The 141820-nt window shown below is 46.1% G+C and overlaps 4 protein-coding genes across 7 annotated transcripts in view; all 4 read left to right on the top strand.

Moving 5' to 3' along the window:
• The window catches only part of Ddx46 (DEAD-box helicase 46), a 43732-nt gene extending 7519 nt beyond the window's left edge, over positions 1–36213 (top strand). The window contains exons 4-23 of one of the 2 annotated variants that reach the window (XM_052156317.1): positions 4366–4462; positions 5258–5423; positions 7567–7718; positions 8941–9054; positions 9646–9811; positions 10342–10462; positions 11532–11707; positions 12537–12658; positions 14258–14336; positions 15933–16015; positions 19795–19959; positions 20533–20695; positions 22154–22347; positions 28042–28179; positions 28741–28890; positions 29088–29261; positions 32834–33052; positions 33692–33836; positions 34425–34498; positions 35871–36213. In XM_052156317.1, coding sequence (XP_052012277.1) covers positions 4366–4462; positions 5258–5423; positions 7567–7718; positions 8941–9054; positions 9646–9811; positions 10342–10462; positions 11532–11707; positions 12537–12658; positions 14258–14336; positions 15933–16015; positions 19795–19959; positions 20533–20695; positions 22154–22347; positions 28042–28179; positions 28741–28890; positions 29088–29261; positions 32834–33052; positions 33692–33836; positions 34425–34498; positions 35871–35918 — 2746 coding nt within the window. In that variant the 3' untranslated portion in view covers positions 35919–36213. Of the gene's footprint in view, positions 1–4365; positions 4463–5257; positions 5424–7566; positions 7719–8940; positions 9055–9645; positions 9812–10341; positions 10463–11531; positions 11708–12536; positions 12659–14257; positions 14337–15932; positions 16016–19794; positions 19960–20532; positions 20696–22153; positions 22348–28041; positions 28180–28740; positions 28891–29087; positions 29265–32833; positions 33053–33691; positions 33837–34424; positions 34499–35870 lie in introns of both variants that reach the window. The other variant, XM_052156316.1, reaches the window with a different exon arrangement.
• A 12246-nt stretch (positions 36214–48459) lies between these two features.
• On the top strand, positions 48460–59278 carry C14H5orf24 (chromosome 14 C5orf24 homolog). Its single transcript, XM_052156349.1, has 2 exons — positions 48460–48719; positions 54814–59278. Exon 2 carries the CDS (start codon positions 54817–54819, stop codon positions 55381–55383), a length of 567 nt encoding a protein of 188 aa, XP_052012309.1. The 5' UTR covers positions 48460–48719; positions 54814–54816; the 3' UTR covers positions 55384–59278.
• A 12631-nt stretch (positions 59279–71909) lies between these two features.
• On the top strand, positions 71910–83988 carry Txndc15 (thioredoxin domain containing 15). 2 transcript variants are annotated; one of them, XM_052156346.1, is made up of 5 exons: positions 71910–72075; positions 74882–75333; positions 78540–78703; positions 82231–82361; positions 83418–83988. In XM_052156346.1, the coding sequence occupies exons 1-5, from the start codon at positions 72009–72011 to the stop codon at positions 83612–83614; spliced, it is 1011 nt and encodes a 336-aa protein (XP_052012306.1). In that variant the 5' UTR covers positions 71910–72008; the 3' UTR covers positions 83615–83988. The 2 variants fall into 2 exon arrangements, with proteins under 2 accessions (XP_052012306.1, XP_052012305.1); XM_052156345.1 differs by having other exon boundaries at positions 71935–72075; positions 74888–75333.
• A 1785-nt stretch (positions 83989–85773) lies between these two features.
• Pcbd2 (pterin-4 alpha-carbinolamine dehydratase 2) lies at positions 85774–141567 on the top strand. Of its 2 annotated transcripts, XM_052156350.1 has the most exons (4): positions 85774–86098; positions 90780–90911; positions 139436–139516; positions 141321–141567. In XM_052156350.1, the coding sequence occupies exons 1-4, from the start codon at positions 86015–86017 to the stop codon at positions 141414–141416; spliced, it is 393 nt and encodes a 130-aa protein (XP_052012310.1). In that variant the 5' UTR covers positions 85774–86014; the 3' UTR covers positions 141417–141567. The 2 variants fall into 2 exon arrangements, with proteins under 2 accessions (XP_052012310.1, XP_052012311.1); XM_052156351.1 differs by lacking the exon at positions 90780–90911 and having other exon boundaries at positions 85817–86098.
• The last annotated feature ends 253 nt before the right edge of the window (positions 141568–141820 follow it).

Genomic DNA, 141820 nt, shown 5'->3' with positions numbered 1-141820 from the left:
CCCCTGTGGACCACCCGTATATGCCCCTTAGCTGCACGTGAATAGAGTCACAGGCTCTTTGCTCAGTGTTGTTTGAGGTTCGCCTGTGCTGGTTCAGTTTTGTTGAATAGTGTTTTGAGTATTGTACACAGCTTACTGTTCCGTTGAATGGGTGTGTGTGCAGCAAGACTTTGAGGGCCCTGAGGTTTGTTTTTTTTTTTTTTTCTCATTACATTTTTTCTGTAATGTTGGCATCAAACCCAAAATCTTGTGCTTTATATTATAGGCAGGGACTTTCTTCCTGAGCTATATCCATGGCCTATGGCTTCTTGAGCTAGGGTCTTGGTATGTACCCCAGGCTGACCCTGAATTCCTGACCTCTTCCTGCAGCCTCTGTGATCTGTGTGTTGTGTGAGTGTTCCTAGGCAATACATTGGAAGGGAGACTGTGGCCGCAGACACAGCTCTCTCTAACTTGGTGATGGCCGCAGATTCCCTTCCGGAGCGTTTGCCCCTCTACCCCACCACAGCGTGGAGAGTTCTCTTGCTCCACGCCTTCCCAGTGTCTAACATTGCTAGTCTTCTATGTTTCTGCCAGTTGTTTAGATATATGATTATATTGTAGATTTTTCTATTTTGAGAATTGGAAAGAATTTTATTATGGAGAGAAGTATTTAAGAGCTGATTGTTGGCTTCCTGAGGGAGGGGGCTTACTGTGGCTTTAATGTGCATTTCTCTGATTGCTAGTGAAGTTGGAAATTTTTTGTGTCCTTATTGGCCATTTGGGTTTCTCTTCTTTTAAAGATTTATTTATTTTTATTTATATGAGTACACTGCAGTTGTCTTCAGACACACACCAGAAGAGGGCATCAGATCCCTTTATAGATGGTTGTGAGCCACCATGTGGTTGCTGGGAATTGAACTCAGGACCTCAGGAATTGCAATCAGTGCTCTTAACTGCTGAGCCATCTCTCTAACCCCAGGGTTTCTTTTCTGAAGTACTGTTCATAGCTTACAATTTTTTTTTGTTTTAATTTTTTATGTATGCAGTGTTCTCTGGCATGTGTATGTATATATATCTATATATATCTGTATATCTGTATGCACCACATGTGTGTACCTTGTATTGAGGTCAGAAGAGGGCATCAGATCTCTGCACCAGGAGTCCTCCATGATGTGTGTGCTGGGAACTGAGTGGAGGTTCTCCGTAAGAGCAACTCGTGCTCTTGATGACTGATCCTCTTTCCCAGCCCGCATACCTTTTTTAATTTTTCTTCTTCCTTTTGGACTATTTCTCTTAGAAAAATTCATGTATAGGGGCCTTATTGTTGTTGTTGTTGTTGTTAACGAGGTACTGGTTGAATAGTTCTAATCTTAAAGGCTTGAGACAAGAAGTGTCTTTAGTTGGTACTCCCATGTCTTGTCACGTTTGTGTGTAATGAGAGAGGTCTTGGGACTGAGCCCTGTGTGTAGCCCCAGAATTTGTTTTATGAACGTCTTACACATATCTGCCTGGAGCAGGGTGTCTGCCACGTGTGGTTTCGCAATGTGGGGACTGACCCAGAGCCATGCCCAGGCCGAGCAGACGCCCTCCCTCCAGGCTGCATCCCCTCCCTCGGAAGGCAGCTGTGTGTGTGTGTGTGTGCTGTGAGTGTGTGCAGGGCTGCAGCCAGCTGTGTGCAGCGGGGTGTGAACTCTTCATTCAGATGCCATGGACGCATAGAGTTTCAGGGTTTGCCTTTCAGATTAGGGTTTTCAGTTTGTACTTGTGACAAATAATGATTGTAGGCATTAAGACTAAGCCCGAATCTGGGTCTGGTGGTGCACACCTTTAACTGCAGCACCGAGTGGTGTTCAGAGGCAGGGGATCTGTGCAGTCCAGGCCAGTCTTGGCTCCAGAACTAGTTCCAGGGCAGGAAAAACCCTGTCTCAAAAACAGACACCTGACAGCATAGGGAAAGGTTCTAGTTTACCTAAGCAAACAGCATATGGAATACAACTCTCACACATACATATGCTCTCTCTCTCTATGTGTGTGTATATGTGTGTGTGTGTGTGTAGAGACAGCTACAGTGTAGTCAAACAAAATATGAAATAAATCTTTAAAAACAAAAAAATGGCAAGTCGCATAAAGAGCAAATCGAGTTTACTTCAAGAAAGGTAAATTAGTTTAACATTAGAAAATTAGAGAATTAGTACAGTATTATATATATTAATAAGAGTTAAGGAGAAAAGTCATATTTTAGTTTAGAAAAAAGGTTTAGTCATTTTTTTTTTTTATTTTATTTTTTTGGGAGACAGAGTTTATCTGAAAAGCTGTCTTGGAACTTGCTCTGTGGACCAGGTTGGCCTTGAACTCACAGAGATCCACCTGCCTCCACCTCCCAGCACCACCACCTACCAGTTTAGTCTTTTAAAATGGGGGGGGAGGGTGGGAGGCATGTGCGCACTCACACGCGCGCACACACACACACACACACACACACACACACACACACACACACGTAAAGACCAGCACACTTCGGTGTCTTAGCAAATGTTCTTATTGTTGACAGCAGTGTCGCCCTGAGTGGCGTACTTGTGTAGTAGAGTTTTTCCTCCGGCCTCAGCTCCCAGAATAGCAACTCGGAGACTTCATTATTTGGAGTGAATGATGAGACTGTAATCTTTGGCTCGTTCCCCCACTAGCTTATAACTTGTTTATTTTGTTCCGTGAGGGTCACACACACCTACACATATTATAAGTACAAAAGACATTATCTGAAAAGAAGGGAGGAGGACTCCTGTACTCGCCACAGAGACACACATGGCCAGCCTGCAGCCGCGGACAGGGTCAGGCTTCTGTAGAGAAGCACAGAGAGATTGATCAGTGAAGGGACGTGACGAGCCTGCTAGCAGATGAGATAGGCATATCAGTGAAGGAACACGACAAGCCTGCGGGCAGATGCATCCACACAGCCGTTTGGTAAATGTCAGCTTACACTGCAGTGAACTTAAGATAAATGGTGAGTTAGAGGCCAGCCTGCTCTACAGAGTGAGTGCCCATGCCAGCCTGGTCTACAGAGCAAGTTCCAGGGCAGCCCAGGCTACACAGAGAATCCTGTCTTGAGAAAACAAAGATAAATGGTGCTAGGGCTGTTTGCTGCTCTATAGTAAAATAGGACTGCCCTCACTGTGCTCACAGAAAGCTGTCCTGGGCAGAACAAAGAGCAAAGTCAATGGCAAAAAAAAAAAAAAAAAAAAAAAAAAGCTGATGATTTTTAGGGAATTTTACTTTGAAGAATATCTTTTTCATCTTTGAGTAGCTTTTTCAAACCTGAAAGGATATCTAGAAATCACTCAAACACACCAATCGTGAAAGGGAGAGATTGGTTACTCTTCATTTTTCTGTATGTAAGTATTCTGCCTGCATGTCGGCCTGCATTCCACATGCAGTGCAGCACCTGCAGAGCCAGGGCCTTCCCTGGCACTGTTGTTTCCAGTGCTTGGATATTTGCTCCACGGGGTTGCTCAGAGCTGAACTTGGATCTTCTTCTTTTGTTGTTTGTTTTTTTTTCTTTTTTCCGAGACAGGGTTTCTCTGTGTAGCCCTGGCTGTCCTGGAACTCACTCTGTAGACCAGGCTGGCCTCAAACTCAGAAATCTACCTGCCTCTGCCTCCCAAGTGTGGGTCTTCTTTAAGAGCAGTGGTACACTTAACAGCTGAGCTATCTCTCTAGCCTAACAAATATTAATTTTATATCATTAAAATTAAGCCATTTTCTTATTAGAGGCATAAGTCAAATGTAAAGCCCCTTGATATTTTGAGTATTACTATACGTATGAATTTCTAAAATTTTTCCATCCTGTCTAAATTTTGTAATTATTTTTCTCAGACAAATTTCCTAATGTTCACTAATATTTGCTATAAAAGATTCACTTTTCTCATGTACCAAGGTATTTGTTATTGATTATGAAAATGTGTTGATTATTGGAGAGATAAGAAAATGAGATCCTGGGCTGGAGAGATGGCTCAGCACTTAAGGGCACTGACTGCTCTTCTAAAGGTCCTGAGTTCAAATCCCAGAAACCACATGGTGGCTTACAACCATCTGTAATGAGATCTGATGCCCTCTTCTGGTGTGTCTGAAGACAACTACAGTGTACTTACATAGATTAAATAAATAAATTAAAAAAAAAAAAAAAAGAAAATGAGATCCATGTCTATTAAATAGTCCTAAAATTAGTGCCATAGGGCTTCAAGATGACTCAGTGAGACGGATGCTTGCTGCCGCGGCTCCAGCTGACTTTGGACCCTGGTGCGGGTGGAGGAGAGACCTGAGCTCCACAGCCCCGTGACCAGATGATTGCCTCGTGGGCCTTGTCTCACTCTCTTTGTTCTTCGGAAGGTCCAGGTCCAAAGAGAAAGCAGATGGCGGGGACAGCTCCAAGGAGAAGAAAAAGGACAAGGATGACAAGGAGGATGAGAAAGAGAAGGATGCTGGGGTAGGTCAGCGGCCCAGGGCCACAGACTGTGCACAGCAACCCTCCCCTCCCCTCTCCTCCCCTCCTTCCTGTACCTCCCCTCCCCTTCCCCCCCTCCTGCCTTTCCCAAGTAAAGAACAGGTTTTTATTCAGTAAATAACATACTCTTGGGGTTAACAATGTGATCATATCCATTGTGGCGCTGGGAATCAAACTTGAATCTTCTGGGAGAGAAGCCAGTGCTCATAGGCTGAGCCAACTCTCCAGCCTAGCGCTTCGGCTTTCTTTATGAAAGCGCTTTTCGCCTCGACTCTTCTTTACTCTCTCCTGTCCCTCTGTTCCTCACTGCATCTCTCTCTCAGGGTCTTGCTGTATATAGCTCAGGCTGGCCTCGAACTAGCCCTAGCTCCCTAAGGTACAGGTGCTAATGACCAGCTCTGGCTTTGCTTTGATTTTTTTTTATTACATTTTCTTGTGGGATGGCACACATGGCATGCCACAGCATAAGTGTGGTGGTCTGTTAGCCTTCTAAGAGTTAACTCTACGTCTTCCACCGCGTGAGGGGTTGGGGTTGGACTCCTGTTCGGGCTTTGTAGCAAGTGCCTTTATTTACTGAGGCGTCCCACTGCCTGGCTTCGAATAGAAGAGGAGCATGGTTAGCTTGGGGATACTGAATCTGCTTTGTGTTTAAGGGTGTCATCTACTTTTCTTATTTTTTATAGTTTGGAGAATTTATTTAAAAATCACATGTGGAGTATACATGCTGATTGTCATTTTGATAGTGCTGTTGTAACCCTCTTCCCTCCCTCCCCAAAGAACTTTGACCAGAATAAGCTGGAAGAAGAAATGAGAAAACGAAAAGAAAGAGTTGAAAAATGGCGCGAAGAGCAACGTAAGAAGGCGATGGAGAACATAGGGGAGCTGAAGAAGGAGATTGAGGAGATGAAGCAGGGGAAGAAGTGGAGCTTGGAGGATGACGACGGTACGTACGTCTGGGAACACTGCGGGAACTATGCACAATGTTGTATTTATAGTTTACCCTGTTGCTCATAGCCCCTGTCAAACTGAGGGCTAGAGCCAGCGCTTTGTGCATGTTTAGCAGATGCTCCGGCACCAGGTCACCTCGCTAGTGCTGTTGTAACCGACACAGAGCACTGTGTACTTCGCAGCGTGTTCGGCGGTGTGTGATCACCGGTGTGTGATCACCAGTGCTGTCCATCGCCAGTGCTCCTTCTCTACCCCAGATGGAGACTGCACAGTAAAGGTCTCACCATCCCGTCTTCCCCCAGGCCTTACACCTCACATTGCTTTCTGTCTCTGGTGATAGTTTGTCCGCGATCTAGAGGTGCAGTCATGCTGTTGGTTTCTTCCTGTGTCGGGCTATGTTTACCCCTCCTAGTCCTACTATGCTGTCTGGGCTGGCCTAGAGCTCTTGCACACAGGGCCCCTGAGCAGTTGGGACTGTAGGTGTAAGCCACTGTGCCTTTGGAATGGAGGCTTTTAAGCACTCCCTCTTTAGATGCTGATGTTGCAATTGTAGAGAAGTCTCAGGCAAGATTTGACTTGAGAGAGCACATTTGTGCACTTAGAGATGTAGCAGGTAGGGCCAGTGCCTTTGCTGCCGCTAGGACTGTTGGTGAGAGTAACACTCATGGCCATTCAGAGTCTGGTGCATCTGGCCCCGCCTTCTGATCGGAAGCACCAAGGCCTGCGCGCAGACAGGTTCATCTTTTAAACCTAAGTGCACCTCCTGCGTTTATCCCTGAGGAGAGACCCGTTCTCCTCTTATCTAGCTTCTGTGGTTCTGAGGCTTGAACCTAGGCCTAGCCTATGCTGTCGGCATTGTTCCACTGACTTACATCTTAGCCCATTTCCTTTCTGATTTTGACTCTTTAAGGTTGTAGTAAAGTGGTATCTTACAGGAAAGCAAAACTGTGGTCTGTTTTCTGTGGAAGTTCCACCTACACAGTTTCTGTTTATAAGTGATCATGATGTTCAAAAGAGTGTTACCGAAAAGATACTTGAAGGAAAAATGTTAAAGTGTCCTCTAGGGACTTGGAAATGTCTGTCAGTGTAGATTTTGCTGTGCAAGTATAAAGACCTGAGTTGTGTTTCCTTCCTTGAACCCATGTGAGAACAGCATAGTGCTGCCCCCCCAGTGCCCCGTGCTGCAGGCCTAGAGAGAGGTGTGTATCCCTGGGACTGCCCAGCTAGCCTAGCCTAGGTGGTAAGTTCCAGGCAAGGTGAAACAAGAGACTGTTTCAAAAACTAAGATGGATAACACCTGAAGGATGATAGCCTAACCTGGCGGGTGGCCACCATACATGTGTGCAGAGTGGGGAGCAAGAGAAATGAATGTTATTTTATCAGAGAAAGTATTTAATATAAAATCTAGAGCTGTGGGGTGTGTGCGTATGTTTGTATGTTGGAAAATCTGGCCTATAGCCTGATGAATACTAGAAAAGCCTCTCTGTTGGTGAGCTAGCTATGTGTCCCCAACTCTGAAATACATTTAAGCATAATTATTCTTACTACTCTTCAGTTAAGTGATTCACTACTAGTTTTTTGCTCACTGTCACATAACAGTAATACATGGAGTAATAAAACTGTAAGCCCACCTGGCGGTGGTGGCGCACACCTGTAATCCCAGCACTTGGGAGGCAGAGGCAGGCGGATTTCTGAATTCGAGGCCAGCCTGGACTACAGAGTGAGTTCCAGGTCAGCCAGGGCTATACAGAGAAAACCTGTCTCGAAAAACAAAACAAAAACCAAAGCTGTAAGCCCTTCCAGGTGTGACCCCTTGAACTGCACAGGAAGCGAGCTATAGGGTGATGTTTGCACAGTGGGAGAGAAGTGACAGAGGGACAGGAGTGACGGAGGGACAGTTTGGACGTGGCCATCTCCTCTTTAAGAAATAGTTGTAAATGTATGTGTGTGCTTCTGTGCGAGTGTGTTTACACGCCTGTGAGTACACCTGCAGAGGTCAGAGGGCAGCCTACAGAATGTGTTTCCTCGCCCACTGTGGGCCCTGGAATAGCCTCAGGTAGTCAGACTGTACAGCAAGCGCTTTCACCCACCAAGGCTCTCCCCGGCCTGTGTGAAGGAAGGTGGCTCTGCTGTTGTAGATGATGAGGATGATCCCGCCGAGGCTGAGAAGGAAGGCAACGAGATGGAGGACGAGGAGTTGGACCCGCTGGATGCCTACATGGAGGAAGTGAAAGAAGAGGTCAAAAAGTTCAACATGAGGAGTGTGAAAGGCGGAGCGGGAAATGAGAAGGTATGTGGACAGCTGGCGTTGGTCACTTGCCACTCTTCGGACCTGCATGTTGAAAAGTTAGTGGGGTTTCTACAAAAAAGGAACCTAGGCTCTACTGCAGGGTCGGTGGGGCGCTTTAGTCTAGTGAGGGGGAAGGGGAGTTGTTGGTGAGGCGCAGCTTTAGTCTGGTGTGAGGGGGGCTCGGTGGGACGCAACTTTAGGCTACTGTGGGGGTCCGTACTAGGGAGCAGGGGCAGGTGGTCTCTGAGTGTCAGGCCAGCCTGTTCTACATAGTGAGTTCCAGGACGGTCAGGGCTATATATGAGAGACTGTCTCAAAAAAACAAAGCAGCCAAAAAAGAGAAGACTCTACTAAGTTGTTTACGTTGCATTTATTTCCTAAGTGGTGTGTGTTTCGGGATGGGGGGGCATGTGCATACCACAGTGTGCCTGGGGTGTGAGTGTCCGGGGATGACTTGTAAGACTCTGCTCCTTTCTTGATTGGCAGCAAATACCATTATCTGCTGAGCTGTCTGCCTGGTCCAAAGAGTCCAGTATCTTGAGTAAGAACGCAGTCCCAGGTCTAGAGAGGTCACTAGGGCAGTTAAGAGCACTGAGTTTGATTCCCAGGTTTGATTCCCAGACCTCCCGTGGTAGCTCACAACCACATCCTCTTCTGTTTGTCAGCAGGGACCACATATGCTGTGGTCCATAGACATACACAAGTATACACATAAATTAATAGAAATTTTTTTTTAAAGGTTGCCACTTTTTCTTTTTTTAAGGCTGAAGGGTACTTGAAAAAAAAAAAAAAAGCATTAAAAGTTTCACCCGGGCGGTGGTGGCGCACGCCTTTAATCCCAGCACTCTGGGAGGCAGAGGCAGGCATGGATTTCTGAGTTCCAGGCCAGCCTGGTTTACAGAGTGAGTTCCAGGACAGTCAGGGCTACACAGAGAAACCCTGTCTCTTGAAAAACAAAACAAAACAAAATAATAATGTTATATATACATACATATTCTGCAGTCAGCTCTGGGTATGCGAGTGAATCTGAACCGTCGTGTAGTCGCATTGGAAAGTTCCCAAAAGACAAAAGCACAACTCTCTTGCTCCTTTAAAAACATAGTCCCGGTAGTTTGAATTACAAATTGTGTGATTTATCATTGTCTTGGATTTAGTGTTCATATTTTTTTAAACCTTTTTTTTTTAAACTTTTGCAAAATATTTTAATACTTTTTTATTTTAGAAGTCTGGGCCAACAGTCACGAAAGTTGTTACTGTGGTAACGACCAAGAAAGCTGTAGTAGATGCCGATAAGAAGAAGGGAGAACTGATGGAGAATGACCAGGACGCCATGGAGGTGAGGCCCTCACTTTGCTTTGTTTTTCCTCGTCTCCGGGGAGCGTGTAGAGCAAAGAGCTGACATCGATGAGCCGGGCAGTCACACAGACATTGGGGACATAACCGCTGCTCAGGACCAGCAGTGCTTCCTCTGTCTTTCCTCCTCTGTTGCACCTGCTTTTTCATCCCCTCCTCCTTATTGGTCCATGTCAGGCAGAGAACATGGGAAAGAAGTGGTGAGGCGCCATGGCTTCCCGTTGACCTGTACTGTAATGGTCTGTCCTAGGAAGGAGTTGCAGAACTTAATGACAGTTCTGAGACTTGTGAGGTCTGTTACTGAACTTTGAATCAAGAAACAAATTAAATTGTAAATTTTTAAGGAATTGATTTACTTACGTTCAAAATCGTGGACATTGTTACTTGAGATTTTTAGATGATGCGGTTTTCAGGTTCCTGGGGTTGCGGCAACCCTGTGGGCCAGCGTTAGATAGCACACAGCGCTCCACAGAGCACTTCCTAGGAGAGAGGTGAGAGCTTTGACAACGAGGACTGCGTCTTCTGGAAGGGAAAATAAATAACAGACTTTACTTTTTGTTCCCAAAAATTCAAGTACTCCTCAGAGGAGGAAGAAGTTGACCTTCAAACAGCCCTCACGGGCTACCAGACAAAACAGAGAAAACTTCTAGAACCAGTTGATCATGGAAAAATTGAATATGAGCCATTCAGGAAAAACTTTTACGTTGAAGTTCCAGAATTAGCAAAAATGTCTCAAGAAGGTAAGATGCTCTGTGAGTTTCATTCCTTTATTGTGACCTCAGAGCAAATGGCTCATTCCCTCAGGGGAGCGTGGACGGGCCTGGGTTGATTTTGGAAGTGTTTTTTAAAAAAGCAGAATGGATTTAGTGACAGAGTTCTTTGGGTTGAAAGTACTGTTTGTGTTCGATTCAAACAGACAGTGTTGGCCCTGTTGGTATGATTGACAGCTGTCAGTCTGCTGAGCTAGGCGACTCAGCTAGAACATGTGGTTGGGCTGTCTGTCAACCACTCTGTTGCAATTAAATAAATATTAATAAATAATAAATATTAAAACCAACATGTTGAAATTGAGCACTTGGTGATATCCTTATCTTATTGCAGCAGTGATTACTGTGTCCCCGAGTGGTAGTGTTCCTGTATGGCTATGGGCTTTTATTTGATGGCACTTGAGGGAGGTGAGGCCCTTGACCCTTGACTGTCTAGTGAGTGTAGCTAGATGGGACCAGTGGAACAAAGTGTAGGAGCGTCTAACTGGGGCTTTGTTCTCTAGAGGTGAATGTGTTCCGATTGGAAATGGAGGGCATTACAGTTAAAGGAAAAGGTTGCCCCAAGCCAATTAAATCATGGGTCCAGTGTGGAATTTCCATGAAGATCCTAAATTCCCTCAAAAAGTAAGTGTTGGTGGTTATATGCATCTGCATTTCAGTTCTGTTTCTCTTTATGTGCCCTGCCTGTCCTGGAACTCACTATGCAAATCATGCTGGCCTTGAACTCACAGATGCTCTTCCTCCTGAGTGCGTGATAGAGGTGTCTGCCACCACGCTGGGCCTTTAAGTATTTTCTTTTTCATGTGTTTATTCCACGTATCTCACGGCTTGAGCAGGCACACATGGCATGGGTTAGAGGAGAACTTTGGGAGTCTCTTCCTTTGCCACCCTGTGGAGTTGAGGTTGTACGTGGGCACGCTTTTCCACTACACCTTCTTGCCAGCCCAGCCCTTGGCTTTTTTCTGCTCTTCACTAAATATATCTAAATATATTCTAAATATATCATATTTAGAAGAGCAAATGCTTGTTGTCCTCTGAGGGGTTTAAAGCGCATGTTTCTTTTTTTGTCTTGTTTTGTTTTGTTTTTTTGAGACAGGTTTTCTCTGCATAGCCCTGGCTGTCCTGACACTCACTTTGTAGACCAGGCTGGCCTCAAACTTAGAAATCCACCTGCCTCTGCCTCCCAAGTGCTGGGATTGATAGCATGCCCCACCATAGCCCAGCTTTTTTTTTTTTTCTTCTTTTAATTGTTATTTAAATATCAGAGTGTTCTCTCTGCAATAACACCTGTATGCCAGAAGAGGACATCGGATCCCTTTATAGGTGTCTTTAGGCACCATGTAGTTGTTGGGAATTGAACTCAGGACCTCTGGAAGAGCAGTCAGTGTTCTTAATCTTAGAGCCATCTCACTGGCCCAAAGATAGTGATTCTTTTTTGTTTTTTGGGGGGGAGGTTGTGTGTTTTGTTTTTTCTTTTTTGTTTTTTGTTTGTTTGTTTGTTTGTTTTTTCTTCGAGACAGGGTTTCTCTGTGTAGCCTTGGCTCTTCTGGAACTCACTCTGTAGACCAAACTGGCCTCGAACTCAGAAATCCACCTGCCTCTGCCTGCCAAGTTCTGGGATTAAAGGCGTGCGCCACCACGGCGCGGCAACGATAGTGATTCTTATAATGCATTCTTTTTGTTTCTTTTAAAGGCATGGCTATGAAAAGCCCACACCAATCCAAACTCAAGCCATTCCTGCTATAATGTCTGGACGAGATTTGATTGGCATTGCCAAGACAGGAAGTGGAAAAACCATTGCTTTTCTTTTGCCCATGTTTAGACACATCATGGATCAGAGGTCATTGGAAGAAGGAGAGGGACCAATAGGTACAAGTCTTCTTATTACATCATTCTTTGAAGATGTGTTTGTTACATCAGAAAGTTATTGATTATAACAATAAGATGTCTTTATGTGCATTTCCTTGATCAATACGGCACTTTGGGGCTGATTTCCCCTTACCAGCAGGTGGAGTGAGAACCTTCAGAGTTCTGGAGTGACATCTCAGAAGTACAAAAGCAAGGCTGGTCCAGCTCAGTTTTAAAGCTCTGACCCGGGAGGGAGAGCCTTGGTGCATCTCGTTGAGGTGTGCTCATTCCAGATCCGTGCACCGCAGAGCCAGCGTAGAAGGAGAACTGTGACTCCCGAGGAGGTGGCTGGCCTCAGAAGGCGGGGGTGCCGGTGCTCCACGGAGGATTAGGTCTTCCATTCAGTGTCTTCTCATTTGTGCAATTCCTATTGGTATATTCGAGTAGGGAAAGTTACTAAGCTTTTGTCATGCACATACAAGGCACAGAGTCCTCTCTGTCAGTGCCTCAGAAGGAAGTGTTTTTTGGGAGCCACTGTGTGGCTTTGTAGCCCAGGGAGTCACTTAATTCTCTATTCTATGATTTGCTGTTGAAAACTATTTGCATTACATTCAAGGGTTTGCATTGCATTGTTTTCCCAAGGGTTAAGTAGGGTTTAATTTTCTTGAAGCATGTTCTTAAGAATTTCTTTGCCCTTCACCTCAGTCTCTGCCATTGCTAAGCTTCTGAAACACAAGTATTCAGACTTGATGCAAACAAAACTTGATTGTGAGACACATACTGTTTTGCGGAGGCTAAAATATGTCCTCAGGGGTCATGTGACCAGCTTCTGACATGTTTATATTTTCAGCTGTCATCATGACTCCAACTCGAGAACTGGCTTTACAGATCACTAAAGAATGTAAGAAGTTTTCGAAGACCTTGGGACTGAGAGTGGTCTGTGTGTATGGAGGGACAGGAATCAGCGAGCAGGTAGTTAGAATAAAGCCCTCCATCTGTCTGTATCTTCAGGTTGAATGATCCAGTGACTTAAGTGAATCTTTTGTTTTAGTGTTTGATGTAAGTGATTGCCCTTAAAATCTTAAAGGTATTTGGTGGGAAAATAGTTACAGAATAAAGCACATGCCTGTGGTGTGCCTGTAACCCAGTGTTAGTACTGAGGAGGGAGGACCAGCAGCTTGAGGCCTTAAAACTACATAGTCCCTAACAGGTTTTGTATATGTGTGTAGATATGACATTTCTATAATCCCAGAACTCAGAAAAGCTAAGGCAGGGGCATCTCTACAAATTTGAAAGTAGCTTCATATATAATGAGTTCTAGACCAGCCAGGTATACGAGGCAAGACTCTGTCTTACACCCTTCACCTCCTAAGAATGAATGATGTAACACCACATGTGTTTTGTAAAGACTGGGTGTAACATGACCATAGTTAACAATGCTGTTATAGATTTAAGTTTTGCCAACAGAGTAGATCTTAAAGATTTTTTTCACAAAAGACAAAAATTGGTGACTCTGCAATACTCGGCTAGATTGTGTTAAGCATTAAAGTAACTTTTATTCCCCTGATGTAATTGTCTTCAAGGCTCCCTGCCTCTGTCTGCTAACCTAGGCCTAGTCCTGGAAGCTTCTAGCCTCTGTACAAGCTAATCTAGGCCTAGAATGTTTTTAGCCTCCGAGACTTACTACTGAATAAGCTCTCCCTTTCTTGTTCTTACTGGCTGGTCAACTCAACTGTTGTGGTTCAAACTTTCAAACTTCTCTCTAAGCTGACTGACTCAATCTGGCTTCTCTCTTAGCCTTTGACCAAATAGCTGTTTGGCCTCAATCTAATTCTAGCAATCTGTTCTAATCTTGGGGAACCTTCTCATTCTGGCTTTTTCTGGCTTCACCTATGTCTAGCTTATTCTCTCTCTGACCAGAAAGGAACTATTAATTGTGTGTGTGTGTGTGTGTGTGTGTCAGCTTGCTTGAACTTCCTTAAAGACCTTAAAACATGTAGGAAACTGTAAGTCATCTGGAGTAAGAGATCACTCTTGGGGATCTTCTATCATTATAGAAGATGACTTTTAGGTAAAGATTTCAGAGATTGTAATTGCTTTAGGGCTGGAGTGATGGCTCAGTGGTTAGGAGCACTGTCTGCTCCTTCAGTAAAGGACCGAAAGAAAGAGAATGGCCTAGTGCATGCCCACAGTATAACCTGCTGCACACACATGTGTCCATAGGGGCCACGCAGAGGTTACCAGACCTGAGTGCCTTTCGGTGTCTGTTCTGTTTGTAAAACTGCTGGTTGTGACTTAGAAAACCCTTGGCATGGGTTTTCCTAAATTTAGAAAGCTTTGATCTCAGTATTAGATTATATATTTCTCTGCTTATTCTTACCCCCTGACTCAGTTTTGAACAATAGTTGCAAACCTATTAGTTTCAAATTCCTGGCCCCTTGTCGTCCTGCTGTCCCTGTCCATCATTGCCACCCTCTTGTCCTGCTTAGGCTGCAAGGGCCAGATGCGCTGCTCTCACGTCTGTAAGAAGTAATGATGACTATAATACACAATCTCATCCTGTCTCACTAGATTGCTGAGCTGAAAAGAGGTGCTGAAATTATTGTTTGCACACCTGGTCGAATGATTGACATGTTAGCAGCTAACAGTGGTAAGTCACAGGTATTTAATTATTTGTTTTCTTTCCTTTTTGAACTTGACATGATTTTGTAAAAGCAGATATGAGAAACCAACAGAGGGTTTCTATATTTCTTCTTAAAGCTGTAATATCTTAAAATGTGAATTGAGACACATTTATTGTTGAACGCATTAATAAGCCGTTGGCAGTTCAATTTGCATTCACAACTGTGCATTTAACTTAGTCTGTCTGTTTTCTTTATTCTTGTATTAAAAAGGTGGCTCATAGTCTTTTTATTAAAAATTCTCCCCAGGAGCTAGTGTTTTATAATAATAGGCAAATTAAGTTATTACAGCTTCAAGAACTATGTCTTTTGTAAATACTGCATGTTTTTAGCTCAAATGTTATGCTTTGTTAAAATATTCCCTATCAAAACTGATACTAAACTGTTGACATTATTTAACTTCTGTGGAGAAAGGCCCTTGAGGATATAGACCTGGGCTTCCGAGATGGTAACCGTCCAAGGTAGGTGACCTAATGCTGTTTCCAACCTTCGAGGCTCTTGGCGGCTGGAGATGTTAGTGCTGGAGATGTTACTAGCTATTCTTAGTTTCTGAAGAAACAGCTTTTGGAGGTTTCCATTGCAGCGTTCTATGTGTATGTAACTGAGTTCTTGAATTCAAGAAGTGCATGTTTGTACTAGTATCTGCCTGAGGCTTGGGCTAAATGTAATTCTCCCTGAGATCGTTTGGTGAGGCCTTGCACTTATGTAGCAAATGGTGTTTTGGGGATGAATGCTGACTGTATAATCCCTTGTTTTTCTCACTGTTGTATTAATTAAACCTCCTGAAATTCATCTTGATTAATATTACCTTTCCCCTTTGTCTTTTTTGTTTATCTTTTAATAACTATTTTATACATATTTTTGCCAGGTTCTACAGTTGGTAGCAATGCTTAGTATATTGATCTTTGAGAAAGGATTTTCTGTACTTTTAGTTTTTAATTATGTAAGAAGCCAGGACTATTTATTTAAACCAGTGGCAGCAGTTAATAATTTAAAGTGTTTCTTTGCGTAGAAAAGTATATTTATATGTAATGCATTTATTTTTGAAGTTTGTGCAATATTGCCCAATGACATACCCATTTAAGGTGCCTCTAGCTGTATGGAAGTGGGCTGTAGAGTGATAGAGAGGTTCTACCTCTGCAGTAATTAGCACTGGAACTTGCTTTCCACACATACGCTGTAATCTCTAATATGTTTTTTTCTAGGTGATGCTGTCAGATAATGGCTGATGTGGCTCGATGCTTCATCTCAGTCTTAGTTTTATGATGTGTTTTGGAGAGGGCTGTTTTCTGAATTTTACAGGTTCTTCGGGCCCTATGATGGTACGCAAGAGACGACTTTGACAAAACAAAGGGCCTCATGCACCCATTGCCAGAAAGTCCTTGTCACTAGATGAAGACTTTAGACCCAAGTTTCTTTTCACTGTTTAAAGAAACCTAACCTGCCCCTCTGCTTAAGTCAGGCATTTTAGTTCCCTTTACTTATTTTTAATAAGTTGGCTGTCATCATGAATTGTGGCTGATAGTTAGTTTTCTTTTGGTCTCTCTTTTCTCTTCTCATCTTAGGTCGGGTCACAAATCTTCGAAGAGTGACGTATGTTGTTTTAGATGAAGCAGACAGGATGTTTGACATGGGTTTTGAACCACAGGTAATCATTCAATTTCTTTGTAATTTTAAAGGTTTATTCTTTTTTAATGTGTATGTGGTAAGTGTCTGCGCTTCGGTGTGTGCACATGAGTGCAGGTGGCCACAGAGGCTAGAGTGTCAGATCACCCTGGATTGGGCTGTTCCAGGTGGACTTTCTGACTGCTGTGAGAATGAAATGTTTTTGTGGTCTTGAAATTCATGCTCATTCTGTGTTACCCAATATTGCCGTGTATTAGCAGCATAGGGAATTGCAGTCACTATTTATCATTCAGATTACATTCTTAAAACTTTTTTCTTCTCTCTCTCTCTCTCTTTTTTTTTTTTTTGTTTGTTTGTTTTTTGTTTTTTGTGACAGGGTTTCTCTGTGTAGCCCTGGCTGCCCTGGAACTATAGACCAGGCTGGCCTCGAACTCAGAAATCTGCCTGCCTCTACGTCCCAAGTGCTGGAATTAAAGGCGTGCGCCACCACCGCCTGGCCACATTCTTAAAACTTATTGAGGGTTTTTCTTCAGACATTCCCCAGCAGTCAGAAAATATCATAGGTCAAGTTGGATTTAGAGTTCTGATAAGGAGTTACTAAAAACTTTCATGTTTTATGTGGACATTGTGGTGCATGCCTATTTTTATGAAATACAAGGTTGTAAGGGGTGCCTGGCGGGCCCATGGCAGGGTGTGCCCTGAGACGCTAGGCCATGCGGCAGCTCTGGTATGGGGGATGTGGGGGGGTGAGAGCCTACAGAGGGAGTAGAGGTAGACAGACAGGAGCAGAGCCTTGGGGCCAGAGAAGGACAGAAATGGGAGGGCATGCAGGAACACAGAGAGTGGGGTGGTGATCAGTCTTTTGATTTGCAGCCTGTACTTGGTGGCAGAAGGTGATGGTGGCAGGTGATGACATAAGGCATTGCTAGGTCCCTGGGAAGAACCTAGTGAAATCACCTGTAAACTAACACCAGTCTCAGTACTCTGGAGGCAGAGGTAGAAGGAGTTTTGCATTTGAGGCCAATCTGGTCTATATAGTGAGTACCAGGTCAGTCAGGGCTGTATAGAGAGGCCCTGTGGCATGGTGTCAAAGCCATAGAAAGTAGTTGTGAGTTGTGAGTATACTGTCAGACCACATGTACTTCTGGGGTGCATAGTGAAATTCTGTCTTATGAAAGGACAGAATGCGCATGGGAGGAACAGTGGGAGTGGAGTGACTGTCTAGCCTTTTAGTTTACTGCATATCTTCCAAGGATGCTTTACCTGTCATACACTGTGTTTGTTGTATTTAGCATTAGAAACTGAGTTTGGGGTGAGATGTGAGCAGGTGGGCCTAAACCAGGATTCTGGAATGCTTGAACACTTAACAGTTGAATAGAAGCAGACTTGGAGCAGAGAACTTACTGTCGTAGTCTTCTGGTCTTGAGTGTATCTGAAGCCAAGTGAGGAAGCCAGAACTTGGTTTAACATGAAGAGGGCTGAACAAGCTTTGTTTCAGGATGGAACCCAGAAGTGGAACCCAGGCAGTCAGGCTTGGTGGCAAGTTCCTTAATCTACGGAGCCAATTTTTTTATTTGTTTATTATTATTATTACTAAAACCCATGGAGAGGAAAATTAGGAGTGATGATTTTTGTGAGATTTATTGGCAAACATGGGGTAAGTTGGGCTTCAGGTATCATGCTGGGGAGCTATTTGGATATTGATAAGTGACCATGACTGAACAACTTCAGGTAGAAGGAACTTATGTTTTAGAATCTATGATGGCAAAGAGGAGGCATGGTGACAGGCTGAGCACTCGTACTGAAGTGCAGTCATGAAGCACAGAGCAGTCTGAAGTGATGTGGCTTTAAGTGCTCAACTCCTACTCCTTACTGCTTTTAGAGATGTTCTTCTCTAGCAAGTCCTCACCTCTTTTGCTCCTCAGACAGTGGGAACCAGGGGTTCAGGTACCTGCTGTCTTGTAAATAAGAGCTGGCACTACTGGATGCAACTCTTCTCCTGAGCTCTGTTGGGATAGGAGTAGGAAAGCTTCTCCACTGAAGTCTCTATTGAAGAAGATGATGAAAATTGAGAATGGACCATATCATTAGTTTACATGAACACTCAACTCTTTCACTGAACCGAGTTGTTCAGTGAAACAGACTTTAGGCACAGGACTCTGCTTTTCTATATACATATGCAAATACATTCCCTTTAACTTAACTTTCTTTGTAAAATATTTATCTGTCTGTCTGTCTATCTATTTATATTATGTATACAGCGTTTTGGCTGCATGTTTGCCTAAAGGCCAGAACAGGGCACCAGATCTCATTACAGATGGTTGTGAGCCACTATGTGGTTGCTGGGAATTGAACTCAGGACTTCTGGAGAAGCAGCCAGAGCTCTAAACCTCAGAGCAATCTCTCCAGCCCAACTTAAAGCATCAAGAGTAAGGAGGGTATAAGGATGGGGAGCTAGTGCCGTCAGTAAAATACTTGAAAGAACCTGAGCATGATTGCCCAGTATGTTTATGTAACTACAGCCAGGTCAGGGGATTCTCATTGAATCCTGGTGCGTGGCAGTTGCTTATTTGCTTTCATAAAACTTACTGCTTTTAACTTTACTGAAGAAGAAATATACCTACTTATTTCTAAATGCTGGAAGGGAGTTGAACATGTACAAGGAGTCAACAAACTTGAGGGTGATAGGGCGGCAGGCATTTTCAACCCTGAGGAGCAGAGAGGACAAAGACTTAGGGCACAAGGAGATGATAATTCAGCGCTCCCTAAACCACTGTGCTGTAGACATACGTGGCTGGGGTTTGACACAATGTGAAATGAAGTTCACTCCATTTTACTTTTTTTAAATTTACATTGATAGTACACATTTGTTTGTTGTGTAGTGGGGTGGGACATGCAAGTGCCATGGATTATGTAAGAATGTCAGAGGGCAACTTGTGGAGGCTGACTCTTCCCTTCTACCACCGGGTCCTGGGGTCAAGTTCAGATGGTCTGACGTGGCGCTTTTTTAAGTTCTCTTGCCCATCCCGATTTTCCCTTTTTCTTGTGTTCCATTTTGTAGACCACATAGACTTGAAGCTTTCAGAGATCAGCCTGCCTCTGCCTTCCCAGTGTTTGGGTTAAAGGCTCCCTGGGATGCCGTAGATGGAACTGTCAAGTCTATGATCATCCCCCACCCCACCCCACCCTACCCCACCCCGTCTCACTGAGAGATCAGTGTCATTTGAATGACATCAAGTTGACATAAAAACTGGGTTTCCAGCCTTCTCTCTCTTCTCTCTCTCCCTCCATTTCTTTTCCTCCTGTGATTGTGGGTACACACGCATGTATATGCCGATGTGTCTGGAAACCCTGGCAGTGTACACCTTGTTATTTGATGCATGGCCTGTCATGGGACCTGGTGTTGATGATTAGGCTATCCTGGTTGCCCAGTGAGCTCTGGAGACCAGCCCTCCTCCTGCCCCGGGGCGTTTACCTGGGTGCTGGGCAACACACACACACACACACACACACACACACACACACCTCCCATTTACCTGGGTGCTAGGCCTTTCCCTCTCCTTCTGTGTGTGTGTGTGTTTGTCTCTGTCTCTCTCTCATACACACACACAGCTCAGGTTGTCCTTTTGAGGTAAAGTGAAACTGAGAACAGCAAATTCAGGTATAAAATAAGTTAAGGTGTTCTAAGATAGTGAATTTAACTGAATTTTCTAAGATAATGAATTTAAGTTCCTCCTGCTTAATGTGAGCATTGTGTAAGTGTCTGGAGACTTACAGTATTTGTCTATCTCATCTCCTCAGGTCATGCGCATTGTGGATAATGTCCGTCCTGACCGGCAGACAGTTATGTTTTCAGCCACTTTCCCTAGAGCTATGGAGGCTCTGGCCCGCAGGATCCTGAGCAAACCCATTGAGGTTCAGGTTGGAGGCAGGAGTGTGGTTTGCTCAGATGTGGAGCAACAAGTGGTAGGTCCTCGTCTAGGAACCGACAGTGTTCTTGGTGGTTAGGCAGTATGTCACTTGGTTTGGTTGTGAGGTAGGCGGGTAACTTCTAGAGTTAAGTCAGTTACAACCATCATGTTGCCAGGTATGTGGAGCTGACCTCAGGAAGCTCTTGAGTGCTTCCACCAGGATTGAAAGCTAGTAGAGACATTACACACATTTCTTGTCTTTGATTAAGAAGATTTGAGGGGCCGGGCGGTGGTGGAGCACACCTGTAATCCCAGCACTCTGGGAGGCAGAGGCAGAAGCAGACAGATTTCTGAGTTCGAGACCAGCCTGGTCTACAGAGTGAGTTCCAGGACAGCCAGGGCTATACAGAGAAACCCTGTCTCGAAACAACCAAATCAAAAAAAAAAAAAAAAAGATTTGAGGGACAGAGAGAGAACCAGTGACCAGTTGCCATGGTTACAAACCTATCAGTTAAAAGTCTGCGTTTGCCTAAGCACTTTAAGGCTTAGGAAGTTATAGATTAAACAACATTTTTGTTCTAGGATACGTTTGTGTTTTTTACATTTAACTACAATGTGTTATTTTCAGATTGTGATTGAAGAAGAAAAGAAATTCTTGAAATTACTAGAGCTTTTAGGCCATTATCAGGAGTCGGGATCTGTCATTATATTTGTGGATAAGCAGGAGCACGCTGACGGTCTTCTGAAGGACTTGATGAGAGCATCGTACCCTTGCATGTCTCTTCATGGAGGTAACGCTCACTCACATACGAGCATGTTATTGCATCGAATTTTTCTGAATAATAACTGTTGCTTTGTTGTCAGTAATGGAGGTAGAAGGAATCAGGTAGTCAGAGCCGGCCTGACAGCATTCCAGCTTTATCTAATGCAGGCTGCTCTAACTGCCTCACAGTCTTGTCTCTCACTGTACCAGCTGGGCTTTTTGTCCATTGAGCTGTTGGGATCGGCCTGTCTTCACTGTCCAGTACTAGGGTTACAGGACCAAAGAGGCATGCCTGACTGTTTACACGGGCCTTAGAGACTTGAGCTTGGGTCTTCGTTTTTGTGGAGCAAGAACTGTTTCCACTAAAGCATATCCCTGCTTCCTCACACCTACAACTTTCTCATCATCCCAAATAGAAACTGTAGCTCTTAAGGAGTTCTTCTGTATTTCTCCCTGTCACCTGTCCATTATAACTTCTGTACTATCACAAGTCTTCATGAATTTCCTATCCTGTGTACTGTATGGTATGTAATGCATTCTGTATCCTTTGTGTTTGGTCTGGTTTATGTAGTCATGATGATTTTAAGAGTCATTTTTTAAACTGTATTAGACTTTCTTCTAAAAGCTGGATACAACCCTTTTTGTGTACTTACTATCTTCTCTTGAGTCACTTATTGATAGACCCCCGAGATGATTTTATTATTTGGCTGTTGTGTATGGTATGAACATAATATGTAGATATCCAGTGGCTTTCAGTTCCTTCTGAGTAGTGAAGTCTGAGCTTAAATTTTTGAGAAGTCATCAGATTGATTTCTTAAGGGATTTACATTGTATACTCCTACCATTGGTGTACTTGGGTGCTAGTTTCTACATCCTGAAGACAGTAGACTCTGTTACTGTGTGCTGTGAGGTAGTTTATATGGTAGGAGCTGCCAGGTGGGTGCTGGGAATCAACCTTGAATCTTTTGCAAGAGCAAATTTTAACTGCTGAGCCATGTCTCCAGACCGTCCAATTGTACTTTTGAGCATAAAAATATTAAGAATTACTTTATGCTAAGTCACTTTTACCTTCTGAAACTAAAATGTAGCTTCAGTTCATGGTTAATATGTAAGTCTGTTGGGTTTGTCTGCATTAAAGGTGGAATTACTTGATTTTTTTTAAAGGTTTGTTTACTTTATGGGTATGAGTGTTTTGATCTATTGTGCGTGCGTGCGTGTGTGCGTGCGTGCGTGTGTGTGTCTGTGTGTCGTGCATGTGCTTTGTTCCCTCGAAGATGAGAGCAGGGATTCAGACCCCCGGCACCCATGAGCTGCATCGATCACGGGGCTGGGGGTTTGCCTGAATCCCCTGGAAGACATCCAGTGCTTTTTACCACTGAGCCATCTCTCCAGCCCTGAATTTGTTTATTTCTGCATCTAGAACTTTCTCAGTGGAAATGGAAATTTTCAACATGTTTTCCTGTTTGTCTCTTTAATTGACTTGCAGGTATTGATCAGTATGACAGGGACAGTATCATAAATGACTTTAAGAATGGAACCTGCAAGCTTTTGGTTGCCACGTCTGTTGCCGCTCGTGGTCTCGATGTGAAGCATCTCATTCTTGTCGTGAATTACAGCTGCCCCAACCATTATGAAGATTACGTGCACAGAGCTGGGCGGACTGGGAGAGCAGGCAACAAGGTAAGGAAGGCCTGGCAGTCCTGCAGTCAGGTTCTTAGTTTAAGGAGTGGCTAACAGAGGTTATGGTGATAGTTTGAAAATCTTCAAATTTGCAGGACATATTGGATGTTGTTAATCACATATACATGTATCTCTGTATTGTTAAAATGATCAAATGTGGATCTCAAGAGATGGTACTACGGTTAGGAACATTGGTTCCTTTTGGCAGAGGACGTTTGGAAGAGGGGTCTCAGCCCCCTCTTCTGACCTCTCTAGGCACCAGACCTACATGTGGTGCACAGGCATTCAGGAAAACACTCATAGAGATTTAAAAGCAAAATGAAGATTGTCAGGAACTCTAGTGCTCTCTAGCAGGTAGTTAGTGGTAACAGCTCATGTCTCCAGGTTTTCCTCTCTCCTCTTAGCATGTTCTGCACATAGAGACACTTGTGTGCTTCAGGGTATTTCAGCGCTTTTGGTTGGTTGTTTTCTCGACTTGACTGATCTAGTCAGTATGTAGTCTAAGGCAGTCAGTCGTTCTCAGCCTTCCTAATGCTACAATTCCTCATGCTTTGGTGACCCCAACCATAACTATTTTTGTTTCTTTTTTCTTTTTTTTTTTTTTTTTTTTTCTTTTTTTACTTTTTTGTGTTTTTTTTGGATTTGGTTTATTCAAGACAGGGTTTCTCTGTATAGCCCTGGCTGTCCTGGAAGTCACTTTGTAGACCAGGCTGGCCTCGAACTCAGAAATCCACCTGCCTCTGCCTCCCAGAGTGCTGGGATTACAGGCATGCGCCACCACTGCCCGGCTCTATTTTTGTTTCTATTTCATAACTAATTTTGCCAGTTTTATAAATTGTAAATATCTGGTATTCAGGATGTCTGATAAGTGACCCCAAAAGGGTCAGGATCCACAGGTTGAGAACCACCATTCTAACCTTGCTGTTTCAGTTGGGCAGTCAGATCTTACTTTGTCAAGACTATCCACAAACTGTATATGCAACACTACATGCAACAAAGCAATTATTTTTTTCTGTTATTCTATTTTGCAATGCTGTTGGTGGGACCCAGAATCCTAGCAAGCCCCTCACCACTGAGCTATATGCCTAGCCAATCATTCCTTTTTTAAAAGGAAAATAATATTTCTTACTTACATGGATGTTTTCCCTGCATGTGTATTTATGTATTGTGTGCATATATTGCCCAAGGAGGCCAGAAAAGGTCGTTGAGTCCCTTGGAACTGGAGTTACGAAAATTGTGAGCTGCCATGTGGGTGCTGGAAATGGACCCAGGTCTTCTGCAAGAGCAGCCCGTGCTCGTAACCACAGAGCCATCTCTCAGTCTCCCTTCCCCCAGTAATTATTTTTGAAGGCATGAGAGCATTTTGTTGTGAGAAATGAGATTATTCGACCTTAGATGTTGCATCCTGGTAGCAGTGGTGCTGACAGGTCTTCACATCCATCACTTCGTCCTCAGTGGCTCAGTGAGGTAGAGAGGAGTTCATATTGTAGATGAGAAACTTGAAGCACTTAAAGCTGTCTCAGAGCTGTTACATTTAACGTTACATTACGTCCTTACCTAAGGCACAAAGAGGAGCCGGAAGGTGAGAGAGCAGCCCTGGAGACATGACGAAAGGTTAAGAACACTTAACTCTTTTTGTTTTGTTTTGTTTTGTTTTGTTTTGTTTTGTTTTGTTTTTTTGGATTTGGTTTTTTCAAGACAGGGTTTTTCTGTGTAGCCCTGGCTGTCCTGGAAGTCACTTTGTAGACCAGGCTGGCCTCGAACTCAGAAATCCACCTGCCTCTGCCTCCCAAGTGCTGGGATTACAGGCATGTGTCACCACCACCCGGCTAGAACACTTATTCTTATGGAGCACCGAGGTTTGGTTTCCAGCTGCTCATCGTTGCTCACAACTGCCTGTAACCCACTTCCCTCAGGGGGCCCAGGCCCTCCCTGGGCTCCTGCACACATGTGGTGGTACATAGGCACACTTCAAATACATGTACATACAAATACATGAATAAAGGAGTTTTTTGTTATTAGTTTTTTGTTTTTGTAAAAGGCAGTGGTGACACATACCTTTAATCCCAGCACTTTGGAGGCAGGGGCAGGTGATCTCTGAGTTCAAGGTTAGCCCATCTACAGAGCTAGTTCTAGGACAGCCAGGGCTATACTCAGGAAAAACTGCCAAAACAAACAAACAAGGAGTGGTAGCAAGTGTATGTTTAGGGCCACACATACTCTCCCCCTCTTTGTCCTTGTGTCCATGTGTTTGGAACGGGGGAACTCGGGAAGGGCAGCGGCTGAGCCTGGGGTAGGGCTGGCTGAGCCTGGGGTAGGGCTGGCTGAGATGTCTGTGAAGGGAGGGCCCAAGAGCAGTACGCTTCCCTCCCCGCCCCAGGCTTCATTTTGGCTGGACTAAAAAGTTGCAGGGGACATGTGAGGGCCCATGCTCTGCAGACTCCAAGGAGGGTTGTATACCTGAGCTCATTTTTGCAAAATAATTTGAAAGGAGCCTGAGTCAACAGTGTGTTTGAGTGCATATCAAATGTGAACACACAACACTCAGACAAGAGCAGAGTGTGAGCATATGCTCCCTTAGTACCAGCAGTGGGAAGCAGAGTTAATCCAGGCTGCCTTGAGCTGCACAGCTGTGGAAGGCTTCTTCATACACAAACATCCTAGAACTAAGATGTTGAAGCTGAGAATGGGACGAGTACACACGATCCCGGCACTGACAGCCCAGGCACGGCACCTTGCTGTGACTTCACGGCCAGCATTTGCTGTACAAAGAGACTGTCCTTCAAAAAAACACAACTGAAAGGGGCTGGAGAGATGGGGCTCGTCAAGAGCATTGGCTACTCTTCTGGAGGACCCTTGGGGTTCACATTCCAAGGGATCCCACCCCCTCTTCTGGCCTCCAAAAGCAGTGCCTATTTGTGGTGCACAGACATACATGCAGGCAAACACTCATACACAAAAAATAAGTGTTTTTTAAACATGTATTTTTTATATGACTGTCTTAGTTGCATGTATGTGTGTGTACCATGTGCATGCTTGGTGCCTGTGGAAGTCAAAAGAGGGCTTTGGGTCCCATAGAACTGGAGTAGTAGATGGGTGTGAGTCATATGTGGGTGACTGGAATCAAAGGTGGGTCCTCTGCAAGAGCAGCAAGTGCTTTTAAATACTGACCCATCTCTTCTCGATCCTGGAAATATTTTTAACCACTAGTATACACTGTAGTGTTTTCATTACGGTGGCTCAGTATGCGTTCTTACTGGGACTCTCTTCAGTCCTTCCTCCCGCTCTTCTTCCTCCCACAGTCTTCTGCTCCGGATCGGGCATGCTATTCGTCTTGCTCTTACCGTTTCTTCTCCTCTTTCTGGTTTCCTGACCTATCCACACCCCACATGTGTACAAACATACATAAGGAGTAAAGAGAAGATCCACATGTGGTATCTGATCTTCAGTCTGTCTTATTTCATTTAACCTAATGATTTTTGGTACCACTTTCTAAAAATGTCATGAGTTTTCTTTACATTGTATAAAATTGTGCTGTGTGTGTGTGCGCACGTGCCACATTTTCATTATCCGTTGACCTGTTGGGGCCTCTCTGCTGCTTAGCAACTGCAAATAGTGTCTCCCTGTCTTACGTTTCTTGACAGAGGGTTTCTCTGTGTAGCCCTGGCTGTCCTGGAACTAGCTCTATAGACCAGGCTGGCCTCGACCTCACAGTGGTCTGCCTGAGAGCTGGGAGTAAAGTGTGCTGCCAGGCTCTGTTTGTCTTCTTAGTGTTAGTCGTTTTGACTGGCATGAAATGGAATACCAAAGCAGTTTTAATTTGCTTTTTAAGGATGTTAGACTGCAGCAATGGCTCAGTCAGTGTGGGCCTGAATTTAGCATCAGCATGCATGTAAAAAGCCAGTGTGCAAGCATACACTTGTAATTCTGCCACGGAGGTTGTGGCACACAGACAGGTAGAGTCCTGTGACTTGCTGGCCGGCCAGCCAGCTTGCCTGGCAAACTCTAGGGCAGTTGGTGACCCGACAACCCCAGGATCCACATATTGTGTGCTCTCTCAACAAGTATGTACACACAAAGATGTAAAGACTAGAGGACATATTGGTCATTTGTTTACTGAGTTCGTTGCCCTGCTGATGTCTAGGTTTGTTTGTTCTGTCAGTTCTGGAGTAGAATTGGCAAAACATTTCCTTCCTTTTTTTTTTTTTCTTTGCATCAACAATTTTATTTTCTTATTTAAAGCTCTTTTTCATATAATAGGTTTTGATCATGTTTTTCCTTCCATTCTTTATGGTGTCCTTTAATTCTGATTATTAATTCCTTTGCTGTGAAGCAGCTTTTAATCTCATGTGAGATTTACCAGTTATGTCTTGGGGTTATTTCCTGTGCTATTGGAGTCCTTTTCAGAATACTCTTATATGTGCCTGTAATAGACATTATAGTGGTAAATTATTAACATGTGGAGAAGAATAAAGAACCTGTCTAGGAATAGACTGGCCTCTGATGGCGAGGGGAGAGGACACCCTGACAGGAACAGCACAAAGTAGATCACTGCCGGGCGTGGTGGCACACACCTGTAATCCTAGCACTTGGGAGGCAGAGGCAGGCGGATTTCTGAGTTCGAGGCCAGCCTGGTCTACAGAGTGAGTTCCAGCAGAGTGAGTTCCAGGACAGCCAAGGCTACACAGAGAAACCCTGTTTCGAAAAAAACCAAGAAAAAAAGAAGGAAAGAAAAAGTAGATCACTCCAACAGAGGGTCCTTACTGTCTTTTAGTGCGTGCTGTAGAAAGCCTGAAGCTGAGAGAAGGCAGACGCTTGTCCGTGGAGGGGCTGAGAACACCCGGTGTCAGGAACTAGCCAGCTGCCTAAGTTTCTCAGTGTCTGCTGGGTGTTTGTAATGGCATAAGTTGGCAGCGTAGCCTGCTTGCTGTTATTTTTTTGGAAACTTCACTGGAGAGGACATCCTGCTCCACCCTGGACTCTGAGTCGGGAACTCAAGGCAGCCTCCCCAGCCGATTGCTGGTCTGATGTTACCTTTGTTTGCTCACTCCCTTTGGCTTCTCCATAATTCCTGGCCTCAGATTACACACAAGAGTCAAAGAGATGAGCACAGCATAATATTGACACAAGAAAACAGACCTACAGACAACACCAAAAATAGAGTCCAAAAATAAAGCAGCACACTGTAACCGTAGTATTCTCAAAGAAATGTCGAAATCTCTGTTGAACTTCAGACAGAATGATGTCTGAGTAATTGTTCCTCTTCTTAGTTGTGCACACTCCTTGCCATCTTCCTCCATGTGGACTTTAGGATTGTTTTCCTCATCAGTGATGGATGTCATTGGAATGTTCTGGGCATTGCATTGGTTCTGTGGCTCCTTCCTCAGCAGTGTGGCAGTGTCTCATTGTTAATCCTCTGTCAGTAGCTGCAGAAGGTCTTTCCATCCTGTAGAGTCTTCTTCAGTATCCGCCCCCCATATAAAGCCTAGATGGGCCCAGACCGCCTTGTGTAGCTGTCGGTACTTTGTGTGTGGGGTGGCACAGAGGGAGGGCTTGGTGCATGCTGGGCAAACACCCAGACTTCTTTTTTAAGCTTCTATGAATGAGGTACTTTTCATTTTCTCAGAAGTTTGTTAACTGTTTTACATGAAAGGCACTGGGTTTCTTCTGTTGATTTTGACTCATTTTCATTAGGGCTATGCCTACACCTTCATCACAGAGGATCAAGCTCGATACGCAGGGGACATCATTAAAGCTCTTGAATTATCAGGGACAGCAGTGCCTCCTGACCTAGAAAAGCTCTGGAGTGACTTCAAAGATCAACAGAAAGCTGTGAGTCTTTAAACTTCCTTTATATGAATCATTAGCATGACTGTAAGGTAATTAGATGATAACTATATTCATTTTTTGTTGTTTTTGCTGTTTTGGATTATCTTTGAGACAGGGTCTCTCTGTAGTTCTGGGTGTCCTAGAACTTGGCATCTAGACCAGGCTGACCTTGAACTCTTAGACATTTATTACCTCTGCCTCCCAAATGCTTATATTAAGGGGACCCACCTTACATATTTTGAAAGAAAAATTGCAAAAGTAGAATCTTCTCTTTTAGCCGGGCGGTGGTGGTGCACACTTTTAATCCCAGCACTCTGGGAGGCAGAGGCAGGCAGATTCCTGAGCTTGAGGCCAGCCTGGTCTACAGAGTGAGCTCCAGGACAGCCAGGGCTATACAGAGAAACTCTGTCTTGAAAAAACCAAATCAAAAAAAAAACCCAGAAAAACAAAACAAAAAAAATTCTCTTTTGCTTGAGTGTTTTTGTTCAGTTGGCACATTGAAGTTTGAAAATATTTAATAGCGTTTCCTCTAAAAATTAACTTTGCTAACTTTTTTCTTAAAAGGAAGGAAAAATAATTAAAAAGAGTAGTGGCTTCTCTGGCAAGGGATTCAAGTTTGATGAAACAGAACAGGCGTTGGCCAATGAGAGAAAAAAGCTACAGAAAGCCGCCCTTGGCCTGCAGGACTCTGATGATGAGGATGCCGCGGTCGATGTAAGTGTCGAGCCTGCACGGTTGTGTGGAGCCAAGCTTGGGAAGAGCTGCTGTGGTTTTGTGTTGATCCAAGTTATTTAAATTGAAATAATTGTAGCCTTTTATGGAAACACTCCTTGTTTGTGTAGATACAACCAAGTTAATATTTCTAATGCAGTGTTTCCTAATCCTTGATGTTTTCTTCTCCCCTGGCCTAGATTGATGAACAGATTGAAAGCATGTTTAATTCAAAGAAAAGAGTGAAGGACATGGCTGCCCCCGGCACATCTAGTGTGCCTGCTCCAACGGCAGGCAATGCCGAGAAGCTAGAAATTGCTAAGAGACTGGCTCTCAGAATCAACGCTCAGAAAAACCTGGGCATCGAGTCTCAGGTATTAAGTAATTTGTTCCGAGTTGTGTGGTCATCGTTGTGACATGAGTACTGTAAGAGTGAGGATCCAGGAATGGAAAAAGGTCTTTGTCTTACCGCCTAGGCTGGCCTTGCATTCTCTGTGTGTCCACGGGTGACTGTGAACTGCTGAGCCTCCTGTCTCTACTTCCTCCACGCCAAGCTTACAAGTGTGCTGTCTGAGAGTGTGATTCACACACTACTTTGAATGTAGATACTCTCCAGGAGTTAAGTTGAGCACGACAAACAAGTTTTGTTAGAGATTGAGTATTCAAGAATATATTATGCTCAATATAGGATTCTCTGATACTTTCCTTCAGAAGATCTCTCTGTGTACCTCTTTTAGAAAACCAGTTACGCATGTGTTTTAGTCAGGGTTTCTATTCCTGCACAAACATGACCATGAAGCAAGTTGAGGAGGAAAGGGTTTATTGATCTTGAACTTCCATGCTGCTGTTCATCACCAAAGAAAGTCATGACTGGAACTCGAGCAGGAAATAGGAGCTGATGCAGAGGCCATGGAGGGATGTTTCTTACTGGCTTACTTCCCCTGGCTTGCTCAGCCTGCTCTTTCATAGAACCCAAGACTACCAGCCTAGAGATGGTACCACCCACAAGGGGCCCTCCCCCCTTGATCACTAATTGAGAAAATGCCCCACAGTTGGATCTCATGGAGGCACTTCCCCAACTGAAGCTTTCTCTGTGATAACTCCAGCCTGTGTCAAGTTGACACATAAAACCAGCCAGTACAATTGACCCCTTGTCAACTTGACACACACATCACTATTAAGCCTCAACCCTTAATTCCTTATTCATCCCCAAGATCTAAATAACTTTGAAATCCCACAGTCAGTCTTTATATATTAAAAATTCAATCCCTTTAAAATATCCAATGTCTTTTAAAATTCAAAGTCTTTTAAAAATTCAAAGTTCTCTTAACTGTGGGCTCCACTAAAATACTTTCCATCAAGAGGGAAAAATATCAGGGCACAGTCACAATCAAAAACAAAACTCAAACTCCAATGTTTCAATGTCTGGGATCCAACTCACAATCTTCCAGACTCCTCCAAGGGCTTGGATCATTTTTCTAGCTCTGCCCTTTGTAGCACACACCTTGTCTTCTAGGCTCCAGCTGTCTGTACTCCACTGCTGTTCTTGGTGGTCATCTCATGGCACTGGCATCTCCAAAACACTGCTGTCTTCCGCTGAAACTAGGCTTCACCAATAGCCTCTCATAGGCTTTCTTTATGGTGCCTAGCCTCAACTCCTTTGCATGACCCCTTCAGTCCTGGGCCATCAATTGTAACTGAGGCTGCACCTTCACCAATGGCCTTCCTCGGCCTCTCTCAGTGCTGAGCCTAAGCTGCTCTTCATGACCCCTTCATGCCTTCAAAACCAGTACCACCTGGGTGACTCTTACACAGTACCAAGTCCAGCCACAGCACAAAGTACAACGGTGGCTATCTCTGGAACACAGCCTCTGTGCTCTCAGAAAACACTTCCCAGAAGATTTCACCTCAGTGATGCTGGTTTCTTCTTAATCACCGCTAATTTGTAAGCTTCAGCTCCATTAATAGTCCCAGTAACACAAAGGTTCACTCTAGTGGTTATGGTATCTTGTTGATCACAGCTAATTCTTCAGCCCCAGCTAACCAAAACCCAGAGAATCTTCATAATCAAAACATGGCCCTGATGAGAGTCTTTAATCTTCCCTCCGAAATTTCACAAGCCAGGCCTCCATCTTCTGCACTGTTCTCAACATTATCTTCTAAGCTCTTACACAACATCCCACAGAGCTCTTAACATGGAATGGATCTTCTAGCCCAAAGTTCAGAGTCCTTCCACAGTCCTCCCCAAAACATGGTCAGGTTGTCACAGGAATACCCCATTATGCTGGTACTAATTTGTCTTAGTCGGGGCTTCTATTCCTGCACAAACATCATGACCATGAAGCAAGTTGGGGAGGAAAGTGTTTATTCAGCTTACATTTCCACACTGCTGTTCATCACCAAAGGAAGTCAGGACTGGAACTCAAGCAGGTCAGGAAGCAGGAGCTGATGCAGAGGCCATGGAGGGATGTTTCTTACTGGCTTGCTTCTCCTGGCTTGCTCAGCCTGCTCTCTTACAGAACCCAGGACCACCAGCCCAGGGATGGCACCACCCACAGGGGCCCTCCCACCTTGATCACTAATTGAGAAAATGCCCCACAGCTGGATCTCATGGAGGCACTTCCCCAACTGAAGCTCCTTTCTCTGTGATAACTCCAGCCTTGGTCAAGTTGACACACAAAACCAGCCAGGACAGCATGTTAGCCATGCATGATTTCTATAGGGCTAATGAACACCCCTGGGGTCAGAATGCGGTGCCTGGTCTATACTGAGTAGATGGTGTTCCGGATCCCGAATACCATGCCTGGTCTATACGGAGCAGATGGTGTCCCGGATCCAGAATGCCGTGCCTGGGCTATATGGAGCAGATGAGCATCCCTGGGCTGGAACACTGGAAAATCTGAAACTTTTTCCTTTGATCTGATGTTGACAATGTGTCTTTCGGCCCCAGTGCTGGGATTGTGGCATGCCCCACCACTGTACCATGTGCTTTGGATTTTTTATGATTAGTTATGGTTACTCATAAAGTCTGTGCAAATATTCTCAAATTTAAAGATTTACGCTCCAAAGTGTTTCATTCCCCAATCATTATGGATAAAAAATGCACAGCTTGTATTGTGGTTTTGTCTTATCAAAAACTAAAAAAAAATTAGTTATTTTTTCCTAATCTGTTTCATTGGTTGGGTTTATCAGGTACAGCAACAATTTTTTTGATATATGAACACCTAGTTCTCATTTAAAATAGTATGTTTAAATAGTAGAGTGATGTTTAAACTCTTGATGTGATTTGTGTTTTGGAAGGTTTTAAGGTTTGGGTTTTTTTGTTGTTTATTTTGGGGGTACAGGGTTTCTCTGTGTAGTCCTGGCTGTCCTGGAATTCACTCTGTAGACTAGGCTGGTCTTGAACTCAGAGATTACTGCCTCTGCCTCTCCAGTATTGGGATTAAAGGTGTTTTCCACCACAGCCTGGCTGAGATTTTGGTTTTTTAAACATAGGGTTTCATATGCTCCCTCCTTAGTCACTTCCTTTCCTCTGCCTCCTGAGTGGTAAGATTGCAGGAGTACACCATTGCTTTTAAGTAACACAGAAGGTTTCTCGCACGCCCAGAGGATGATATGATTGGTTCTGACAGTATTTTGAAGATTCTGAGTGAGTGTGACTGAAGCACTGTGGGTGGGACACTCAGTGACAGTGTTGGCACAGGCGTCGGAGTGCAGTGGAGATGCCCGGTGGTCATGGGCTGTGTTGTGTTGAGAGCCAGCTCATGACCAGTGCCTCCAGAGATGGCTGTTGAGTGTCCTGTCCTGTATGACAGGGGTAAGTGACAGCCAGCCTCAGTTGTGAACACTCTGTGGATGACATGTGGGGCTCTGGGAGTCATGTGTGGTGAGGCCGTGATGCTTTCTCTGCAGCAGAGGTTTGACTGGAACTCTTCTTAAACTGTAGGACGTGATGCAGCAAGCCACCAATGCCATCCTCAGAGGGGGAACTATCCTGGCTCCCACTGTGTCTGCGAAAACTATTGCAGAGCAGCTTGCAGAGAAGATCAACGCCAAGCTTAATTACGTTCCTCTGGAGAAGCAGGAAGAAGAGAGGCAGGAGGGTGGGCAGAGCGAATCTTTCAAGAGATACGAGGAAGAATTAGAAATTAACGACTTCCCACAGGCAAGTAACAGATTTAAAGGTTCTTATGCTGCGAGGTAGAAACCCTTCATTCAGAACAGAATCACTTCCTTAAAGTATAGAAACTGTTTGTCAGGCTTTTGGTGGTGGTGTCTGTGTTGGTTTATTTCTTGACACAGGCTTCATAGTACAGCCTGACCTCAAATTCGTCATGTTGCTGAGGATGACCGTATTGGCTGATCCTCATACCTGAGTATGAGATCACGGAGGGGCACCACCGCACCTGGCTGTGCACTAGGGAGAGAACCTAGGTGATAGGTGCCAGGCATCTAGCACTTCAGTCCTTTAGCACTGAGCTATAGCTCCAGCCCCTGAAACAGGATTCTCTTTATGTGTACATTAGCTATTTGGTTTTTACCTATATAGGGGTTAGTAATTGATGCTTTTTCAACTCAGAGTTTTAGGCTACTTGTGTCTTATTTGCGGGAGGGGCACAGGCATCCGGATTGGAAGTCAGAGGACAGCTTGCAGGAAGGAGTCCTCCTCCCACAGGGCAGGTTCCAGGGCTTGATGAGCTCAGCTCACGAGCCGGGCAGTAGGGACCTTTATCCACTGAGGCTGTCCCCTGCTCTGAGCCCAGATGCTTATGTGGTAATACAATTCCCCAACCCTTTCTTTCAGACGGCGAGGTGGAAAGTCACCTCTAAGGAAGCTCTGCAGAGGATCAGTGAATACTCTGAAGCCGCCATCACAATCAGAGGGACCTACTTCCCTCCTGGCAAGGAGCCCAAAGAAGGAGAGCGGAAGATCTACTTGGCAATTGAAAGTGCGTACCGTTGCTTCTATTGGACACTTGAGTTAGATCACAGCTGGTATAGACGGAACACGGGTCAGCACGAAGTTGTTAGTAGGAAAGACTGAAAATGAGGAACCCTTTAAGAAATGAGTTATGGGGAGAATCGTCATCAAGTTATCTCAAAAATATTAAAATATCATTGTACAGAAAACAAAACAAAAAGAAAAAAATAAGTTATGTGTTGCTTGAGTTCAGTGACTAGATAAATAATAAAGCTGAAAATCTATTTGTGGGATTTAAGTTGGAAAGTTTTTACAAAGAAAGTATGAATTTTAAGGACATCCATTTTCCTTTTCTTTTTTTTGTTCAAATACCGAGCAGCATTTCATGATTTTGTATCTTCCTCATGCACGGGGGCTGTGCTTGCCATCTCTGCATGGAGATCTAATACCCGTGCTGTCTGCGTGAGCTCGGCCAACACAGGGCTCACTGCTTCACTGCCGTGGTGGGCAGGGCACGTCTAACAGCCTTGAGGTGCTGTCTTCTGGGCCTCCTTAATGTGGAGACAGCCAGTGCAGTTGAGTAGTCTGAACTGTGTGTTTTCTAATGGATCACCAGGTGCCAACGAACTGGCTGTGCAGAAGGCGAAGGCGGAGATCACCAGGCTCATCAAAGAAGAACTGATCCGACTGGTGAGTGGACCGCAGGCCTGCCTTGTTTCTGTTACTCTTTCATTGAACTTTAATACACACAGGCGTGGAGATCATAAGCTCCCACTTGCCAGTGGACCTCCTGTAATCACAGCACTTTGAATTCAAGGGCAGGCTGCTGGGCCACTTAGAGACCCTATCTCCACACAAAGATACCTTAATGAATTTGTAGTCACAGCCCTGTAATCACTGTCCAGATGAAGGAGTGCAGACCATTGCACTCTCATTAGTTCTGTGTATTGTCATTCTGTGTGGTAATTGTGTGCTGCCCACTGGTTTTATATCAGCTTTATATTGAGAAGGCCAGTCTGTTGTAGGTTGCAGCAGTACATTCCTTGACACTTGACATACCATGCCATCTAGACCCAGCAGGCTAGGCACGTCCTCTGCACTGAGGCTCAGCCAGGTAGTCCAGGGAGGGAGAAGGGGAGCCAAGGGTGGGGACAGACTCAGACAGCCCCCAGTCCACTTGTCAGGGACCCACACGACAACCAAGCTGCACATCTACTACAGATGGGTAGGGCTTAGGTCCAGCCCCGTGTGTTCCCTGGTTGGTGGCCCAGGCTCTGTGAGCCCTGTGCTCCTAGGTTGGCTGCCTCTGGGTCCTGTGGTGTCCTTGACCCTCCTGCTTGCTCTCCTCCTTCCCCACTCTATCTCCCACAAGACTCCCGGGGCTCAGCCTGATGTTTGGCTGTGGGTCTCTGCATCTGTATCCTCTGCAGCATGAAGCCTCTCAGGAGACAGTTCTATTAGACTCCTGTCTGCGAGCATAGCAAAGGATCATTAATAGTGTCAGGGGTTGGCTCTCCCCCATGGGATGGGTCTCAAGGTGAGGCAGTCATTGGTTGGCTATTCTCAGTGAGAGCAGAGTTCTTTATTAAACAGTTCTGTCTCCGTCTGCTCAGTAGAATGAGGCCCCCCTTCCATGTTTTTTTAATTTATTTTTTATTTTTTTATTTTTGGTTTTTCGGGTTTTTTCGAGACAGGGTTTCTCTGTGTAGCCCTGGCTGTCCTGGAACTCACTCTGTAGACCAGGCTGGCCTCGAACTCAGAAATCTGCCTGCCTCTGCCTCCCAGAGTGCTGGGATTAAAGGCGTGCACCGCCACCACCGCCCAGCTATGGTTTTCATTTTTGTTTTTGTTTTTGTTTTTGGAGGCAGGGTTTCTCCATAGCTCTTGCTGTCCTAGAATTCTGTGAAGATTGCTGAGATTTAAGGGATACACAACTATACCTGGCTAACAGTAGCCTTTTTATTTTAACTCTCTGAAAGTTTTACAAATTGTTAGACTGTGATCTTAAACATTGACTTCTTTGTGTTTTTTCTAACCTTCTGTCTTTTATTTTCCATCATAGCAAAATTCATATCAACCAACCAACAAAGGACGATACAAAGTATTATAAAAACCGGAGCCACTTTGTACCTGTGCTGTCTGTGATGTTTACAGTGTATTGTAAGACTTTTAAAAATCTGTCTTACTTATTTTTTAAATAATAGAAACCACTGTTTGATCAAGAGGTTGTCTGTAAGTACTACCCCATACCCATCCAAACTCCATTTAAATCAGACCTGTTTTCAGAGTGTGATGTTCTTCAATGTAAACCTTAGATACCAACACCTTAAATATCTGGAAGACGTTGGGATTTTGTACTGAAAGCAGTAATAAAGTTTGTCAGGCCCAGAGGGGCCAGTGACCTATCCTTACAGTAGGGTCTGATGTGCTTGTCACCTGAGAAAAGGGAGAAAGTCCTTGTCATGTGTCGTTGTTGCCTCTATGCTCATACCTTACTGGACTGCGCGGAGCCTACAGCTGGATCTTAGAATGTTGTGCTGGAAGTTCACAAAGCAGGCTCAAGAGTTTTTATTTTAATTTTATCAGAAATGAGTAATAGTCAAGCCTCGGTTTCATAAAGTTAAAATTGTATAATGGGATTTTTGCATTTCTTTCTTATTTCTTCCTACGTTTGAGAGAGTCCTTGTGGAGCATGAGCAGGCCGTGAACTCCTGATCTTCCCAATCTGCCTTTCCAGTGCTAGGTTTTAGCACACTCGGCTTCCCACTTCTTTCTACTGTGTGAGTGTTACTATTTCAGGTTCTCTCTCACCCTCTGGCTTTGCCTGAGCACTGACTTCTTTATTGACTCCTTTAGAGAAAGTGATTGTGATGAATACATACTACATGTTATTCCTGTGTCTGAAGTGTTTCCTCAGTCCTTTATATTATGGTACATACTATACCTTAATCTTACTTTTAACCTAACTGTCCTTCAGAGTGATGGAATAGGTTATGAATTTTCTCCCTTATTAAAACAAGGCCTGGTGGTTCATGCCTGTAATCGCAGCCCCAAGGAGGCAGAGGTGGATGAATCATGACCGTGAAGCCAGCTTGGCCTTACATAATACAGCCTCGTGTCAGAAGCAGTGCAGACAAGCTGGGCACGGGTCAGCGGGACGCACTGGCGTAGCATGCTCAGGGTCTAACACAGAAACAGTGTTCTTGTTCACTGCTGGTTGGTGGCAGGTGCGGCGACTCTGTGGATGTGGGTCTTGCTGCCCAACCTGATCACCTCAGTTCAACCCCTTTATCCATATAGCAGAACGTCCAAGTTGTTCTGTGATATGCATTGCTGTGCGTATGTGCCGTCTCATGAGCACACAGGTGTAAATAAATGTAGTAAACGGAAATAAGCAAATTACATCAAATACTGGTATTTACATTTCAGACCGCAGTATTTCTTAGTAAAATTTGGTGCACAAAGAATCAAAAATTGCACTTTAGAGTGTTTGAGGTCTAATTCTGAATAATTGGATTACCTAAAGAGACAGAATAATCTATTATTTAGACCAGGTGTGGTGGCACCCACCTGTAATCCAGCCTGTGGGCAGCAGAGACAGGATGGTCCCTGAGTTCCAGATCAGCCTGTTCTTCCCTGCATCTGGTTTTACATAGTGAGTTTCAGGCTAGTCAGAGCTACACAGTGAGACCCAGTCTTATAAAAAGAGAACACGCAAATATATGTGTATATATTGTTGATTTAGAGGTTGGTTTTTTTTTTTTTTTTTAAGTCAGGGCGTACTAGAGTTGTTAAATACTTTCAGTGATTCAGTGGTCAAGAGCACCCGCTACTCTTTTAGAGGACCCAGGTTCAGATCTCAACACCCATGGCAGCTTACAGTTTGCTGTATGTAGTTCTAGTGAATAAATCTAAAGAACAATAAACCAATGTAACATAGTTAAAAGCCATAGTGACAGCCAAGTATCCCACTTGCTGAGTGTAAGGTTACTTGTACTAGAAAAGTAAAATCTACTTGGGAAATATTTTTAGACCTTCACATACCCAGTTACTTCAAGAAAATAGAGCAATTACCCGTCACAGCAGAAGGAGATAGAATCCCAGTCACCAGCACGGCTTCTGACCTGGTTTACTTATTGCTTCTCTTCATCGCCCAGGTGTAGTTTGTTACTTTCAGTGTACACAGCAGCCACATTGGTGCAGTGGTGCTCCCAGAAACTTCACACTAGTGCAGTGGTGCTCCCTGAACTCCCTGGCTCCCTGGAGAGTCAGGAATTACATCATATCACATTTTCTGTTTGTGTACCTAGCTGTGAAGAAACACTGGTAGCATTTAAAGTGAAATCTTGCCCAGCATATCTGTTAGTGTCAGCACTGACTGATTTTTAAAGTTTTAATGATGTACAGTTTAATTTGCTTTTTAATGCAATATCAATATTTGCTCCTGCTCTCTAAATTCCTTACAGAATAAAGTTGATTTAGTTGGCATTTGTCTCAGATTATCTTTCATTGAATGCTTTCTCTTTTGTTTTTTCTCAAATCTTTTTATTTGTAGACATCTAAGTATTAGTCATTTTGCGTTTCTTGTTTTGTTTTTTTTTCGAGACAGGGTTTCTCTGTATAGCCCTGGCTGTCCTGGAACTCACTCTATAGACCAGGCTGGCCTCTGACTCAGAAATCCACCTGCCTCTTCCTCCCAAGTGCTGGGATTAAAGGCGTGCGCCACCACTGCCTTGCTCTTTTGGTATTTCTTAAGACACATTCTTACTGTGTAGCCCTGGCTAGCCTGTGCTCTGTAGACCAGGTTGGCATTGAACTCGCAGTTAGATACATATCTATCTGTTCTGCCTCCTAGGTACTGGAGAGCATACATGCAGTGCATCTTCTTTTAAGAAAAAAGTTCTCTTCTGCTCAGCTTATCAAATATGCATCCTTTTTAAGACATAAATGTTAATTTTGGGCATATATGCTTTTTGTCTGCGTGCATGAGAGACAGAGACACAGACTGGCCTTTAAGGCCAGAAGGGGGCATTGGTTTTCGGGTACATGAAGACTTAATATTGTCACCAAAAAAACCCCAAAAACACCAAAAAAGCTTTATTGGGAATTTTTTTTTAGGGGGGGGGGTTGGTTTTTTTGTTTTTTTGTTTTTTTGTTTTGATTTGGTTTTTTTGAGACAGGGTTTCTCTGTATAGCCCTGGCTGTCCTGGAACTCACTCTGTAGACCAGACTGGCCTCAAACTCAGAAATCCACCTGCCTCTGCCTCCCAGAGTGCTGGGATTACAGGCGTGCGCCACCACCGCCCGGCTTATTGGGAATTAAAAATTAAAGGAAAAATTTTAAAATTAAGAAACGGTTTTTTAGGCCGGCCAGAGGCAGGTGGATTTCTGAGTTAGAGGCCAGCCTGGTCTACAGAGTGAGTTCCAGGACAGCCAGGGCTACACAGAGAAACCCTGGGGGTGGGGGTGGGGGAGTTTTCTTTAAACCTTTGTGACTTAAACCAGGTGTGATAGTGCATGCCTTTAATCCTGACACTTGCGGGCAGAGACAGGTGGATCTTTGAATTTTAAGCCCTCCTGATGTGCAAACTTCCAGGATAGCCAGGGCTACACATGGAAACCCTGCCTCAAAACAAGACAAACAAATTCTCTTTCACTCTCGATTATCAAATATATATTCTTTTCAAAAATATTTTGTGTTATATGTTTTGTGCTTGGTTGCCTTGCATGAGCCCTGGGTCTGTTCTTCGTCATCCCAGAAGAGTCAAAGGAGGAGAAGGAGAAGGTGCAGATATCAAGTCACAGCACCAGGTTCCCCGCAGCCTGGCCTGGCCTGCACACTCCTTTTCATGATTCCGTGGCCTTGTTGTGTGCACGTATTCTAATTAGTTACCACAATGCCTCTGTGACTTCTGATTCTTCTTTGGAGCAGCAGTTTCTAGATACCAAGTTTGTTTTCTCAACATCACACACAGAAACCAATATAATGAATTAACTGGAGTTAAGTTGTGCCTGTTTTAAATGGGAAACTCAGTCTAGACTTGGGAGGTTTATGAGTGCATCCAGTCTTCTGTAGGGTTTGCTGCTTTTTTTTTTTAACTACATTTGTAACTTTTTTTTAAAAGATTTATAACCAGGCGGTGGTGGTGCACGCCTTTAATCCCAGCACTTGGGAAGGAGAGGCAGGCAGATTTCTGAGTTCGAGGCCAGCCTGATATACAGAATGAGTTCCAGGACAGCCAGAGCTACACAGAGAAACCCTGTCTCCAAGAAAAAACAAAAAAAGATTTATTATTTATTATATGTGAGTACACTGTAGTTGTCACCAGAAGAGGGCATCAGATCCCATTACAGATGGTTGTGAGCCTCCATGTTGTTGCTGGGAATTGAACTCAGGACCTCCAGAAGAGCAATCAGTGCTCTTACCTGCTGAGCCATCTCTCCAGCCCCATTTGTATCTTTCTTAAAAGTTGCATTTTATATACTTTGCGTGTGTGCATCTGTGTGTTCTTGTGAGTGTGTCCGCCCTGGCTCAGCTGTGGAGGTTGGGAATCAGGTCCCAGGAGTTGGAACTTTGCCTCTGCAGGAGACTGAACTGTGACTGTGAGCTCCTCTGCCCACTAAGCCGGCTCACCTGCTCCACAACAGCTTCTCCAGAATGGAAAACTAGAGACCAAAGTACCTGCTCTCTGAGCTGCCTCGGAACTCCTCTTGTACTGTACTTAGCACAGTTTAGCATCCACATTACACACACAGGAAAAACAGACCAGCCATTTTTTGTTTTGTTTTGTTTTTCAGGACAGGGTTTCCCTGTGTAGCCCTGGCTGTCCTGAAACTCACTCTGTAGACCAGGCTGGCCTTGAACTCAGAAATCTGCCTGCCTCTGTCTCCCAAGTGCTGGGATTAAGCTGCATAGTGCTATTTTATGTCTTTATTTTGTTCCTTTGAGACAGTGCCAGTGACCAATGTAGTCTTCGCTGGTGGCATGGACCCCCTGATCTCTTGCTTCACCAGAGTGCAAGGATTACAGGTGCTCTGCACAGCCTGTTACACAGAGCTGTACTTTTGTTTATTGCCTACCTTATAGAATATAAGCTTCCTAAGGTTAGAGACCATGTAGTCCTTCATTATCAGTACCTATAGTCAGTAAATGCTTGATTTTACAGACTGAGTTGTGTGTCCAACGCTATACACATAGCAAGACTGTGTTTTGTCACTCAAGTCCTGCCTGTCGAGTACAGCGTGTAATGTTCCACTTTGGCTCCTGATTAAGATATGCCACTACACGGCTGGAAATAGAAGTTTGTGGTAGAGCATTGCCCAGCATTTGAGAGGTGCTGGGTTCCCAGCAGCACATCCGGCAAAAAAAGAACATGTTAATACTTTTTTGTTGTTGTTTGTTTGTTTGACTTTTGCTATCTGCATTCTGCCGCTGAAGAAGGGACTGGAGGGACAGCAGACCAGCTTGTTGGACCAGAGGTGGTTGGCTACGTATGTATAGGTGTTGGAAATTGGTTCTTTTTTTTTTTTTTTAAGATGTATTAATTTATTATATGTAAGTACACTATAGCTGTCTTCAGACAGTCCAGAAGAAGGTGTCAGATCTTGTTATGGATGGTTGTGAGCCACCATGTGGTTGCTAGTATTTGAACTCAGGACCTTGGGAATTGCAGTCAGTGCTCTTAACCACTGAGCCATCTCTCCAGCCCCAGGAATTGGTTTTAATGCTTTGTCTTATTTCAGCTCCCAAAAGCTGCACTTCCAGACCTGAGGGTCCCTGTCCGGAGCTGGCTTTGATTAATAATAAAGAATTTCGGTACAGCTATTGACAGGGCAGGACTTTTAGCTTGCACAGGCAAGGGTCTGAGGGAGAGGGAGTAAAAGGGATACAATATAAGAGTGCAGAAGAAAAATCATGTAGCAATGTAGGTGGGAAGGGAAAACGGTGTGTGTGTGTGTGTCCCCGTCTGTCTGCCCCAGAGGCAACAGCAGCAAGGATAAAACAACTCTGTGCTAGTTGTGAGAGCTTTACTAATGTCCAGCCATTGAGCTAGTCCAGGTTATCAAAATTAGCTGGTGCTTGTGTCTCATTCGAGAATCCAAAGGGCTCCTGGATGGACATGCACGACTCGCTGTGACCAGTAGTGCAGGACATGCACGACTCACTGTGACCAGTAGTGTAGGACATGCACGACTAGCTGTGACCAGTAGTGCAGGACATGCACAACTCGCTGTGACTAGTAGTGCAGGACATGCACGACTCATTGGGACCAGTAGTGCAGGACATGCACGACTCGCTGGGAACCAAAGTGGTTTAACAAATCCACTGCTACATACAGGAGCATAGGTTGCCAAAAGGCAGCTACACTACTGAGGAGTCTCCTCTTTGATGATCTGGAGCAAGGGAGGTGACCTTGATCTCCTGGAGGCTTGTGAGCCTTCCCCACCACTCTGCAAGGAAAAGTTATTAGGCATAATCAGAGTGTCTCTCGGGAAGCCAGAACTGCTCTTGAGGCAGAAAAGGAAGGGGAAAGGAGTGTAAGAAAGCAAAGTATCAGCTCTGGAGAGATGGCTCAGCGATTAAGAGCACTGACTGCTCTTCCCAAGGCCCTAAGTTCAATTCCCAACAACCACATGGTGGCTCATAACCATCCCTAATGAGATCTGATAACCCTCTTCTGGAGTGCTCACATATAATAAATAAACCTTTAAAAAAAAAAAAAACAAAAAAGCTGGGCAGTGGCACATGTCTTTAATCCCAGCAGAGTATACAGGCAAACCCTGTCTCGATAAACGCAAAGTATCTTCTCTCACCCCCAAAGTCTGATTGAAGTCTTTAGCTGAGAACAGAGAGTGCCAGCACTACCAGTGTTTGCTGTGAAGACGGCCTAGAGAGATGATGCTTTGTTTATGTAGAGAATTCCAGGTATAGGGATGAAGAGATGGCTCAGTGGGTAAAGGCACTTCTTACCTAGTCCAAAGACCTGAACAAGGCTCCTAAGACCCACGTGATGAAAGGAGACAACCTGGTCACATACGTTGCCCTCTGACCTTCCCACAAGCTCTGTGCCATCTGTGCCTCCAAATTAAAATGTAATGAAAATAAGAACACCATATATCCAGCTCAAAATCCCTGTAACCTTCAGCACTGACTCTTTCTGACTTGTCCTGGAGCTCTCAGGAAGAGCCCCTGTCTGCTACAGGTGGCAGGGTGGGCCTCCATTGCCCTCTCCTGCTGCTTGTGATGAGAGGATCATGTTCACCCTAGAGAATAGCTAATCAACAGTGACCAGATCTTTTTGTTAGTGGTAAGGCTTCATTGGATTAATAGTCACTTTCTAAGTAAAAACCATGGAACCATAAAACCATTTTCTCTGCAAATGGTTCTAAGCACCAGATACTGCTTTGAGCCAGGTGTGGTGGCACCCACTTAATCTCAGATCTCTGAGAGAAAGGACAAATCATGACCAGGCCTCCATTGCTCTGTATGAGATCTTATCTCCAGAAAAACATCGCTTTGAAGGGTCTTGAAAAACTGATTTTTCAACCTTTTCTTCATGACTATTTGGGGGGAATGAATTATAGATTACACTGAAGAGAACCTGTTGAGGTGACTCCTGATGTTGTGCTTGGTTGGGTCTGTAATCAGCAGAGACACATTTGGATGGGTCTTTGAGGGCATGTCCAAGAAATGTTAGCTCTAGGAAGTAGGAAATACTGCCTGCCAAGAACATGGTGGTCTCCGGAAGCATCCGGAGCTCAGGAACAAGCAGTGTTGCCTGTTCCTTCACTCCTTCCTGGCGAGTGCACCACCACCACCATCACTGTTGGCTTGCCCTCACATACAAACCCATTCTCAGGCCTTCTGGGCTAGCCTGGGACTGCTGAGGCATCATTCTCATGACTGTTCCAGCATGCAGACAGCCATTGTACATCCCAGCCATTGTTGTTTAAAGCAGTCTAGTAAATTCCTTCCATGCATGTATTTCTGTTGTTTGTGTTCCTGTAGAAAACCCTAACCACGGCATCAACTTCAGTCCTGTCTTGTTCCTTTCTGTAGCAGACTTTCCTGGAATGATCTCCTGGAATTATGGCTAAGAATGTTCAGGGTGATAGCTCAGTTGGTAAGTGCTTTCCTCAAAAGCATGAACACAGGAGTTCTGGCCCCAACTTTAAAACCCATATATGGAATTCTGACTAAGAATGAAAACAACAGGTTGGAGAGATAGATGGCGCAGAGATTAAGAGCACTGACTGCTCTTCCAAAGGTCATGAGTTCAGTCCCCAGCAACCACATGGTGGCTCATCATCTAAAATGAGGTCTGATGCCTATAGTGTAGATAGAATAGATAAAATAAGTAGAACCCTTAAAAAAAAAAAGAATGAAAACAAAAAATGGCCCCATACACTGACATTTTTCAGTGGTTTAAGGGGAGGCATTAGGTGCTGCCTTGTTGTTGTGTCACTAAGTTGAGGGTTTCAAGTGCCCAAGCCAGGCTTAGTGGCTCTCTCTCCCTGCTGCCTGTGGATCTGGATGTAGAACTGAGCTACCTATGTAGCACCAAGTCTGCATGCTGCCCTGCCTCCTGACAATGTGATACTGGACTAGACCAATGTAGTGCATTCCCCCCCACCTCCCACGACAGGGATTCACTATGTAGCCCTGGCTGTCCTGGAGCTTGCCATGTACACCTGTTGGCCTTGTGTAAGACTCTGGCACCCCTGAGTGAACAACGTGGAGCTGGGAATCGATACAAAAAGCAAGATGAATTTATTGTTTCAGTGCATTGGGGTCATCCTACACCCGAAGGAGAGGTGGTGACCCTGCGCAGCCCATTTGGTCAGTCTTTGTACAGTTTTCAGAGAGGTAGCCATTAGGCACAATGTGATTGGCAGAACAGTGTGACTTTTAAACTGATTGGTCTTTAGGTGGCAAGGACTTCCCTTGTCTGTAGGTAGCCAATGGGCCTCCACACCCTCAGGTAGTGGTTGGTCGGTCCCCACCCACCCACTGTGTCTGAGGAATGTTCATTAGCCTCTCCCTTCTGGAGAGGAGGGGTGCCTAAGTGTTCTATGACCTTCCTCTTCCAGAATGGGAGGGGTCTGGTGGAATTTAACAAATTTCCTGAGCTGACCTCTTCTCTTGAACTGCCTCAGCCTCCTGGGTGCTGGAATTAAAGGTATGCACCAAAGCACTCTCAATGGTTTTATGAGAATTGCCATGGTCAAGGTTTTCTTCACCACCTAGAACACTGTCTAAGACACATGTGTAATTCCAGTGCTGAGGAGGCAGAGCTAGGTAATCCCTTGGGGCTTGCTAGCCAGCCAGCCTGCTCTGCTTAGCCAATAAGAGACTGTGTCTCAAGAAATAAGGTGAACAGATATGTGGACCAGCAGCCGCATTGTCCTCTGGCCTCTACTTACATGCACAGAAAAAAAAAAGATCTGAAATTAGATGTTAGACCTTATTGTCTCTTAAAAAGTCAACACTTTTCATGTTTCTTACAAGTTCTGGCACTTTCCCTAAATTCTTAGTTGTGAAGTTGGAGTACCTCTGTAATGTAATTTTTTTTTATTAAAAATGTTTCTTTTAATGTCTCTTTCTTACAAACAGTAACCAGTACTCTTAATTTTCTGCCAGCCCTCCTTCCGGTTTCCAGTCCCGCTCTTTCAGATGTTTCTCCTGACCTGCCCTCCCTCAGTTCCCCCAACAGTCAGTTTGAACAGTCCCTTCATTTTCCCAATACTAGCAGCTCCAAACTATACCTTGTTGAGGTTTAGTCTGTTGCTATGGATTGTAGTGCTAACTTCTGTGTCCCAAGGTCTAGTTGCCTCAAGAGAGTGAATTCTCACATATGCCAGCTTTTGTTGTGCAGACTTTACTTCTTAATTTAAAACTACTGGTTGAGTAAAGATGCCTGCGGCCTGTAGCTGGGCAGGAGAGAGGTAGGTGGGGCTTTGGTTCCAGAACTTGGGGGTCTGAGGTGGAGACCAGGAGGAGAGGAGGAGGGAAAGGAGGAAAGTGCCCCGGGGTAGGTGGATTGTGAGCACATGCTGTGGCCTCTGGCTGGCCAGTCAGAATAGGAGCAGCCCAGGTGGAACATGGCATTGTATCTTGGGGCAGTTGACAGGGAGGTAGACATAGTAGCACAGAGGGCTGATGTCTGCCTCAGGTCTAATGCTTTTAAGGCTTGTTATAAATATGTTCTGGGTCTCTTATTTTGGACCTACATGCTCTAGGGTGAGGTAGAAACCCCCAGTTAATATTTACCACCACCACAACTACTCTTGCCTATCTGCTCCGCACAGCTCTCCTGCCTCAAGCCTCTCTGGCTGTCTTCTCACTCTGCCAGCCCAGTCCACTTTCTGCTGTCTCCTAACAATATTGTCTCTGGCACAACTTGGCTTCTTCTGCTCAACAGTCTATTTTCACTCTGCTCGGTCTTTTTTGTTGTTGTTGTTGTCTCTAACCCTGCTTCCCTCTCTCTGCCCCTGTTGCTTTTTATATCCTCTCCTGTTCTCAGAAGTCCAAGAGGCCATGGACACTGAAGATCAAAGGGTCAAGTAGTTCTCCTAAAAGGCCAGTTGACTAGCAACTGGGGATCTTTTAAAGGGCCAGGGACACAAAATAAAATCACACCACATACTTCCTGTGGGTCTGCCCTGTGTCTGACACCCAAGTTAGGGTTCCCCAAGACAAACTCTCAATCCTATTGAGAGCGATGCTCTCCAGAAATCACTGAAGGCTGCATGCATGTGGCCTCTCAGAGAACAAGAAGCCAAGCACAGCTCCTCCTGGACTGGAGATCTAGTAGTGCTTTCCTGCTAAACAGTCACCTTCCCAGATGTCAGCTCAGAGTTTGCTTTCATTTGAGACTGAGTCCCTCTGTCAGTAGTTCCCAACCTGTGGGTCGAAAAATCCTCCATCTCCAAAAAAAAATTTACGATTTCATAACACTGGCAAAAGTACAATTATGAAGTAGCAACAAAATAGTTTTATGGTTGGGGGGGTCACCACAATTTGGGGAACTGTATTAAAGGGTCATGGCAACAGGAAGGTTGAGAACCACTGTCCTTTGTAGTACTGTCTGTCCTATAACTAGCTGTGTAGATCAGGCTGTTGAACTCACAGAGATTCTCCTGCCTCTGCCTCTCAAGTGTTGGGATTAAGGCATGTTCCACCACATCCAACTTTTGTTCAGAGTTTTTACCGGAGGTCATGTAGGCAGATCACTGTCCATGTGGTAATGTCTCCAGTTCTGTTGGAGACAGCACTGATAGGGTGCAACTCAGCAGGCCTTTGCTGAATCACTTTGATAGACATGTCTCCGAGCCCCAGTACTAGAAGACTGTCAATTTCATGTTATGTACTTGTAGAAAGAACTGTACCTGAATCCAGGATAATTCTACAACAAAGTGACTCAGAAGGGGAACACTTACAACCAAAATGGAATTAGGCTAGTGGCTCGGCCTTTTAGGATGAAGGATACGGCACATTCTAGAGATGACAGGGATTTGAAAAACAAAACTAACAGGGCATCACACAAAATACTTTTAATTATTACACATCTTGCATCTGAAAGCCCTAACACCATCACCATCTGAATAGCCTCATGTTTGGAGGTGGGCAATTGTAGTGGGTATTCCTGGTTGTCAACTTGACTATATCTGGAATGAACTACAATCTAGAATTGCAAGGCTCACCTATGATCCTAATCTAGAGGCTCAGAGATACAAGTTTCTGACCTGGATCTTGGCATGGAGATCTTGAAGCATAGTGGCTATGAATTCCAGAAGATTAACACAAGGAGATCTCCAGTTCAAGATCATCTGGGATTAAAGGCATGGAGGCACAGGCCTTTAATCTGGGCTACACCCTCTTCTGGAGATCTATATAAGGACATTGGAAGAAGGAAGATTGACTCACTCTTCCTTGCCTGCTTGCCTCGTGGGACTGAGCAACTGCTAGATCCTTGGACTTCCATCCACAGCTGCTGCTGACCATTGTTGGGGAGTTGGTCTATAGACTGTAAGTCATCGACAAATTCCCTATGGGAATTCCCAAATGGGCATAGAGACTGCCCATACGTTCTGTGACCCTAGAGAACCCAAACTAATAAAGCAATCTCACCCTACCCACCCTTAAGAAAGCAACGGGCAAACAAACAAAAAAAAAAAAAACAAAAGCCCCTCAAGCCGGGTAGTAGTGGCACATGACTTTAATGCATGACTTTAACTTGGGAGGCAGGTGGATTTCTGAGTTCGAGGCCAGCCTTGTCTACGGAGTGAGTTCCAGGACAGCCAGGGCTACACAGAGAAACCCTGTCTCAAAAACACTCTCCCTCTCCCCTCCTCCCCCCCCTCCCAAAAAGGGAAAGGCAGACAATGCGTCTTAATGGCTGCAAACAGACAAGATCAAACACGGTTTACAAACAGCTGTGAAAACGGCTTCTGGACGACAGCAGCGGGATTCAAACGCTGCCCGCGTCACTGAGCAATCCTGTGTTCTGAGAAACTTGCAGCGTGGACCATCAGATGCTCACTCAGGCCAACCGCACTCCCTTCTTGGCGGGACCGTAGCTCCGCACGGGCATCAGCGCGCGCACACGCACGCGCAACCTGCGCGCGGGCTGCACGGCCAGTCTCGCGATACTTAGGCGTGCCTGCGTCTGCGCGACCGGCGCTCACATTCCGGGGCTGTGGCGGCTTCTTCCTCCCGCGTCCGGGGCCCGCGGTGAGGGCTCTTGGGAGTCGGGCACTGGCGTGGGCTTCGCCGCCGCCGCCGGCCCTCTGCCGTGACTGGACTGGCCCGCCCGGAGCGGGCGCGGCCGAAGTAAACGGAACGGGCGGGAGCTTTCCTGCCTATGGGCGGCCCCTGGGCGCTCTGAGGGCCGGGCTCCGAGCGGCCGAGGTAGGGCGCGGGGCGGCGGCTGGCGAGGGGCCCGGCGAGCGAGGGCGCGGGATGCGGCGGCGAGCGCGGGCGCCTCCTATCTCCGGGGCGGCCGGGCCCGCGGTACTTCCGCCCAGGCGCCCGCCGGCCCCGCGGCAGACGGAAGTCTCGGCGCGGGCCGCGCAGCCGGGGCTGCAGGGTGGGCGCGGGGCTGCAGGCTCGCCCTCGAGCTGCGGTAGTCCCCGCTTCCCGGCGACCCGGCGGGGATCGCCTCGGGTTCCAGTTAGGATGCTGGCTTGGGGGACTGCCGTGGGGCACGGCTAAGGAGCGCAGAGAAGACAAAGGAGACCGTTATTTTTGTTGTGTCCTAGTAGCTAAACTTCTCTCGAGGAGCGGAACAGCGTCCTCAGTGATTGACACGGCCTCCCACACACTTGTTTAGAATTATAAAATAATATGGAATTATATATAGTAATTAGCCACATAGCAACAAAAACCCGAGGATTATGTGATAATTGATCTTTGGAGGAGAACGTGTTGTGGGCCTTTGAAGCTTTGCTATATTTACAAAGCTTCAAGGTATCTTGTGAATTTACTAAAAATAGTTTTCTTGGGAGCAATGTCTGCCACATTTAAGCTAAAAAAAGTGATTGTTTCATTGAAAGACGGCAGGATGAAACACCCACAGTAAAACTTAAAGGAAAGCAGATCGCAGCAGACCTTCCAAATTACTAATTTAGTCACATTAAAACTCCTTGTGGGCTTCCTTAAACTTTCCTGTAAACCATTTTAAAAGGTACTTCTTCATTGGTGCGTACAAGGCATAGGGTTCCACCCCTAGTACCACAAACAAAACAAAATCAACTGTAGCCTTTGCTTTGCAACATAATTTGTTCTATAACTCCTAGCTTAAATTCCACCCACGTCTTAAGAGAAATTCTTCCCACTTTCTCAAATGGAACCCTACATCATTTTAGTGAACTTTGCATGGAAAGATTCCAAGAATAGCTGGGAAAAAAGCAATTATCAGCGTGTACAGGTCTTGAAGAGAACTAGGGTTTGGTTCCCTGCACCACGTTGCACAACTGGAACGCCAGGTTTTGCACCCGGGGACACTCAACACTCATTTGTTCTCATGAAGACAAGCGTAATTTAAGAAATGAGGTAATTGCTGACCAAGCATGTTGGGGTTAATACCTTTACACCCATTGCTTGCTTGGTGAGGCAGGAGAATTTTTAAGAGTTTCAGGTCAGCCTAGACAAAGAGTAAAACAAACCTCAAAAATTAAAAACACCAAAAACCAAACCAAAGAATTATTAGCAGGTAGTCTTAGAGTAGAAAGACTCTAAGACTCAAAATAGTCATTTTGAAGAACAGGGTTAATGCTGATGTGTTGTCTAAATGCTGAAATTTATCATGCATGTAGATATATGTGGTGGTTTTATACACAAAGGATTTCCTAGTGCTGAACTAGGTTGTAAGAATATTTTTTTCCGGGCTAGAGAGATGGCTCGGTGGTTAAAAGCACTAGTTGGTCTTCCAGAAGTCCTGAGTTCAATTCCCAGTAACCACAGGGTGGCTCACAACTGTCTATATAATGGGTGGGATCTGATGCCCTCTTCTGTCATGCAGACATACATACAAATAGAGTATGCATATGTATATAAATAAATAAGTCTTAAAAACACTTTTTTCCCTTTACTGGCAGTCCCATGTGTAAGAGAAAGACCTTACTACCTCATTTCTTGCTTTCTATGAAGCACAGGGCTGGCTGTGCCCTGGATTCTCTGATTCAGTCTTCCCAGTGACGAGATCTGCAGGCATGGGTGCACATGCATTCCTAGCGTCTGAAGTCTGCCCGATGCCTTCCTTGGTTGCTGCTCTCCATTTTAGGTTTTTGAGATAAAGCCTCCTACTGAACTTGACCCTGGAGCTCTTGGAGTAGACACTGAGCAGTGGGTTGTAGGATCTGCTATGGGTCTGCTACCTCCCCCACCATGCTGTTACAGACCCGGGGTGCTGTGCTTTTTTGTATATGCTGGAGATGCAAGCCTGAGTCAACACCAAGGATTTGTGATTGTTTGAGTCCCTGGCTGTCCTGGAATTTGCGATGCAATATCTAGAGAAATTTTTGGTTGTCATAAATTTTGGGGAAAAGCAGTATTACATCTAGTGGGGTTCTGTTAAACAGCCCCAGTGTAGAGAAGACATGCTTGGCAGCCCTGACTGTATGCCCTGCCAGTACAAACTTGGTGCTCTTTTCAGATTATCTAAATTCCTATTTGGCTTTGTAATCTAGTGAGTGTCCCTGACAGGTTGCTTAAAGTCAGTTCCCATTTCTTTAAAGAAAGGGAAAAAAAGGTGTGTGTGTGTGTGTGTGTGTGTGTGTGTGTGTGTGTGTGAGAGAGAGAGAGAGAGAGAGAGAGAGAGAGAGAGAGAGAGAGCACACGTGCGAGCAAGCGCACAAGTACACACATGTTTATGTATGTGACTGTTTGTGTTGATGCAAAGGCCAGGGTGTTGTCTTCTGTGTTTGTGCTTGTCTGTCTGACTGTCTCTTTCTGTCTCTGGTTTTTCTGACGGGTTTCTTTGTGTAGCCCTGGCGGTCCTGGAATTAGCTCTGTAGACTAGGCTGACTTTGAACTCATAGCGATCACCTGCCTCTGCCTCCTGAGTGCTGGGATTGAAAAAGAGTCCCTACAGCAAGGCTCTGCCTATGTTTTTGAGGCAGGGGCTCTCCCTGAACCTGGAGCTTCCTTTTTCTTACTAAGTTGGAATCTCAAGCTCCATTGGTCTTCCCGACTCCACTCCTATCAGCGAGCTGTGTGTGTAGGCAAAACTGGGCTGCAAGGTAGGTGCTAATAGCCAGACTCTAGTGCTTAGAATTGTGCATCAACCGCTGTTAACCACCGAGCCAGTCTCCAGTCCTTTTTCCGGTTTTTTTAACAAAGCATACACTGAGGATTATGTGCAAAGTGCCTGGTATATAGAGAATGTTCAGAAACCAACTTTAGGTAATATGTTTAAAACTTGAGAGCCGGGCGATGGTGGTGCACGCCTTTAATCCCAGCACTTGGGAGGCAGAGGCAGGCCTGGTCTACAGAGTGAGTTCCAGGACAGCCAGGGCTACACAAAGAAACCCTGTCTCGAAAAACAAAACAAGAAAAAAAAATCAAAAACAAAAGCAACTTACCTTGAGGGTTTCTACTTCTTTATTCTTTTTTCTTTCATTCTTTTCCTTTTTCTGTTGTTGCTTGTTTGTTTTCCAAGACAGGGTTTCTCTGGCTTTCATGGAACCCCTGTAGACCAGGCTGACTAGGAACTAAGAGATCCGACTGCTTTAGCCTCTGTGCTGGGATTGAAGGCACGTGCCAGCTTTATCTGTTTCTTGAAATTAGAATTGGAGCTAGTGAAGTAAGTATTTATAGTTGGCTCTTATATCTTTGGGAAGTGAGTAAAAATTATTCCTTTTAATATTTTTGTTTTTCTTTGACTAGTTTTATAATTTCAAGTCTGTGTTGTTCTGACCATAAACAGATAGCTTCTCAATATACTTTTACTTCATAACTGAAACCTTAAACCACCTGGGCAACGACTGTTGATTCTCAGCAGACACTAGGTTGAGTAGCATGTGCCCTACAGTATGAGTTCTCTCTCCTGTGCTTTCAGGAACTAAGTGCCTTATTCTGATCTCTGGGAGGAAGTGCAGTTTTATGTATGTGGAGGATGCCACTTCAGGTGTGACCTTAATATGCTCGTTCTATTTTAAATCTGAATCGGAGCTCATGGCCTTGTCTTTCTTGCATTACAGTATTTTGGCCTGAAAACTCATTGCCCAGGTGGTACAGACTTATATAGAAGGAAAAAAAAAATGAACAGTGACTTTGGACTTGTTCAGGGCTCTGTAAAGCAAGAAGATGGCATACCTGGATATGACCTGTTTGGCATTAAGTTGTTTTGTTTTAAAGATTTATTTTTTTATTTTTTGTTTTTTCGAGACAGGGTTTGTCTGTATAGTCCTGGCTGTCCTGGAACTCACTCGTAGACCAGGCTGGCCTTGAACTCAGAAATCCACCTGCCTCTGCCTCCCAAGTGCTGGGATTAAAGGCGTGCGCCACTGCTGCCTGGCAATTTATTTTTTTATTATAAGTACACTGTAGCTGTCTTCAGACACTCCAGAAGAGGGTGTCAGATCTCATTATGGATGGTTGTGAGCCACCATGTGGTTGCTGGGAATTGAACTCAGGACCTCTGGAAGAACAGTCAGTGTTTATGGCTGCTAAGCCATCTCTCCAGCCCTGGCATTAAGCTTATGTCTTGGGAGTAAATGGTATTTGATTGTTACCATGTTTTTGATGTCCAGGTCTTGACTGACTTGTGTCTGTGTCTTCTGAGGTAGCTGAGCCTCTGTGCTGATACTCACTGCCTTTTGTTTGCAGAGAGCCCATCGGTGTGCAGGGCCAAGGCATTGTGTTTCTTGCTTGACAATATCGGTTTTGAAAAGTGTAACCCACACTCAGGAGTCTGTATAAATAATCCATTACCATAATGACTGGGTGACCTCTTGAGGGAACTGATGCGGTTAAGAGTGCACAAGTGAGAATGTGCTGCAGTATCCGGGAAAGCATGCTAAACTTAGGCAGGGACAACCATTTAATAAGAGTTCCTGGGTTTTATTTGTGTTGAATTTTTTTTTAACATTTATTTCTGCATGTGCATGTGTTGTGCAAGTATGTGGATATCAGAGGACAATTTGAGAGTAGATTCTCCTACCTTTCTGGTTATGGGAATTGAACTTACATGTCAAGTTTGATGACAAGGGGCTTTACCTGCTAAGAGATCTTTTTGTTTGGGATTTTATCATTCTAGAGTTTAATAACTTAAAAGGAAAAAAGCCTACAAAATATTAATTTTCTACTTACATCAACCTTAATCAGAATACTATAGGTGTTTTCAGAAGAATTTAGATTTTTTTTTTAAGATTTATTTATTCTATGTACATGAGTACATGGTAGCTATCTTCAAACACCAGAAGAGGGGCATCAGATCTCATTACAGATGGTTGTGAGCCGCCATGTGGTTGCTGGGAATTGAACTCAGAACCTCTGGAAGAGCAGCAGTCAGTGCTTCTAACCTCTGAGCCATCTCTCCAGCTCTCTGAAATTTAGATTTTTAAAAAAATCATTGTATGATAGTTTTGCCTACATGTATGTATGTTTACCATGGGCATGCTTGGTGTCCAAGGAGATCAGAAGAGGATATCAGTCCCCTGGAGGTGGAATTATTATTGATGGTGTGAACTACTATGTGGGTGCTGGAACCTGAACCTTGGTCCATTGCAAGAGCAAGTCTTCCTCTGAGCCATTGTTCCAGCCTCTAATTTTATGTGACATTTGTTTCTACCTATAACTGAGAAAAACCATGACTCTTGGATGCTCTTTGTGGTGTGACTTTTGGGGGGAGACATGGTCAACAATGTATTCTAGGTTGGGCACCAACAAATCAAAGACTTCCTAGTCAAGGCTGGCTTAGTGAAGCAGCAGTTAGGTCACTTATGGCTGTATAGGTCACTCATCACTGAAAAGCTACCCAGCATGGGTCATGACATAAAAGCCTCATCCCTAGAACTCCTGTCCACCTTGCCAGCTGTCTGGGTTCGCTAATCTTTCTCCTTAGCATCTGCTTCCTAGTTTTATAAACTTGGAGGGGAAGGGAGAATAAATCTTCTAGTTGAATTCTGGGCCTCTTGCCTCAAGGAAGGAATGCTTTCTTTAGTTGGTGGGAGCAGGGAGTCTGTCATGGAGTGGTGGAAGTGTTTTGGAGTCTACCCTATTGCCCTAATTTCAGGTAGTCTACATAGTTGTTAAAAGATGCTTTTCCCAGCCGGGCGGTGGTGGCGCACGCCTTTAATCCCAGCACTTGGGAGGCAGAGGCAGGTGGATTTCTGAGTTCGAGGCCAGCCTGGTCTACAAAGTGAGTTCCAGGAAAGCCAGGGCTAAACAGAGAAACCCTGTCTCAAAAAAAAAAAAAAAAAAAAAAAAAAAAAGATGCTTTTCCCGTTGCATTCTGCCATACAGATAGGTATTCATATGTATTTGTCTCTGTTTTTGGTAGAAGATGATGCATCCTGTGGCCGGCAGTAATCCAGCGTTCTGCGGGCCTGGCAAGCCGTCCTGCCTCAGTGAAGATGCCATGAGAGCTGCCGATCAGTTTGATCTGTACTCCTCCCCGCAGAACAAATACAGCCACACAGTCAGCCACAAACCAATGGTCTGTCAGAGGCAAGACCCGTTAAACGAAACACACTTGCAGCCTACCAGTGGCAGAAACATAGAGATAAAAGATGAACTAAAGAAAAAGAAAAACCTCAATCGATCTGGTAAGCGAGGCCGGCCTTCGGGAACTACCAAGTCAGCAGGATACCGGACCAGCACAGGCAGACCCCTGGGAACTACCAAAGCAGCTGGATTTAAAACAAGTCCAGGCAGACCTTTGGGTACAACCAAAGCTGCAGGCTACAAAGTCAGCCCAGGGAGACCTCCAGGTAGCATCAAAGCCCTGTCCCGTCTTGCAGATCTTGGCTATGGCTGTGGCACTGCTGCCTTTCCTTACCCTATGATGCATAGTAGAGTGGTTCACGGGCTTCAGGAACCTAGTGCTGAAGTCAAGCCGCCCAGTGAGTGAGCCAGGCAGGAGCATGGGTTAGGAGCAGATTGTTCGTCACCCCAAAGCTTGTTGCTTTAAGTTGACATGATCTTACCACGTGGACTCCCCAGTTCTGTTTCTGTTTGCTCTCCCTCACCCTGCACTTCCTTTTCTTTCTTTTTGGCTCAGAAGCTGCCGCAGTTAAGAAATGCACTTTGGGCAGGAGTAGAACATTGTATCTGTATTGTGCACAGTTCACCACACTCAGCTAAGTCATTTGCTGTCCCTTTGTGCTGTTTTTTTTGTTTGTTTTGTTTTTTGTTTTGTTTTTCGAGACAGGGTTTCTCTGTGTAGCTCTGGCTGTCCTGGAACTCACTCAATAGACCAGGCTGGCCTCGAACTCAGAAATCCACCTGCCTCTGCCTCCCAAGTGCTGGGATTAAAGATGTGCGCCACCCCTGCCTGCCTTTGTGTTGTTCTAAGTGGACTCCTCATGTGCTAAGCAGCTGCCCAAGTTAACTTTCCATTGTGAGTAACCCAGTGTGAGGCATTGTAACTGAAGGGGCAGAACAACAACTAGTGAGCAGGTTACAGGGGTAGCTGTGTGAGTTTAGAACTCTGAAGTAAGACACAGCTGTCTGGAAGCTTTGGAACTTAAAACACAGCTTCTTATTTATTGCTTTGCATGACATTAGTTGATCATTAATCCTAAAGCATTGTTTAGTGTCTGCATATGCACCAAACACTACAAACAACTCATACTTAGAGCCCTAGAATACTTTATAAACCTGCACATTATATTTAATATACAAGAAAAAAAGAACCCTTAAAAGTCTTCATGTGGCTATAATCATTCTGTTTTGTCTTTCACATACTTAGTTTCAAAGTATTATATTTTAAAACATTTATTACTATTGTTCATTTATTTAGAATGGTTTTTTAGTTTTTCTGAATAATTGTTATTACACTCCTTAAATACTTAGCTGCATTTTCAGGTTTATATCTACCAAAGGACACAAATTGAGTGGTCAGCTGCAAAATTGGTCTAAGCAGTAAGCAGTTTCCTGGCTGTTGAGACCCAAATACCAATAAATGTAACTCAGTATAAATGAAACCTGTAAAATGAATGCTGGTTAGCATAAAAATGGCATCGTGGCTCCAGGACGACTACTTCTTCCAAAAGAAGTCTCCCTAGTGAGGCTTGCTTTAGGAACAGTATAGAAAAGAGACAGGTACTAGGCATGTAGGTCTATTTAGGGAGGGCAACTGTCTTTTCTGAAAGATTTCTCGTTAATACACATTTTATTCTGCGTTCTAAGTAAAATGTTACGAACTTTAAAATTGAAAAGCTTTCCCTAGGCTAGGTGTGGTGGCCCGTGGATTTGATGCCAGCATTTGGGAGACTGAGGCAGGCAGATCTCTGAGTTTGAGGTCTATATAGTGCCAGGACAGCCAGTGCTAGGTAGAGGTCCCGCCTTAGAAAACAAAACAAAACAGAAAAGCTTTTACCGAACTGAAAAAATTATGCTTTTTTACTTGCATTTTAAAATGCCTTTGAGATTAAAATGTAGATTTACAGGACTTAAAAACTTAAAAAATCAGAAATTTAAAAAAGACACGTACTGGTTGTCTAGGCTTGCTCTCAGTCCGTGCAAGCTGACTGTATGTAAGCACCATGTTCCAGACCTTTATCAGGGGACAAACAGCAAATCTCAGGTGCCCCATGAGAGCTGGCACAATGGCTGGACATGTGCTCCTACAGGAAGCGCTGTTACATTGCACGTGGGTTCAGTAACCTCAGCAGTAGATCTTCTCACAACCATCGGGGACAGCCGAGCAGTGCTGGGTTAGCACTTAACCAGCTGTAACGTCCAGACAGCTAAAGTGCTTCAGAGTTTCTTCTTGCAGAAGCCTAGAATATAAGACTTAGTAGTTTCCTTAGAACAGTGTAGCTTCTGACACGTGCACATGCTTGCGTCCTCATTGATGTGTTCATCTGTCACCTGGCCGTGTCTGAAGTTGTTCAGCGCTGGCTGTTTAGAAGTCCTTGCACGGCTAGTTCCTGAAAACAGTTGAAATAGTCTAGTGTAGAATAATCTCACCACCAAATGTAAGGACTTGGGTGCGTGTTGTTTCCTAGTGAGTACACAGGGCATCCTTTCAGTTTGACTTCATTCCTGGTTTTGTACCTTGTCATTTCTTGTTGCCCTTCCCACACCCATCCCCTTCCCTCAGCTCTCCAGCACATCTCCTCAGTGGTGCTGTGCGGTGTGTCAGAAGATAGAGTGGATTATTGTATAATAAGTTTCCGATACATGTTCATGAAATGGGACATTGGTGTAAGGAGATATGTTGATAACAGTGTTTATGTCAGGAGCTCTATCCCAGGAAAGGGAGGCTGGATAGATGGCTACAGTTGTGAATGGATGACGTCACTTAGGAACCTGAATTTACTGTTCCTGTGAGCAGTCACCTGGAATATTAAATGTGTGCACTGGTGAGCATCTGATTCTGCTTTTCTCCTTGTGGACAGTTTACTAGTGCCATGCTGGAGAGGCACGGTGAGGACAGAAGTGAAGTCTTCACATAAAAATATTTTTACTTCTACATGATCTAAAGACTGCATTCTGCATCTTTTGTAACATGGTCTTTTGTCATGACAGACACTGAAATAGCATGTGAAACAGTTGCCTAGATGCCAGTATATTCAGTCGGGGAAAACTGTCATTCCCCCCCCACCCCCAACCCCCACTGTATAATTGTTCCTTAAAGGGTAAATTGCTAATTTTATACTGTGTGATTCTATTCTTCATAAATAGGTTTCACTATTCTATATTAAAACTTTGTCAGAAAATGATCTACTATTCAAGTAAGTTTGTTTTACTTTTTTCTTAAAAGGATATTTTAACATGCCTTATTTATTATTGTTATCAAATCAAATAAGGAGTCAATACAGATGAAAATTTCATTTTCCACAGGTATCACCTTGCCTAACTAATCTTTAGTATGGGGTGATTTTGATACTATCTTTGGAGTTTTGCACTGGATATTTAAAAAAATATATATTGGCACAATATATTGAAAAATTAAATAGTATTTGGTTTAATTTTTAATATTTGAAACATTTTTAATTAGTGTTTAAATCAGATTAACAATTCTTTGTATTTTTAATTACTTTTTTAAAAGGAACATCTGAAAAGTGGTATTTATTCATTCCAAACTGGTGTTTATGTGAATTTACATATATTTTCATGAAATAAGAATAGAGTTTCTTTGAGGTAAAATCTGGATCCATTTATTATGAGGTTAAAGATGCTTCATCCAGTGTAATAATGACTACATTAAGTTTAAATGGTGAACTTCTTCATACTTTAAGAAGCTTTAAGAGAACAGTTCAGGGGATACTAAGATGATTGCTCTGTCAGTTCCTTGTCTATATGCAGTAAAATTTATGATCCGTTACAGTAACATAACAATTCACAATAGTCTTGGGCATAAAAAGTTTTGATGCTCTTTTGTTCTGTCTGTTCTAGCATAATGACTGCGCTCAAACTCTTAAGATGTATCTAAATATTTGCTTTTCTCCCTTTCCTTCCAAGTAGACAGACCTGTGCTCTCACATACAATGTATTTAAGTTTTTTAGAAGTGATACTGTAGTAAGTCAATTGTGTGATTTAATCAGGCCACTCTGATTCTTTGATTCACAATTTCCTTTTTCCACAGACAATTATGAAATAATTACCAGTTAACTGATAATAAGCACGTTGTCCTCTGCTGTAAAAAGTCTGAATAGATACTGTGTATGTTTTAATGTCCATGAACTTGAGCTACTCGTGTGCAATTATGTGTATGGAATGGAGTAGTGTTCATGATTTGTATCTACATCATCATATGGATGTATATTTATTAATAAAGTCATCACTTTAAAACCAACTGTGTACTACTTTATTTTTTCCCATTTTTTATCTTGTAGATGGGGGTTCAGGAGTCATCTGTATGCCATGTATTTGTAGGGTCAGAGGATGGCCTTTGGGAGTTGGTCCTCACGGTGCTCTGTGGGTCTTGGGATCAAGCCCCAGCTGGACAGGCTCTGAATACCTGTTCCACCAGGCCTTCTCTTCCTACTGCTTGGTTTCTTAGCATAGTAGAGAAGTCATAAATACAAAGGGAGACCTTTTCATCATTTGTTGGTAGTATATTTATCTTAGGATTTTGTATTATTTTTATTTGTTTGGTTGGTTTTGTTTTCCAGACAGGGTTTCTCTGTCTAGCCCTGGCTATCCTGGAACACACTCTTGTTGACCTGGCCTCAAACTCAGAGATCCTTCTGCTTCTGCCTGTAGAGTGCTAGGATTAAAAAGGTGTGCAACACCCCTACATTTGGCTAAATTTTGCATTCTAATTTTCCTTATTATTTTTTATATGTAATTATATATTTGTATTTCTTGAATAATTTCTGTTTTTGGGGTATGGAGAGAGATGATTTAGTGGTTAAAAGCAGTTCCTCTTCATTAAAAATAGATATTTTTAGAAGTACATCAGGCTAATAATGTTTTCATTTAGACAGCTTCACATAGTCAAGGTGGGCCTCTAACTCACTATTCTTTTAGAAAATTTATTTATTATATGTAAATGCACTGTAGCTGTCTTCAGACACTCCAGAAGAAGGCATCAGATCTTGTTACAGATGGTTGTGAGCCACTGTGTTTGCTAGGATTTGAACTCGGGACCTCTGGAAGAGCAGGCAGTGCTCTTAACTGCTGAGCCTTCTCTCCAGCCCTCTAACTCACTACTGTAGCTAAAACTGTCCTTGAGCTCCTTTTTTTTTTTTTTTAAGTTTTAAAAAAGATTAACTTGTGTACATGTGCACACGTGTGTGTATCTTCAGAGACAAGAAGAGCATTGGATCCCTGGAGCTGGAGTTACCAGTTATGAGCTGTTGTGTGGGTGCTGTGACTTGAACTTGGGTCATCTGGAAGAGCAGCCAATGCATTTAATGTCTGAGTAGTCTCTCCAGCCGCTTTTGTTGATTGTTATTTCTTTGTTGTTGGTTTTGTTTTGAAATAGGTTCTCTCTACATAGCTCTGACTGTTCTGAAACTCACCATGTAGACTAGGCTGGCCTCTACCTCCCAAGTAGCTGTTGGGATTAAAGGCTAGGCTTCAGTTCTCTTTTGAGACTCTGCAGGCTGGCCTCAAACTCATGATGTAGCTAGGGATGATCCAGAACTATGAATCTTGTTCTGGGATTACAGGTCTGTACCACTGTACCTGGTAAATTATTATTGTTGCATTTTAATTATATGAACATATTTGTATCTGTGTATTTATATGTTCTGCTGTGTGGCTTCTGGAGATAATAGGTAGTCAGTCTTGGCAGCAAGCATCTTCCTCAATGAGCTGTTTGACCAGACCAGTCTTATGTGCGCTAATCTCGTTCCTGAAGTCTTGGCAAAATTCATGTGTCACCTGTTGTGGTTTTTCTTTTGCCTGTTTTTATTCCTAAGGATTTTCTTTAATTGACTTTACTAACATCAACTACATATTTAGAGTGTATTTTGAGTATATTAATCTTTCATCCTTTGTTGGCCCCCTTTTCCAATCCCCTTCCTCTTCTGAAGCAGCTCCCTCCTATTATGTCTGGTGTTGTTTGCTTTTGTTTATCCAAGAGTTTCAGTAGGATTATTTGTGAGCATAGGCACCTTCCCAGTGGCGATCAGCAAAGAAAATGTCACTTCCTTCTCCAGCAACTATTAAATGACCCCCCCCAAAGTATTTTGGGGGAGGAAAGGATTTATTTGGCTTATTCATTCACATCACAGTTCATCAAAGGCCGTCAAGGATGGAACAGCCTCCTCATGGCTCATTCAGCCTACTTTCCTGTGGAACCCAGGACCACCAGCGCAGGGGCAGCACCACCCACAAAGGGCTAACCCTCCTGCCAGTCACTAACAGCCTTGCCTACAGCCTGCCCTCAGGGAAGCATTTTCTAAATTAGGTGAGTCGACATGAAAACTACCAGTTCACAGATTTGTGACTGAGCATATGTATTAATTACTTTTTGTTGCTATGATAAAATGTCCTGAAGATATGAAGCCAGGGGAGAAAAGGTGTGTTTTGGCTTACAATTCCCAAATCCATCGTAGCAGCAAGAGTGTGAGGCTAACCTTTTGGGGAGGAAGCAGAGTGAGACAGAAGTGGGACCAGGCTATACAACCTCAAAGCCGTCTTCCTAAATGTTTCATAACCTTATAAATCGTGCTATCAGCTAGGGATCAAGTGGTCAAACCTGAGATCATGGAAGATATTTTGTATTGAAGGCACAACAGCACCCTAGAGTCTCCTGTGTTCTTAACTTTGACCAGTTATGAATCTCTGCAGTTGCTGCCACCTGCTGCAGAGCAGCCTCTGACCAAAGCTGAGAACAGTATTAGTCAGACATAAGAGCAAGTTGGCCATGATGGCACACGCCTGTAATCCTAGCACTTGGCAGGCAGAGGCTGGTGGATTTCTGAGTTCAAGGCCAACCTGGTCTACAGAGTGAGTTCCAGGACAGCCAGGGCTACACAGAGAAACCCTGTCTTGAAAAAACAAAACAAAAGACATAAAGAGCAAATTTGATTGGCGCAACATGTCTGTTTACTAAGGCAACAGTCGCTTTATCACCAGACCCTATGACCTCCCTTGCCACAGGCTTCTGACCAGGCTTACAGTACCAGATATGAATTCTCTCCAATGAAGCCTGTCTCATCTAACCAGAAAGCAGTTGTGACGTCATCCCCATAACAGACCTGGCACCATTGCAGCCTTGGGAGCACCATGCCTGGCTAGTTACTGGAATGAGCCCATAGCCTTGGAAGCCTGTTGATGGCCATGTTCCCCAAGCAGAGGTATAGCACCTTCAACACTGAGCGCAAAACTACCAGGAAAGAAATTCCAGATCAGTGCCTGCCCAATACCTATGTACTGCTACCAGAACTCGTGGGGTCTTGTGCAATAGGGTCTTTTCATTTCATTCTGATTGGCAACCAACAGCGGTAGTAACTGCTTCTATTGTTTTGGGGGTTTCTGGTGTCTTCCTGACCAACAACTTACAGGGAAGTAGCTTACCCTCTTCGTGAGGGTTTTCCATGTAAATGTTCCCTGACTTAGGAGGTTACAGCTTTGAAAGGGCAAAGCATTATAAAAGTTGGAAAGCCACTGAACAGGCATAATCTATCAAACATCCTAGCAACACAGCATGCTATGGTCTGTTGGCTGTTCACCGTGATAATTAGTTGGCTGAGGGTCAGGGAGATTGCTAAGCAGGTAACATGCTTGCCCCACAAGCCTGACAACTTGAGCTCTGTTCCCAGAAACCACATACTAGCTCAAGGAGGAACAGATTCCACAGAATTATCCTTTAATCTCCACATGTGTGTCAGGGAGACCTGAAGAGGGCGTCAGGTCCTCTGGAACTGCAATTATGGATGGTTGTGAGTCCCCATATAAGTGCAGAGACCCACACCTGGGTTCTTTGCAGGGGTAGCAAGTGTTCTTTCCTGCCTAGCCATCTCTCCAGTCCATAATAATAATGTTTTAAAAACGTAAAAAAAAAAAAAAAAAAAAGCATGGCTGGGAACTGTCTTGTGGTTGCTGCCAAACACCACATTAGAATGGCACATCATATAGCAATATCTGGGAAGATAAAAACTCAAAGAGTGGGCTAGAGAGATGGCTCACAGGTTAAGAGCACTGACTGCTTTTCTAGAGGTTCTGAGTTCAATTCTCAGTAACCACATGGTGGCTTACAACCATCTGTAATAGGATCTGATGCCCTCTTCTGGTGTGTCTGAAGAGAGCAACAGTGTACTCACATACAATAAATAAATAAATCTTTAAAAAACAAAAACCTCAAAGAGCTGCTTATAGTGAACTTACTTCCTAAGTGTTCTAACTTGAGCCAATATAAGTAGGGATCCATCAAAGAAGATCATGCTCTCTCTGCATTTGTTTTGGTTTTTTTTTGTTTTTTGTTTTTGTTTTTTTTTTTGTTGTTGTTGTTTTTTCAAACAGGGTTTCTCTGCATTGCCCTGGCTGTCCTGGAACTCACTCTGTAGACCAGGCTGGCCTGAACTCAGAAATCCACCTGCCTCTGCCTCCCAGAGTGCTGGGATTACAGGCGTGTGCCACCACCGCTTGGCTTGCATATAGTTTTATTCTACAGCTTTAATGTCTTTTTTTTTCTTTTGTGATGCCTATTGCACATGCTAAAATCTCAAGTGTTGGATAAGTAGTGAGGATGGCCATCATTCCTGACACAGGGGAAGCATTCCATCTCACCATGAAGTATTACATTAGCTCTGCATTTATGGTAGATATCTTAACAGCTTGAGTCTTAGTCTCCTGTCTGTCTTCCAAGTATTAGGATTACAGGTGTCTGCCACCATGCCTCTTCTAGCCCAACCTTAAGCTTTCTCTCAATCAAATCTTTGATTACCCTAAAATACATTTTGTGTAAGAGGAGGAGGAAGATTCTTTTATCTACTGGTTTGAAGAGAGCCTTATTGGGGTACCATGCCACCTGGCAGGAACTTGACATCGACCAATGTGAAGTTCCTCTCCCAGCCTTTGAGCGGGAACTCCTGTGTTAGCCGCAATCCCCTCTACCTAGGGTGGACTGCTCAGACCAAGGGGAAGCCCATTGTTCTTCAAGGACCTGCAGTTTCCTGAGAAATACTAGCCACCTGCGGAGCAACTGAACCCGTTCTGGAGAGAAGCTTCCAGCCTTTGGGGAAGGGTTTCTCCCTGCCTATATATTTGGAGTTCTCCATTGAACTTTGAGACCTTGAACAGCAAGATTGTCTTGGTCTCTGTCTCTTTTTGCCGCCTTCCTATACATCCCCAGCTTCCCTTCCAGGTAACACGCTCGATGTAACTGCGGGCAGTTACACTGGTTTTATTTTTAAAAGATTTACTTATTTTTAGTTTAAATGTATGAATGTTTTACTTGTTATGTACACATACCACATGCCTGTGTGGTGCCTGAAGAGGCCAGAAAAGTGTATCCAGTTCTCAAAAGGAATTGCAGGCAGTTGTGAGTTGCTAAGGTTGTTGGGAACCGAACCAGGGTCCATCAAGTACTGTTTTTGTCTTCTGAGCCAGATCTCCAGCCCTAGACTACTGGTTTTCAGAATGAGTTTGTTTTCCATTATCTCCCAAAGGTTGTGGGAATCCATCAGAACATACTTGAAAGTATCTTTAATATCTGCAAACTCACACTTTAAAATTGACATTTATTTCTTTAGTCTGTGTACTCACCACACTGTATACACTGGCAGTCACAGTACAGCACACCCAGGAGCCAGTTCACTGAGGTTGTTAGGCTTGTTGGCAAGCAGCGTTACCCACTGAGCCATCTCAGCCATCCATGAACCAAACATTCTAACACAGGCAGTAGACAACATTCCATTGAGATCTCTCATTGCTAGGTTCAAATGCTCCAACTGAGCTTTGTAGGAGCTAGTCGTGTTCCTTGGTCATTTAGGGACGTTTGTTTGTTTGTTTGTTTTTGGTTTTTTTTCGAGACAGGGTTTCTCTGTGTAGCCTGGCTGACCTGGAACTCACCCTGTAGACCAGGCTGGCCTCGAACTCAGAAATCTGCCTGCCTCTGCCTCCCAGGTGCTGGGATTACAGGTATGTGCTACCACCGCCCGGCGGGGATGTTTATTATTGTCGCATGAGGAAGATGCGTTTGTCAGGCTTTGCTTATTCCAGGGCACAAATGAGGTCAGAAGTCAACCACGTGGAGCTCCGTCCCTTATCTTTATGTGGATTTTGAGCCCAAACTCAGATCACCATGTTTCTATGATGGGCATTTTACCTGTTTACCATGGTCACTTTGATTTTTGATAGCTTCCCCTGTGTGTTGGTCTGTTGTGGATGGGCGGTGCTGTTCTTGTGAACCAATCCCCTAACGAATAAAGGACCCAATCACTGAGCAGGTAGACGGAACTTCTGGGTTGGACAGAAGAAGAGAGGAAGCAGGAGAGAGGCCTTTTTTGGAACAGGGACAGCAGAGGGCTAAGATGTTGCTGCTAGAGTTTTCTAGTATCATGGCGGAATCAGATTTTAATAAGGCTTACAAGAGTAGGTATTAGTCGTTGTGCCCAGAGTTTGAGTCACCGTTGTTTCTGAACTAAGCTTGTGTTGCTCTGCGTTCAAGAGAGAAAGGTACGGCCGCAAAGCGTGGGTTTGCCAGATGTGCACCACAAAGGCCGCAGGGGATTTGAAGCACAGGATTGGCGTGGTAGGGGCTCACCAGTGAGAACCTGGTGGGCTGGGTGGAGAGAGAGTGGAGTTCAGAGTCAGAGATAAAGCAGGTCGGCCATTGCCCGCCAGTGCATGCCAGCCAGGCTGCCAGGGCAGAGGCACAAGCGTGGGGAACTGACAGCTGGATTTTTTTTTAAATGTTTCCCACAACATTGGTATAGCAAGATGACCTATAAAAGGTCTTATTGAAAAGAAAGAAATAAGAAAAAGAAAGAAAAGCTCTTTTGTATAACACCTAATCCTAGTACTCCGGAGGCTGGGGCAGGCAGATCTGATTTTGAGGCCTGCCTGGTTTACTTAATGAGTTCTGGGACAACCAGAGCTACACAGAGAAGCCCTGTCTTTGTCTTGAAAAAATCAGAAAAGAAAATGAAATGTTCAAAAGAAAACTTAGTGACATTTATTTTTGTTTGCGTGCTGGTTTAGTATAGTGGAACCCTGGGTTGGAGCCCAGCACTACATAAAACTAGGTGTACCAGTGCTCTCCTGCAGCCTGCAGCCCCGCACCCCTGCACCCCCGCAGCCCTGCACAGATACATGCAACTCTTGTTTTGAGACAAGGTTTTGTAGTGAGATGTTTGGTTTCCATAAACATATCATGTGAGTATGTTTTTTGTCATATTTTACATTTGTTTACATTTTAAAGATAGTTTACATTTGGAATTCTGGGGACTCTTGGGAGGGTATAAAAGTCCCATAGAGGCTGCAGAGGCCACTGCTGTTTTTGCTGTTTGCAGAATTGCTAGTCGCTGCTCGGAGATACCCTGACAAGGAAGATCACCATTGCCCCAAGGAACTCTACACTCCTAATCAGCCTCAAGTAATCTAAAGAGATCTTCCATCTTTCCCTTCTAACCTTTCCTGCCTCCCTGGTGTTGGGGGTTGGTAGGGGAAGGAGATGAGTGGTAGATGTAAGAACCCAGTAAAGTAGCCAATAAGTATGGTTACAGGGTTTTTCTGTGTAGCCCTAGCTGTCCTGGAATTCTCTTTGTAAATCAGGCTGGCTTTGAAATCAGACATCCACACACCTCTGTCTCCAAGTGTTGGGATTAAAGGCTTGTGCTACCATGCCTGGTGAAGACTCTTGTCTTAAAAAAAAAAACCGAGAGCAGATATAATCACGGGCTCCAGTTTGGAGTAATGCATTTATTCTAAGGGGCATTTCAGGTTCACATCTGATTCCAGGGTGTCCTTTTCGAGACATTAAGAGTTAGGTGACAGCCAGCCTCCTAACCTGCCTGCCTGGTGCTATTATGAACTTTTCCTCTGGAGCCATAAATCAAAACGAACTTTTCCATAAGGTTTTGGTCATGTTTTATTATAAAAAGTAACCAGTACACACTTTAAGAGGCTTTGTTTTGCTTTTCATTTGTTGGGATGAACTCGACAATGTATACCACCTTGAATTTGAGTGTAGCCTGTCTCCAGGCCGGGGTTTGTGGGCATGACGACCAGTCTTGGCACAGCCACCTTTGTAGAGAAAGCAGCTTGTCTGCATTCTCTGATAACGAGGAGGACGTGCTTGCTCATTTTACTCTCCAGTTCATCCTTCCCTAGAAGCTAATCCTCTTAGAGATTATCATCTCTGGTAATCTTAAACCCCGAGCTACAGGCACCTTATTAGTGTATAAGATGAACCAATTTATTTTGCGACAGGATCTTCCTGTGCTTTCATCACTGGTGTCAAATTCCTAGACTGGGATGACAGGTGTGCACCACTGGTCCAAGTCCAAAAGTAGCTTACTTAAATTTTTATAAAAGCGGTTATCACAGCGACTGGCATACGGTGACTTTCTGCCACTATGTCTGCTACCCCAGATGACAAGCTTATAAAGTGGAAAGTTTTCACTTAGACTCATAGACCCGGGGACTCCATCACTTTTTAGCCTGTGCTGAGGAAGTGTCTCTCTCAGGGACTGCTTGGTAGAGCAAAGTTGTTCACTTGTGTCTTGGAAGAGAAAGGGGGAAGAGATGGGGTCCTAGGGAACCCAGTGAAGGCACACCTCCACTGAGCTAGAGGCCTCCCAGGAGACCTCTTTCAGCATTTCATTTCTTCTTTCCTTCTTTCTTTTTTCTCCTCTCTCTCTCTCTCTCTCTCTCTCTCTCTCTCTCTCTCTCTCTCTCTCTCTCTCCTCTCTCTCCTCTCTCTCCTCTCTCTCCTCTCTCTCTCTCTCCTCTCTCTCCTCTCTCTCTCTCCCCTCTCTCTCTCCCCTCTCTCTCTCTCTCCTCTCCTCTCTCTCTCTCTCTCTCTCTCTCTCTCCTCCCTCTCTCTCTCTCTCTCTCTCTCTCTCTCTCTCTCTCTCTCTCTCTCTGTGTGTGTGTGTGTTTGGAGACAGGGTTTCTCTGTGTAGCCCTGGCTGTCCTGGAACTCTGTAGACCAGGCTAATCTCCAACTCAGAAATTCCTCTGCCTCTGCCAACATTCTAGCCTCAGCCTCGTTGGAATCTTATGTGTGACCTGAACATGAAGTTTTGTTTCCTAGTGTGTCAAATTGGAGTAAATATCTTCCTTAGAGACAAAGTCTCCCCAGGTAACCTTAGTGCTGGCCAGCCTAGAACTAACTCACTGTGTAGTCTTGTATGGTAAACATCTTGGATAAATAATAAATTTATTGAAGGAGCCCATTGGAATCTTTGTTGTAACTTGTAAGGGCAACATCAAGAGGATCACAGCTGCCTGTGACTCCAGTTCCAGGGACTCTTCTGCCCTTTGGCCTCCACAGTCAACTGTGAACACCTAGTACACATAAATCTACAAAAGCGGAGCCTGCAGAGATGACTCAGTGGGTAAGAGTACCGACTGCTCTTTCAAAGGTCCTGAGTTCAAATCCCAGCAGCCACATGATAGCTTACAACTATCCTTAAAGAGATCTGACACCCTCTTCTGGTGCATCACAGTGTACTCACATATAATAATAAATAAATCTTAAAAAATATCTACAAAGGCACACATAGATACACATAAATAAAAGTAGAAACAAATAGGAAAACATTGAGTCAGTTATAAAAACACAAAGATGATAAAATTACTGAATATATTACCCAACATTTATTCAGGATTCATATACATAATAAATAAATAGAAAAGTAAATAAATCTTATTTTCAACACTCTGGAGGCAGAGGCATGAATATATTTAAAGATCTTTCATTACAAAATGAAATGACCTTGTTATAAAACAAAAGGTAGTCACTTCACATTTCTGCATGTGTTCCGTTTCTGTTTCTGCTGGGTATGGTGGTCACACTCACAGTCAGCACTTGAGAAGCCAAGGCAGGAGGATCAAGAGTTCAAAGTCCTCTCACTGCACACAGAGAGGCTGTCTTTAAAAAGCAGGGAAGGTGCCGGGTGGTGGTGGCACACGCCTGTAATCCCAGCACTCTGGGAAGCAGAGGCAGGCGGATTTCTAAGTTTGAGGCCAGCCTGGTCTACAAAGTGAGTTCCAGGACAGCCAGGGCTACACAGAGAAACCCTGTATGGATAAAAACAAACAAACAAACAAATCAAACAAAAAAGCAGGGAAGGGCTGGAGAGGTGGTTCCACCTTTCAGAGAATGTGCTATTGCAGATGTCCTGGGTTCAGTTCCTGGCACCCACATCAAATAGCTCACAACTGCCTACGACTTCAGTTCCAGAAGATCTAGTACCATCTGACCTCTCTTGGGCACCTATATGCATTTGGTGCATTTAAACTCATGCAGACCCACATAGATCCACTTAAAAATAAACCTAAAAACACCAGAATTAGAAACAATTTCCATCAATCAGGCATTTGGGAAGAGCTTAGCAAGGTGCTTCTTGTCTCTCAGAAGAACTGGAACGGACTGGCAGTGCTGGGAGCTTTGTCTATCCTTCCTCCCTCCCTCCCCCCACTCTCTATTTTTGAGACAGCCCCACTATGTATCCCTAGGTGGCCTGAACTCTGTATGTAGACCAGGTGGGCCTGTGTCTTAGGGTTTTCATTGCTGTGCACAGACACCATGATCAAGAACTTTTCTTATAAAGGACAACATTTGATAGGGGCTGTCTTACAGGTTCAGAGCTTCAGTCCATTATCATCAAGGTGAGAACATGGCAGCATCCAGGCAGGCATGGTGCAGGAGGAGCTGAGAGTTCTACATCTTCATCTGAAGGCTGCTAGCAGAACACTGGCTTCCTGGCAGCTAGGATGAGGGTCTTAAAGCCCAACCTACAGTGACTACTCCAACAGGGCCACACCTTCTAATAGTGCCAATCCCTGGACTGAGCATATGCAAACTATCACAACCTGTAACTGTGATCCTTCTGCCTCTGCCTCCAGAGTGCTGAGATTAAGATTTATTTACTATCTATCTATCTATCTATCTATCTATTCATCTATCTATCTATCTATCTATTATTATATATGAGTATACCATTGCTCTCTTCGGACACACCAGAAGAGGGCATCAGATCTCATTACAGATGGTTGTGAGCCACCAAGTGGTTGCTGTGAATTGAACTCAGGACCTCTGGAATTGCAGTCGGTGTTTTTAACTGCAGAGTCAGCTCTCCAGCCTGATTTAATTACCTTTTTTTGGTTTTGTTTTTTTGAGACAGGGTTTCTCTGTGTAGCCCTGGCTGTCCTGGAACTCACTCTGTAGACCAGGCTGGCCTCGAACTCAGAAATCTGCTTGTCTCTGCCTCCCAAGTGCTGGGATTAAAGGCATGCGCCACCACTGCCCAGCCGTGGAGGCATTTTTTAATAGAGGCTCCCTCTTCTCAGATGACTATAACTTGTCATTTTGTCAAGAGTACAGCAAAAATTACCCAGCACAGGCTCTAAACTTTTATTTATATAAAAACTTATTTACATTTTCTATTGATGGGTGCTTTGCCTGCATGTGTGTGTGCACAGTATGGGTACTGATGAGGCCTGAAGGTGGAATTGGATCCCAGGAGCTGGAGCCAAAGAAGGCAGTGAGCTGCCATGTGGGTGCTGGAAATCAAACCCTGGTCCCTGTGCTCTTAATGAGTGAGTCTCTCCTCCAGGCTCAGGCTCCAAGTTTTAAGTGTCAGACATTAACAGTTCTTAAGTTCTTAAGTCAAATCAGAGGCACACTGCTTTGGGGTTTGAGTGACAATGAGCTAGCACCCAGCTACTAAGTATTACACCATCTTTTTTTTTTTTTTTTTTTTTTGTGGTTTTTTGAGACAGGGTTTTTCTGTGTATCCCTGGCTGTCCTGGAACTTACTCTGTAGACCAGGCTGGCCTCAAACTCAGAAATCTGCCTGCCTCTGCCTCCCAAGTGCTGGGATTAAAGGGATGTGCTACCACCACCCGGCTTTTTTTTTTTTTTTTTTTGAGTATTACACCATCTTGACTCAGAGTGCCAAGACCTATGGTTTAGGACCCTTGGCCTTCTGCGAGAGCAATATGTGCTCTTAATCTCAAAGTTCTTTCCCTCTCCCCTCCCTTCCTTCTGCTCTCCTCTCTTTCACTCCCTTCCCCTCCTTTCTCTTCTCCTTCCTTTTCCCTCCTCTCCCCTACCTCTCATTCTTGAGACAAGGTCTCACTCTGAAGCCCAGGCTGGTCTGGAATTCATGATGGAACCCAGACTGGCTTGGAACCCACAGTAATTCTCCTGCCTCACGGGTTTCTAAGAGCTGGGATTTTAGGCATGAAGGGCCACACCTGGCCAGGCCATAGTTCTGAAGCTGCTTCTAAAGAGGCCTTCCAATTTTCTTTAATTCAAAGTACTCAGCATGCCTAAGTGTCATACTCTTAATATTATCTTATGAGTCCCAGTGTTAAAGCCAACCAAACAATTAAACCTTATTTGCCAGATGGAGCAGATTATAGAATGGACAGTTACACACACACACACACACACCACACCACACAACTTAGCAGTTATGCGAAACTCAAACTTAACTGGATCTATCCTCTGTCTGGCAACACAAGCCAGTGTAACTTGAAGTAATACATGAGATTATCTGCGATCTCCCAAGTTTCTGTTCTTCCTCCATTGTGCACAAGTTTCTCGGCCTTTTTGTCTCTTGAAATGAAAGGTATTAACTCCACACACAGGTGCAGTATGTGCCGCAAGCAGCGAGGAGATGTCATGGGAAGGGCTACTGATGGCTGCTCAAACCCTGCTTTGACACTTGCCTCCCAAAGTGGCTTCCAGTACAGGTAGGAGGCCGGCCGCCCGACTCCAAGATGGCGGCTGCAGCGGCTGCCAGGAGTCAAGATGGCGACCCGCGGCCACGCCTGCGCTCTCAGCTCTCCTCCCCCTAGTCTCGCTGGGGGAGGGGCGGGGGTGCGACTCCGGTTGCCGAGCGCCGGTAGTCTTCCACCGCGGTGGCTGTCGCCGCGGCTCCCTGTCGCGCGCCATGCAACTCCTCTGCTGGTGGCAAGTACTGCTGTGGGTGCTGGGCCTTCCGGCCCGCGGCCTGGAGGGTGAGTGCGAACCGGGTCGAGCGAAGGTGGCTGCGTGAGGTGACGCGGTGCCACCCGCGGGCGGTGCGATGCTGTGCGGGGTGGTGCGGGGCCGTGCGGGGCGTGCGGGTGGTGGGCAGTGGAGGCCGAGCCTGCCCAGGCCCCTCAGCAGGCCTAGCCTGATGCCCTTTGCGATGCACACTTTATTATTAACATCATCAACAGACACCTGACTTTTGTTGTGGCCTGATTAGGATCCCAGCGCTACATCATGATCTCATTCAGTCCTTCCAGCGGATGCGGGAGACGACTTCCATTTCATTAATACCTTCATTTCACAGGCTGGAGATAAGGAGGCTCAAAGGGAATAAACTATTTGCCTGTTCGCACTTTCTAGTAAATATCAGAGCCTGAAGTCTCTCCGACTTCAAAGTTCATGCTAGAGTCTCTCCCGCTGCGCCACTTTTTGAAAGTGGCCACTCTTGCTCAGTAGTTATCTGTATGAAGGAAACACCATTAAACCAACAGCAAATTCCTGGAGCCCGTGTTTATGTGGAGACCCCTTTAAGTGAGGAAAGGAGCTGTGCTAGAGTGGGGAGCAGAGAGAGGACTTCTTACATTGATTGATTTATTTTTAGTTTGTTTTTTTGAGACAGTGTTTCTATAGTCTGGCTGTCCTCGAATTTACTCTGCAGGCCAGGCTAGCTTCTGACTCAAGAGATCTGCCTGTCTCTGCCTCCCGAGTGCTGGGATTCAATTCCACCACTGCCTGGTTTACACCAAACATTTTGTTGTTGTTGTTGTTACTATTGTTGTTTTGAGACAGCCCAGATTGGCCCCAGCTTGGTGATGGATCCTCCTGCCTGCCTAGGGCTGTGATTACAGACCTCATTGCCTCCATTTAGGGATACCCAACCTGAAACTGAGATTCAGAACCTAAATCCTCTTTCAAGGTTGTGCCGCCAGAGATGAGGGCCTGCGGGGGAAGCCAGGGTCTGTCAGATCTCACAGCCAAAATTTGGAATTTTCAATCACTAGCTTTAAAAGTGAAGGAGATGCATGGAATAGTGGGCTCTTTAGCCTTCTTTCTCAAAAAGAAAGCACTGGAGTGAACAGAGAACAGGGTTAGAGTGTTGTACTAAGCCCTGGCTCCCTCCCCCAGGGTTTGTTACAGGCCTGCGGTGTTCCTTACCAGAGCAGCAAGACTGGGAAACTGCTCCATTTGGCCTGTGCTAGCTGTTCAGCAGCTGCCAGATGTGGTGACACAGGCCTGTTATCCCAACCCAGAAGGAGCAGGCAGAAGGATCGGGAGTTCAAAGCCCATAGCAGACACAAGAAACAACAATATTAGGTTTAGTTTCTCTACATTCAATGCATACATTAATAGTTCCTCACTAAATACTCAGGTTTCCCAGGGTTGAGAGTTGTTGTGAACTCCTTGCAAAATGTACGATACATTCAGGTATTCATGCAGACCCTGCAGAGCACCAGCTGACTAGGGTATTGGTCATGTGGCTAGGCTATAGACTAGGCATAAAGGAACCTTCACCAGCTGGTTCCTCCTCCAAGTGGCTGAAAATACAAGCCCCCCCCACCCCAGCAGATATTATTGATGGACTAGCATTGGGTTTTAGGGGTGCTGCCCAGGTACCTAGAAATGGGAATGAACACCTGGCCCTGAGATCCAAGATCCTGTAGTAGCCTTTACTAGGGAGTCAGATAGCAAATTGTTTGTTACTTTTTTTGGCATATGTCACAATGTAGCCCGTTCTAATTTGAAGTCATAGAAATCCCCCTACCTCAGGCTCCGGATGACTGGGATTATAGGTGTGTGATCTACCACGTTCAGCTCACTGAGTCCTTCCATGAGTTCTGTGCATTGCACTGCTGGGCACCTGTGTGCCTGGCAGGCTTTGACAAAGTAGAAGGCCTGCCTTCCTAAGTGCAGGGCAGGGCGAGGCAGGCAGCAAATGGATACAAACTATTAAGTGAATTCTAAGGGTGGAGAACAGGTCAAGGAAAGACCAGGGTGTTATTGGTGCCATCTGGAGACTGCTTACCCTGCAGGGTCTAAAGGTTAGGATGGCTCTGTTTAGAGAAGAGAAATTTGGTGCTTCCATCTGAAGGATACTGGATTTGCCTGGAGATGATTAGGTGGGCAGAGGACTTTCTTAGCCGAGAAACTGTCCTCAGGTTGGTCCAAGGCAAATGGAGACAGTGGGAGTGATCAGGGACCAGATAGTCACATAGGGCGGGATGCCAGTCAAAGACCAGGGAGAAGCAAGAACAGGTCTGACCCGGTCTGAAGGGAGATGGACAAAGAGCACGTGGCCAGGAGAAACTGTCTGGGATACAGCACTGGGGAGACGTCAGGTTGGAAGAGTCGATTAGGGTTTACCCCCCAGGAATTGTCAAAGCCAAATAAAATAACCATAGTTGGCGTCCTGTTTATTCTTATTCATAAGCTAGTCAGGGCTAATTATAAATCGGTCCTACTACATAGGCCTTCACCATTATTATTATTTTCTCGGTGTCTTTGTTATCTTTTCCTAACCGGTTGTCTACACGGCAGTTTTTTGTTTGTCCATTGTTTGTTTTTGTACTTCACATGGCAAATTGCAGGTTTCTGCTGTGTTCTGGGTTTCTTTTTTATTTGGTATCTTTTCATACAGCATCCCTGCCTGTGGTCTCCAGAACTGGAGATGGCAGTGTCTCTCTTTTAGTAAAATGGAAACTTTTTTCTCTATCGGGATAGGTCTCATTTTGGAAGATAACGGTAAGTCTTGGGGGTTCAAGTCAGATATGACAGTATGCTGCCCTGCTTTAGTTGCAGAGGACAGTGGTCACCCGGCTCTCCACATTGGAGCTGAGTACCCGCATGCAGAGGAGGCCCCTCAGGGCCATCGGGGCCAGGCAAGAGTGGCAGAGCCCACGGAGGCCTCTCCGGGTCCCCGCGGAGATCCCATGGTAGTGCTGTCGGTGATCCCCGGGGCAGCTGAGGACCAACGGAGCACCGAGGCCCTCGATGGCACCTGCAGTGCGCAGGGAGAGGAGGACCCGCGCTGCGCCGGAGGAAACCTCTTCGGGCTGCAGGGTGCAGGCGGCTTCCCGGATCGGGAAGAGGAGTACTACGCTGAGCCTGGGGTGGCTGAGGCCGAGCCCGTAGCCAGCGAGGATGCTAACAGCACCGACAGCCTCAAGTCCCCCAAGGTGAACTGCGAGGAGAGGAATGTGACCGGGCTAGAAAACTTCACTCTGAAGATTTTAAATATGTCCCAGGTAGGAAGCATGTGTTAGTGTGTGTGTGAGTGTCTGTCTCTTTCTCTTCAAACGCACCTTATGATTTAACACCAACTTTCAGATGGATAATATCCAGGTTAGTCTCCACCCCCTGGGCTCAGGTGGGCGTGACCAGAGCACGCTGCCCCTGGGTCCTCTCCGCTCAGAATGACCGCCGCAGTGCGGCCAGCTGCCGCTCTGTTTCGACAGGTCTCATGTATTCAAGGTTGGCCTTGAATTGCTGTGCAACAAAAGATGACCTATGACTTTAAATGTTGATTCTTCTGCCTCAACCTCTGGAGTGCTGGGGTCATGGGCCTGCACTTCCACGCTTAATATTAGGAGGTGCTGAGGGTTCGTACTCCAGCTCTGCTGTCTTACAAGAAAAGATGATGTTTAGGTGACCACAAGGTAGTCATTCTTATGATAACCTTACTGCCAAGTCCATGGAAAACATCCTACTGGACACCTAGGTGCATGGGATCAGAATCCCAGCATTTTCCTTTTCTAGAGCTGAGATTAGCTCAGTGGTAGAGCACTGCCTAGCTTGTGTCAGGCCCTGGGTTTAATCCCCAGTACCGCCAAACTAACAAATAAACAAATAAATGTTTTTGGTTTTTTTGGATTTGTTTTTTTTTCCCCTGAGATAGGGTTTCTCAGTGTAGCCCTGACTGTCCTGGCCCCCTCTGATGACCTGGCTGTAGGTCATCACTCTGTAGACCAGGCTGGCCTCGAACTCAGAAATCTGCCTGCCTCTGCCTTCCAGAGTGCTGGGATTACAGGCGTGCACCACCACCGCCCAGCCAAATAAATGTTTTTTTAAAAGTGTGAATGAGGGGCTAGAGAGATGGCTCAACAGCCAAGATGGCATACTGGTCTTCCAGAGGACCCGAGTTCAGTTCCCAGGTCCCACATTGGATGGCTCACAATCACATGTAGCTCTAGCTCCAGGGAGTCTAGTGCCCTCTCTGGCCCCCTCTGATGCCTGCACTGGAGTACAGGTACCCACGTTCAGATACACAGGCATGATTACAAAATAATAAAAGTCTTTTTTTTTTTTTTAAGAAAAGAAAATCTGAATAACTAAAACTGTAGTGTGATATTTATGCTGGGAAATGTGTTACAGTGCTGGGGTTTCTCTTTTCTCTCAAGACTGTGAGGCTAGTGCCTGCTCTGCAAAACTTAGCTCTGAGGGCAGTGATGGTTCACTGTCCTGGAGGGCATGGTGTAGTTAATTTGTGAAGCATCCCCAGGCCTGGGGTCAGCCCGGCTCACATACCCTCCAGAGTGCACTAAACACTGCCCTCAGGCCCTGCAGGCTGTTTTGTTGTCACACGTATGACCTGGCCAGTATGGGCTACAGCTAGGACATGTATGACCTGGCCAGTCTGGGTTACAGCTTGGACATGTATGACCTGGCCAGTCTGGGTTACAGCTCGGACACCCCGGGCAGGAGTTGTGCTTCCTGGACTTGGCTCTGTTGACTTGAACCAACCTTTGGCCTTACACATTGATCTTATCTCTGGCAAGATGACAGTTTGAAAGTGTTTGATGTTGTCTTAGTTAGAGTTTTACCGCTTTGAAGGGACACCATGACCAAAGCAATCCTTATAAAGGCAAACATTTAATTGGGGCTGGCCTACAGTTTCAGAGGTCCAGTCCATTATCAGCATGGCGGGCAGCATGCATGCAGACAGGGTGCTGGAGGAGCTGAGAGCTCTGCCTCTTGGTCTGAAGGCAGCAGAAGGGCACTGGAGCTTGAGCATAGGACCTTAAATCCCACCCCCCACAGTGACGCACTTCCTCCAAGGCCACACCTCCTAATCATGCCACTCCCTATGGGCCAAGCATTTAAACATATGAGTCTTTGGGTGCCAAACCTATTCAAACCACCTCAGATATGTTATCTTTTTCTTCCTGTAACCCATTTATGAAATGCCTGGGGTCATCAGCTTAAGAGGAGGAAAAGCGTGTTTTAGCTCACAGTTTTGGAGCCGCTGCTTGCCTCCAGTGTTTCTGGGCCTGTGATGAGGCAGCACACCATGGTGGAGTGCGTGTTGGAAAAATACCTCACCTCCTGGGGACCAGGGAGTAAAAAGAAAATGAAGAGATCAAGGTTTGTGTGGCTGCGTATTCCCATCACTGGGGAGGAAGAGGCAGGTAGATCTTTGTGAGTCTGAAGTCAGCCTGCTCTACATCCTGAGTTCCAGGTCAGCCAGAGCTACACAGTGAGAGCCTTTGAATGAGACAAAGCAAAAAGATGAAGATCCAGCAGTCCCTTCACGCTGTAGAGGCTGCTGAGATGGCTCAGAGGTCAAGAGCCTTGCCTTCTCCTGCAGAGAACCTAGGCTCAATTCCTAGTACCACATGGTTTCTTTCCTTCATCTGTAACTGTGGTTCCAGGGGATCTGATGTCGTCTTCTGCCCACCACAGGCACCAGGCACACTTGTGGTGAACAGACTCGAAGCAGAAGACTCATAAACAACAGTTGGGCTTGCTCCAGTGACCTATGACCCTCCCGTAGAGCTTACCTTCTAATGCTGGGACTTCTTTCCAATGGCCCCAGCAAGTGTCTGTAGCTAAGCAGTTAGGATGCCTGCTGCTCTTCTGGTGGACCTGAGTTCTGTTCCAAACACCATTGTTGGGCATCCCACAACTGCCAGTAGTTCCTGTTCCAGGAGTCTAATGCCCCCCTGCTGTCTTCCACGGGCATCTGCACACACATATATGTACAAACATGAATACATAACTCACAAACACATAAAAATTAATCTTAAAAGACCTAAACCATAGCATTTGAGATGTATAATTCAGTGCCATGGTCTCTATGGTGCACAGATGCCATAGAGGTCTGTGTATGCTGTGAGCGCTTAGTATTTAGGTGACTGGTTAAGAAAACACTGAGGCAGCATAGGGAAAGCTTAGAGATGACATTCAGAGTGCTTTCCTGTTGACTCATGCCCTCTGCCAGTCTATCTCCTCTCTGTCCTCCTGCCCACCATTCACTAGAGCAGCAGTGTGTCCTCTTTCTTGGGGTCCTTTCAGAAACACGCACAGGTACTTTGTCTTTGTTTTGTAGCCCTGACAGTCCAGGAACTTGCTATGTAGACCAGTCTGGCTGAACCTAAAGAGTTCCTTCCTGTCTCCTTGCCTAGCCACCACATTATATTTAACACCAACGATAACTGTTGCCTTTTCTTTGCAGGACCTCATGGATTTCCTAAGCCCCAATGGTAGCGACTGCACGCTGGTCCTCTTCTACACGCCATGGTGCCGGTTCTCGGCCAGCCTGGCTCCCCATTTTAACTCCCTGCCTCGGGCCTTTCCCACCCTCAGCTTCTTGGCTCTGGATGCGTCTCAGCACAGCAGGTAGCCTTGGCTGGGGTGGCTTGTCTGCTCAGCCAGGCTGGGCGCCAAGGGTTCAAGGGGAGCCCTTGGCAGGGGTGGGGTGGTGGGGTGGGGAGCAGGGGGGTAGGGGGTGGGGGGTAGGGGGGTAGGTGGCTTGTCTTCTCAGCTATGCTCGAGCTCGCGGGGAGCCCTTGTTGGTGAAGCTGTGAGTAGGGAAGGTCCTGGGAGCTGGCGGAGTCCAATTCTGTGTGTGGTGGATAGAAGACAATGACGCCTGATGGCAGGGCATGGAATAGCCAGAGGACCTTGGATGGTCTAGCCCACACTAAATCAGTCCACGTGACGCCATGGCGGGGCGTCTGCCTGTGCAGGTAGTCTGCAGTGTAGTTCCCAGCCCTGTGTTGTGCTGTGCTCATGCATGTGTTTTGTTTTAAACTGTCATCTTTTAAAGGCTCTTTCATTTATTTATTTTTAACGTATTATGTGGGTGTTCTGACTGAATAGATGGCGGTGTGCTGCATGCCCATGAAGGACAGAGGAGGTGCCGGGTCCCTTGGAACTAGAGTTATGCAAGCCACTATGTGGGCGCAGAGAACCAACCCCGGTCCTGTGGAAGAGCTCTTAGGCATCTCCGTGTCCCTTTTAATCTTAGGGAAATGTGCATCCCTGTTTTTGAGCATGTGCACATGTATGCGGGTGCCTGCAGAGGCTAGGAGAGGGCGTCAGGTCTCCCAGAGCTAAAGTCAAAAAGGCGGTGAGCACTGGACATGGGGGCTGGGGACCAAACTCTGGTTCTCTTAAGAGCCGTATGCAGCTGGGCGGTGGTGGTGCATGCCTGTAATCCCAGAACTCTGGGAGGCAGAGGCAGGTGGATTTCTGAGTTTGAGGCCAGCCTGGTCTACAGAGTGAGTTCCAGGACAGCCAGGGCTACACAGAGAAACCCTGTCTCAAAAAAAAAAAAAAAAAAAAAAAAAAAAAAAAAAAAAAAAGAGCAGTATGCACACACAAAAAACCCCAACACAACAACAACAACAACAAAACCAAAACAAAATGGGGTTGGGAATTTAGCTCAGTGGTAGAGCCCTTGCCTAGCAAGTGCAATGCCCTGGGTTGGATCCTCAGCTCTGGAAAAAAAATAGCAGTATGATGCACAGTTAACTACTGAGCGGTCTCTCCAGCTTCTCCTTTCTTTCCCTGTCTTTGTTTCTTTGTTTCTTTGTTTCTGTCTTTTTTTCTTTCTTTCTTTGTTTCTTTGTTTGTTTGTTTGTTTCTTTCTTTCTTGTTGTTTTGGTTTCATTTTTGTTGTTGTTGTTGTTTTTGAGACAAGGTTTCTCTGTAAAGCTTTGGCTATCCTGGAACTCACTTTGTAGACCAGTCTATCCTGGAACTCAGATCTGTCTGCTTCCACCATCTGAGTGCTGGGATCATGTGCCGCTACTGCCTATCTTTTCTTTCTTTATACCTATTTACATTGTTTTTTCTTTTTTGAGACAGAAGCTCACTCTTGTACCCCAGCCTGGCCTTGAATTCTCAGCAGTCCTCAGGCCTCCGCCTCCCAAGTGCTGAGGTCACAGGTGTGAGCTGCCACACGCTTATTTACTCCCGCATACAGATTACAAGTTATGCATTAGTGTAATACTTCTGCACTTAATATATTAATAAATGAATGTATCCCTTTATAGTGACATTATCCTTGCTTACACTTGTATATAGTTCACAGGACTTGTTAATCTCTTCTTCCTTGGGCAGGTCAGTGAGTTTGCACTGTTACCTAGGAGACAAGAACAGCTGTAGGCTGTTCATCAATATGCCTGCCTTGCCTTTTAACCTTATTTTTTTCACATTTATTTATTTATTTATTTATTTGTGTGTTTTCATTGTTTATGAAGAAATAAATTGTTCCTCAAGTTAGTAATTATTGTTTTTTAAAGGTTTTTAAAATTTATGGTGTATTAGGGTTCTCTAGAGGAATAGAACTGATGTGTGTGTGTATGTGTGTGTGTGTATATATATATATATATATATATATATATATATATATATATAATGTGTGTGTGTGTGTGTGTGTGTGTGTGTGTACACATATTTAAATAAACAAGGAATTATTAGAATGGCCTACAGGCTGTGGTCCAGCTAGAACAACAATGGCTGTCTCCTGATGGAAAAGCCAAGAATCTGGGAATTGTTCTGTCTACAAGGCTGGATGTCTCAGCTGCTCTGCAGTCTGCATTGGAACCCAGAGAAGTACATTCCAAGTCCGTGAAGGAGTGCCTTCCAAGCGGGGTGGAAGACTTGCTAGCTAGAGTCAGGGCAAGCAGGCCAAAAGCAAAGCCCCTCCTTCCCTTCCCTTCTGTGTTCCTGTGTATAGGCTGCCACCAGAAGGTGTGACCCAGTTTTAGGGTGGGTCTTCTCTCTTCAAATGATCCAGTAGCTCACACAGATACTACCTCAGCTGCTTGGGTTTTAGTTGCTTCCACACACAGTCAAGTGGACAGTCCAGCTTAGCTGTCACACACGGAATGTGTGTCTGTGTGGATGTGGAGGCAGAGCCCCCGGGAGCTGAAGTTGCGGGCATTGGTACCTGCCCCACACAGGTCCTCTAGGACAGCAGTATGTGTGTGCTCTTAACTGGTGAGCTGTCTTTGGAGTCCTAACTGTGTAACTCCTCTGTCTGCTTCCAGAAAGTATGCGCACAGGCTGGCCTGAGGGATGGCAATGCTTCCAAGCTCAGAAGCACACTCCTCGGCCTTCGGTCGGCCTTCTTCCCTGCTTTCCCTTCCGCAGGCTTTCAGCATCCTCCTCCCTGCCTGCCTTTGTCACCATTAAGTGTCTCCATTATGCCTCAGTTTTGGAGGGCACTTTTTCACTCCAATGGGTGGAACGTGTGTTTGGCTGTTTGTGATGTCGGAAGGACACGAGTGCCACTGCTCATCTAGCACTGCTTGTTAGTGCTGGGAGAAACCGAGGCACAGTGAGGTTAAACGATACTCCCCAAGGTCATAGCTGGTTTTGTCATCAAACCACATCCAGAACCTGGACTGGCCGTGCGAAGGCAAAAGAAGCCTGCAGGCCCCTTCCGCCAAGTCCTCCCTTCCTAGGTGCAAGCCTCCTGGTGTGTACATTGAGTCACGGATTCCTTTGCACCAATTTGGGAAAGAATTGCTTACTGTATGCTGATCTTTTTGGAAGGAAGCGATGGCCATTCTAAAGTTTGAAGGTTTTTTTTTTTTTTTCTTCCTGTCAAGAAAATTGACACACTGTGCTTTATCCATGAATTAGAATTTTCTGGTCTGTGTTGTTTTGACATTTGGAATCACTGGGTCATGGCTGGAATCATGTGCTAATACCAACTGACTTGGGTTGCAGAACAGAACTGCCCCAGCCCTGACCCATAAGGCAGTGGCAAGGGACACAGCAAAAGTCAAAAGTTCAACTCTCAAAAACTGTAGGCCATGACGAACTTTTCATTGATATCCAATTCTCACAGGTTGCCACGTGAGAATCCATGTTGTGGGGCTTCTAACTTAACTGCCATCTTTCTCTTATAGCCTTTCCACCAGATTTGGCACAGTAGCTGTCCCTAACATTTTGTTATTTCAAGGAGCTAAACCAATGGCGAGATTTAATCATACAGATCGAACACTTGAAACACTGAAAATCTTCATTTTCAATCAGACAGGTATGTAGAAACAACATCCGGGAGGAAGGTGTTTTGTTTTGTTTTCAAGACAGGGTCTCTCTGTGTAGCCCTGGCTGGCCTGGAACTTGCTTTGTTCACCAGGCTGCTTAGAACTCAGAGAGAACTTTATGTTAGTAGTAGCATGTAATATATCTTCTTTAGTCTGCTTGCAACTAGCTATTGTGTTTACAAACTTCAGCCGAATTGTTGGGCATGCTTATGACTTATTTATTTTTATTGTACTCAATTCCATTTATTAATCCATTTGAAGAAGTTGCTTTAATTCCTTGGTGTTTGCCAAAACACTTGGCGCTACTGTTTATTCCTTGTAAATGTTTGATTGTGGTGAACTGAAGAAATGTGTTCCTTGGAAATTTCCTTTCTCACAGCTGTCTGGCCTCAACTGTGAGCATCCCTCTTCTCTCTGAGGTGCACTTCCCAGAAATGAGTGCAGATTAGAACAAGCCTCAGTGCATGTTTTCTCGGTTTTCTTCTGAAACTAAAGAGCAAAGACCTTCCTTATCTCAGAGCAGGCTGAGAGTGCCACAGGTTGCTGGGAATTCTGAGCCTGGTGCTGGACCCTGACTCAGTAGTCATTGAGGAGTCAATGGGGAGAGAAAGCCATTGTGTTTACCGACTGCAGAGTTCTAAGTGCCTGGCATCTGCGGTGGGTAATGGTCTTCCAGGTCTTCCTGGAACTCTTTCAAAGGCGTCTTGATAACCTGGGAACTTCTGAGAGTAGCTGTATGCTGTTGAACTTTGGTCTTAAGAGAACAAACGGTAACTCTTAAGAGCACATTGACTAGAAAAGCTCCACAGAGTCAGAGATTCTGGAATTTTGGCTTTGAAAGGCTGGAAGGATTCCTGATCCTTTGATGTGGTGGGAAGAAAGGCGAGTTACAAATCACACTGACATGCAAGTGAAATCCTTCCAAGATGTGCTTGAGGTGGTGTTTATTTTAGGGTTGCTTGTCATTTTGTATGTCTTGCATTGCACTTTAGACAAGCCTTAGATGTGTTTTCTTTCTGATTTGAAACAATTAATTTCTCTTTCAGGTATAGAAGCCAAGAAAAATGTGGTGGTGACGCAAGCTGACCAAATGGGCCCTCTCCCTAGCACGCCGGTCAAGACTGTCGATTGGCTACTTGTATTTTCTGTGTTCTTTTTAATTAGCTTTATTATGTATGCTACCATTCGCACTGAGAGTATTCGGTGGCTGATTCCAGGACAAGAGCAGGAACACGCAGAGTAGAGCCGGAACAGAGCCAGGACAGAGTCGGGACAAGAGGGGTCTCAGCCCTTCATTTGTGGACGTACAGTTGCTAACCCGTGGGCTTGCAACGGAAATCAGATTCAAGAATCATGTTCTTGTTGAACTATTGAGAGGCTGAAAAGATTTCATATAAAGGTGTTTTTACTATGACAATTAGCAGGTACAAAAATGTCCACTAGAATTGACTGTTCTTGTTTTTAATACTTGAACATAATGAATTTCTCTTCTAGTGTCGTTAAGCAGGAAAGTGTTGTCTGAGGAGAGGAGCTAAGATGGGAAAGTGTGGGCTAGGCTGGGGAGTGTGGGCTTACCACAGGACCAGATGAAAAATAAAGTCACTGAAAGAATTCAAAGTGGTTTCCTTGTTTCTAGGAGTGTTGGACATTAGGAGAAAATAAATGTTGTACTAATTAAAGTATGTTAATTCTATGCTAGAGCACAGACTTTAACCAGTTATATGCCAGCATGCATTATTCGAACCTTAAAACCCCCAAACACAGCTAGATTGAAATCCAAAGGAAGTATAAAACCTTGCTCTTGTGAAGGTTGAGTCTGGTCTAGTTTAGGAAACATTTAGAAGAGAGACAACATGGGCTGCCAAGACGGCTTAGCAGATAAAGGTGCTTGCCACCAAGTGTGAAGACCTGAGTTCAGTCCCTGTGTTCCACATGGTGAGAGGGGAGAACTGACTCCAAAAGTTGTCTTCTGACCCCTGCATGCACATCATAATGTGTCCCCTCCCATACTTATTAAACATGTAACAATTTATAGAGACAACATATCACTCATACAAACCTCTTGAAAAACTGTTCCTTAAATTCAGACATGAACATCAATTGCCTACTGGTAAATTAAGCTTTGTGTTTTTTGAAATAGGCTCATCATGCAGCCTTGGATGGCCCAGAACTCACAGATTACCCTGTCTCTGCCTCCCAAGTGATTAAAAGTGCGTACACTGCTCCTGGCTTGATAAATCGCTGTTGTGTTAGTTAGGCACTGGCTCTGCCCTCAGCCTCCGCTGCTGTCACTCCGCCACACCCATCCTTCTTGCTGCTTTACAAAGGACATTATTTCAGACAGTGGCATAAAGGTGGGAAAATGAAGCCCCACCACTTCGTTAACATACCAGCTGGTTTTCAGTACTAAGCTTTTCTCTCCCTCCTCTTCCAGTGTGGCCCAGCTAGCCTCAAGCCCCAGTGTGTAGCCTGGGCTGGCCTCAAGCCCTACATCCTCATGTCTGTCCCGAAAACTGAGATTCCACGTGTCCTGGAAGAATCCTCACTTTAATAGACACATTTCAAGAATATTTTCCATGATCATAAACATTTGTGGGTAAATACTAGAACTAATAAGACTTTTAATATTACCCCTGGTACCTGATCCTTAGGCATGAGCCTAAAGAAATCCACACTGTTAGCCAAATTATTTTAAGTCAGTGCTCGCCCTCATATTACCCCACGTTTTGCTTTTCTAGTTTGTTGCAGCTTGTTAATCAGGCAAAAGAAGTCTAAATTTTAGGTTATTTTGAGGCTTTATTATTTTTTTCTAAGTCCATTTGGGATATGCTAACAATTGTGAAAACAATCTTAAATGTGCTCTTTAATATATCCCTTTCCCAAATTCTCTGTAAAATAGATAAAACATTTTGAGACAGGGTCTTGCTATGTAGCCCAGGCTGGCCCGCAACTCCCAAAGATCCACCTGTCTCTTGCCTCTAGAATTCTGGGATTAGGGCATGTGCTACCATGCCGGGCAAACTGGTAATATTAATTTGCTAATTTATAAAAACTAACAAGGGTTGTGCCTGGTGGCACATGTCCAGAATCCCCAGCTCCTGGGAGGTGGAGATGGACGGTCCAGGCCAGCCTCTGCACTCTGTACCCGACTTCATGAAACTGTCTCAAGAAAGGAATACAATAAAGTTACTTAGTAAAAAAAACAAAACGAATAAACTGAGCTAAAAGCTGCAACATTTTACTCACCACTTCTTTAAAAACCCCACACCATGAGTTTTAAAATGATTTTTTATTGTCAGTTATATTGCAAGAAAAAAATGGCAAAAGAATAATAAAGATCAACACACACACATATGGCATGTGTGAGAACAGTTGTCTCCACCCGTCCTGGGTCGGAGGTGATGCACCTGTGCATGCAGCATGTTCGAGCTGCAGGGAGGAGCGAGCTCAGCGCGGCGGCCCGAGTCGCGGCAGCCGGGTCTTTAAGCGCCGACCACGGCAGCGGTGGTCCCTCGATCCCCGGCTGCTCGCCGCGTGGAGGGCGCTCGGTCTGCAGCGGGTCCCCGCGGGCGCGGCGGCCATCCCGTACGGGGACCTTCGCTGCCTGCGCCGCGTCAGGCAGCGCGCCGGGCAGCCCGGGGCCATGGCGGCGGCGGCGGTGGGAGCGCGCGGCGCGGGGCGCTGGCTGGCGGCGCTGCGCAGCCGGGGTGCGAGCGGGGCGGCCATGGTGAGTGCGGCCCGGGCGAGCCACCGGGCCTTCCTTCGGCTGGGTGGGGGCGGCTGCGCGCGCAGACCCGCAGCTCCCACGCCGTAGCCCCCGCGCGGGGGAGGCCGAGGCTGGGAGGGACATCGGTGAGTTCGAGGCCAGCCGGGGCTCCGTAGTGGACCCTGCCTCAAACAAAACAAAACAAACCACACCAGACAGCTTCCGCCGTAGTTTTTGAGCTTGCTCACCGGAACCAATATCGTGGGAAAAAAAATCTAAATATGAAGATTAGTCGTGAAGCCGACGGGCTGTGGCTATTCTGTGTGCTGCGAGCGGACCTGGGGAGGCCTCCTCAGTGACCAGCTCACCGTGTCGTCTCGGGTCTGGGGGCGTTAGGAAAAATTAATACCCGCCCCTCCGTATTTTTGAAGGGCACATCGATTTTTTTTCCTCATCACTTTTAAAGAGGACATTTGGTTTTCTTCAGATTTTAGAACTTTGGCTGTGCGTTGAGGCTTGTAATTCTTCTATCTCCGAGACTGAGGCAGGAGGATTACGGTGTAGCCCGCGAGGAGTGCTGTGAGACCATCTGAGAGGGGTGCATTGAGGGTGTGAGGGGCTGAGGGGAGGGAGAGGAAGCCCAGGGTAAGTTTTTTTTTTTTTTTTTAACACGCAGCTCCATCTAGTGGAAAACGCAGCTCGAAGCTGAGCATTTCATTTCCAGGCGCTCATTAGAGCCATTCCACCACGTTTTTATGAATAAGCCATAGACCTAATTTATTTTCCTGTAAAATTTCTATAATGAATTTCCCCAAAATAAATAATTATGCTTATGTTACACAGTAGAATTGTTGAAGTCAGAAAATTATGCTGATAATGTCCATTGTTTTTGACTAATGACTTTAGAGATTTTTTTTTTTTTCTGGTATAATCCAGGACTAGTCATCACACTTGGTTTAACATTTTAAAAATTACTTTAATTAAAGTAAATTTCATATAGATGTATTCAGGTACACTAAACTCTGCTCCCTTTCCTACCTGGTTCCTTTCTTCCAGTAAAAGAAGGAATGATGTTTCATTTTGCTTTGTCTTTAATGGATACGTTTCATATAGCTGAGGCCAACCTTGAACTCGGTACACTCCTGCTTCCACCTCCCAGTACTGAGAACACCAGAGTGCGCCACCACCCTCAGTGGGAAATTTAATATACAACATGTAAAATAGCTCAGATTTCTATACAACTAGATCACTGCCACCTAGGTGGAGCTCAGGGCACGCTCCCTCCCACGGTGCTGGTGAGTGGTAGAATTATGGTGTCTGTGAAGGAATGAGCAAACAGATTTGAGTGGCTGCCCGTGTCAGAGTCTGTGTTGGGCACCATCACATTCAAGATCAGTCCCCTCCTTTCAGCCCTCCCTCCCTCCCTCACCCCTGTCTTTCCCTACAATGGGGGTGTAGACCAGGCTGGCCTTAAACACAGAGATCCCCCTGCCTCTGCCTCCCGAGCACTGAGATTAAGGCTCGTACCACTATGCTTAGTGAAAGATTTCCTTCAGTCTTTCAAAAGCCAAAAATTTCAGATGGAGGTGATGGTGTACATCTTTAATCCTGGCATTCAGGAGAAAGAAGCAGGTGGATCTGTGAGTTCAAGGCCAGTCTGGTCTACACAGAAAGCTCCAGGACAGCCCGGCTATGAGGAGAAACCCTGTCTTGAAAAACAAAATAAAACAAACAAAACAACAAAACTAAACCCCAGCCAACCAAACCAAACATTTCTTGACATTTTGATACTGTCAAACTCTGTATAGACTCAAGGACCCTGGAAGCCAGAGAGGCCAAACTTAGCATGTAACAGTAAAAAGTTAGAGAGTTAACTGATTGCACTGCCCAGCTCCTGGGATTCTGTACATCTCCCTCCACATCTGTGAACAGCATTCCCAGGCTCTTATGAAGGACCATGCTGGAGGCTGGAAAGGCGGCCTAGCACTCAAGAGCACTGGCTGCTCTTGCAGGGGACCTGGGCTCCATTTCAGCACCAACCCGGTGGCTCACCACCAGCTGTAACTTCAGTACCAGGGAGTCTGATGTCCTCTTCTGGTCTCTTATCAACAACATACATGCACACAGTGCGTATGTGTGCCCAGGCAAAACACATAAAATAGAAGTAAATACAAAACAATAAAAAAGAAACCCAAACAAACAAGGGTTCTTTCTGCTGAAGGCATGTCTCTCCAGGGCCTTTGGTGGTATGTGGCAGAAGTGACTCCATGTCACAGTCCTTTCCACAATCCCTGTGGCTGGGTGGACATCCTTTATGAGCTAGCCTGCATGCTTTGATCTCCATAAGGTTGTGGATAGCCTAGCACCAGAGAAAAGCAGCACCTTCTATAGCCTCTGGATGACCACGGCAAGGCCTATAGTGTGCTCCATGGTTTTCCTTGCTGTCAGGCCCCTGTGAAAAACTAACAGTTGTTTCTTTTTTGAAACGCTCTGAGTGGACTTATAGTATCTAGGTGTTTGATAGACAGGTGAGATCGTTTCCTGGAACAGAAACCTGTGTGGAAAATAGCAGAACTCAGTAGGTTTGGTGGCATATATCTGTGATTCCAGACTGAGGAGATGAGGTGGGGCAAAGCATGGGCTATTGAGAACTTACCACCACCATCCTCTCCTGGCATCAGGGGGGGGGGAAGGAGAGAGGGAGGGAGGGGGAGGGGAGGAAAGGGGGGAGGGGAGGAAAAGGGGGAGGGGGAGGGGAAGGAAGGAGAGAGGGAGGGAGGGGGAGGGGAGGAGAGGGGGGAGGGAAGGAGAGAGGGAGGGAGGGGGAGGGGAGGAGAGGGGGAGAGGGAAGAGAAGGGGAGGGGGAGAGAGGGAGGGAGGGAGGGAGAGAAAGGGGGGGAGAGAGAGGGAGGGAAGGGGGAGAGAGAGAGATTTTAAACCTTTTTTTTTTTTTTTTGAAACAGGGTTTCTCTGTGTAGCCCTGACTGACCTGGAACTTGATCTATAGACCAGGCTGGCCTCGAACTCAGAGATCCACCTGCCTCTTTTCCTCTGAGTGCTTGGATTAAAGGCGTGGACCAGCATGCCTGGCTTTTGGTTCTTAACATTGAATGCTTATTTTGGATTCCAGGCCTTTACATGTTTTTGCTTAGGATCCACTGTCTCCATTAGCCTCCCTCTGTAGCGGGAGGACGTGGCTGCCGTGTCAGGGAGAACAAACTAGAACACGGGCACAGTAACGTCCTTTTCCCTCTTCACGGGACAGGTTGTCGAAAGGGAACGTGTCTGCACCTTCTTGGCAGTCTTAGTGTCTTCGATGAAGGGTCTGAAGGGTCCAAAAGTAGGAGCAAGTTGTGGCTTCATATAAAATCTGGAGCGCGCGCGCGTGCGCGCGCACACACACACACACACACACACACACTCACAAAAGCGTGCACAGCCCCGCCCTCTTCCCCCAGGGTCTTCGCCGTTGGCTCCATCTTTGCAGGGAGAGTCTTGGTAATAATGTCTAACTGGAGCTGGCAGCCGCCCCTCGAGGAGCTGAGCATGAGATGGCCCTAGGACCTTAAGCCGGGATGAGAAGCTATTGTCACAGTTTGTAGTAGTGTGTGCTGTGTCCAGTGTTTTTAGTTAGCAGCGGAAGGCACAGGTCGAATGGCCAAAGGGCTGAGTCTCGACTGCCAGGAATCCGAGTGACGAATAAGTGGGCAGTGCAGACAGGTACTGGGGATGCTCTGGGTGGTCCGGTGACGCACGGAGGGAGTTTGCTTTACTGGTGCTTTTAGCAAGGTAAAGACTTTCTGCTGATGGTAGAGGGGCTGTGGACTCCAGAGGCTGTTAAACCAAATTCCATGGATGTGTATGTTTGGTTGCCCCACTTCTCCAGTAGAGGGGCTTTCATCATATATGAAAGAGAATAGACATCCGTCTTAGTTAGGATCCTATTGCTATGAGGAGACACAGTAGCCATGGCAACTCTTACAAAGGACAGCGTTTAATTAGGCCTGGCTTACACTTTCAGAGGTTTAGGCCATTATCTTCATGGAGGGAAACATGGAGGCGTGCAGGCAGACATGGTGCTGGAGGAGCTGGGAGTTCTAGATCGCCATCTGCAGGCAGCAGAAGAGACTGTAAGCCAACAGGATGTAGCGTGCATCCTCAAAGCCCGCCCCCACAGTGACACACTTCCTCCAACAAGGCCACACCTTCTAATAGTGCCACTCCATATAGGACACACATTCAAATACATGAGTCTATGGGGGCCATTCCTCTCCAAACCAGCACAACATTCTAAGTAGTTCACCATGCGAGAGAGCTGCAGAGAGTGGACGTTCCTCCAGAGAGATCAGGCCAGGAGGTGGCGCCCCACCAGCATCCTTAAAGAGCTGTTTGCCTCTTCTACGCATCCTGGAATGCTGTAGCCTCCAGGAAGGCCAGTGGCTGTCTTAGTCATTTCTTTAATAAACCAGAGTTGCTGAATTGTGGCATCTGAGGCAGCACTTGGAGTAGGAGACAGGACAGCAGCCATCCTCTGTACAGCCCACAGTTTACCTATTCTGAGAAGGAAGGACTGAGAGAGAGCTAGAATTTGTTTCCCTTGAAACCTTTTTTTCCTGCGTCTTATTTTAAAGAGGTGTACATTTGTGGGAAGAGTTTAAATAAACGCCTACCCTTTCAGACAGGAAATCTGTTTTCTTCCTAGTCTTCAGATGCACAGTGGTTGACGGCAGAGGAGAGGGACCAACTTATCTCTGGCTTGAAAGCAGCAGGGTGGTCGGAACTGAGCGAGAGAGACGCCATCTACAAAGAGTTCTCCTTCAAAAATTTTAATCAGGTAATTCCCGTGAGTTACTGATGTGCCGCGTTCTGTTGGCATGTCCTGTTACTGTTTTTGTGACTCCTGCCTGTCTGGTGGCAGGTGGGCTGGGATCCACAGCCTCTCCTCCATGAGGCCAGGACAGACTGGCTGTGCTGACTTGGGCAGTTCTAGCCTGGGCAAGGCCTGATTTTGTGTTACGTAGAAAATCAGTATGGTGTGGTGCTATACATTTGTAATCCCATCACTTGGGAAAATGAGACAGGATTGTGAGTTCAGGGTTAGCCTGGACTACATAGTGAGGTCTAGACTGATCTGAGATGCAAGACCTTATCTAACACACACACACACACACACACACACACACACAGAGGGGGTAGGATGGGAAGAGAAAAAGAGAGACTCAAGGAGAGGAGACAAGGCAGAGAGACAGAGGGATGGGGGTGTGGAGGAGACAGAATGAGAATGAATGAATATCAGATTTTGAAGTTGGTATAACTTTGATTTAGGGATGGATGTGATATTTAGTCTTTTTCCTGAATTTTAAATAACACTAAATAAGGACATGCGTGTTTTCCTATGTACTGGAAGGGCCTATGGATAAGGCCAGTTGAGAAACAACCTGCTTGCTATCTCTACGTTTTCAGGGCACCTAGAAAAAAAAAATCTCCTTGTGTTTGTGCCTTTAAATCTTTCCTAAGCTGCTCCTCTCCGCATCCGCCCCCTTCTGGCATGCTGTCCAGACCTTGAACAGTTCCTCCAACTGTGACGCCCCCACCCCCAGCCTCAGCCTCCACAGGTAACTGTTCTGCTCGGGGCCCCACCCTGTACAGAGAACCGTCTCCCATGACTTACCCTTCGTGATGACCTCACCGCTTCTGTGTGAGGCATTGCTTTTGACTGGTCCGTGTTTGCTCAGTTACCTCAGTAATCCTTTGGACAGATTTACTGTTTTTATTTATGTTAGGTGTTGGCATCTAGAAGTCAGAGACCATGTTTGCTCAGCTCTCTATTGTGCCTTGTAACACGGCTCTGAGCACAAACAGGCCTTGATTACCGTGTAGACGTCGGTTACAGTGTTTGTTGGTTTCTACGAGGGCATGTGAGCCCCGGATTCCCACCAGAGGAACCCTCGGGTAAATGCCGTTGGCTCTATTGAATTGCCTGCCCTGTTCTGTTTTCCTGTTGTCTGGCTGCCAGCCATTTGCTGTGAGTCCCCAACTCCTGAGACAGCGTGGACCAAACCTGCCCCCCTGCCCCTGCCACCTCCGGGGTCTGTAGCTCTTGTCAGGGCTTAGCACGCTGACTGGTGGCAGGGCGCCTCGCTGGTACAGTAAGCTGTACATAGCTCCAGGTAGCCTTTCCAAGCTTATTAAAACTCTTACATGTGTACAACTTGACTCCTTTAAGCCTGGGCTAATTTATTGGGCTTGAACATGTGGCTTAAAGTACTGAGTGGTGTTGCCTCGGGCCTGCCCTGGGTTGGTCCTCCAGCACACTGGAACCTGGGTGGGAGGGAGGCTGTGCAGGGCACCTTGGACCACGGTGCTGCATCGCTCACGGTCACGGTTCACAGCCTAGGCCTTTTCTTCAGCTTTTAGGAAGGGGAGCCAGTGTCAGCAGCACATCTGGGACTCGCTTCCCAGCAGGCTCTGTGACTTCTTCCTGGAGGGTGGCCCGTGCTGGCACTGGTGTGACCAGCTATCCCTACCCACACACAACCGGAACACACCTGGAACTAGCAAGGAGGGCCCTGCGGCGCATTGTCCCTGAGAGGGAGAGGACACACTGTGCGCAGCACCCTAGGAAGAGTGATAAAGACCTGCCGGTGAAGTCAGCTTGCACTAGCAGGCCTGGGGCGTCCTGAGGAACCAGCTTCGTCCTGCTTGGTGGTGTTGGGCAAAGGGCAGGCCTGTGACTCAGCTCTGTATGAGCCATCAGGGAGACCTCACAAAGGAGGTGGGGCTAAATGGAGAAGGGGGCATTAGCCGGTATACTGGTGTATCAATTTGACACAGTCTGGAGTTATCACAGAGAAAGGAGCTTCAGTTGGGGAAGTGCCTCCATGAGATCCAGCTGTGGGGCATTTTCTCAATTAGTGATCAAGGGAGGGAGGGCCCCTTGTAGGTGGTGCCATCCCTGGGCTGGTAGTCCTGGGTTCTATAAGAAAACAAGCTGAGCAAGCCAGGGGAAGCAAGCCAGTAAGCAGCATCCCTCCATGACCTCTGCATCAGCTCCTGCTTCCTGACCTGCTTGAGTTCCAGTCCTGACTTCCTTTAGTGATGAACAGCAGTGCAGAAGTGTAAGCTCAATAAACCCTTTCCTCCCCAACTTGCTTCTTGGTCATGATGTTTGTGCAGGAATAGAAACCCTGACTAAGACAGCCGGTATGCAGGACTTCAGTATGTGGCACTGACCCCCCTGCCTGTCTGCGGGCAGACACCATCACAGTCTCCTGCTTTTCCTAACTCACGGCAGCCACAGAATGGCTTTGCTGCTGCTGCTATTACGTTCACAGGGGAGCAGCAGCTGCTGTGGGGCTCACAAGCAGGAAGACCACCGTCAGCCTGGTCTGTGAAGAGGGTCTCTGACTCAGAGGTAATCCAGAATGTGGGCTGGTGAGATGACTCAGCGGGTAAGGGCACTTGCCTCTAATCCTGATGACCCGAGTTCAGTCCCCAGGACCCTCATGCTGGACGAAGAGAACTGGCTCCCTAAAGTTATCTTCTGGTCTACACATTGTACCCCATAGTGCGCCCCCTCTCTTTCTCTCCCCCCCCCCCCCCCCGTGTATATATACACGGGGAGAGAGAGAGAGAAAGAGAGAAAGGAGGAGGAGAGTGTGTGTGTGTGTGTGTGTAGAGAGAGAGAGAGGCCGGAGGAGGCCTAAAGTGGTCATGAGGTCCCCAGAACTGAATTATAGGTGTTTGTGAGCCCTCTGATGTGAGGGTTGGGAACTGAACTCAGGTCCTCTGGAAGAGCACCAAGTGCTCTTAACCACAAAGCCACCCCTTCAGGCCTTGGTTTTTACCACAGGAGTAATACTGGCTAATTCTCTGCATGCGTTCAGCCTGTCTCTGGTTGCCATTACTCTGGGCTCCGCCACGTCCGGTTCAGCAGAGATGATAGACAATAACTAAGAACAAGAGGGGGCGTGGTGTGACCTGGTGAGCCCTGTGAAAAGCCAGGCAGGTGCGGGATAAAGGGCAAAGGGTGAGACATGCACTTTCTTTTGTTCTGCTAAGACTCTGAACATGGTGGGCCTGTGCTCTGCACTGAACTATACCAGCCCGGCGGGGAAGGCCGTCTCTAAGATGGTATAAGCTCTCTGGGGAGAAGACTGATTGGCATGAGGGGCGTAGCCTGTGAGGATCATGGAAAGACCATTCCGGATGGAGAGGACAGATTTCCTCACACAAGATAATCTTACGTGATGGGGTAGGAGCCAGAGCGTGGTATTCTAGAGTGGACAGAGAGAAGAAAGGGCTCTTGGGCCTTGTGGATGTGGCGAGGAGTTAAGATTTTATTCTTTGAAAGACAGCTGCTACAAGATTCAGGTAGAGGAACCTGGCTTTTGTTCTAAAATAACTTTGCCAGTTCTTCTCCTGAAGTTTGGTGGAAAGGGGACAAGCCTGGAGCAGGCAAACTACCTGGACGCTGTTGGACCAGTCCGAGCCAGTGCCCAGAGAGCGGAGGCAGCACTGGGGATAAGGAGAAATGGGCAGGGTGGCTCCCCATAAGTTTGAAGACTCTGAAGATCTGGCTGTGCTCAGTGGATCAGCGTGGCATATGCAAGTCCCTGGGAGCCGTCCCAGCACTGTGCACATACAGGGAAAGAAAAGACTTGCAGGTGGATCTGACGTGGGGCAAGGAAGAACTGAGGGTGACCCCGGGGTTTCAGTCCAAGGTGTGGGGCAGAGCTGATGCAGATGCAGATGCAGATGCCCCTGCTGCCTTGCCTCCCCTGTCACGATGGGTAGTATCCCAAGGAAATACACACTGAAACAGGCCCTTGCTTCTGCAGGGTGCTTCTGGCCAGGTATTTGGTCACCAAAATAAGAAAGCAGACCATGCAGAAGGTACTTGGGAAGCTCTTGTTAACCTTTGCCCCTTGTTTGTTTGTTTGTTTTTCCAGATAGGGTCTTCACTGTGTAGCCCTGGCTGTCCTGGAACTCACTTTGTAGACCAGGCTGCCTTTGAAGTCACAGAGAGCCACCCGCCTCTGCCTCCCGAGGGTTGAGATTAAAGGCGTGAGCCACTTGGTGGTGGCTTTTCATTTTTTAAGGCTGACATGCTGGGAATCAAAATCAGGGCCTTCTACATGTCACATTCTTGTTCTCCTCATCCAGCTAGCAAAGCCTGTGAACGTCAAACTAGGTTCTGGTGGTCCTAACCCGGAAGTTTAGCTACTAGATACAGTCCTGCTTGTGTGCAAGTTGGGTGTGCAGGGCTCCATGAGCCTGTACTGTTTTTGCTGTTCTCAGGCATGCGTGTGTATGTGTGTCCATGTATCTGTTGTATGTATGTGAAGGTGCAGGTGTGGGTATACAAATGTGCCCCAAGGCCAAAACAGGAAGTCAGATATTTTTCTCTTTTTCTTTCTGCCTTATTGTCTGAGATAGGATTATTCACTGAACTGGAAGCATGTGGTTTGGGCAAGGCTGGCCGGGGCTGGAGAATTACTGGGGTCCACCCGTCTCTTCATCTGCCCATAGGGCTGGACTTACAGGCATTTTTGGACTTTACACGGTTATTTATGGACGTCCCTGCATCATGCACCATATGCAAACACACACACACAGATACACACACACAGACATACCACAATACACACACCACACACACACAGACACATAAACACAGACACACCACACACAGACACACCACACACACACAGACACACCACACACACATACACACACCACACACAGACACACCACACACACACAGACACACCACACACAGACACATGCACATGCCACACATACACAGAGACAGACACACAAACAGACACACACCACATGCACAGACGCACACACATGTGCACACACCCCACTCAGGTTCTGATCTTGCACAGCAAGCGCTCTTAGTCACTGAGGCGTCTGCCTAGCCCCCACTTTTCAGGTTTAAATTTTTAACAATTCATTATTATTATTATTTTTAGGCAGGATCTCATCAGGTAGCTTAGGCTAATGTCAGACTTTGAATCCTTCTATCTTAGATGCTTGACACCCAGGTCCTAGGATTACAGGCATGCAACATGTATGTCCAGCCACTTTTTTGAGTCTTTAAATAGTCTTTTCATTTTATTATGTGAAGTCTTTTAAAACAGACTTATTTTTATTTTATATGTATGGAGTGTTTTGGCTGCAGGTATATCTGCACACTACACAAGTGTATGCATTTCAGCCTACAGAGGCCAGAAGAGGGCAATGGATCCCCCAGAACTGGAGTTACAGACGGTTGCTAGTGTCTGTGGAGTGCTGAGGATTGAACCAGGTTCTTGCAAGAACTTCCAGTGCTCTTGACTGCTGACCATCTCTGCTGCAGCTCCACATAAGTCTTTAGCCAGGTGCAGCGGTGTGGTCTGTAACCTCAGGAGCCGAAAGCTGGAAGCCGCAGGATCAAGACCAGCGGGGACCACATGGGGCTGTGTCTAAAAACAATAAATACAATAAAGCCTTTCAGGGTTACAGGTGGTCGAGTGTTACAGACTTTAAGTGGCTTGCTTATTAGCGAGTGTCAAATGGTATCACGAGATTTGTTCTTTGTCTCATTTATTGTTGTGGAAAAATGAGCTACACATTTTCAGAGTGCCTTCAGTGATCTTGCTTGGATATAAAACCTGCTCTGCTAAGCTTAGGGCTGTTCTGGGCTCTGCTATAATAAGTAGCCAGCAGAATACATTTGATCTCATTTTCTCTGAGAGGTTTTATTCTAAAAGGTGGCTAGTTCCATATAATCTAAATTCATTTGATATTTTAAATAGGTATAAATACTTGCTGATTGTAAATGTGAAAAATTCCCAGATGCTCTGGTACAGTTGGTGAGGTGGCCACAGGTATCTGTCTTTGTTCTGTCTACCGTTAGTGTGCTTTCTTAGCTCCGTAGTATGTCGTGGTAGTAGGTGACACTCAGACATTTTGCTCTCGAGGTGAAGAGTTGCTGTGTTCAGAGCGCTTGCTGTGTTCAGAGCGCTTGGATTCTGAGAGGGTGGGGCTGGCGTTTCCAAAGAAGTTTTACTTTTCTGTTCATGTAGGCACAGGAGGGAGAGGCTGTTACTGGCATTTGTCACTTGCAGAGGCTTGAAGGAATAGAAACGTCACTTAGAAATGGAGGCGTGTGTTCCAGAACATGAAACTGTGTTATGTATGATGGGGTGAACAGGAAACTTTCAAAATGAGGATATTAGAGAGTTCCAAAGTCTGATTCTATGTGTAATGTTCCTACTGCTAAGGAAAGCAGAGACTCCTCACGCTGTTGCTGTTGAACTTGTCCCTAGAATACAGGCCATTCTAGATGTTTCTCTGGACACTCTGATTGTCCACCTATCACTAGGGTCTCTATGGTCACACTAGTCAAGAAGACACGAGGACAAGAAAATTACCAAAATGTAGGGGCATCTTCCAAGTGATCTCATTGACTTTACGTGCCTGGCAGACTGTAGATGATTTTTGTCAGCTGTCCTTTGAGCCCTTCTCCTCTGAGAATTTGCTAAGTCCTGGTCGTTCAACATCGAGAAATCTAGTCCTCAGTCTTTAATAGTGAGTATATTGATAACTTATTTAAGTTCCAAAGTTTTAGAAGTGAAGCCTGTGAGGTTTCAGAACCCAGGCAGCAGCCTCGCCAGTGCCAGCAGGTGGAGTCTGCAGTGAGGAGCCCAGACTGGCTCTGGGAAGGCTGGCCCTGTACCCGCACCCTTGGATGCTTGGGGCCGCACTCATAGGTGGAACACACACTCAGCGTCAGGAGTGGGCTGGCGGCATGGTTAGGCACTGCACTTGTCTTGGTGCCTTCAGGCCTGGGAGGGCTTCGAGGTGGAGGCTCTGCAGGGCTTCTGGCTGGTAGAGGTGCGGACCCAAAGCTTTGGAGCAGCTGTGTTCTCTGAGTTCCTGTGTTCCTCACCACTGCTTCTTAGTGGCCTGCCAGCCAGCCATGGCAGTTGGCTTCCTGAGATGGAATCGCATGGACTGGCTTGTCCTGGCTTTCCCTTCCAAAGGGGACACTTTGTTTATGTTGTCTAACCCAATAGCCGGATAACACCCTGTGGAAGACAAGGGGCGAGCTTCATTTGTTCTCGACCTATTCCTTGGTCTTTGTGGCCTTTGAGAGATTGCTGGAGCTGGAGAGGGGTGGGGGTGGGGAGTCAGGGGAATGCTTGGCTCACGGCAGGCATGCTGTCCGTGATGGTGGCGTTTTGGGTACTGAGCAGTGGTTTGCAGGTTTGTAACATGTCTCTTGCTGGGCCAATAAGATAGCTATAAGCACAGCTGAATATTACAGTGGCTTACTTTCTTTTTAAAGATGTGCATTGAAGAGGGGCGGGAGAGATGGCTCAGTGGCTGAGAGCACTGGTTGCTTCTAGAGAACCCAGGTTCACGTCTCATCGTCTACATGGTGGCTTACAGCCATATGTCACTCCAGTTCCAGGGCACCCAGTGCCCTCATCTGACCTCTGTATGAACCAGGCCTGCATGTGGTGCATAGACATATATGTAAGCAAAATACTTATACATATAAAAATAAAATAATTAAAAAAATTTGTACTGGAGAATTGGCAGTAGGCTTAGGGTTAACATTTTGAACTCCTTGGTGACCTCAGTGGCCTCCTGACACCAGAAGAAAGGCTCATGGGAGTCCTGGTCCTTGGCAAGATGTTACTGGGGGCCTTGGCTGCTAGTGTGGAAACACACTCGATGTTTGCTCCTTCTTGTGCATATCAAGGGTTTGAATCCATTGTTACCCCTGAGAGGATAGCTGATGTTGATAGAACGTACCCCTCTGTACTCCGTCTCCTGCCCCCAGCCACAGAAATGATCTTCCCAAAAGTGTCATTTTGTTTGAAAGTATAGACTGATGTTTGAATTTCTGACAGGTTAAGCTGAAAATTTATGGTTGTCCCAGACAATACTTTTGTTTTAAGTGTCCAGTGATGGCTTTTGTCACCAAAGGAGTGCAGGAACAGGGAAGTGCCCTTTGGGAACTGGCTCCGTGGTTAAGAGCACGAGCTGCTCTTGCAGAGGCCCTGGGGTTAGTCTTCACCCGCACACGGGCAGCACTCTAGCTTCAGGGGCTCTCACGCCCTCTTCTGGCTCCCACAGGTACCGCACTCACGTGCACACACATCCATATACCCACGTTTTATCTAAAAGTCAAAGAAATCTTTGACGAATAAAGGCTTCTTTAGATATCCTTGGAACGTAGGGACAGCTGTACTTTAGCCAGCATTACCCCAAACTCAGGAAGCTGATGGAAGTTGTCTCAGTTGCCTGTTGGCATTCACAGTGGACTTTCCCCGCAGTTTCAGGGCCTGTCTGATGCTGTTAAGCAGTGGAGAGAACGCTGGTGTTGCTGTCCACTGAGAAAGGGAAGTTCGAGCGACAGTGCTGTCTCTGGGCTCTTGAGTCTGCTCTTAGAGCAGGTGTAGCGCTCATGCGTATTAGTAAAAGTATATAGACTGACGGGGGTAAACGTAAAACAGGTGTCAATAAGGTAACTGTGATGCCACACAGTGTAAAAGAAAAAATGCTGTGGTCACACGCCACCCTTTAATAAAAATGGACTTTTGACTGTATCAGTTTTTCTTGCTCGAGTAGTAAATCTTATGTTTACAGAAATTAGTCTGAGCATTTTAAAAAGTCAGACAGCCAAGAAATATAATTTCCTCAACAGTGTTTGTCTTGCCCTCTTGCAGATGGTGTAAAATCAGGTGTGTGAGGAATAAAAAAAAGCACTGTGAGCCCGCCAAGAATGGCATTTCAGATTTATGCTTTGCAGATGATTCTCTGTGATTAATGTATTCATTGCTTCTCCATTGCTCCTCACAGATAATGTCCACGCTGCCTGGAAGGCACTGGGCGGTTCAACCCTGTCAGGGTTAGACTGTTGCTGTCCGCAGATGTTTCTTCTAGAAATGCCGTAGTCATTACCAAATTAAAAGAAAAAACTGTCATGAAGCTCACTGACATAAGTTTCACCTCTGCAAATTGCCTTTATTGGTCTAAGTGTAGCATTGAGGGTTTGTAAAGTGCTGGCGCTGAGGTTAGCAGGGTGAAGTGGACAAGAGTGGCTTGTGTTAGGTTTAACGGACGAGAAAATAATGCTCAGGGATTAGGGAACTGTGGAAGCGCTTGTTTTCGGATGGCGTTGCTGGAACTGCTTAAATATCCCGAAAGCGAGTTAGGAACTGCAGGCTGGCTAGTCAGTAGCTGCCGGCAGCAGCTGGAAGGAAGCCTTTCACGAGGCCTCCTCAGGATTTGGGTCTTGCCCTCCCTCAGGTCGTCTGTGCATCTGTGTGGAATTCCGGTGCCTTACAACTGTGGCAGAATTGTCGCTTCATGTGTGTCAGAATGTGGAGGCAGGGTGCTGGTGCAGCATGCAGACAGAACTGCGTCTGCATTCCAGTAGGCTGGCTCGGGGCTCGTCGAAGACTCGTCTGCTGGGGTGGGCAGAAGGGCGGTTCTTCCCCACTCTGACCGTCCTGGGTTCTTCTCCTTTTGCTATATCCTTTCAGGTGTGTTTAAACACTGCACATGTGTGAGTGTTTTGCCTACATGTATATATGTTCATACTAAGCATGCATGGTGTCTGCAGACCTCCAAAGAGGGCCTCAGATCTTCCGGAGCTGTAGTTACAGGTGACTGTGAGCTGCCGTGTGTGGGTGCCAGGGACCGAAGCCAGGCCCTCTGCCCGAGCAGCTGGAGCAGCCGGTGCTCTCAAACCCCTGAGTGCCTCTCCGGCCCTTGCTGTGAGCAAGCTAGCTAGCATCCTCTCCATGCCTCCCTTGTGCTGCCTGTCTGAGGAAGAATAGTATAGGGCTGAGTAGCTCAGTCATGGAATCTTAGTCAGGATGATGCTGAGCCATCTGAGGTTATGGGACGGCTTGTCACACCGTCATGTCACGGTAGGTGCCAGACCTATGTCTTCGGCATCAATGTTTTCAGACGCGCCTTTTTCATTGCTGTGCTCGTTTTCTAGCAGGGATCTTGTTTTCCAAGGACAACCTGTTGGATGACTTTCCTTAAGCTGGTTTCACCATACCTTCTTCCTGAGAAAAGGGATTCTTACCAGGTGACATAAACAAAGCTACACTCATCTGGGAGTCGCCTGTGTGTCACCATTGAACAATAGAAGGTCATTCAGTTGTATTGTTACAATCAGTCCTATCAGAACAGCAAACACCATGATTGAGTCTGTTTGCTTCTGTGCTGTTGTCTTCTACCAAGCTAGTCATCAAACTGTCCTCGAGTGTGCCACTTTCTACCATTACAGCCTTGTGTGGGGGCGTGCCCAGGTGCCTGGAACAGCACCCAGTTGGCAGATGGGACAGGGGCCACATGACCAGGCCGTCTGGCTCAGTGAGTGGCACAAGGCACTGTGTGCCAAGCACTGAGGGGTGAGCCTCCTTTAGCCAGGCTGTGGAAGGATGAAACTGTATGGAGCACATGGTTCATGGTTTCAGCTCTGTCCACATCTGCAGGAGAGGTGGGGCGTCCACATCTTACAAAGAGGTGCATTTTATGCAGTTGTCCTGGTTAGTGGGGTCTGCGCGGGGCTCAAAGCGTGCCTGTAGAAGCGAGGACTGGGAGGATGCGAGGACCCCGAGACAGGCTCAGTGCACTGGGCTACAGGTGGCAGTGGGGCCTTGTGGGCACTGCTCCCGCGGCCTGGGGCTTGGGGTGGCTGAGAGCAGACTCCTGTCACTGTCGGTCCGCTTGCTTGTATCTCTCCTCAGCAGCGCCACTGTTTCAAATGCCCGGTCAGAGCCGAAGGCACCAGGAAGTGCCCAGTCGTCCTCAGGACCGCGCCAGCCGCTGCCCTGGGCCTCTGACACCCACAGCAGCTTTGATCGCCCCTGTCCTGCAGGCTCCCCAGTGTTTACGGCCTGAACGCCTCAGTACTCACAAAGTCCCAGGAACTTCCTATTGTTTCTTCCTGTGCACATTTCATCTTCTCAGAGATTTCTAAAGCTGCCCAGGGTCCCGCGCCGACCCTCCTGTGCTCATGAAGCCCTGTAAGACACTTCTCTGTTAGAGATTAGAATTGTGATCTGTGATGTCCCTTGGTTGTCCTCTCTGTTCAGGGTCATATGGTCCTTAGAGGCCACTGGACGTTAATGGCGTTCCGGAGCTGGGTTGTGTCACTTGTTTTTGAGTCATTCTTCCTTCAGTCCCTGCCTGACCCACCTGTCCACATCTGTCCATATCTGTCCACATCTGTCATATCCTCCCACTTCCAGAATTTTCTTACATACCCCATAGCACACAATTAGCAAGCCACTTACATTCGATGTCACCGGCCCTGGAGTGCAGCGGTGCTCAAGGCTGCCGCTTTCCTGTCTTGTCTAACGTATAGTGTAGTGGGAGGGAGACAGACAGGGAAGGATGCACATATACGTAATCCTAAACTGCGGTGAAGGCCGTGGAGGAAGGAAGGCACTGATGGCCCAGTGGGAGAAAGGGTCAGTTTCGTGGACAACAAGGCAGTAAGGAAGCCGTTGGATTCGTCCAGAGGAGAGGTCGTTGCCGGGGTGGACGCAGCAAAGGACAGCGGATGGGCAGTGGGAGGGAAAGTGGGAGATGGGGTGGCGCTTGGATATACCGAGAGTGGCAGGAGCAGGAGCTGGAGAGAGCTGCGCATGTGTGCGGTAACGGCAAATATGGGTCTGGGGTGTGGCTCAATCCTAGTACTGACACAGACAGGGAGTGTCTCTCGGCATGGTGGCAGGTGCCCGAAGCACCAGGGTTTGGGAGGTGGAGGCAGGAAGACCGGAGTTCAAGGTCAGCCTTACCTACACTGATAGTTTGAGGCCAGCCTGAGTTACACAAGAGCTTGTGCCCCCAAAGCATGTAAATACAGAAATGAATGTAGAGCTGGAGAAATGGCTCAGCGGTTAAGAGCACCGACTGCTCTTCCAGAGGTCCTGAGTTCAAATCCCAGCAACCACACGGTGGCTCACAACCATCTGTAATGGGACCTGATGCGTTCTTCTTGAGTGTCTGAAGACAGCTACAGTGTACTTACGTATAATAAATAAATAAATCTTTAAAAATAAAAACATGTAAAGTTAATAAAGTGATTAATGAAATGAAAAAAAAAAAAGCAAACCAAAGAGAATCCCCAAGGTTCTCTGGGGAAGAAGAGGAAGAGGAACAGAGGGCATTGGGCATGATGTTCAGAGTTTGGCCCTGGAGGAACCAGATAGTCGCAGATCTATTTTCTGAGGTGGGGAAAGAACTGGGCAGAGCTGGGTACAGCGGCCATGCTTCCTGGTCTGGACACAGTGAGACAGGAGTTTCTGTCAGATGTCCAGCTCTGTAAACATGGTTTTATGTCCAGGATCGGATCTCAGATGAAGTCTGGGTCGTAGGTCACAGAGATGCCACAGGCACGTGTGGGAAAAAGCCAAGGTAAAAGATGGCGACCCCCAGGGAGGAACTGTGGAGTGCAAGGGGAGCTCTGGACTCCATCCATTCACTTCTGGCTAAAGAGGAGCTTGCAGGAGACCCAGGGAGACTGAAGAGGGAGAAAATGGGTTCATATCATATCACAGAACCCGGAAGGAGGCAGAAATCCAAAAGAGAGGAGGAAGCTACAGATGTGGCGGCACACACAAAATCCTAGCAGTCAGGGGACTGAGGCGAAAGGATTGCTGAGAATTAGAATTTTTCTTCTAATTACACTTATTGATTTGGGCCTGCGTGGGTGTGGGTATGCCACTGCGCATATGTGTGGAGGTCAGAGGTTAATCTGCTGGAATTGGTTCTGCCCTTCCACTCTGTGGTGGCTGAATTCAGATTCAACAGGATTGCTGCAGATCTCAGGCCAATACGGGCTATGTTGTGATTTTGAGGCAATGTGACTGACAAAGGCTGCCGTTTGAGTTTGCTCCCTGGAACCCATGTGTATCGGTCACTTTTCTGTTGCTCTCCTGAGTCGCCAGGACCAAAAGCAAGGAAGAGTTTATTTTGGCTTATGGCTGCAGAGGGAGAGGCCATAGTGGTTAGGGAGGTGTGACAGCAGTCAGAGGAGCAGGAAGCTGTGCGTTCACATCCTGAACCACAAGCCCGAGGCAGAGAGTGAACTGGAAGTTCCTGAGGCTCTTCACTCTTAGAGCCCACCCGCGGTGGTGCTCTTCCTCTAGCGAGGCTGCACCACACCGCCACCGCCACTGCTGCCTTCCCAAGCTGTGCCACCAACCAGGACCAAGGGTTCTTCTTATTCAAACCTTTGCAGCTCGTGGACATGGAAATAAAGAACCATCTCCACAAAGATGTCCCCTGATCTATACTCATGCATCACGGCATGTACCAACCCTCACAGCATAATTTAAGCAAAGAGCAAAGTGAGAAAGAAGGGAGGGACCTGCTCTCTTGAGACACAAAAACTGACCACCAAAGATGGCGTGGGCGGAGCACCTGCTGGTCAGTGAGGAGCACAGGGAGGACGGGCAGGGGTGAGGGCAGCTGTGAGCCGACTCGGGCTACATCTGCTTCTCCGGACTCTTGGAACCTGTTGGTTCTTTCTCCTTTTAGGCTTTAGTCCTTGAGTTATCTTCCACATTGATGTCATCCTGTACCTCAGTTTGAGGCTGAACATTTGCATCTTGGCACTTTGGTGTTGACTCTGCAAAGTCAGAGCTAGAAAGGAGGAGAGGACCAGGACCTAGGAGTGATGTGCTTTGCCAGGGTGACGGAAGCACAGGGGCAGGAGGCTGAGAGTAAGCACAGCTTGGGACTGTGCAGGATGTCACTAGGGCCACGCACCCGAGGCTCTCTGCTAGGATGTGGGTGCCCTGAGTTCAGAGGCTGGTGTGTGAACCTCCCACTGAGCCCAGCGTTACCTGGGTGTATTTGAGGGCATGAGGTACCTTGGTTTGGTTCATTAAGATCAGTGCCATTAATCCCTGGTGGGCCTAGCCTTTTTCTCCCTTTTATCTCTAACTCTGTCTAGGGACATTCTCAGCCCACCTACCAATGACAGATGGTTTCTGAGAGCGAAGGACTCCTCTGGCTGCTAAGTGGCTCTGTGCTGGGGTGAGCAGTGATCAGAAGTGCTGTGAGGAACTTCCCTCAACAGCATTGATGCCTTTCATCACTCAGTGTATTGGCTCCACAGCCTCAGCCACCCATAACTACAGCCCCAATTTGTAGTGAATTTTGGGTCTAGGGTATGTTCTTCCAAGACCCCACAGAGCACCGTGCTGGAGGCCGACATGGCGTTGCTTATTTGCCAACCAGTAGGCATTCATTCCTCATCCCACACAGCTCTCTGACTCTTAAAAAAATTTTTATTTTATTAATTTATTTTATTTATGAGTACTCTATCTGCACGTACACCTGCATGCCAGAAGAGGGCATCGGATCCCATGTGGTTACTGGGATTTGAACTCAGAACCTCTGGAAGAGCAACCAGTGTTCTCAACTGCTGAGCCATCTCTCCATCCCTTCTCTCTAACTCTTACAATTTGCTCTGTCTGTCTGTCTCTGTCTGTCTGGCTCTCCCTTTCATTCCTTCTTTTCTTCCTTCCTTTCCTTTCTTCTTCTTTTCTTTTCTTTTTTTTTTTTTAAGATTTATTTATTATCATATGTAAGTACACTGCAGCTGTCTTCAGACACACCAGAAGAGGGCATCAGATCCCATTACAGATGGTTGTGAGCCACCATGTGGTTGCTGGGATTTGAACTCCTGACCTTCGGAAGAGCAGTCAGTGCTATTAACCGCTGAGCCATCTCACCAGCCCCTCTTTTTCTTTTCTATTCTTTTCTTTCCCTATGACCACTGGCCTAGACTCTTTGTATGTGTGTGTGTGTGTGTGTGTGTGTGTGTGTATGTATATATATATATATATATATATATATATATAATTTCCATCTGTCAGTCCATCTATCCATCATAACTTGGCCAGTGTGGTGCTGGAGAGATGGCTCAGCATTAAGAACATTTACTGCTTTTGCAGAAGACCTGGGTTTGGTTCCAGCCCCAACATGAGGTCTCATAACTTTCTGTAACTCCAGTTCCAGGGGCTCTGATGACCTCTTCTGCCTCCTTAGGCTTCTGTATACATATATATACATGCACACGTGTGCACATACACACCCACTCACACACACACACTCACACACATATACATAAAGTCAAATAAATCAGTAACTTGGCTGGTGTTCTGTAGAAAAGATAGTTCATGGTATAGCTGGGGCTGGTGATACATTCCTGTAATCCCAGCAACTTAATGAGGCTGCAGCAGGAGTGTCACAAGTTCAAGGCCAGCCTGAGCAATTTAGCAAAATCTTATCTCAGAGTAAAAATTTTACAGTGCTATGGATGTTGCTTAGTGGCTCTGGCAAACGAAAAAAGAGTGCGTGTTTCTATTTAGCAATTATTTTTAGGGTTTTGTCTGATTTTTGAGGCAGGAGTCTTATTATATTGCCCAGGCTGGTCCTAAACTCCTGGGCTCAAGCTATCTTCCAGTCTCAGCTTCCCTAGCGCTTGACTTCAGGTGCATGCTTGCACGCCGTTGCCAGTGACTCTCCACGATGCATTGTTTAACCCAAACAGCCAGATCGGTTATTTGTGAGGGTAAAGAGTTACAGGTGTGTGGGTGTGAAAGTGATTCTTGGGGGGGGGCGGTTCTTATGCTTCTCTTTGCTCCTAAATAATTGCCGGACATTTCTGTGCCCATGGTGGCCTATTTTAGTTCCCGATGAAGACAGGTAGACTTGGTGTTTTTTATTAACGGGCTGCGGGCACTAAGCCGGGCAGGTTCTGAGCTCTGCTAACCCAGCCAGGCGGCTGACAGCAGCAGGATGGATGCCCTTTGCCTGCCCTGGCTCACTGCGGTCCACATGTGTCCCCTTGGCTGCCCTCTCAGCTTGACCTCACGGCGAATCCTCCTGATCCTCCCAATGGCCTCTCCACACCTCTCTCTTTGTCCTTCTCCCTTTACTCTGATCCCGTGGTCCCTCTCGATCTCTCCCGGACCCCTGACTGTCTGGGTTAAATAATTGTCTTCTGCCCGGCTAATTAGCCGATCAGCTCTTTATTAACTGATCAGAGGTTATAGAAAACCTTTTTTTTTTTTTTTAAGTCAGGGTTTCTCTGTGTAGCCCTGGCTGTCCTGGAACTCACTCTGTAGACTAGGCTGGCCTCGAATTCAGAAATCCTCCTGCCTCTGACCCCCAGAGTGCTGGGATTACAGGCATGTGCCACCACACCTGGCTAAAAACCATTTTTACATAACAGATTATCAGAGATGTTTGACCACACCCTTGGCTTTGTGTGCACTAGTCTGTGGGTCCAGAGATCAGCGTCCTGTGTCATTCCATAGAATCATCCACGTTTGTTGGTTCTAAGACAGGCTCTCTCAGTGGCCTGGCATTTCCCAATTGGGCTGGGCCAGCCCAGATCCCTGCCTGCCCCACCTCCCCAGTGAGAACTCATATACCACACCTAGCTATTTTAAATGTGGGTTCTGGGTATCAAGCTCAGTCTGCATGCGTACAAAGCAAGCTCTTTAATCTAGTGATATGGCCTTCAGTCTGAGACTCACAGTAGTTTATGGACAGTGAGTGTTAGAGGCCCACAATTATTATATATTTTTCTATAGCTCATTGTGAGTAGCCCAACAGTCTTGTAAGGCTGGCTCTTAGAATCCCATATTGCTAGTTGCGGAAAAGTTAGAGGAGCTGAGGGCTGGCTCTTTTACAGAGGAAGTGGAATACGGCTTATAACCAGTCCAGACACTCTAGCCAAGGGTCGGCTTGCCATCTGTGCTGAGGAACTGTAGTGTAACTCAGGATAGGCAGTGGCTTTGTCCAGGGACATCTTATCTTAGGAAGCACAACTCTGACATTAAAAACTGAGCGTCTCGCTGGGAGGCAGAGGCAGGCGGATTTCTGAGTTCGAGGCCACCCTGGTCTACAGAGTGAGTTCCAGGACAGCCAGGGCTACACAGAGAAACCCTGTCTCGAAAAAACCAAATCCAAAAAACCTGAGCGTCTCCGCCCACAGGAGCTGCTGGTGGCTGCATATTTGGAAGGAAAAGGCAGTAAGGTTTCCTAGCAGTTGGATTCTGGGAGGAATTTGACCTGACGTTTGGTCCCTGGTTTGGTACCCTATGCCATGCCCAGAAAGCATTATCTTAATGCTTGTCATTAGTCATCAGTCCTGGATCTTCTGTGCTCTTGAGTTCAGCTTCTGTCTGGAGGGGAAGAGCAGCAAGAAGCAGCTTCATTAGAAGAAATGGAAGGGCACAGAGAAGTAGAAAACTCTACTTTCCGTGTATATGTTTGAGGGGGCAACAGGGTCTCATGTAGTCTACTCGAAGCATTCTAGTGGGCATTCACCAGGTAGCCAAGGCTGGCCTTGGACTCCCGAGCCTTCTGCTTTCATCTCTCAAGTGCTGGGGGCACAGGTGTGCACCATGAAGCCTGGCTAACCCTCCAGCTTCCCCAGTCACTGACCACGTGGCTGTGGGTACTGACCTGCGGGCAAGGGGGCATCGTTGTATTTTAAATGTCTTAAACTGTAATTATACAGCATAAGTTTGCGAGCTTGTATTTCTTCCCCTTTCTATTTGTTTGAAACAGTTTAGCTTTTGTGGTTTGCCTGTGCCCCACAGAGATCACCTAGGACTCTTAAAGGAATGGAGCCCTCACTGTGCATTTGGATGGTGTGTTTAGCCCGGCTCCTGAGCATGTCTTTCTCTGATCGCATAATGCGTCTTATAATTTGGAGAATAAAAGGGTCAGATAAGAATAACTCTCTTGCCATTTTAGAAGCAAGTGTGTGTACGTGTGTGTGTGTGTGTGTGTGTGTGCGCGCGCGCACTCTGGGGCCGTTCAGTAGACTCCTCGGTCACTTCATTCACTTTGTGAGCACTTTCTGTAATTTCTAATGATTTTTGCCTTGTCTTGTTTGAGACAGGGACACTGGAGAGCCCAGCGAGGCTGGCTTGCAGGGGTTCTGCAGGGGCAACAAGTAGCCCTAACCACTGATCCACCTGGCCAGGATCCACCTGGAGATTTTTAAAGGTGGGATAGACAGTAGTATCTCGTGACACTGGAAGGTCACGGTTAGGTCACGGTCAGCCAGGATTTTCTTACAGTAGCCATCCCCACAGTGGGGGCTCTCCCAGCGCTCCTTCCAGATGACCCATCATAGTCCAGTGTCAGTTCAGCACAGAGACGTCAACAAGTCAGATCATGTCCCTTTTGCGTTGTTCTTAGGATCTTGGTGCCCATTGCATCGAGGTCAGGCTCAGACCCAGTCAGAAAGTAAATCAAGCCAGGTGTGCTGGCACATGCCTGTAATTTCAGGACTCAAGAGGCTGAGTCAGGACTGCACATTCGGGGCTAGTGTGGGCTGCATAGCAAGACCCGGCTTTTAAAAACAAGTAAATGGAAATCATCACCTCGATAGGATTGATCTGTTGGAGTTAAAAAAATCAAATCAAATCATGCCCTTTGAGTTACTCGAGAAGCCCAGAAGGAACGAGGCCTGCCGTCGGCCTGTATAGCTACTGTTCCGCTCAGCGTCCACAAGGGTCCATGGGATATTTTCACAGAAAGCTTTCTCTTTCTGAGACTTCTCCCCCCAGATAAAGAGGGCTTGTTTAATTCGAGAAGAGTTATTTCATGGGAAATTAAATATTTGTAAATCCTCTGCCACATTTCCACACATGTCAGTTCTCTAGCAAATGATGACTTTGGAGTGGTTGGGAAAGGATTTCTTAGAGGCAGACGGTTCTGTGTTCCCCCGCTCAGCTATGTTCTTAGTTTCAAGTCAAGTAGGTGGAGGCATCTCGGCTCTCCCTCTCTATGAGGCTCTGAGTGGTGTTGTGTGTTCTGAAGCTTGGAATGATGATCACTTATAGAGATTTTTTAGAAGCAGTGGTTTCCTTGGGTATGTTAGTGATGCCTGTGGCCTTTACCGAGAGCACCAGAAACGCTGCCTGAGCACCAGCAACGGGCTGCAGCGCAGAGCCCGTACACTTGGTAACTGTGACATCTTGCTTCGGTATGCTCTGTGCTGTTTGCATTGCATGCTTGGGAATCCTGAAAGGCCTTTATTTTCAAGTTCCAGTACATTGTTTTTTCCAACACTGATCAAAGGCTGGAAAAACCAGAATTCTATGTAGTCTGCAGAACTGACTTACATTCTGAATCCTTTGGCCATTTTGTTGAAATATATGTGCGCCTCCTAAGTATTGAAAGCCTAATATCCTTTAGCCTGGACAACGGAGGTAAAATGGGTTTTAGGCAAGATATTTAGCTTCGGACCACATCTTCAGCTTTTATATACCACAGTGGCCTTGCTCCTCCTCCACTGTCTGATAGCGAGGTCGTTTTCAGTCCTCTGAGAAATCCTATTCCCAGCCAGATGCGGCTCATATATTAAAAGTAGCACCTGTGGCTAATATCAGAGCGGCTTACCATAAATTTACATGGTAACTAGGATTATATCTGTCAGGACTGCTAAAAAGCATCTAGATTTAATTTGATTTCCAGTATCGTAGAAGCTATGCAACGTTCGCTTCATAACTATATTTTAAAAGTTAAAAATCAGTCCATTGTTAAGTTTTATGGCACCCCCAGTGCCCATTAAGTTGATTTGCTCAATGGAGGTTAGGGCAAAGCAACCTGGCTACATTAAGATCGGAAACCAACCCATTTGTGACAAATTTAGTCCTTTCGTGCGACTCTTCTCCACGTCTCTGCACTGATTGGATTCAGGTGTAGCTCATGTCAGTAGTGTTTAACCTCAAAAGAATGGGCAGTGTGATCGGGTTGTTGTAAATTATGAAGCATTCTGCGTTGGCTTATTTAAATGTAACTGGATCACTCCACTGTATCAGCCTACACCAGCAGTGTGGTTTCAAAGACATCTCAGAAAACTGGGGTGTGTACCCTCACCCCGTTCGTTCCTTCCTAACCTGCTCTGTCACCCACTGTCCTTTGAGTCTCTCCCACATGTCCTGGTTTACACACCTGCGGTTATGAAATTATTTGGGGGTGCAGTTGTATCAGGTTGTTCCACTTTCCAGCATTTATGAATACAATAATGATTCTCCATAAATCAAAATTATTTACAAGTTACAGAAAACCTGTTCCTGCAAATTGGATGTGAATGGTGATTTTCTATCTTCTTCCTGTTTCCGATGATTCGTTAACACGAAACCAGGAGCGTGTTTGCGTTAGCAAAAAATTAGTTCACAGCACAAAACTGAATTAAACACTCAAGTCAACTTTTTGGATGTTTTCTAGTTTAAAATATGTAAGCAAAACATGAATTAAGAAATGAACAGAAGCCTTTTTTCTTGATTAGGAGTTGCGATTGCCTTAGCAACAGTCTTGCCTTTTGAATGAGACAGGATTAATGTTACCATTGGCGCTGAGCAGTTGGGCGGTATGCAGCCTCTTAGTACAGGGTCGTGACCCTGGTGTACACACTAGCTTTGATTACAGTGAGCATGGAAGTACTTCCTGCCTGGGTTGACCTTAAAAATGTTTATTATTTATTTTTAAAATTTATTTATTTTACGTGTATGGGTGTTTTGTCTGAGTATATGTCTGTGCATCATGTGTATGCCTAGTGAGTGCCTGAGGAGACCAGAAGAGGGCGACGGACCCCTGGGTCTGGAATTAGAACGGCCATAAGGGTGCTGGGCAAAGAAACTGGGTCTTCTGTGAAGTGAGCAATGCTCCTAACCCGAGACACCTCTCCAGACCATTATTTTATTTATTTTTGACACATGGCTTTCCTATGTATTAGCAGTTTAGGAAGAAGTGGGGTGAGGGTATACACCCCAGTTTGCTGACATGTCTTTGAAACCATACCATTGTTGCAGGCTGATGCATTCCTAGCTGGCCTGGCATCTCCTATTTCTGCCTCCCATATGCTGAGGTAACAGGTATGCCCCCCTCCGCCCATCTGTTGGTCCCTCTTAAATTCCTCCTTTTCCTTTCTCTGTCCCTCTAGGTGACAACTTCTGGGTGCTAGCTGGGTGTATCTGAGGCTGGCCTAGAACTCACGATCATTCTGCCTCAGCCTGAGAATATAGTTTTAAAAATATTTATGGCCAGGCCAGGTGTGATAGCAAGTGCCTTTAATCCCCGTACTAGGGAGGCTGAGGAAGGAGGATCTCTGTGAGTTTGAGGCCGACATGGTTTATAAAGCAAGTCCAGGATGAGCCAGGGCTAGCCAGAGACGTTCGTGTGTGTACGTAAGTGTGTGCAGGTTGCCCTGGAGCTGGAGTTAGTTCTGGGTTTGTGAACCACTTTATCTGTGTTCTGGGCACTGAATTCAGGCCCTTGCGAGAGCAGTGAGTGCTCCTCACTGCTGAGCTCGCTCCAGCCCCAGGTTTTAAGTTGCTGTTTGGTTTGGGTTTTGGTTTGTTTTGTTACTGGCCACTGCACTCGAGGCAAGTGTGTGCTCTGCCATCGTGCCACATCCCTGACCCTTAGAAGGAAGTGTTTTTGAGCTTTAGTGTCACCAAGGAAGTGAGACAGCACTCAAAAATTACTATGCTGAGGGTTGGTGAGATGGCTCAGTGGGTAGAGAGGTGCTTGCCCCTGAACCTGAAGGCCTGAGTTTAATCTCTGGTACCCATAAGGTAGAAGGAGAGAACGAGTTCTGAGGTTGTCCAGTGATCTCTACATGAGTTATAGCCTGGACATACCCTGCACGAGCACTCACACACACACACATACACATGTGCCGAGTGCATGCATGAGTGAGTGAAATGAAAATTAAATTATTATGTGAATTATCCTAGGAGAAATGATAGTTTGTCATTTCTCCATAATTAGCATGGGTAAAATGACAATTGAGTGTATTATCAAGTAGAAAAAAAATCACTTAATGGAAAATACCATCAATAGCCAGTTGGAACCTTGGAAGGCATTTTTGGGGGAATTAATGGCATCTCTTTTTGTCCCCAAAATAAGGTGATTTCCTTGGGTGCTGTAGGTTGTTTTTCCATGTGGTTATGGTGGAGAAAATGGGTAAATATGAGACAGCCTTGTTTTGTCCTTTTGGCCTGCTTCTTCTCTGGCCTCCTTTTCCTCTGTGGATTCTTTGTCACTGGCCTCTCTAGCAGGGCAGCCACTGGGACCCAGGGGGAGCCTGGGAGATGCTTGAGTGACACCGGAGCAGTGGGTGGTAACCGTGGCATCCCTGACCTGCAAGAACAGTCAGGGTTGGGAGTGGACTCCAGTATTTCCAAATCCATTGATGTCTTCACAGTTTATACTGAAAGCAGAAAGGAGCGGGACCCGCAGCTTGTCTCTGACCAGTTCCATCTTCTCCTTAGTTGTCTTTTGCAGTTGGAAGCAAATATACGATTCTGTTTCCAAGATTACATTTGATGTTCTGCTGGGGGCAGGAACTCCAAAGTCACTGACCACGTACCTCCCCAGCCGTACATGTGCTGAGGAACTACATCTGTCCAGTGGCCTAAGATATTTCTTTAGAAGGCTGGTTTTTGAGAACAGAAATAAAGTTTTAGAAGAATTGATTATTTTTTAAAGTCGACCTGTATTTCTATACAACACAGAAATGGGATAAATTTTAAAATAATCATTGCAACGCCCAGTAATTGCCTTTTCCGAGAGTTAATGCTATATTACCTTAAGTAGTTTAGATGTTGGAAAATGGCTATAATTTAAAGTTAAATAGACCAGCTTACAGTGCTGGATAGTCACAAAGCATTTGTGCATGTATTGACTTATAAGGTAATATTTAGCTTGGTTCTTTCATAAATAACATTCCATGTTGGAAATGAAAACTGTGGTATTAACTGCATTTTTATTTAGAATTTTGTTTTAAGCCATGCAAAGTTCTGTCATATAATTGGCTTTTAGGATTATTGTATATGAGCAAAGTATATATTTTCTCTAATGAAATCCTTACTTGGAAAAGAATTGGCTGTCATAGTTGGCTAAACAAATACATGCACACACACATACACTTACATATATGTCTGTATATATCCATGTTACATAAGTTTTTTTTCATTCATTCTATCCGCACATGTTTATTTGGTAAATACAGCCAGTGAGTGTTTAGTAAATCACTAAAGATGAATTTTATTTAAGAAATGTTACAGTGTTCTCCAGAGACCATACTACAAATGAAGTACTGCAGTATAGAGAGCTATAAAGAATTGTTTCAATGGTAAATTCAAGGAAGAGGAAAAGAAGGAAGTTACAATACGTTGCCTACTTACCAATTAACTATTACCTGCCAAAAAGCACGTGAGACCTGCACAGCGGACATCCGCTAATCCAGTGGGTAGCCGTCCCGGGCTCTAATGCACACTGTTTTACACGCTAAGGGTTTTGAAGTTCCAGGCCAGTGGTGACCTTTCCCATGTGCCCTGCTCACAGTAGGATCTGCACTCATTGCTTCCTGTCAGAACGGATTACACTGACACAGCCCAGGGCTCGCTTTGACTGCAATTAAGTTTTTGATCAGAATTATTTCGTTCACAAACAATCACATTTGTTAAAATGTTACATCTGTCTGAGAGCCGCTGGCAGCCTCCCTATTTATCAGTGGGATGTGAGTGCAAGTCATTTGTCTTTCATAAAACGGCAAGCAATCCTACGTATGTTATTTAATCCTCTTTCTTCTGCCGGTTTCTGCCTTTCATTTATTGGGTTTGGAAGAGAAGCTACATCCTGACAATGGTACGAAGCAGTTTGGAGATTTGGGAACTGTGGATGGACTTATTTTTTGGTGTAGAACAAAATTATCCAGCTGGGACCCAGGACACAATTATGGTTTCCTAAAATTGTCAGTGGCGATTCTGTTTCTTCGTGAAGAAATGTTTTAGCGTTGTGGATGTGGAGTGAAGGTTTGGTTCGTGGCCCGCTGTCCCGTCCTCTCTGTGCCTCTGAAACACGCGAGGTCTTCAGCCTTTTTGGAGCATGTTTCCAGTTCTCTCACTGTGGCTCTGAGTTTCGGTGCCGGAAGTGAGGCCGGCATCCCCTTGCTCAGGCTCTCCTGACCGGAAGTGAGGCCGGCATCCCCTTGCTCAGGCTCTCCTGACCGGAAGTGAGGCAGGCATCCCCCTTGCTTAGGATCTCCTGGCTCCGCGTTTTCAGAAAGTCCTTTTCTTACTACAAAATGGCAGCAGAGACACAAGGAGCTTTCTCTGCCAACTCTGTTTTCTGCCTGTGATGGGGGGCTCAGCGGGCCTGTTTGCACATCGCTTACTGCCCTGTTGGTTCCAGAGACGTCGCTTTCCTTGGCAGTTTGTGTCCTGTATGGGATCCTTTGGGGCTGAGTTAGGCTCAGGACGTGACCTGGTCTTTGACTTGGTTTAGTGAGAACAGACCCTGGGAAGCTGGCACCGAGGTGGTGGCGGGCGGAAGGGACAGAATGGAGTTGGAAGGCGATGACGTCCGGAATGCTTGAATGGTATCTGAGAGCTTGAGAAATTTTAATTACTTTAAATATATATGTATACATTTAGAATACCATAAAGGAATTTATTGCCAGGTTCTAAAATACTGTATTATAACCTAAACCGTTTCCCATTTGTTTGGACGTAGCTGGCTACGTTTTACTAACTCATAAAATTACAAGTGGCAAAAGAAAGCCTTTGCACCCCCAGAACTATATGACTTTAATTTTTTAAGCTTTTTAATAAAGTAAGGCCTACTTTCACATCTAAAATGCAAAGGTTTTACTCGAATGAAATAGTGTGGCCACTGGCTGCATTACAGGGGCCTTCATTTTCCTTGTCATCAGATTTCTGAACAGATTTTTTCATTAATCCATTAATGTAAAGAAGAAAAATACCACATTTTTTTTTGTTTTGACCATGTTTGCTGTTTGAAGAAATGCTCAGCAGTATTAAATTTTGAGAGAAAACCCCAACTTGAGACTGAGCATACCTAATTTTTATTAGATTTTATTTATTGTGTGCACACACATGTGCACCCGAGGCTTGCATTCCTGCACACATGCCTGGGTGTAGTATGGGGGCCAGAGGACACCTGTGGCAGTAGGTTACCCCTTCTACCTTGGGTCCTAGGGATCTAACTGAGGTCCTTGGGCTTGGTGGCAAGCACCTCTACCTGCTGAACTGTCTCTCCAGTCCCTGTGTCTCTTTTAACCTTAAAATGATGATTTAGGGATATCAGACTGGATCAGTCACTTGGTTAAAATCTTATATCACTGTAGTGATTTTCTTAATTTTAAGTTTTTGTTGGTTTTTAAATTAATTCTAGGATCGTGAGGATGTTACACTTACAACCTATGTACCCATGTCTGTGTGTGTGGAGTCTCCTGGGAAGGAAGGGGACACTGGGGAGGCCTTGTTTTAGGGAATCCTGAAACAATGAGAGAGAGTGATGTAGAACAACTCAGTCTCCAGAACAAAAGAAAAACCCCAAGTGGAGAAAAATGCTGTGGTGCAGCTACCATCACATGTAAACAGACTTCAGGCCTTCAGAGCTCAGTGCGCCCTCAGCCCGTGTGAGTGCAGCCTCACCGCAGCCTATCCGGAGAGCTTCCGACTCTTTCTGGAGAGAATGGCACTTATGTGGGCGGGTGGTCACTGGGGTCGGCTTCACAGGCTTTGAAACTGAGAAAAGTTGGACACTTGACTACCTTAAAGTTTTACTAGTGCTTGTAAAAACACTTCTGAGGTTTCGGAGGTCCCAATCAGCCCCGTATGCCAGACAGCGGGCTCAAGATTCAATCCCAGCTAGCCTGGAAGCAAACGCTTATTTCCTGAACAGTGTGTGCTGAGGAGGCTCCTCCTTATTCTAGGAGAAGAACTCACCAGGGAACAGAGCACTCTGGCCTTTGTGTTGTTGGTCACACAGTGGGGAACGCCACCCGTGCCATCTGCTCTTCCCTCCTTTCACCTCTCCCCTCCCTTTTGACCGGGTCTCATGGATCCCGGTGACTAAGGATGTCTTACGCATCAGCATTTGCCTAGTGCTGGAATTATAGGCGTGAGCGCTGTGCCCTGAGTTTCTATTTCATGGGGATGGAACTCCGGGGCCAGATGTGAACTGGGACATGCAGTCTACCGACTGGCTACATTCTTAGCTTTTTGGTCAGAACCACCATGTTGAGTGAAAAATTAAAAAAGTAGAACTGGCATGTTCCCACGCTTGCACCTCTGCCCAGGCGGACTGGCCAGCCAAGCACTGGCGGCCAATGGCTGACCTGTTTTTATCTTGTGGAGATTCTGAGTCTGAACTCTACAATCTCTCCACCCAGCTCAATAGGGTCCCACTGGCAAGTTGCTATCACATACTTCAAATCCCCTATAGCCTTTTGGTGCACATCTGGCAAAACCACGCTTTGCCACCATACCTTTCTCTCTTGAACCCAGACGTGCAACCACGTGAAGAAAAACACAACACAAACTTAGTTCAGAAATAGTGGTAACTCAATCTCTGGGCACAATAACTAAAACCTAATCTTGTAAGCCTTATTAAAAATACGATCCCTCCAGTGGTGGATCCCAAGGATCCCCCATGCTACTGGGAAACTAGAGGCTACATTTTACCCCTCTGCTGTCCCAGTTCCAAAGAGGACTTAACTTTCTCTGGCTTTCTCTAGCCTTCTGTCCAACCTGGAAGTCCCGCCTACTTGTTCAGTGATTGGCTTCTTTATTCATTAGGGGATTGCTATTTCCCAAGAACAGCACCAGCCCATCCACAACACCACCACAGTTCATTTCTGCCTCATGCCCTCTCCCTGCAATCATAGCAGAGTGTATCCTGTGTTTATTCTAAGCTTAGGTTTGTGGCTGGTTTTAGCTCCCAAGGTTTCAACCCAGCACAGCAAGCACAAGGTGTTTGTGGTAGGATGAGGCTGACTAAGGGGTAGAGGGGTTGCTGGTCTCACTGTGAAGACTTAGGCAAGTCATGACAGCGTCACTCTGTGTCCTCTGAGTATGAGGACAGACAGACATAAGCTACTTTTGTGTCCTGTCTCCTTACTCCCACAGTGTCCTTTGTAAGCTGTTCCCTTGTAGGCTAGTGCATGAGCAAAGTGTGGGTTGGGTGTGTGTGTCCACAATCCACACGTATTCGGAAATACTGTGAGCACGAGAACTCAGGTCCCCCAAGAAATCTGCTCAAGGAAGGAGAGGAGTCTGTGCACCATGTGCTGCCTCCACCTTGAGCATGTGGCTAGTGCTTTTTCTAGTTCGAATTGGTGGGATATTTGCTCGAGGAGTATTAGAAACAGAAATAATTGTCGTTTTGGTACAGGTGACTGCTAACTCCTGAAATGATCAGTTGTTCCTAGTGATCCCATAAAGAGGTTTTTCTCATGCTATCTGCTTTCACTGGGCATTGAAAACAAAAGATTTAAAATGACTTGCCATTTACTCCATACACCCCAGTGAACAGTTATGCCTCTGAGTTTTCCCCTGAAGCATTGCAAGAGGCGTTGGCAGAGTCCAGTGTTTATGTTTAGGCTTTAAGTCTGGAGAGAGAGTTCTGTGTACTACCAGGGTTCAGTTCCCAGCACCCACAAAGGGACTCACAAGTGCCTGTAACTTGAGTCGCAGGGGATCTGATGCCCTCTTTGGGCCTCTGCAGGCACTGCATGTACATTGTGCACAAACATGCATGTAGGCAAAACACCCATGTACACAATAGGCTAAAAAAGGCAAAAAAATTATAAAAGCTGATGTATTTGACATCTGTTTGCTATGTATGTTTTCCCTGTACCTGAGGGAACTGTATACATGGAGCACTTTCTAAAACAGCTCCCTACTGTGTGTGAGACCGTGGAGCTTCTATGTAAGTGAAGAAAACCATGCTGCCTGAGGAAGGTGTTTCCTTATGGAGTGTACTTAGGCTCCACAGGTAAATGGAGGCTCTAATAGTGAGGCACGGGCAGAGAGCTGTAATAGCATCTTTCCTTTCGCTGATCTTTCTATAATGATCTACTTTTGTTGTTATTATTATTTTATTTTTGAGACAGGTTTTCATTGTGTAGCTCTGGCTTTTCTAGAGCACACCATGTAGACCAGGCTGGCCTTTTTTTTTTTTTTCCCCCAAGGTAGGGTTTTTCTATATAGCCCTGGATTCCTGGAACTCATTCTGTAAACTAGGCTAGCCCCGAACTCAGAAGTCTGCCTCTCAAGTGCTGGGATTAAAGCCACTACTCCTGGCTTCTCATTAATTTTTAATATTTTATGTTAAATATTTATGTTATAATTTTAACATAAAATTCCCTATTTTATGTTAAAAGTGGGGAAAGTGTGCTCTGACATTGTTAGGGACTTGTGTCTAAGTGTGTATGTGCCTGGACCCAACCACACATTTCCCTCTCCCCCCCCCAGTGGTACTGCACACACACCACATACACACATACACACACAGTGGTGCTACAAACACAGGTACTATATCTATACACACACATACATCACATATACATATTGGTGCTGCACACATACACCACATACACACACATACACATATATACCACACACATACATACACACACGGTGGCACTACACACTCTGGTGCTGCAAACACACACAGGTGCTACACACACACATGCACATACACATACACATACACACATACTGCACACACACACATACACACACACACACAGACATTGGTACCGCATACATACGCATACTGGTATATACACGTATACATGTACACACATATACATCACACATACACACACACATTCTGATGCAACATACACACACACACACACACACACACAAACATATACAGCAGTGCTGAGGATCAACCCCAGGGCATTCTGCTTGCTAGGCAGGGCCTTTGCCGCTAAGCAGACCTCCAGTCCTACCAGGACTTCCCCATTTCTTTTTTCCAAGAACTGAACAAGGAGAATCGGGCCAGAGTGATGGTCCTAGAGTGCACAGTTATCGGGCCTGAGTGATGGTCCTAGAGTGCACAGTTAGAATCCACAGCCCGCAAGAAGCAGCTCTGTGCGGAGGATGGAGGGGCTTTGTCATCAGAAAAGGCTTGCTGTGGTTATTGCATTAATATAATGAAAACAAAGTGGTTTGTGGCTGATGCTGAGCCGAGTCTGTCCTTTAGTCTGTGTACTAAGCACTGCTATAGCAATGGCGCCACTGTGCAGTGTGATCAGCAGATGTTTCTTTCCTTGTCCGCATGGAAACTGCAGCTTGCTTCTGGGTTTTGGGACCAGGTTTGTGTTGTGTGTACTCTCCAGTTACTCTGCTTCCGTTTCATCAGCTGTGTTTTTTTTTTTAATATTTATTTATTTATTTGTTTATTTATTTTTAATGTATGTGAGTACACTGCAGCTGTCTTCAGACACACCAGAAGTGGGCATCGGATCTTATTACAGATGGTTGTGAGCCACCATGTGGTTGCTGGGATTTGAACTCATGACCTCTGGAAGAGCAGCCAGTGTTCTTAACCCCTGAGTCATCTCTCCAGCCCCATCAGCTGTGTTTAAAACACATCCTTATCTCCACAAATTAGACGTCTAAATAACTTAGCTGCAGCCTAACAAATAATGCATATTCTGTTGATGAACATTTAATTTCCTCCCAGGACTTGCCATGACTGTCAGTTCTGTGACAGGAGTCCTTGTCTCTCCCATGCATAGTCCTGGGTTTCTATAGTGAACCCTAGAAATGGAACTGTTGGGTAGCCATCTAGTACACAGATTAATAGAAATGAAGGTCAGAGCTTAGCATTGCTCACGCTGCAGCCCAGGGACAGGCTGTTTACCATCAGAGACTTTACCTGTGTGTGACCACAGTGACCCATGCTGACGTCAGCCCGTGTCCTGTTGGAGCAACGCTAGCTGTGTTTGAACTGGTACTAAACATAGAAGTGGGCACCCATGCAGGAAAAACATCGTAGAAGCAAATAACAAGTGTGTGTTGGGGGGGGCGCTCACTCCATGCACATGTGTGCACATGTGTTTACATGTAGGTGCACAAGTGCATGCATGTGGAGGCTAGAGGTCACTTGGTTTTTCCAGCAGGTCTCTCACTGGCCTGGAGCCTGTTTGGGTGGACTGGCTGTCTCCTGTGAGCACTAGGGTTCCCCTGTCCCTCTGTCCCCAGTGCTAGGGATTGAACACGGGTACTTAACAATTATGTGGCAAGTACTTTACTCACCCAGCCATTTCCTTGGTTCAGAAAACCAACTTTTAATGGAAAGTCATAGCTTTTTTTGTTGTGACAGAGAATTTTGCTATAGCAAATGACTCCCATGAAGAAGTATGGAGAAGGTCCTGATCCTGGAAAGGATTGATCTAGCATTGGAGGGGAGTATAAGGACAGAGAAAAAGGAGGGAGGTTTTTGGAAAATGGATGGAGAGAAGAAGGTTTATGGGACATATGGGGAGGGGGGATCTGGGAAAGTGGAAATCATTTGGAATGTAGACAAAGAATATAGAAAGTAAAAATATTTTTTTAAAAAAAGAAGTGACTTAGAATTGTGTAGCCAAGTTTGGTTTTCAGCTCAAAATTCACCCCCTCTCCTCCCCTCAGCCTCAGCTGCTGCTGGTGTTCCTCCCCCCCCTCCTCCTCTTCCTCCTCCTCCTCTTCTTCCTCCTTCTCTTTTTCCTCTTCTTCCTCCTCTTCTTCCTCCTTCTCCTCCTCTTCCTCCTCCTCCTCCTCTTCTTCCTCCTTCTTCTCCTCTTCCTCCTCCTCCTCCTCTTCATCCTCCTCCTTCTCTTCCTCCTTCTCCTCCTCCTCTTCCTCCTTTTCCTCCTTCTCTTCCTCCTTCTCCTCCTCTTCTTCCTCCTTCTCTTCCTCCTCTTCCTTCTCCTCCTCTTCTTCCTCCTCTTCCTCCTCCTCCTCTTCCTCCTCCTCTTCTTCCTCCTCTTCCTCCTCCTCCTCTTCCTCCTCCACCTCCTCTTCCTCCTTCTCCTCCTCCTCCTCTTCCTCCTCCTCCTCTTCCTCTTCGTCCTCCTCCTCCTCTTCCTCCTCCTCCTCCTCCTCCTCATTTTTGATTACAGACAGTTGTGAACCGGCATGTAGATGCTAGGAACTGAACCCAACTCCTCTGCAAGAGTAACAATTGCTTTTAACCACCTAGTCCTTTCCCCCCTCCCCTTCTCCTCTATCCTCCCCTCCTAGCCCCCCTCCTCTCCTTTCTTCTCCCCTTCTCTTTCTCTCCCTTCCTCCCCACCTCTGGCTTTTTTGCGATGGGGTTTCTCTGTGTAGCCCTGGTTATACTGGAATTCCTTCTGTAAACCATGCTGGCCTTGAATTCGGAAATCCACCTGCCTCTGCTGGGATTAAAAGTTCTGACTTAGCATTACTGGTGTAGTTGGGCAGTGGTAAGGCACGCCTTTAGTCCCAGCACACGGGAGGCAGAGACAGGTGGATCTCTGTGTGTTTGAGGCCAGCCTGGTCTACAGAGTGAGTTCAAAGACAGCCAAGGCTACACAAAGAAATCCTGTCTCAAAAAACAGAAAACGAAACAAACAGAATTACAGGCGTGTCCCACCTTGCACTCTGTTGATAAGCATTAACTTGAAATGCCATCAGTACTACAGACTGAAATGGTCCCTTAGACTTTTACAAGTTTGTTACTTGTGAGAAGGCACTCCAAAATTGTGTTCTTCCTTTGAATTTCCACAGCAGCAAGTTGTGGGTTGTGAAAAAAAAATGTCACCACCTGTATCCTTTATTCCTGCACCGACACCTGTGACAGTCAGTCCGTGGTGATGTGGTGATGTGGAGGAGCGGAGCGCCATGCAGGACTGGCAGGACTGGGTGGGTGATGGCGTGTGGATCGCAGTGGAGCTGGGATTGGGAATGGGCGGGCATCACGTCCCGTCTCACCCCCTTGTGTTTCAGTGATCCACTGCATTCATTGGCAGAGCCCTGTTTCACACTGGCCTTTTTGGGCAGAGATTATCATGTATATTTGCCTGGGTAAGCCATTGATAAACTTGTAATAAAGTGCATCAGACCATTTCCTTGGCAGGGCCGACCAGAACAGCCTGTGAAGCAGAGCCATTGCCAATGGAGCATGGAAAGCCTTGCAAGTTCTCAGGAACGGCAGAAAGCAACATCTGAATCCACCCTAGGATGACGACTGTCTGTTTTCTTCTTCCCCAACCACGGTCATAAAGGTTCAGTCAGACACACGGCTTATTCTGATTTCAGATATTCTCAGTGACTCGTTATCTGCTTGGTGGCGCCTGCGCACCCCTGGGCTTTTTCTTTCACTCTTGAAACTCTAAACCCTTTCCTCATGTCCTCTCAGAAACCTCCTGGTGCCCGGTGGGCTCTTATCCTGGTGCCTGCCCGGTGGCTCTTGTGCATTTGGAGGGTGAAGGAACGCAGGCCTCCGAGAAAGCCTGGGATTTGAAGTGTGCGACTCACTGTAGTCGTGAACCAGAAAAGAACATGGCCAGGCCGTGCTGAACCATTTGTCTTCCTTCTACCAGGATTCTTCACTGCAGAAGACAGTGGTTAGCTCGGGCATCTGGTTAATCAAATCATGTGTCCCCTGTAAGCATGACAAGAGGCATGATTGAGGCATTTGTAAAAATTGGCTCATAGTCTCATCATAATTTTTTAGAAAAAGAATTACTTTTTTTTTTTTACTGACATTAAAAGCCATAAGCCAACTGAAAGGCTGTGGTTCACAACACTCCACCTGGTCCAGATTGTGCTGGTTGAATCTGTATTTGCTTCGCTGTAAATGATTTTGAGGGTGGAATTCTTGGATTTTTTTTCTGTCTTGAGCCCTTGGCATTGCACAGTACCTGTGTGCTCACAAACCCTGGCCATGGAGAGGCCGATGTGGCTCCCACCGAGAGGCGGGCTGGCTGCATTCGCCCTCCTGCTCCAGAATGAGGAAATGATATGACAATAAACAGAAATGCCTTTGCTGAAGAGAAAAGGAAAGCCGGTGTTTATCTAGTCAGGTGGTTTAGATTAGCTGTGATGCGGTTCTGTATTATGTTACTTTAAATCATTGTGTCCCAACAGGACATAAATTATGAAGATTGTTACAGTATGTTTCATCCTATGTAAGATCAACAAATTGGAATAATTTTTTTTATAGGAAAATCACAGTGCTTTCAGCCAGGACTATTGAAGCCTTTAATTTGACTCCAGTATTTCTCAGATAGTATTGCTTAATATGTAAAACATGATTTGCATAAGATATGAAATAATAAGCTTTCAAAACAAAAGGGAGGAATCTTTCCCTTGCACTTGGATGAACGGCAGTGTGCTCCCTCCTGTCTCAGTCCGCACAGCAGGGCACTTGTGCCTGCTCCTTCCTTGCTGGGCTAGCCTCTGCTGTGCCTGCTCCTTCCTTGCTGGGCTAGCCTCTGCTGTGCCTGCTCCTTCCTTGCTGGGCTAGCCTCTACTGTGCCTTCTCCTTCCTTGCTGGGCTAGCCTCTGCTGTGCCTGCTCCTTCCTTGCTGGGCTAGCCTCTGCTGTGCCTGCTCCTTCCTTGCTGGGCTAGCCTCTGCTGTGCCTGCTGCCTGTGGCCTCACCTGCCCAGAGACATGGCAGACCTAGGGGAGCGCAAACATTCTTGTTCGTACACAGTCAGGAAAACACTTTCCCTAAATACATTGTTAATAGAAAATAAAATCCAGGCTGAAGCCCCGCTAACTCAGCATTTGACGTTAAGGTAATTTATGTATGAATACTGATGAGTAATGACTTACAAACACAGTCCCTGAGTATTTCCTGCGTACTGTGCTCTCCCGAGCTACGGTGCATCTGTGAACTTCTAATGTGCGTCTGCTCTCAGCCGCACTTCACCAAGTTTATTTGGTCACAAAGAACACATGTTTTAGCTTAAAATTTTGTGTATGACGAGGTCCCATGAACGTGGCACAGAGTCTGTGCATCGAAGTCCTGTCTCTATGAGTTCTCTCACTTCCCACAGTAAGAGACTCGCAGACATTAAGGATTCACAGTGATCAGCAGGGGTGTGAAGTTTATTCGGGACCCTGGAAGGAGACATACCTGGAATTCAGGGGACGATGGCACTACCCATCTGAACGCCAAGTCTTTGATACCAAAAATGAAGCGAGTGCCAAGCTTTCTTATTCTCCGTGCCCAGGAGCCCTTCCTCTTGAATTGGTTGTTTAGTGATGCTGTTTGAAACACACACACACACACACACACACACACACACACACACACACACACGCACGCGCATACACACAGACACACACAGACACACACACACACACACACACACACACACAAACACGTCCCTTCTTTCAGTCCACAAGGGTGGGTCTTCAGTTCTCCTTCAGCTTCACCTTAGCAGGTGGTGACAAATTCTGGACACACTGTGGTTTTCTTCAGCTCAGTGTCTGAAGGCAGGTGGGAGCGCCGTGCTGTGGTGGGCTCTTCCACACACAGACCCGTCTGAGTAGGCCTCTTTCCCGGTTGCCATCTGCTTGGCCCAGCTGCCCGGGACTGGGTTCTGGTAGTGTTTTCCTTCCAGCAACGAGTTGCTGCGGTCCATCTCTGGAGCACCTCTGTGACATCATCAGGATGCCCAATACTTGGTTCATGCAGTTTTCCTTACAGAAAGTATTGGCGAATGTGGTAGAAACCACTTCAAAAATCCTAAAAGGGAAATGGATTCCTGGTTTAAAGCAAAGTAAAGGAAAGAATAACTGTGGACCTGTGAATGTTCTGCAGTTATGTTTGTGCCACCAGGTGGCCTGTGATGTGAAGTGTGAGGCTACAGACAATTACATTACACATGTGTACGTACAATGCATTGCACGCCCACAGGAAGTATGTACTGTACTTGGTGATTGGTGTTATTTTTCTTTCACATGTTTGCGACCCTCCTTCCTGAAGTGAGCTGTCTGACTGGCCGAGCCGGTGCGCGCTCGCCCTCCACCCTCTCCCTCAGTCACAGGCCCTTGTCTTCTTCCTGTTAACGCGCTGTGTAAGGAGAAGCCGTGCCCTTCCTGTCTCTGGAAAAGAGAGTGTGGAATTCTTCGAGGCTTCACCCTCTTGTACACCAGGACTGAGACTGCAAACGCATCAGTGGCTTCTTGGAAGCGGCTAATTGGTTGTGAGGAGGAGAAGCAGCAGGTGGAGATGTGGCTCGTTTGGTGGTGTGGCTGCCATGGCCTAGTATTGAATAATCAGGGCGTGGTGGTGCACACTTGTAATCCCAATGCCGGGGAGATGGAGGTGGTGGAAGGGTCAGAAGATCCAGGCCGTCTCAGGCTCAGGAGCTCAGGGCCAGCCTGAGATACAAGACCCATCTCAGGAAAGAAAAATGCAGTCAGGCATGTGACTTTGGCATCTGGGAGGCTGAGGCGCAGGAGGGGTTCTGTCAGTCAGGAGCAGACTACTGCTACTGTTGCATCTTCTTCTTCTTCTTTTTTTAAATGTATTTGATTTGATACTGTGAATTCACATGGTTCGGATGCGTGGCATTGAAGAGAGACACTTTTTCTATAACATTGAAATTTTTTTAAAGATTTATTTATTTCATGTATGTGAGTACACTGTAACTGTCTTCAGACACACCACAAGAGAGCATCTGATCCCATTATAGATGGTTGTGAGCCACCATGTGGTTTCTGGGAATTGAACTCAGGACCTCTGGAAAAGCAGTCAGCGCTCTTAACCACTGAGCCATCTCTCCAGCCTACATTGAATTTTCATAATGATGAAAATATCAAGGAGCTTAAGGTTCAGTTTTTTACAGAGATTGCTAAAAACAACGAAAAACAGAAACCCCAAAGATCCTTGATAATTTTTGTAATAATTCTCACCCCATAAGACCCTGAAAGCTTAGGAATCAGCTTATATCAGAGGATCAGGTAAGGGAGCCCCAACACAGCTGTGTGTGTGACACTGAGCGATACGGTACCAGGCACTGTTGTGACATTAGACAGCTCCGGAGCTTGCTTCTCTCACACTTCCTCTCGCGCTGGTTTTGTGCCTTGGTGTGCATTAGCGGACGGTGGTCAGGAGACAAACTTGAGGGTTGAGGGAAACCCAAGAACTGGATAGTCAGACCGGGCAGCTCTCTGCTCCAGAGTAGCCAGTGGGGGTACAGGGGGTACAGAGCGGGTCTGTGTGGAGGAGGCCAGAAATGGTAATGTCTTTCTGGGGGAAAGAGCAGGTCAGGTAGAATGTCTTTTTCAGTACAAATCAGTTTCTGGACTCTGTCTGAAGACCTCTCACCCGAGTAGATAGAAGTGAAGGTAGATTGTGTGTGGAGGACTGTACGTCGTTCAGACTCTGCTGCCCCGAGAGCTGGGTGCTTCTGTGGGTAGACGCCTACGGGGGGCGGCGGGGGAGGCAGGGAAGGCTTCACTGGTGTAGGAACGCAAGGGGCATGTGCTAAACATGACAGGCCCTGATCCGCAGCCGTGCGGTGTCCTTAGTGGTGTGTTTTGAAGGAGGTGCCATGCTTTGATAATGCACTGCTTTCTTTTTCCAACCAGCTGTCTGATTACTGTCGTAGATGCCAAAAAAGGGTGACGTGGAAATGAAAAACATTATCTTTATTAGCAGCAGCAGCAGCAGCAGCATGTGTGTGTGTGTGTGTGTGTGTGTGTGTGTTTAGAAGTTAGCATGCTGTTTCCCAGGTCCCATACTTATTGGAACTAAGAGGATGATAGTTCAGCCTGGGGCAGGGTAGACTGGTGGCTGGCTCTGCCTGAGAGCATGAGACAATGGCATAAGAAATCAGTCCTGGTTTTTTTTTTCTTTTCTTTTTTTTTCTTTTTTTTCTTCGATATATTTTTTATTTACATTTCAAATGATTTCCCCTTTTCTAGCCCCCCACTCCCCGAAAGTCCCGTAAGCCCCCTTCTCTCCCCCTGTCCTCCCACCTACCCCTTCCCACTTCCCCGTTCTGGTTTTGCCGAATACTGCTTCACGTTTTTTTTTTTTTTTTTAAAGATTTATTTCATGTTAGTACACTGTAGCTGTCTTCAGACACACCAGAAGAGGGCATCAGATCCCATTACAGATGGTTGTGAGCTACCATGTGTTTGCTGGGAATTGAACTCAGGACCTACTGAGCCATCTCTCCAGCCTGCCAGTTCTGTTTTAGAGTTGGTCATTCTGGTTATTCTTGTCCCAAGTTGTTGGAATGGTAAGATCTGTAGCAGATTAGGTACAGGGCCAGTAGACTGCTGCCGCAGTACTGGTGGGGCTGTATCTGCCCCCAGACAGAGAAGTCCAGGGAGTGGTCCTCAGGCTTCTCACACATACAAGACATAGGTAAACACAGAGACAGACACAGACAGACAGACGGGCAGGCAGGCAGACAGATACACACACACACACACACACACACACACACACCCCTCTGCACTTGAGAAGTCTAGTCCTTGGCTGAGCTGCTCACCAACCCTGAGGAAGCCTTCCCGTGCAATATCCACTTAAAGAAACAGTTCTCAAGATGTTGCAGGGGTTTCTGAGCCCTGAAAAGGTAAACTTGTTTGACTCCAGGTTGGTTTGGAAAATAATGTTTCCTTTCCAGACCACCAGTGTTAAAGCGTTCTGAGTCTACCCAGGCGCAATGGGTGTCAGGTCCTGTGGAGGGCGGTACATGGATTGCCTGTTCTGTATAGGAGGAGGCTTCCCTGTTAAGGAACTCCACTGATGTCATGTAGTTCATGTCTACTGAAGTCTGGAGCTGAATGCAGTTGACCCCAAACTCTGTAGTTGACCCCTGGGTGGGCTCATGGAGAGAGGAAAAAGTTTGAGGGAAGTTCATCTTTGGCTGGGTCTGTCCCTCACAATTCTGGTCAAGAGTCTTGTGTTGACCCACAAATTAAGATCTGATGTTTCCTTCGTAGGGACTGGAGTAGTGAACAGGGTTTTCAACGTGAAAGTTACAGGGGGCCGAGAATGGTTTTCCCCAGTGCACCGAGCAATGTTTATGTGATTGATGTCACCAGCGTGGAGGAAGGTCCTGTCCCGTGACATGCGCATGCTTGGCAATGATCGTGCCTTGTATTTTCCTTAATAATTTTCATTATTTTTAATTAAAGTTGAAGAAGTGCAGACTCTAGCTGAAATTAAGGTAGGCTGTGTTGCCGGAATCTGGTAATTACTTTAATTGATCACAAGATAGTTTCCTTGATCACCAATTAGAGTAAATTGCCGATCAAGTTTCAAGACGTGAAGAAATGCCCAAACTGATTTATGTAATAGTGTTTCCATTTCTAATCAGACATAAATATCATTTCCTTCCACAGCAATTGTGTTTTTTAAAAGAAGGGTTATAGGCCTACAAACACGAAGTGATTGGTAAACAATAGCGAGTTCTAATTCATTGCATTAGTGAGGGAAGTATTTAGCGGCTTAATGGAGATTGTAGTGGGAATTACTTGGGAGTACCTGGTGCTCATTTTCTTAGTGGGAGATATGTTCTTTTTTAGTACGTAATTAAAATAGTCTATAATCAAAATATGAAGGCAGTTGATTTGAAGGACATATATCAAAGAGAGTCATGCTGAGGACTGAAAGGTTCATATTGTCAAAGCTGGAGTTAAGCTAGTGAGCTTCAGTAAATCATACATGTTCCTAGGCCAAGGCTGCACTCTAAATGTGGGGTGCTGAGACACGTTTCACAGATTGATTCGGATTCCTGTTTTGGTTTTGTTCATCTGATAGTCTTCCATGGTTCCACAGAGTAAAATGAAACAAAAGTAACTTCGAGAAAAATTCAAGTTTCCAAAGAAGACTTGATTTGGGGTTCATGGAAAAAAATTCTTTAATTGCTAGTGGTTTGGAGATTTCCAAATGACAAACTCGGTTGGCCCAATTTGCTGTGATTGTAATGCTCACATTCCTGGGAATGGCGGAGTGATTCAAGGACTCGTACTTCATCCTGTGCTCAGGGCTTGGTCATGAAATGTTTGTAATTTGCAATACAGGAAAGACTGAAACTATTATCAGCCATTATATGTTATTTGTTGACCATATGTTTGTTTGAAATGGCCGTGGCTCAACAGAACACGGCTCATAGACAAACTATGCTGTAAATTGGCACTAAAAACCCACCTCAACAGGTAGGCATATGTTAAGAAGTTAACATGAGCCAAAGTATTTTAATATGAACCACATTACATATGTTGCAGGATCCTGGCTCCCTTTACAGTGATACTTCATTTGCATGACTCCTTCATCCTCCCAAACTAATTCGTAAAACTAGATCAAATGTATTTATTGTACAAATCCAAAAGGTCCTCAGAACGCAGTGAGTTCTTCTGGTTTCTGGCCCCGGTCACCTGCTTCTCAGCCCCTGCCTCCAGCTACTTGCATTGTTCCTGTAGGTCCACACTGCTCAAAGACAGTAGTGCGCAGACAGGCTTGGGCACTGCCCGCCCGCTGGGCCCCACACACAGCGACCAGACCAGACTCACACGCTCGCCTCCAGCACTGGCTCTCAGCACTGCTTCAGAGCTATCGGATCCTTCTTGGTGACTGCATCATGCCCATGTATAAATGTAGTGAAGGCTATACCATCTCTCTTCTAGTCGGTGCTGCAACAATGTAATAAATTATAACTGTTGTATGAATATCTGCAACAAAGTAATAAATTATACCATTATGACTTGTATGAGTGTTGGATGATAAGTTCTGAGAAGTGAAACTGTTTATTCTAAAGTCATGGACTTGTGTGCATGCACATGCATGTGTGTGTGTGTGTATCTGTGTAAGAATATGGTCTTGCGTGTGCTATTGTGCATGTGTAGAGGTGAGAGGATCATTTAAGGAGTTGGTTCTGTCTTTTCACTGTGGATTCTAGGCCCTGACCTCCGTAGTCAGGTTCTGTGGCAAGCACTTTTATGTAGTGATCCATCTTGCTGTCTCCTGACCCATCCCCCCTTTTAAAGCCAGGGTCTCACTAAGCAGTCGTGGCTGATCTGGAACTCACTATAGAGACCAGGGTGACCTCAAACTCATGGAGGTCTGCCTGCCTCTGCTCCCAGGACTAAAGGCGTGCATCACTACTCCTGGCTTTTGTTGTTGTTGTTGTTGTTTGAATCATTTTATTATTAATTTGTGTTTAGTTGTGTGTTTGTGTGTAGATGTCTCTCGGAGCTGGGTTTGCAGGTGCTTGTGAGCTGCCCGTCTGTTCTAGAAATTGAACCGGTCTGGAAGAGCAGCAGGGCTCTAACTGCTCAGCCTTCTCCATAGCCCCTTGCTTTCCTTTTTGAGGTATATTACCATGTGGCACAGGCTGCTCTCAAGCTCGGGAGCTCTCTCAGTGTTTGATGACAGGTGTGTGCTACCACGCCTCTCAAAGACACTTATGTTTATATATACCTAAGGTTTTTCTATATTATCTAATTTCTTCCTCTCCCTTTGTATATTTTAAAAAATATTTATTTATTTATTTAATTATTCATTCATTCATTCATTCATTCATTCATTCAATGTGTATGGGTGTTTTGTCTGCAGGTATGTCTATGCACCAAGTATGTGCCTGGTGCCTGAGGAGGTACCAGAAGAGAACAGTGGATCCCCAGGGATGAGAGTTACAGACACGTGTGAGCCACTATACAGGTGCTGGGATCAAACCTGGATCCTCTGGAAGAGCAATCAGTGTTCTTAACCACTGAGCCATCTCTCTTCATCCCCTTCTAACTGTAAAATTTTTTTAAAAGGGTGGGGTATTTATTGTAAACAACAACAGAACTAATCCTCAATTTCCCCCCACTCCCAAAATATTTTAAACAATTTGTTTCTTTTCATTTGTCATCTGTGTAAGTGTTTGTCAGCATGTATCTTGTACCTCATGAACATGCAGTAGCTGCAGAGGTCAGGCTGCATGCCGGATCCCTTGGAACTGGAGTTACAGACAGTTGTCACCTAATGTGTGCGCTGGGAGCCGAACACAGGCCCTCTGGAAGAGCAGCAAATGCTCTTAGCCACTGAGCAGCCTGCACAGCCTTCATAGCCCTCCCCAGCATTTTAGAAAGAGGGCTCATTTATGGAAAGAAAACCCACCCGCTCAGCATAAACGTTTTACTTGCCTGTATTTTCTGTACTTTCTGCATCGTTAATTCTGAGGCTTTTCTTCCTTGCTCTGGTTGTGAACCTTCATTGTTTGCTTTTGTAAAATGCGATAAAGCACTGCTGCTTGCCTTCAATTACGGGGATGCCGTTGGTGATGTTTCGGTGTGTTTTCAAGTTTTATTTAAGTTGTGTTCTTCCTTAGTTGGGAATGTTTGCTTTATTTTCAGTCTGGAGGGTGCTATTACACATACAGTGTTGTGTGACGAATGCAGCCCTGTCTCCCTGGTACCCTCCCACCTAAGTGCATCAGAACTCAGGTGCTGTCTGTCTGTTCTCTTCCACTGTTAGCTCCAGTTGATACTGTGTGTCTCAGCTCAGCTGCAGGGTCTGTCTCAGCGGCAGGGTCTGTCTCAGCGGCAGGGTCTGTCTCAGCGGCAGGGTCTGTCTCAGCGGCAGGGTCTGTCTCAGCGGCAGGGTCTGTCTCAGCGGCAGGGTCTGTCTCAGCGGCAGGGTCCCGTTAGGCCTGGAACCTCTAACACTTGTCTTCAGTTCTCAGACCTCCTGGCTTTCTCTTCCCTTTCTAGTTGGTAACACTTAGTAGCTGATTCCATTTGCTGTTGGTTCCTTAATTGGTCTAGTTGTGTTATATAGTATATGTGGTGTGTGTGCATGTGTGTGTGCACATGTGATGTGTGTGTGTGTGTGTGTGTGTGTGTGTGTGTATGTGTGTGTGTAACAGAGAATGATTGTGGAGGATGGATTTTCCCTTTCCAACTTTCAATGGATTCTGGGAATAGAACTTCCAGTCTCAGAAGGCAAGAGCCATCTCACCAGCCTGTCTCTAAGATGTTTCTTTTGCATCTTTTTTTTTCTTCAGTCCTGGAGATCACCTGGCTCCAGTTAGTGCCCAGGCCTGGTGTTCTACCTCTGAGCCACCTTGTCCCCTGGCTCTGTTTATGACTTTCCCCCTTGCTGTGGCAAATAGACTTAACTTAGATGCTTTATTTGTCTCATTTATTTATTTTTCTAATTCCTTTAAGTCACTGGTTTCTTTCTTTATTTTATGTTTATGGGTGTTTTTTCCTGCCTGCATGTCTGTGTGCCGTGTGCACGCCTGGTGCCCCAGGACTTCAGAAGAGGGCACTGGATCCCCTGGGCCTGGAGTACAGTTGGTTTGATCTCCTCTGTGAGTGCTGGGACTTGAACTCAGGTCCTCTGCAAGAGCAGCAGTTCTCTTAAGCTGAGCCACCTCTCCAGCTTGTTGAATTTTATTCATTGCCCCTTTCCTTAGTCAATCTGGTCTGTTAGGGAGTCTGTTCTGTTTCCTGCTTTGTTGCACGGATTGATTTTAGAAGGCCTACACTTACTTTTTTGATTCAAATAATTTTTTATTTTTATTATTATTTTACTTATTCACTTTACATCCTGCTCACCGCCTCCCTCCCAGTCATCCCCTCCCACAACTCCTCCTCCATCACTTTCTCTGACTGGGTGGGGGACCCTCTGGGTATCTCCTCACCCTGGCACAGAGTCTCTGCAGGACTAGGTGCATCCTTTCGCATTGAGGTCAGACAAGGCAGGACAGCTAGAATAACAGGCAGCAGCTTTTGCGAGCGCCCCTGCTCCTGTTGTTCAGGATCCACATCAAGACTGAGCTGCACATCTGCTACATATGAGCAGGGAGGCCTAGGTCCAGCCTGCCGTGCATGCTCTTTGGTTGGTGGTTCAGTCCTGAGAGCCCCAAGGGTCCAGGTTAGTTGACTCTGTTGGTCTTCCTGTGGAGTTCCTATCCTTTTAGGGGCTTCATTCCGTCTTCCTCTTCTTCCATAAGAGTCCCCAAGCTCCTCCACTGTTTAGCTGTGGGTCTCTGCATCTGTCTGAGTCAGCCGCTGCTAGGTGGAGCCTCTCAAGGGGCAGCCATGCTAGACTCCTGTCTATGAGCATAACAGACTCATTAAGAGTGCCAGGGCTTGGTGCTTGCCCATGGGATGGGTCTCCAGTTGGGCTGGTTAGTGGTTGGCCATTTCCTCAGTCTCTGCTCCATCCCCGTCTCTGCATTTCTTGTACACGGGATAAATTTTGGGGTGAAAGTTTTGTGGGTGGGTTGGTGTCCCTATTGCTCCCCTGGGGTTCCTGCTTGGCTACAGGAGGTGACCTCTTCAGGTTCCCAATGTCGTGAGTCACAGCCAAGGACACCCGCATTGATTCTTGGGTGCCTTCCTTATCCCAGGTCTCTGTCTCATCCTGGAGAGGCCTCCCATCTTCCTGTCTCCATCAGCTGCAGATTTCCATTCATTCTTGTGGATATTCAGTCATCCTTCCTGTCTTCCCCACACCTGATCCTGAACCCCCCATTCTCCTTACCATCCCCCTCCCACCCAGTTCCTTTCATCCATCTGCCTTTTACAACTCTTTTATTCCCCTTTTAAGTGAGATTCAAGCATCCTCCCTTGTATTCTTTCTTGTTTAGCTTCTTTGGGTCTGTGGAGTGGAGTATATGTATCCTGCATTTTATGGCTAATAGCCACATATCAGTGAGTATATATCATGCGTGTCCTTTTGGGACTGAGTTACCTCACTCACAATGATAGTCTCAAGTCCCAGCCTGCAGAATTCATTATGTCTTTGTTTTTAATAGCCGAATAGTATTTCATTGTGTAGATGTTCCACATTTTCTGGGGAATAGTTCTACCAGCTATACCGCTCCTGGGCATACACCCAAAAGACACTGTACCACCCCACAAAGACACCATACCACCCCACAAAGACACCGTACCATCCCACAAAGACACCGTACCACCCCACAAAGACACCGTACCATCCCACAAAGACACCGTACCATCCCACAAAGACACCGTACCATCCCACAAAGACACCGTACCACCCCACAAAGACACCGTACCATCCCACAAAGACACCGTACCATCCCACAAAGACACCGTACCATCCCACAAAGACACCGTACCACCCCACAAAGACACCGTACCATCCCACAAAGACACCGTACCATCCCACAAAGACACCGTACCACCCCACAAAGACACCGTACCATCCCACAAAGACACCGTACCATCCCACAAAGACACCGTACCACCCCACAAAGACACCGTACCATCCCACAAAGGCACCGTACCACCCCACAAAGGCACCGTACCACCCCACAAAGACACCGTACCATCCCACAAAGGCACCGTACCACCCCACAAAGGCACCGTACCACCCCACAAAGACACCGTACCATCCCACAAAGACACCGTACCATCCCACAAAGACACCGTACCATCCCACAAAGATACCGTACCATCCCACAAAGACACTGTACCATCCCACAAAGACACTGTACCACCCTACAAAGACACCGTACCATCCCACAAAGACACCGTACCACCCCACAAAGACACCGTACCATCCCACAAAGACACCGTACCATCCCACAAAGACACCGTACCACCCCACAAAGACACCGTACCATCCCACAAAGACACCATACCATCCCACAAAGACACCGTACCACCCCACAAAGACACCGTACCATCCCACAAAGGCACCGTACCACCCCACAAAGGCACCGTACCACCCCACAAAGACACCGTACCATCCCACAAAGGCACCGTACCACCCCACAAAGGCACCGTACCACCCCACAAAGACACCGTACCATCCCACAAAGACACCGTACCATCCCACAAAGACACCGTACCATCCCACAAAGACACCGTACCATCCCACAAAGACACTGTACCATCCCACAAAGACACCGTACCACCCTACAAAGACACCGTACCATCCCACAAAGACACCGTACCACCCCACAAAGACACCGTACCATCCCACAAAGGCACCGTACCACCCCACAAAGGCACCGTACCACCCCACAAAGACACCGTACCATCCCACAAAGGCACCGTACCACCCCACAAAGGCACCGTACCACCCCACAAAGACACCGTACCATCCCACAAAGACACCGTACCATCCCACAAAGACACCGTACCATCCCACAAAGACACCGTACCATCCCACAAAGACACCGTACCATCCCACAAAGACACCGTACCATCCCACAAAGACACCGTACCATCCCACAAAGACACCGTACCATCCCACAAAGACACCGTACCATCCCACAAAGACACCGTACCATCCCACAAAGACACCGTACCACCCCACAAAGACACCGTACCATCCCACAAAGACACCGTACCATCCCACAAAGACACCGTACCACCCCACAAAGACACCGTACCACCCCACAAAGACACCGTACCACCCCACAAAGACACCGTACCACCCCACAAAGACACCGTACCATCCCACAAAGACACCGTACCACCCCACAAAGGCACCGTACCACCCCACAAAGGCACCGTACCACCCCACAAAGGCACCGTACCATCCCACAAAGACACCGTACCATCCCACAAAGGCACCGTACCACCCCACAAAGACACCGTACCATCCCACAAAGACACCGTACCATCCCACAAAGACACCGTACCATCCCACAAAGACACCGTACCATCCCACAAAGACACCGTACCATCCCACAAAGACACCGTACCACCCCACAAAGACACCGTACCACCCCACAAAGACACCGTACCATCCCACAAAGACACCGTACCATCCCACAAAGACACCGTACCATCCCACAAAGACACCGTACCATCCCACAAAGACACTGTACCACCCTACAAAGACACCGTACCATCCCACAAAGACACTGTACCACCCTACAAAGACACCGCACCATCCCACAAAGACACTGTACCACCCTACAAAGACACCGTACCATCCCACAAAGGCGCTTGCTCAGCTGTGCGCATAGCAGCTTTATTCATGAGTGAGAGACTGGAAGCAGCCTAGCTGTCCCTCAACTGAAGAATGGATTCAGAAAATATGGTCTTCACTCCTAATATCTCAAGGTCATTAGATCCCAACTGGAACCTTGCTAAGCAGTGGCTAGGGCTGTGGAAAGAAGTCTTTGAAAGGGGACGTTGTCTGTGCTCACTGCTGACCTGGCCGTTTGGTTCCTTCAGCGTCCTCCACGTAACCACAGTCCTCCTTCACCTCCCCCTGCTCGCCACTCCTGCAGCTGTAGATCTTATAGCATGAATGTGTATTGTGATGGCCATTCTAAGTGTGCAAGCTTGGAACTGGGTATATAATAGATCTGCTCTGCTGTGCAGGAGGCAGGTGGGATTTCTTTTTTGCCCACTGAGCCAATTGTAGGATTATTAGATTTTGTGATGTTTTCTTTGCTAAATTAAATTTATATCATCTTCTTTGTCGTCGTTGTCGTCATCATCGTCATCGTCCCTAATTGTGTGTGTGTGTGTGTGTGTGTGTGTACACCATGGACAACTTTCATTCTGCTGTAGGTAGGTCTGAGGGTTGAGCACAGGTTGTCCAGCTTATGTGACAAGTGCTTTTACCTGCCAAGCCATCTTACTGCCCTGTGATGTCATCTGTCTGTCTGTCTATATCTGTCTATCTATCTCATCTATTCATCTTTCTTTTGCTGTCTGTCTCTCTTTTTTTGAGGCAGGGTCTCACTCTATAGTTCTGTCTGGCCTGGAACTCTTTGTGTAGAATCAACTGGTCTCAGACTCGTAGAAATCTGCCTGCTCTTGCCTCCTGTAATATTTTCTAAAATAGGAATCTTAAGGGATGGCAGGATGACTCAGTGGGTAAAGGTCACCCCACAAAGCCTGATGCCCTGAGTTCAGTGTGGTTCTGCACATACGGCCCATACAGCCTCTGGTTACAACCATAGTTACCTGCATCAGAGGGGGCGCTCGTTCGGCCCCTCTACTTCTGAACTGCTGACCCTACTAGATTTTGGAAGAGGAGGAAATCACTGTCTTTAGCTGTGTACCCACTGCTGAGCCCACTAGGCTCCAACAATGGCTCCAAACTCATGGCCACATAGATGGCCCTGGCCAATCGAGGTGGGTCACAAAACAAAGGGAGTAGTGGTGAATGTGTGATAGGGAGATTTGTGGAGGCTTGGGAGAGAGGCGTGGGCAGGCAGGGGTGAGAATGGTCAATATTATGTACGTATGTGAGAATGTCTGAGAACAAATTAAGTTAATCAAGAAAAAAAAAAAAAACATAAGGGCTGGATGGACACCTGACTGCCAGCCATCCAGAGTATGAGCTGCTCAGAGTTCGGTTCCCCATGTGGGTGGGGAGCATGCAGCTACCTTTGACGCCAGCTCTAGGGTGGACGCACCCACATCCAAGCACGCACATATACACATCATTTAAAAATAAAATTCTAAAAAATAACAGAGAGAGAGAGAGAGGAAGACAGAGGGAGGGGAAGAAGGGAGAGAGAAGGGAGAGAGGAGGGGCGGAGACGTCCCTAGATCCTCACACGGGCTGTAGGCGCAAGGGGATCAGATTTGGAATGAAGGGGGCAGGAGAATAGATTTGTTTTGCTCTGGATAAGGCCGTATGAAGCTAAATGGATTCTCCCCTCCCCTTCCTTTTAAAATGTATTGATCATGACTGACAGTTCACAGGACCAATCATGCGTGTGCCCAGTGCAGGTAATCAGCATGGCTGTGCATTCATGATTGTGCTGAGTCCAGACTGCAGTCTAAAACTTCATCCTGTCTTCAGCTTCTTACGGACTTTGTGGTCCCCTTCCTCAGAGGTCCCTGAGCCTTAGAGGGGGTTGTGTAAAGTAGGATTATTATTTGCCGCTGCCTTCATAAAAGTGTGAAAGAAAGCAAAAAAGAAGCAAAGGCCATCTGCTTGGCATCTCTCTCTTCCCTGTGGTGTGAGCCGGCTGTCCGTTGTTGGGTGGGGTCCTCGGCTTGTTTCCAGGCTCGCTGACTGCTGAGGCACACTGTCACCTCGCTTGATGGGGCTGTAGCCTTGTAGCATGGTGATGAAGGTAGGCCTTTACTGGCCGTCCCCTGACGGGTGGGCTGGGACAGCTGTCGGCCTTTCTCCACAGCCCTGCGGCTGATGGCAGAAGTACCCCATTCACTAAAATCAGAAGGAACAGCTAAGACGCAAACTGGCTCCCTCGATTGGGGCAGGCAGACCCAGGGCGCTGGGTTGCAGGGAAATTATCCCAGTGCAGTCGGGAGTCCGAGGACAATTAAGCCGTCCAGACAGGTCACTAGGTGACACTCATTTCCTGGTTTGTTTATTTGAGCCAGATTGTTTCCCCACCTCGCAGTCTGCTGCCCCTGGTGCCCTGGCTTGCAGAGATCAGCCCTTCCCCTGCGATTTCCCAGGCATCCCAGCATGCCAGCAAGCCTTTATCTGGTTGGGCGGCTCTGGGGTCTTCCAGCTACAGAACGCAGGGCGGGGCGGGGCGGGTCACTAACTACTCTGGACTGGTGTTTTGCAGGCATTTGGCTTTATGTCCAGGGTCGCCCTGCAGGCAGAGAAGATGAATCACCACCCGGAATGGTTCAATGTGTACAACAAGGTAACGAACCTCTTTATTGTTGGATGACTTTAATTTTGGAATTGAAGAAACGTTATTTATGAATCCACAGAAAGTGCCTAGAAAGAATTCTCTAAGGAGCCTCGTGTGTCCTTGTTAATTAGTAACAGTCAGGGCACTCCTGAGAGCAGAGCTCGCCTTTCAGAAGTTTGGGCTAGATTAGGCTCCTGAGTTGATCTTAGATATCAGCCATGAAGATAAAATTATATATATATATATATATATATATATATAGTGTGTGTGTGTGTGTGTGTGATTTCTTTGGAGGAGTGTATTATTTAAGTCAGTCTCTCTGTGTATCCCTCACTGGCTTGGAACTCACTATGAATACCAACTAGGCTTGAGGGAGATCCTCCTGCCTCTGCTTAACATTTTGTGAGATTATAGGCGCATGCGGCGCATTACCTGAGACTTCAGAGTTTTAATTTGAAAATGATTTATTAAAAGGAATGGTAGCAAATCAGATAGCATGGCCTTACGTGTCTCGTTGAAATAAATCTCAGAAAACGTTTCTTTGTGGTAAATGTTTATTAAAGTTTTGATCTCCAGAGGGCAGGCTGAAAAGTTTTAAGGGGGGTGCAGCGAGAATACCCTGTCCCCCCAAGAGTGTCCCACCTTTATGGTCTCAGCACTCGGGATATCTAGATTTCTCTGAAGGTTTGTAAGTTACCTTTGAGAAATGAGAATTCCACTCTGGAATTTTTTTTATTGATATATTTATTTACATTTCAAATGATTTCCCCTTTTCTGGACCCCCACTCCCCAAAAGTCCCATCAGTCCCCTTCCCTCCCCCTGTTTTCCCACCCAACCCTTCCCACTTCCCTGTTCTGATTTTGCTCTATACTGCATCACTGAGTCTTTCCAGAACAAGGGGCCACTCCTCCGTTCTTCTTGTACCTCATTTGATGTGTGGATTATGTTTTGGGTATTCCAGTTTTCTAGGTTAATATCCACTTATTAGTGAGTGCATACCATGATTCATCTTTTGAGTCTGGGTTACCTCACTTAGTATGATGTTCTCCAGCTCCATCCATTTGCCTAAGAATTTCATGAATTCATTGTTTCTAATGGCTGAATAGTACTCCATTGTGTATGTATGCCACATTTTTTGCATCCACTCTTCTGTTAAAGAAGCAGTTCCTAACGGCCCGGTTCCGGGTTGAACTTGTCCTCCCTGGACGTCTCTTTGCTTTTTAGTCTTGTTGAGCATGTCCGCACTGGTTTCCTCAGCCGGCAGCTTTTGTACCTCATTCAGTTACTGCCTGACAGGCCTGCATGCCCTTCCCTGGCTGCCTCAACAGAGCTGGGGTAGGTGAAGTTCTGTAGTTAACATGGAGCCTTGGTCTCTGCTCCTCCAGGTTTTCTGAGCTGGCAGCTGACCCCCTCACCCCTGGGGACCTTTACTCTTAGGTGGCTGCTGCAAAGCCCGATGGGTCTAGGAAACTCGGTGTTTATCCGTAATGTATTTTCTTTCTTTTCTTTCTTTCTTTTTTTTTTTTTGGATTTTGGGTTTTTTTTGAGACAGGGTTTCTCTGTGTAGTCCTGGCTGTCCTGGAACTCACTCTGTAGACCAGGCTGGCCTCGAACTCAGAAATCCGCCTGCCTCTGCCTCCCAAGTGCTGGGATTAAAGGCATGCGCCACCACTGCCCGGCCGTAATGTGTTTTCTAAGTAACACAACCCACAATTCTCAGATGTGAATGTTGAGAAGTGCACTGATATCTGCCGCCCAGGAGGAAGCCCACAGGTCCCTGCTCTGATCTGAAAAGCTGCTCTCCCCTTGTAGGTCCAGATAACCCTCACTTCGCATGACTGCGGGGCCTTGACCAAGCGCGACGTGAAGCTGGCCCAGTTCATTGAAAAAGCTGCCGCTTCTATGTGATCTCCTTCAGAAAGCATGCGAAGGTCTAATGCCTGACTCGTCTGCAGCGGTTTTTGAAAGCCATTTGTTAATAAATTGTCATAAAGTGGTTCATATTTACATGTATATTTTTGTATGACTGATGCTCAAATACAGAATGATTTGAAGTCAAGCCTGGGTTATTTGTCATTACACCTCAAGGACATGATACACCAACCTGAATTATTTAAAAATTAAAAATTCATATGTGTGTGTGTGTGCATGTGAGTACAGCTATTTATGGAGGTGCAAGGCCCTCTGGAGCAGTTGTGAGCTGTATAACATGGGTTCTGGGAACTGAACTCAGAGCCTCTGAAAGGCCAATATAAGCTCTTCATTGCTGAGCCATCTTTCCACCCTGAACCTGGGTTGCTATAGGAATAATA

Source organism: Apodemus sylvaticus, chromosome 14 (genome assembly GCF_947179515.1).
Source record: "Apodemus sylvaticus chromosome 14, mApoSyl1.1, whole genome shotgun sequence".
Classification (NCBI taxonomy): Eukaryota; Metazoa; Chordata; class Mammalia; order Rodentia; family Muridae; genus Apodemus; species Apodemus sylvaticus.
This window is presented reverse-complemented; position numbering and strand designations above follow the sequence as displayed.

What these genes read in the sequence shown, in the direction of transcription:
- C14H5orf24 (XM_052156349.1), top strand. Translation starts at nt 54,817, where the DNA reads ATGATGCATCCTGTGGCCGGCAGTAATCCAGCGTTCTGCGGGCCTGGC.
- Txndc15 (XM_052156346.1), top strand. Translation starts at nt 72,009, where the DNA reads ATGCAACTCCTCTGCTGGTGGCAAGTACTGCTGTGGGTGCTGGGCCTT. An exon ending in TCCGGCCCGCGGCCTGGAGG is followed by an intron (nt 72,076 to 74,881) that starts GTGAGTGCGAAC and finishes GCCCTGCTTTAG; the next exon opens with TTGCAGAGGACAGTGGTCAC. An exon ending in CTTCATTTTCAATCAGACAG is followed by an intron (nt 82,362 to 83,417) that starts GTATGTAGAAAC and finishes TTTCTCTTTCAG; the next exon opens with GTATAGAAGCCAAGAAAAAT.
- Pcbd2 (XM_052156350.1), top strand. Translation starts at nt 86,015, where the DNA reads ATGGCGGCGGCGGCGGTGGGAGCGCGCGGCGCGGGGCGCTGGCTGGCG. An exon ending in GTGCGAGCGGGGCGGCCATG is followed by an intron (nt 86,099 to 90,779) that starts GTGAGTGCGGCC and finishes TTTTCTTCCTAG; the next exon opens with TCTTCAGATGCACAGTGGTT. An exon ending in CCTTCAAAAATTTTAATCAG is followed by an intron (nt 90,912 to 139,435) that starts GTAATTCCCGTG and finishes GGTGTTTTGCAG; the next exon opens with GCATTTGGCTTTATGTCCAG.